This window comes from Ceratotherium simum, chromosome 20 (genome assembly GCF_057802395.1).
Source record: "Ceratotherium simum simum isolate JZ-2026a chromosome 20, ASM5780239v1, whole genome shotgun sequence".
Classification (NCBI taxonomy): domain Eukaryota; kingdom Metazoa; phylum Chordata; class Mammalia; order Perissodactyla; family Rhinocerotidae; genus Ceratotherium; species Ceratotherium simum.
The window spans coordinates 45,047,964-45,176,886 of NC_141919.1; the positions used below are offsets into that span (position 1 = coordinate 45,047,964).

The following is a 128,923-nucleotide window of genomic DNA, read 5'->3' on the forward strand; positions in this document are numbered from 1 at the left end:
CAAGTGCAAAGAACTCTGTTAGTTGTATTAGAGTAATACTAGCTAGCTTAGTTTTGTAAGAAATCGCTAAAATGAAACGTTTTTTAATATTGAAGAATTGGTACAATAAAAATAGATAAAAATTTATTTTAACATTGAAGAATATTTGCCCTGGAACAAATTGCAACTCCCATCTCCCACTTGCAGGCTGCTCATCTCTTCCACATACCGTGGACAATAGTGCCCCTCTTAGACCCAGCAAGAGCAGCCTGCCCTGGATCCCAGGCTTAAAAGGCACCATTCCAGACTCCTTCTCCAGCTACACCCATTCCCATGGGGTGAGAAGTCTGTATGACCAAGAAGACACGCCCACCCAAAACCCATACTTTTCCTTTTCTAGACTGCCTCTGGGTTCCAGAAACACTAGAATTCTCTGCCCAAATTCCCCCAAAGCTGTTTCTAGGACCAGTATGGTTTTCTTTTCCAGGTCTGTTCTCCAGAGTACAGACTGCACCACCAGGATGCACAGCCCTAGGCCTGAGGGGTGAACAGAGAGAGGGTAACTATTTGTGGAGCCTGTGGGTGGAGCTTGGACACACAACCCGGAATGGGTTCATGGGTGCTTCTGGGGCCTCTTGCAATGCAGGAATATGAGAGGGTGGGAGGAGAAGGGAGTGGGCTAAGGTCCAGGAACTAGGCCTGCTCTCCCTGTCCTCACGTGTTCCAGAGTGGAGCTCCACGGAGTCCAAGAAGTCTAATGGCAAACCTGGTCTTCCACATCATCATAAAGGCATATTTATAAAATAGGATGGCAGAACATATTTAATAGTTTGCTAACTTGATTTACAATTTTAAACATTTTGACACATGGTATCTAGGCCTTTATTTGTGCTCGTGTCCTGAGCATCACAAATATTTGGGAAAGCCTGCCAGACCAGAGAGAAGGACAAGAATAGAGAGGAAAAGTTATTCTCTCATAGCTCATCCTCACTTTTTCTGTTCATAAATCTTCAAAGAAATAACTTGCATTCCTTAAATGTCTCCATCAAATGAATTATTTCCAAAAGGTGAAAATGATTGCATTTGCTGACTACATTTCAATATCTGCTTAGAGCAAGCAAACATTAAATTACGCCCCCACATCTACCACACAGAGAATGTGAGCGGGCTTGAGGAAGCACCCAGAGGAGCGTTCCAGCGTCCCTTTTGTAGGCGTCCATTCTATTCCAGGACCATGATGTGCTGTCATGAGCAATTGCTTCTGCAACAAATGGCTGTGGTGGCCACATTGTCTCTGTGACATTGGAGTCCAGGTGAACAAGGGAGTGACACTCCGGCTCTGATGTCATGTTTCCGAGGTCCATTTCCAAGGGTACATTTTTTAGTGACTTTGGGAGGCAGCTTGGAAGTGGGGAAGGCCATGAGTTTTCAAATCATATTTAGAGATGAAGTTTAGCTGGGAGTCATTAGAATCTCACTCATGTACTCCAATTTCTCTGAACTCTAGACGCCTCGCCTGTGAAATAATACAACCTGGTTCACCAGGCTATCAGTTAGGTCAAATGAGAAAATGGGTAACGTACCTACTGGAATCTCTGGTACACAGCAAGTGCCCAATAAATGTTGCTTCTCACCTTTCCTTATTTTTTCTTCTGAGGCTGAGTCTTTGATTCTTACCTGCATTCTCTCTCTAGATCTGGCGAACAAATTCCTTTAATTCTTCAACGTGCAGCTAATATTTGGTTCCTGAATACTTCTGTCCTCTGACCTCTTTTGGATTTCATTACTTTTTTCTGATTCCCTCTCTGCATTTCATATCCACTCTCCCACAAAGAGTCAGCAAAGCAAGGAAGGAAGAATAAGTAAAGGGAGGAAGGGTCACCCATCCCTCATCACCGCCAAATTGCCATCAAGAGTTCTTGATGACCCCTCAGACCACCACCAGTGCCCACCCTCCTCGAACTTGGTACATGTTTGCAAATTCACATATGATAGGAGCTCTATAAATTTCATTGTTCCTGTAACCAAGAGAATTTGCATAACAATTACAGATACCAGGAGACATTTGATTCTGCAACATGCACCATTTGCAAATCCCTGCAATTGAGAATCACTTTTGCAGTTGATGGAAAGGAGAAGGTGGGAGAGTTGGTCATTTACCATAATGACTTTTTCATGATAAGCAGCCGGCATCTGTGATTATTTCCAAAGGCAGTGAATAGGTTCAAAGTCTTACATTATTGGACTTTAATTAGGAGTCTAGTTTGCATACATTTTAAATGTTAATCACTGTTCAGTGAGCCTGCGAACATCAGGTCACCCACAACCTACTCTCTCCAGAAAGAACATATCCTCTTCTCTTTTTTGTTGAGATGTAAAGTACTGTGGGACAGTGACACAGATCCTGTTTCTCAAAAGAAAATGGCAAAGGGCATCCAGAGTTCAGGAGGACAACTCAGAATCTTGGGATTTGCAAATCTTACTACTTTTGGCTAAATTCTTATATCACTCTTTCCTACTCCCAAAAATGTGGAACAATATATGTTGCCTATAAATTTCATTGATTTGAAAGACTATTTGGGAACCTCTGGACATAATTTGAGGCACAGTGACACATACAGAAGCAAAGTCAAATATCTTTGACCTAAAATTAGCCTGAACTGGATTTGAGCAGGTCATTTAAATAGGGGACTCTAAACCTGGTCCACAACCCAATTTCACCTCCTAGCAAAATGAGAAAACCAAAGACTAATGCAACAACTGTATTTTCTCAGACAAAATTGTCCACTATAAGTCCTTCCTATTCTTCTGGTATTAAAATGTCGTTTCATTTATAGAATTGGTTCCTAGTAGATGGTAGTCGTGTGTTGTTTGTTTGTATTTAATAAGCCCTTGCTGAGTAAAATTTAATAGTTGGTGGGTCTCCTAAATTTAGAAAAAAATCCCTAGTTGTTGGGTGAAATTCTCAAATCTGGGGGATGCTGAACGAGCGCACCTCCTCTCCTGGATTCGTTAGGCACAAACCGTGCTGCACAGGTTTGCCGAAGACCAGCACCCTGGCTTTGCCTCTGCTGTTTTGTGATCTTTCTTTTCTGTCCAAGACCATGCTTAAAAGTCAATATTTCTCCATTTCCTGCCTCTCATTTTAACGAGAAAGGACAAACACTTGAAAACAGAAATGTACATAAGGTGCTTGAAGACAGAAATTATGTCCTCAAAGTGCTTTAATCATGCTGTTGAAAACCACTTCTTCCAGTGGCCTAATCACACAAATCACAGTAAAAGGTTAAAGATGAAGTTCAATTCTACCAAATTGCCTGCAATGGTTTCTCAGAAAAGGCTTACTTTCTATTAAAAGGTGAAGTCATTCTGCTACGTGTTGGTAGGCTTAGGAGGTCTCTGGCCTGTCTCCTCTCCAGAGCACGTGCGTGGATGTTGATTCAGAGGGCTGCTCGTTTACTTTCTATCAACGCTTGACTCAAACCTAGACCTTGGGGAGAACTTCCATGAGCAGCACCAGCGGGCAGCAGCCAGGTTACGTAAGAGGATAATGATGGTAATATGATCTAATTCCATTACTTCTGCCTCGATAAACTCTTGTTTGTTTGTTTTTCTTTTTTCTCCCCAAAGCCCCAGTACATAGCTGTGTATCATAGTTGTAGAGTTGTAGTTCTTCTATACGGAACGCCGTCTCAGCGTGGCTTGATGAGCCATGAGTATGTCTGCGCCAGGATCCGAACCAGCCAATCCTGGGCCGCCGAAGCGGAGCGCGCGAACTTAACCACTGCACCACCGGGCCGGCCCCTCGATAAACTCTTAAATCCATCCAAAGCCGTTTTATTTCTTTATTATTCATGGCTCCCAAACACTAAGCATTGTAAGAGAAAAACTCCTCAGAAACCTGATTAATTTATTTATTTAATACCTATAGTAGGTTACTTAGGGATGTACTACAATGATTCTCAAATGATAACTTCAGAAGGATGGTGACATAGACAGAGTCTTGGACTTGGGAATCAGGAGACCAAGGGCCTATTTTTCCCTTGGTTCAGCAGCTTAAACACGGTACCTAATTCCCCTGAGCTTCACTTTCTTCATCTATAGAAGTATGCGTTTGGCCTGAAAAGATCCTTTTATCTCTGTTTATCAAGAATTTATTTTGTGCTAAGTACTCTGCACAGAGTACCCCAAGTATCATCTCATCTAATCCTGACACTGACTCTATGAATGAGTACTGTTAGCCCGCCTCCTGCCCAGGCTCCTTCCCATGGCGATAGCATTCTGTTCTTCCCCAAACAAAATGCACGTAAGCTGCCTAGGGTAAACACCATTACTCTTTCCCCAAAGCACATCTGCAGACTCTACCGCTTAACCAATTTTGTTTTTCTGGTTTTACTTTTGTTTTGTGTCACTCATTGGTTAATTGATTGGTTTCCCTTTTCAGTGACATTGCAATTTGCATCTCAGCTCCTTACAATCATAAGAAAATTAACTACTACTTATTAAGCACCAATGAAATGGCATATGCTTTCCAAAGATTTTCTCTTATCCTGACAACAACCCAGCGCCCCATTTGACAGGTAAGGATACAGTCTCAGAGATGTTAAATGAGTTGCCCAAGACCACAAGGCTAGGCTCTCTCTCTCTCGACTGGTCCAGCTTTGTTCCCACTAAACCCTGCAGCCTATGACACAGCTCCTTTGAGCAGGCGTGTTAAAGTCTACATCCTTTCCTTCTGTACAAGAATCACTCATTTCAGGGAAAGAAAATGTAAATTAGTTTACTCAAATATTCCAATCACAGTGGTGTGGATTTGATAAGAAAGCTCATGTTAAAAAACAGAGGAGAGTTAGTGTTTTCTGACTCTGTCCGTTAGATTGTATATGACCAGGGATCTGCTATTTAGCAAGGAGAAGACACTTTTGTGAATAACAAAGCTAAATTATCAAAATATATTTTTTAAATCTTCACATTTAATCTGAATAGAAAATGAGAATTGTGTTTATGAAAACTTTCAGTTAATGCCTGATGCATCACACTTCTGTGATTTTAAACAATGATTTCTTTCATGCTTTGTGGTTTTGAGTAACGAGCTTTTTTATCCATGTTACATTTCAAATAGTGCTCAAAATTCTGGCTAACTTATTACAGTTTTCACTATAAATCAGGACATGGAGTTAAAACTATATAAATAAATTCATCTATTTGTCTTAGATGTATAAATTCTAATCTGAGTATGTTCCACACCTGACCCTAGTGCTAGAGTTTCTTTATCTATTTCACCCTTTATTCCTTATATGTCCCACAGTCTCCTCTGTGACCAAGTATCTACCAATTCACCAGGCTCTGAGTATCCTGTCCACAACAGAATCTTTACTTGTTTTCCTAAGGTGTGTTTCATTATCCCCATTTTCCAGAGAAAGTACATAAAACAGAGTTTCTTTAATTTCCTCCACACTCTGTCACTCAACAGGCAATGAATAGTCATACCATATGATCCAGCAATCCCACTTCTAGGTATATATCCAAAGGAAATGAAAACAGGATGTTAAAGAGATATCTGCATTCCCATGTTCATTGCAGCATTATTCACAATAGCCAAGACATGGGAACAACCTAAGTGTCCATCAACAGATGAATGGATAAAGAAGATATGGTGTATATACACAATGGAATAGTAATCAGCCTTGAGAAAGAAGGACATCCTGCCATTTGTGACAACATGGAGGGACCTTGAGGGCATCATGCTAAGTGAAATAAGCCAAAGACAAATATTGCGTATATCCCACATATATGTGGAATCTAAATAAAAAGTTTAACTCATAGAAAGAGTGAGGAGAAAAGTGGTTGCCAGGGGCAGGGGGGTAGAGGAAATAGGGAGAGGCTGGTAAAAGGGTACAAACTTTCAGCTATAAATGAATAAGATCTCTGAAGATCTAATGGATACCATGATGACAATAGTTAATAAAACTGTACTGTATAATTGAAATTTGCTAAGAGAGTAGAACTTAAATGTTCTGACACACACAAAAAAAGATAAATATGTGAGATGATACATGTGTTAATTAACTAGATGGGAGGAATCTTTCACAATGTGTATGTACAGCAAATCATCACAATGTATGCTTTAAATATCTCACAATTTTATTTGTCAATTATGTCTCAATAAAGCTGAAAACAATGCCTACTACATGTGAACCACCGCATTAGGAACTGTCAATGATATTAAGATGTAAAAGGGACGGAATGTTGCCCTCAAGGGGCTTAGAATCTATCAGCCAATACAACCAGACACTCTGATTTCTAGCTGACCTTTAATTCTCCTACAAAGAGAGGAAATTAACCACATTATTCTAAAAAAGGGATTCTTCATTTTACAAAAAGATTCACTGCTCATTCACTAAATGTATGATAGTACATTTAAAATATGAGTTGATGTGCACACAAATTTTAGGGGAACATATTTGTTACTTTCACAATATTGGAAACAGTTTGGTAGATTTTTTCTGTTTTCCAACAGTAGGAATTAATTTTTTGTTACATAAATTCTTGAATGTTATTTGTTTTTAGGCGACAAGTGACCTTGAAAACAGGAAATTTATTTACTGTGAACTTTTGTTAAATGGTATTCACTTTTCCTTTTCCCACACACAGCTTCTCTGTTTTTAATATATTTTTTAAATATTTGTTAAAATGCGCATTTATTTTATAGATCGTCAATTTAATGTGACTATTTCCATATAAGCTGTAAAAACTACAAAACTATTATCACAGTCAATATGATCTCAAGAAACAAAAATGAGATATAATTACACTATACTGTAGTCATATATCCCCTTAATAACATTCATAAGTTACCAGTTACATAATTAAATGCCAGCGATGTTATCAAAGATACACTTTAAGGTCTAATTAACTGATAATAATTATGGTTCAATGCTAAGTCTACATGATAATTAGAGAGACATTAGCAGAGAAAGTCTGCTAATCTGAAAATTATGAAGCTATTTCTCACCTGTTGCAGCGTGGGTGGAGTTCTGCCTCTGAAGAAACCATTTCAGGTTCTCAGGTTGGACTCAGAAAGAAGAGATGTGGTTTTATGTGCAGCTGGAATAAAATAATATTCACTGCTCCTGGATACTTTTCTTTTCAAATTTTTTTTATTTTTAATTGTGGTAAAATACATATAACATAAAACTTATCATCTTAAACGTTTCTAAGTGTAAGGTTCAGTAGTGTTAGGTATATTCACATCATTGTGCAACAAATCATCAGAATTTTTTCACCTTGCAAGATGGAAACTGTAGTCATTAAACAACTCCACATTGCCCCTCCCTCCAGCCTTTAGCAAACCACCATTCTACTTTCTGTCTCTATGAATTTGACTACTCTACATACCTCAGATATGTTGGATCATACAGTATTTGTCTTTTGTGACTGGATTATTTCACTCATCATAATATCCTCAAGGTTCATCCATACTGTAGCATGTACCAGAATTTCTTCCTTTTTAAGGTTGAATAATATTCCATTGTATGTATATGCCATTTTGTTTATCCCTTCATCTGTAGATGGACACTTGAGTTGATTCCACCTTTTGGCTATTGTGAATAATGCTACTATAAACATGGGTGTACAGTTGAACTCTTCTCTTGATTTGATATAAACAGACACATTTTCTGGACCAAAAATTTGACCTTAAATTCAATCTTCAGTTGCCCCAGTTCATTGGCATGCCACCCCTCTGCAATTGGTGAACGAGCCCTCTCCTTGCGATTGGTGTGCTTCCTCCTAGGAGGGAGGTTGGAAAATATTTAATATTTACTATGCCAAATATGTATCAGGCTCCCTGAAGGGTGTTTCTACTTTCTCTTTCTAATAAACCTTTGAAGTACATATTAATCTCTCCATTTTACAGATGAGGAACTTGAGGCTGAGAGTTTAATAATTTGCCCAAGATCTCAAAGCAGTATCAAGGAGGAAAAGCTTTTTCTCTATCCTCTTATGTTCGTTCTATGGTGGCCTGCAAATTAAACTAACAAAAGATAGATTAACAGGAGAAAAGGCACACAATTTTTATTAATATTTGTGTGCACAGCAGTTCACAGAAAAGAAGGTGAAACAAAAAAGAATTTAGACTCTGGAGCTTATATACCATTTTAACAAAGAAAAGGGGATTTGGGCTTCAAAGGACAATAAATCATGAGGAAGTAAGTGGAAAATATATGTGGGAATGAATGGAAGATAAGGGCTATTTTAGTAAGGTCTATTTATGCAAACTTCGCTCAGAAAAAGTAGTTTTCTGAGCAATTCCACTTCTAGATATATGCCCAAAAGAAATGAAAGGAGTCATTTGAACAGATATTTGTACACCCATGTTCACAGCAGCATCATTCACTATAGCCAAAAGGCAGAAGCAACTCAAGTGTCTAGCCACAGATGAATGGATAAACAAAATGTGGTGTATACTTACAATGGAGTAGTATTCAGCCTTGAAAATGAAGGAAATTCTGCCACATGCTACTACAGGGATGAACCTTGAGGACATTACGATAAGTGAAACAAGCCATCACAAAAGGACAAAAATTGTATAATTCTACTTATATGAGGTGTCTGGGGTGGTCAAACTCATAGAAACAGAAAGTAAAACCGTAGTTGCCAGAGGCTGGGAGGAGGGGCTTATTGTTTAATGGATACGGAGTTTCAATTGGGGAAGATGAAAACTTCTGGAGATGGATAGTGGTGATGGTTGCTCAACAATGTGAATGTACTTAATGACACTAAACTGTACACTTCAAAAACAGATAAGGGGCTGGCCCAGTGGTGTAGTGGTTAAGTTCACGTGCTCCGCTTCAGTGGCCCGGGGTTCACAGGTTCAGATCGCAGGTGTGGACCTATACACCACTCATCAAGCCATGCTGTGGTGGCATCCCACCTACAAAATAGGGGACAGTTGGCAGAGATGTTAGCTCAGGGCCAATCTTCCTCACCCAAAAAAAAAAAAAAAAAGTTAAGATGGTAAATTTTATGTTATATATATTTTACCACAATGAAAGTAAACTAGAGCAATAAAAAAGAAAACAGTTTTCTGGATGGGGAAGGGAGAGATTTGTTTTGGGCATCCACCATGAACCAGGTTCTCTTTCAAGTGGTGGGGAGATGATCCTTCCCTCAAAGAACCCATGCACCTTCTAGAGAGAGACTGCAATGAACGTATCAATGAATCCCACCTACACTGGAAAAAATACTCTAATAGCAGCCAGCAAAAGATTTCTGTGCAGTCAAACAAGGCAGCCATCAACTCTCCCAGGGAAGGCTGGGGGTGGATGGGGGGACACCGAAGGCTTCCCAGGGAAAGTCACACAGACACCGAGTCTCCTCCAAAGGCCTGGCTCAGCTCCTCCCCTCCACCCCAGCTCTGTCAGGATCCGTGTCGCACGCTTCCCTGCTCCTGACGCTGCACCACCTCCTTTGCTTCCAGGTCCTTCCTCTCGCGTCCTCAAGTCCCAGCTTGAACTTCACGGGCACCAGCTGACTCATATCTTACAGAGGGCTTAGATATTCTTCCTCAGCCAGAGGATAGGGCTTTCAGTAAAGTCTTTTCCTATATCTAATGTTTTGCAGCTAATTTTTTTTCTTTGATGAGGAAGATTGGCCCCTCATGGGCTAACACTGTTGCCAATCTTCCTCTTTTTGCTTGAGGAAGATTGGCCCTGAGCTAACATCTGTGCCCGTTTTCCTTTATTTTGTATGTAGGATGCCGCCATAGCATGGCCTGAAGAGCGGTGTGTAGGTCCACGCCAGGGATCCAAAGTTAACACTACGCCACCCGGCCAGCCCCTGTTCTGCGGCTATTTTTGTTTTGCTTTTTTGTTATCATCCATATATCTATTGTAGAAAAATGTAAAAGCAGATAATAAAAAAAGAAATGAAAGGTAAAAATCACCTATAATCCCACCACCTACCTCCAGAAACACTCATGTGCACACGCCCACACACACGTTTTACACGACTAGAGTAACAGCGCGTATTATCATTTTATAATCGGCTTTTTCCACTTTACTCTGTTTTATCTTGGGTGATGACTTCTCCCATGTTTGTGGTTGGGGAGAGACCTGAGACCAGAGTCCAACACTCACCATCCCCCACGCCGACGTGCAGTTCATGCCCAAGTTTTCTCACGGGCTTGGCCTTCAGACGGGTAAACCAGGGTCTACTGATATAAGGGGCCAGGAGCCTGAGACTGGGGGCAGTGCAAGAAGCAGCAGCTTCCTGCAGCTCTCCTTCCACGCCCACTCCCTTCCCCGCCCTCACAGCCATCCCTCCAAACACAGCGCACTGCAACCCCAGCCCTTTGGCGCGCGCCCGCCTGCCAGGAGTCAGGCACAGGGCCATCCCAGCAGGTGGGCCGGAGAATAGGTAGTCAAGGTTGATTTCCGTGGACAAATAGGAGTATCAAGTGTGGATGTTGAAAACAAGACTCCTAGGTAAGAATTTATCCTTCAACACTCAAATCAAGACAGACACAGTCGGAATTCTAGCTGAGAGAGAAATTCATTCTGACCCAGGAGGAACAGCTGTCAAGTCTTGGGGAGAGACGCTCCTGTGGAGAGGGGCGGGCGGCAGCGAGGCCAGGGAGCTCTCTGGTGGGTTCCCCTTGTATTCTGCAGAATCCTTCTTCAAGCCAAAACAAGCTTGCGCGGCCCAGCCGGCGCCCGGTTAAGCAGGCCATTAGAATGCAGAACCGCACTCCGCAGGCTCTCCAGATACATCAAGAGGCCATAACATTTGGGCTGCAGCCCCGACTCATTATTTGCTATGAAAGTTTATGCAGCCACAAAATTAAATGGGAAAAGCACATTAGGAAGAGTTTGAAACCTGCTTCACTCACGCCTGACAACAGCCAAAGACCACAGTGTAGCTGTCAGCTTATCGTTAGCTCCCCTTCCGACTTTGAGTCATGGCTAGTCCTTCCGGAAAGTTCCAGACAAACAGGAGCCTCTCGCACATCCAAGGGCCTTCCCCCGTGGCCTGGGATCCCCTGACAGAGGTGAGCTGGTCACGTCTGCAGCAGCCAGGACACTCTGAGGCCCCTTTCTCCAACTGCCTCTTTGCAAAAGTCTTGGGCTGATTTCTACAGGTTCCAGTGGGTCATTTTAAATAGGGCCTGAGAATCCCCATTCAACCACAGATTAGGTCTTCCGACAAGATCTTTTCTTTTACTAAATCATGGCTCAGCAAACTATGGCCCCAAAGCCAAATCCAGCCCCCACTTGATTTTTGAGTAAAGTTTTATTGAAATACAGCCACTCTCTCCTTTACGTATAGTCTATGGCTGTTTTCACCCTATCCAGCAGAGTTGAAAAGTTGCGACAGAGTCAGTATGACCAATAAAGTTGCAAATATTCACTAATCTGACCCTTTACAGAAAAAGTTTATCAACTCCTCTACTAAACCATTTTATGTATCAACTTTGTTGGGGGGGCGGGGGGGAGATTAGCCCTGAGCTAACATCTGTTGCCAATCCTCCTCTTTTTGCTGAGGAAGATTGTGCCTGGGCTAACATCCATGCCGGTCTTCCTCTACTTTATATGGGACACAACCACAGCATGGCTTGACAAGCGGGACGTAGGTCCACACCCAGAGTCTGAACCTGCAAACCCTGGGCCTCCAAAGTGGAGCGCACAAACTTAACTGCTACGCTGCCGGGCAGGCCCCCGTATCAGCTTTTATTTCTTATTGCTATATAAGAATTGTCTGTATATTGTAGGAAAGATGTGAAAGCAGTGGTTATTTGGGGATGGAGGGATCATGGACAATTTTATTTTTTCAATATAATTACATATATATACTTTTATTTTTACATATGTATATTTTCTATAAATGTTATGTATTTTTATATTTAGGGGGCAAAATTTTAAGAAAAAGGCAAATGGATGCCTTTGCAATGGAAAAAAGAACCTCTGGGACTGGTTGCTGTTGTACAGATGATGCTAAAACCAGACCAAATTTTCCATTTTCTTCCATAGGTAAAGGTGAATTTCTTATGAGACCAAATACAGGTTATATATTAGTCGAGGTCATCTAAGAGGCAAGGACAGGGAAGAACTTGATTAGCGGAAATGCCTGTGAGAGAAAGTGAGGAGGAGCTGGGGGAGGCTGGGTAATGCAGGTCTGACCCCACGTGAAAGGGAAAGGGAGGAAGGAAGATTGGGTGGAAGCTTTCGAGAATGCAGTACAGTTCTAAGTAAAGTTCAGCAGGGCTGACGAGATGTTCTTGAGCCAGTCACCCATCGGTGGAGTCCTGGGTCTCCCAGCAATGGGCGTGCCTTATACCCTGGCCCCACCCAGTCACTGCCTGGAAGCAGCCTGTGAGAAGCCTGGCCTCAGGAAAACCCAGGGGCAGATTTCCGAGGCCCTAGCTGGGGCCTTGAGCAATTATAGTCTTTGCAGTCAGAGATCTGAGAGATGCATTGCCATGGTCACCTCAAAGAAAACCATAAAGAACAACCACACATAAGTGTGTGATTCTATGAGACAAATCATTTTAAAATCCCAATTCAGCACATAAATGAGGTTCCAAAGAGACACTGACTTTTTGGAAGCAGAATTAGAGCTTACTAACTGAACCTCCTTATTTTATAGAACAGAAGAAGGTATTTCAAATAGTCCACCCTGTAGAAGATGGTTCAATGTCCTATTTCTCGACAGAGTATAGTTTGTACTCTGAGCACCATTGATTTTAGACCTTGAGATATTCTGACATTGGCTAAAAGAAAGAGTTTCAGAGTGAAAAATGAGCCTCAAATGTTGGGATCACTCTTACGTCTGGGCCCAGAATCATCAGTGATAAGATCTTCAGGCAGAAGTCAAATGAAAACCTCATCCTTTATTTCTTAGAGGTGGTATAAAATACACTGAGGCTGGATATTAGAGCTGTCTAGTCTAAACCTTTCAAGTTACCATATGAAGTCACTGAAGCCAAGGAAATAATGACATAACATTTACTTAGCAACTACTGTGTGAAGTGGTACAACAGCAGTAAACACCACCAGTGTTTTAAGAAGTTCTAGCAGCAAAACGAAGGCTGGTTTGGAGGCAGAGAGCCCACTGAAGAGATTACTATAACCGTCCAAGCAATGATAGCAAGAATGGGCAAGAGGGGAGGCACATGTCCCCTGGTCAGACAATAAAGTGCAGAAACTAGGAATTAGGGAACTCAGCAAATGAAGACAAAAATGTGTCCAGATCGAAGGAGTTGGAGGAAGGTGAGGCCTTTAACCAAGAGGGTCAGTAAAGATAGAGTAGGTGAGAACAGAAGATGGAGAGAGAACAGAAGATAGTGAGCAAACCTGGACTTGTAGGGTTTGGGAGGCTGTTGGCACATGCATGTGGAGCCATCTGGTGAGTGGGCGAAAATTCAGGTCTGAGTCTCATTATCAGGGACAGGACAAGAGACACATAGACGTGGGAGTGATCCATAAAGATCTGATCGTGGGACCTGGACAAGACACGGATCCTGGGGATGACGATGTTCCGAGGGTGGACGGAGGCACCGGAGCCAGCAGGGCACAGTGGAGAGAAGGGCAAGGGAAGAGCCAGGAAAGCCTGGTGCTGAAGAAGCCAAAGGAGAGGAGAGCCACTGGACACCACAACTGGTCAGTGATGTTAATGCGACAGGGAGATCAAGTCTGATGAGTAATTTGGGGAGATCCTGGGGGCTACCCCGAACCAGGCCAGAAGAGCAAAAGTCATACTGCAGTGTCAGAAGTAAGTAGATTGTGAGGACGTGGAGACTAGGGAGAGACTGGTGAAAGAGTGGAAGAACCTTCTAAAGGTTCTATTGGCCAGCCTGGACCTTTTCTCATCTGATTCTGCTGCTGTTGGATGCTTGGATACTTGGGTCTCGTTCCTTTACGTCTGCATTCACTCTCATTCTGGACATTTAAGTTTGCCTAATCTGGTCTCCAGGTAACTGCACCCCATACAATTCAACTTCACTAAGGATTAAATCGGATTTTGTGAGCAAGCCTCAGCACAACTCTTTGTAATAGCCGGCTACAAAGGAAGCTACACTATTCTGGATGTGGTCTGTCTCTGCCTCTGTTCACAAAGGCTTAATTTATGTCTATTCTGAACCTATGCCTTACAATAGGAAAGGAATTGCAGCTAAAAGGCTTGTATATGGGAAAAAAATATTTTTAAATTTCTTAGTAAATTGACCTATAAGTATAATCATATCTTGAAACTCTCTCTGTCTCTCTGTCTCTCTGTCTGTCTCTCTGTCTCTTTCTTTCACACACACACACACACACACACACACACACACACACACACAGAGTAGATGTTATAGAAAGTTACATGAGTTTTTCTGGCTCTGGGATCGTCATTATAAGTAGTAATAGGGTTTTCAAAACATTTTTGTGTCGGATCTATAGCAAATTTTCACTGTAAAGATGTTAAGCAGTCACTGTTATATTACAAATAAAGCTTACACGTGTCTCAAATGTTACAGTTTATTATTATTATTGTTGTTATTAGAAAAGAAAAAAGCAGCCCTATAAGTGTAACCCCTCACAATAAAAAACATCCTGCCGGCAACTCATTATTTCAGGCTGTTATTATGTATCGCTTCTAGGTGTAAGGCACATACCTATAATGATCGCATTAAGGCAGAGCCTCATTAATAATAGATGAGATCTGATTATATCCATTCCTGATGTTAGTTTAATAACCTGTGGCATTTTTGCAACAAAAAATAATAATTTGAACCTTTTTGCTTTAAAAAAAAAATCATTCTTGGCACATCTTACAACCAAGCTGGAGAAAATATGCTGCTTTCAAATCAAGGAGTAGTCCCTGATGTGAGTCTTGTGCCTTTTAACAGTAAGAACTGACATTTCAAAGAAATAATAATAATAATAATTTTAGACTGAATTTCTGGCCTTTTAGAGATTTTGGGAGAAGGGACTTTTAACCATTTTTCATCGTTGTGTCGTGATTTTGTTTGTTTAATAGAATACATCAGCTTCTGCGTTCACGCCAGACCCAAATGCTTTGTATTTCCTGCCAGTGTAGTTGGTCCCGTACAGTCTCAATCTGTAAGAACTGAACAGATATTCTGCGTAAAGTACTTGGTTTGTTATTTCTCGTTATCAGAAACTTGGCTGCTGTTTTTCCTTGCCCAGTTTTTGTTTAATCCTTCACCTCTTATACATAAGCCCCATGTGTTGGACTGAATGATAGCACCCCACTAAAAGATCTCCATATGTTACTTTATATGGCAAAAAGGACTTTGCAGATGTGAATAAGGGTCATGACACAGGGAGATTATGCTGGATTATCTGGGTATGTCTGATGTAATTACAGGGGTCCTTATAAGGGAAGAAGGTGATATGATGACAGAAGTAGCGAGTGGGGTGATGTGCTTTGAAAAGGGAGGAAGGAGGGTCCGGCCTGGTGGTGTAGTGATTAAGTTTACGCACTCTGCTTTGGCGGCCCAGGGTTTGTGGGTTCGGATCCCAGGTGCAGACCTACACACCACTCATCAAGCCATGCTGTGGCAGCATCCCATATACAAAATAGAGGAAGATCGGCAACAGATGTTAGCTCAGGGCCAATCTTCCTCACCAAAAAAAAAAAAAAAAGATGGAGAAAGGAGCCACAAGGTAAGGAATACCAGCAGCCACTAGAAGCTGAAAAAGGTAAAGAAACAGATTCTCCCTTCAGCCTCCAAAAGAACCAGCCCTGCCCACACCTTGATTTCTTCCCTATAAGACTCACATCAGCCTTCTGATCTCCAGAATGGTAAGAGAATAAATTGTTGTTTTAAGCCACCAAGTTTGCAGTAATTTGTTACAATAGCAGAACTAATACACCCCATGTCTTCTTTCCTTTCAAAAGATGAAGAGAGAAGGGTCGATTGTACAGAGCAGAGGAAAAGGAGAAAGAAATTCAATAGATATCATTATAGTCTATGTGAGCTCAAACAAAAAAAGATGTGCTTTTGTAAATCATAATTTTCCTATTGAAAGATAATGCTTGCCTATATAGAAAGTTGAAAAGTGCAGAACAGAGAAAGATGAAAAATAAACAGCCATCATTCACTTACTGTTGTTTGTTCTTTCAATCTCATTTCTATGCATATTTTTATATACTCGAGCTTCTACTGTTAGAACAATGGAAATAACTATGGAAGACAGGTATTTGTTACCCATTTCGTAGATAAGGAATTTGATGATCAGAGAAGTTAACCAATTTTGCCCAGTCATACTGCTCGTGAAGGACAGAGCCTGGATTCCAACCTAGATCTCTCTTTTTTTTTTTTTTTTTTAAAGATTTTATTTATTTTTTTGCCCCCAAAGCCCCAGTAGATAGTTGTATGTCGCAGCTGCACACCCTTCTAGTTGCTGTATGTGGGACTCGGCCTCAGGATGGACAGAGAAGTGGTGCCTCGATGCGCACCCGGGATCCGAACCCGGGCCGCCAGCATCGCAGCGCGCGCACTTAACCACCAAGCCACAGGGCCGGCCCCAACCTAGATCTCTCTTAACCACAAACCTCTTGTAACCATAGCACGCTATGAAGTTACGAGGTGGTGGGAGTAAAACTATGGGGGAAAAGATCCATCAATTTTGATGGAGGCTGTAAGACTCCACTCCTGCTCAAGGTAACCCCCAAGGAGTTGGAAGTTTTGCAATAAGGTGCTGACGGGCCTCCATAGGAAAGCCATCTTCCTTTTGCCTAAACTGACTGTCCTTCTAACAGGCCAATGAGGCCGGGAAGACATCACGTAGACGTAATTGATACTGAGATGAGATGCATAAATTAAAATCCCCTTCCATACCAGCAACCAAACTGCTCCATCCACAGAGCTGAAGGGAGATGGGGTTTTCTTTTTTTCTGCATCTTGGAACCCTCCAGACAAAGGCTTTTGCATCCATGCATTGTATTAGTTGTGTTACCAATACTACACTACTCTGTTTTGTTCTACTTAAACATATTTGCTTTGTCTTCTCAAAAAAACTTAGAAAGGCAGAAAGAGAAGGAGGGAGGGTAGGAGAAAGAGAGAAAGTTTGTGGAGCTCTGTGCGTTGAGAAAACTTGATTAACAGGCTCTCACACTTTTGCATATTGGTTTCATCCATAGGCTCCTTTTTTTATTATTATTCATTAAACATTTCTGTTTATGTCAAGCAATTGGGAATTGCTTGCATTTAACAGTTTAATGCCTTGTGCAGTCAGTGAGGTAGAGAAATTAACGTAAATGAAAATAAATTGGGTATTATGCCCAGTAGGAAAGCACCCCAGCCTGTACCCCTCATCTAATTCACTGCCTACACCAGAGTGCAGAACTTCTAATGCAGTGTAATTTCCTCTTCGTAAGGTGCAAAATACAGCCTCCACTAACCGTCCATTTGAAGGATGTTTCATGAACAGAGAAAGTATCTGCATCTCGTGAGGTACTTGGGAAGCTGGTGTCCTCTATGTGGGCTCTGGCTGGGACATTCATCCCGAAGGCAATTTGGAGAGAGAGACAATGGGCAATAAAGCTAAATCATTCAGGAGACATCCGAGGGCTCTCCTCTGTGCCTGGTGGTGGAGCTGGGCGGCAGCCAAGGCTGTTCTATCTACTCAGAGTGCAGCTCTCCTCCCTTCAAGGTCATTCTCCCCACTACAGCAGGGGAAGGAAACGGGGTTGCAATGAGATGAGATCCCTGACCCCTTTACGCAGAAAGTCCATAGCCACTGGGCTGCCCACATTACTTTCTTTGTGCCACGTATCTATTCCTCATAGAACAGGGCCTGACTGGTCCGGGGTAGTCTGAGTGTGTGGTTACAGCACATGAGGATTTTCTCAGGCTTATGTTAGGGCCTGTACCTGAAGATGATGACAATATGATGGCAATGACAGAAGCTAGCCTGGATTGAACACTTATCATACACCAAGCTCTCTCTATATATGTATATATATTCTCATTTAATTCTCACATCAACCCAATGAGGTAGGCACTGTTACAATCCCCATTCTCCACATGAAGAAACTGAGGCACAGAGAGGATAAATAACCTACCTGAGATGGCAGCAGCTATTAAGTGGAGGAGCCAGGATTTGAACCCTGACCATATGCCCCCAGAGTCTTCGGCCAGTATCTCTTCTGCCGCTTGTACATTTATTTTTGCTAACTCTCGCAGCAACCCCTAGGATGGATAACATTATCTATATTTTATGGATGAGGAGTCTCGGCCTTGCCCAAGCTCACTCAGCGTCTCACGTTTATTTATAATTCCACAGGGCACTGGTTTGCAAATGCTTTTCTTCTGCTGAAGTCTTCCTAGAAGTGAAAATTTATTGGAAGCTTGAGGCCAAACAAAACTTTTCAGATTGGAGAGAGAAGATGGGGAGCCCTGTCACTCCTCACACCCCAACTTGCAGCAGGGGACAACATCGTCTTTGTTCTTTTCATAACACTTATCATAATTTCCAATTATTTTATGTCATTGTTTGATACATATTCATTGTCTATCAGTGTAACTATCCTGTAAGTTCTACGAGGACAGGAAGTTAGTCTGTTTTATTCACAGTGTCTGTCTAGCATTTAGCAAATCTCCAGGCACAGAGCAAGCATTCAATAGATAGTCACTGAAATGTACAAGTGAGGTAATATTTTTTCCTTCAATCCCATTATGGAGCAAATCAAGACAAAACAGAACTTCCAAAAACTGGAGAGCAGGGGGGAATGTTAAATGAGGTTTTTCACTGATTGAGGTTTTAGTCCATTTCTGTTGATATAAATCACTTTTCAGGACGCTGTGCTTAAACTGTTGTTGCTGCGGCCACTGTGGGGAGAGAATGGGGCTGTTAGGCCAGAGGCACGAGCTCTGATCACTCAGCCCAGTGGTGTCAGTAGGAATAGGATGAGAGGATGAGCCCAATGAGTGTCTTTCAGGAGAGTCAACAGCCACACCTATGCAGAGAGGGATTGTTGTCTTCTTTTAATTTGAAAAGTCTACCCAGACCACACCTAGAGAATTCCCAAGAGAAACTGAAGTAGAATTTACTGAAACATGTCAGTGTCTCAAAGATTTCTATCAGGAAGTTCTGCTACAAAAATTAAAGAAACCACAAACATAAAGGTCAATAGATTTGACTAGATCAAATAAATCCACAAATATTCACTAAAAAAGTTAAAAGAAATTTAGGAAAATATTTTTAGCAGGTATGACAGACAACGTTAGAAGGTCACCCGAATTAGTAGGAAAAATTCTCAGACTCAGCAGACAATTCTGCATGGGGTAAAAAGACAATTCTCCCAAGAAGGACTATAAATGGCTAATAAATATAAAGCTGTTCAATTTCACTGGAAAGCAAAAGAACTGTGACTTAAAACCGCAAGGCAATGTCATTCTTTCAAAAGTCATGTTCATTGAAATATTATTTATGTAGAGTAAAATGCATCCATTTCAAGTGTAGTTCAACGAGTTTTGACAAATACATATAGTCATGAAAGCACCATCAAAATCAAGATATAGAACATTTGCATCACCCTCAAAAAGTTCCCTTGGCCCATTTCCTGTCAATCGCTTCCTCACACCCAGACTCTAATCTGACTTTTTTCCCCAGTTTTTCCTTTTCCAGAATGTCATATGAATAGAATCATACAGTAAGTAGCCTTATGAGTCTGGCTCAATATGTTTTTCAGTCTATCAAATTAGTGAAGATGTAAAAGGTAATAATAATTTTGGTGAGTGTGCTCAGACACAGCTAGTGTGTGTATAAACTGATATAACCTTTCTTGGGTGCATATATGTATCAAAAACCTAAAAATATTGATACCCTTTGACCACTAATACCATTTCTAGAAATTCCTATACCAGTAGTTATCAAAGACGTGCACAGGCTTATATATGCACAAAGATGCTCATTACATTATTTATCATTGTGAAAAATTTAAAACACCCTAAATATTCAACATAAAGGGAATGGATAAGTAAATGTATATAATTAACATATTTATCTATATACTGATTAGAAGTAAAATTTACTAAAAATTTTTGATGACATGGAAAAATATGATATTGGAATAGCATAAAAGCAATATATAAAGCTGCATATACAGTATGATATCAGAGTAAAAATGCATAGAGAAAAGACTGGAAGGAAAATTATTGTGTCTGGGTGACAGATGACTGTGAAAAGTATACATTCTTCTGTATTGACCTGATTTTCTTCAATGCACTTCCATTATTTTTATAATTAGAAAAATCCCTTATAAATGACATCTAACCTGAATCACTTTTGCTCTAGTCTACACTCTTAGGAATATTCAGATGAGCTGGTCAATCACTCACATCTTTAGCCAAGATATATTAAGCACCTACTGGTCCCAACACTCTGTTAGGTGTTAGGATGACAAAGAAGAATATTCTGCCCCTATCTCAAAGAGACATGAGGTCAATATGTAGACTCACAATATTAATTACTTCTAATAACTTACTTTGCATTTTTACTCTATGCTAGATACTAACCATTTTTCATACATTACCCCATTTCCCCATCTGTAAAATGAAGACAATACTGGGGTGGTTATGAAGACTCACCGTTAAAGCACTTAGCACACTTCCTGACATAAGGTAAGTCAACAGATAGTTGTTCAACTCTGAAGGATGCTATAACAGAGGCAAGAACTAATATACTAGGGGCACAAAGGAAGACAAGTCTTCATAGCAAAGAGAGCTCAGAAGTTCTTGCGCTTTGCTCCACAGATGATCGGGATTTTGCAGGTGGCCGAGTGAGGGAACAGTATTCCAGGTGAGGGGGCAGTGTACAACCCCATCTCTCTGGAGATGACTTTTCTAGCACTTCTATAAGAGTTCCTTGTGTGGTATATTCACGGGAGTCTCTTAAAAGGAATGCTGTGCACTTGCATGAAACTGTTTCCAGTGTTAAAACATCCCTGACAAATGTCCAGATTCACTTTATAACTTGACTCTAGAGGAAAGAGAGTGATTCCATCCCATGCATTGGAAATTGCTCTTTTCTTGGCCTTGACTCCACAGAACAGGACCTTCATAGAAACTTGCCAGAAAGCACGCAGTCTCCCAGGTAAATGGAAACCTCACACAAACATTTGGAGGCAGCAAAACAGCAATGTTATTTTTGCCAACAAAGAGGAGCTTGCTCGTTATCTTGTCTTTACTCTTTCCTTGTCCTTTGCACTATCTACCCGGAGTTCTTCTAGTGCACAAACAACATAAATTCTAAGCATCTCAGTGATCTTCTGGAAGAGGAAAATAAGGGAAGAATATTTTCTTTTAGATAAAATCGTCCTTGTTTTGTCCAAGAAACATCAGTCATTTGCCAAATGATGTGACTGCTTACGTCACTGGCTTGAGCAGCATAAACTGACCACCCAAGTTCAATGAAGACAGATAGCAATCATCTGTGTTCATTATCAACCACACCAAAGAGAGAGCCGAAGAGAAACTCCAAGTCAGGGGAAGGAAAGGCACATGAGCATCCTCGTCACTCTTAGGAATTAGGTCCATGTAACGGCTTGTAGCAGGAGATGGAACAGTTCTTTCTCTTTCGATATGCATAGTCAATATACAGAACCTTCAGGGTTTCTGAATTTTCCTTCAAGAATCCCAGTTACTTCAGCAGTAGTTTCCAAACTTCACTGCTTCTGGTAACACTTTGGCCCCAATTTAAGGAAACATGGATCTTTAATTTTGAACCTAACTCCCACTTGTCTTCACGTTTTTCTCAGGAGCACAGCTCACAGAGGTTTATTTATAAATGAGTATGGAATGTCACAATGGACCGACAAAACCAACAACATCCCCAGAAGTGGCCACGCCGAGCAGAAGCTCTGATATTTTGTCTACGGTCATCTCCTCCTCCCAAAGAGAGCACAGGAGGTACAAAACGTAATATATGCTGGGAAACACTAGTCACAAGAGAGGTGGTGAAATATCTCTTCTTAGAGATGTTAAGCATATAAACGAGGCCCATCCATCTTCGATTGTTTTGATGCTTTCTTTTTTTAACTGTAGGGCTGACTTGGAGAGTTTTGCTCACTGCTATGATTTTGCAGAAGGTAAATTGAGTTACTCTGAAGAAATATTCCCAAGTAACCAATTAGATAATGTGTCACTTTAATGTGATGAGATTATTCAGTCCTAGAGACAATTCAATCCTAGAGACAATATAGAGTAGGAAGCCTATAAGGTGAAAAAAATAGCTTACATTTGTGAATCTCCTTTCCCTTAATACATAGGATCCACTGGACCTTCCAGATGAATATGTCCCATTTCATTTCAACTCAGCCAACCTGCTATGGCCCTGAGCAGAACCCATAAATCCACCTTTAATTTATTAGAAACTTTCGTGGCACTCCATTCGACGAGTTCACAAAGCATGCTCCATTAAAAAAAAAGAAAGGTCCCATCAGTAGAAATGAGAAAATACAAGTGCAAGCTGCAATAGGTTTAGAGTGACTGCATTTAAATGTTTATGGACTGGAATTCCAAGTATGTCTTGTCTTGAAGCTGACAGGGCCAATAGCTCTGCATTTAGCCACAATTGATGGAATATGTGTCTATGCCCATTTCCTAAAGGATGGCTAAACATAATTCCATCCCGAACTTTCCCTGTATTCAAGGAGCCCTCAACTTCTAGGGTAACATTAAAAACAATAAACACTCAGGTTTTCTGTATAATTGCAATCTTTCATTATCATCTTCTTTGTGCATTTTGAGTCCCTTTGGAAAGAAATGCTTCATGAGCACACCATGTGGAAAAAACCCTACTGTTAATGTGTTGTTTCTCTTCTGTGTGTAATATATTTCTACCCAGGGCCAGCAGAAGAAAGAGAAATGATGCACAGTTTTCTTTAAGAGGAGCAGGAAGGTAGGAAACCCTGAGACACACAATTATACCACAAAGAAGGTCTTATCCAGGGCCTCCAAAGAAGTCGGAAGAGTTGCTAAACAAGCCCAGGAAAAGTTTGAGTCTTCTCCGAACTTGGTAGCCTCCAATCCTCTCAGGACTGCCAGTGACAGAACTAGAGGGGTCCCTGAGATCCAGAGTCAAAACACTACCTACTAGGCATTGTGCTAGATCACATCACTTCCATCATGGCCACATGCACAGGGCTCAGACCTCTGTAGGAAGAAGACTTGGCTACCTTTTGCTAGCCAAAGAATGCAAGAGGATCTAACATAGGAGGTTCCTAGGATTGTGAGGCCAAGTGTCAAAGGCCAGGTAGCCAATAGTGTGACTAGCACTGGCTGCTACTTCAGAGCAATCACTCGTGTTCAAAAGAATTTCCAGTGGCTACAGAAATTCAAAGGGATGAAATGGAAGCTCAAATTCAAGGAGAGCCTTCAAGGCAGACCATGTATGGTCACTAAGGTCATCTCCCACAATGTCTCCACAGGATGATATTTATTCTCTTGAAAGTATACCATGGTCCCCAGTAGGACAAAGTCAGAAACAAAATTTTGTGAGGATCCTAAGAATGAATCCACATCTCACATTAAACAAGCTAAAAAAAATAATTGTGTAAAACCAGAATACCAATTTATTTTTTCACCATGAGAAATTAGTATCAAAGGGAATACATAAAGTCCATTTAACCATTGTTTTCTGACCCTGTATACAGATCTTTTTGCATCATCCCTTAGAAAGTACTCAAAAATAAGAAATAGAAAATCCAGCTCAAATTTGGTTAAACAATAAAGACAATTTATTGACTCATATAACTCAAAATGTCTGTGGTAGGGAGTGCTCCAGGCAAGGCTTGATCCAGCAGCATAAGGCTATCCCCATGGATTAAATCTCTTTCCATATATTGGCTCTACTCTCCATCATATTGGCACCATCCTAGTACTACCTCTTCTCTTGGCTGCAAAATGGCTGTCAGCAGCAATAAGATAATATGCATTTTTTTTCAACTTCAATAAAAGAAAGATGGCTTCTTTCTGCCCAACCATCAAATAAAGGTCTAAACTTCACTTTGATTGGACTAAATTGGAAAAGTACCTGTCCATGAACTAATCACTGTAGCCAGAGGATTAGTTTAGGCCTAGGTCAGTGTCAAGCCCTGAATCAAACACCGTGACAAAGAGTATGGGTTTATGAAAATTGGTTTATGGTCGATCTCTGGAGTGAAGGGATGGCAATACCATCCAAATTGCAATACAACACTATACAGTATAAACGGGATGGGATGGATGCTTGGGAGGCAACTAACTGTTTCTATTGTAAGAAGCCACACCATTATCAGAGGGTTGCTTCGTGAACGTGGAATCAGAAGAAAGCCAGGTAAACAGATGTTTAATGGTATCAAGACAAATAGCAGGATTCACTCAACTCTACACGGATTTCCTTGGCAAGGGTTCTAGAAAGTGACTGGCTGACTTCTGATTCTATCAGTGCACCTTAAGAATGAATCAGAAAAAAAGACAAATACTGTATGATTCCACTTACATGAGGTGCCTAGAGTAGTCAAATTCATAGAGACAGAAAGTAGAATGGTGGTTGCCAGGGCCAGTGAGGAGGGGAATGGGAAGTTATTGTTCAATGGGTACAGAGTTTCAGTTTTGCAAGATGAAAAGAATTCTGGAGATGGATGGTGGTGATGGTTGCACAACAATATAAATGTACGTAATACCATTGAACTGTACACTTAAAAACGGTAAAGATAGGGCCTGGCCCAGTGGCGCAAGCAGTTAAGTGAGTGCGCTCTGCTGTGGCGGCCCAGGGTTCGCTGGTTCGGATCCCGGGCGCGCACCGATGCACCACTTGGCAAGCCATGCTGTGGCAGCGTCCCATATAAAGTGGAGGAAGATGGGCATGGATGTCAGCCCAGGGCCAGTCTTCCTCAGCAAAAAACAAAGAGGAGGATTGGCAGATGCTAGCACAGGGTTGATCTTCCTCACAAAAACAAATAAAGAAATAAAAAATAAAAAAACAAACAGTAAAGATGGTAAATTTTATGTTGTGTGTATTTAACCACAATTAAAAAAAGAGGAATGACTGGATCAGTCGGATGAGTTATCGGCATGTCTTACAGGACTTGAAGCTGAATTTAGGTATCTCCACTCTAAAGTGTTATGTGCTTGTTTTTAAGTCAAATTCTGAAAGAACAGTATTATTTTTCTGTTGCAAAAGAGACAGCGTCAAACACCACAATGACACACAATGAAGAAATCATCAACATTTGGGCTCAAGGAATGGGATGTGGGCAGTTCCCTAGTCTCTCGCCATCCCATGGCTTAAGCTGGGTATGACCTGCTGGAGACAATTTAAATTGTGCTCTAGAAGAGAGACCCTCTAGTGCCCTGCCACCCTCTATATTTACAGCTGGGAGGTGACAGAGAACACCAGTTGCTCTGAAAACGAGGCACAACCTTGCCAGTGTGAAAATCATCCTGGGCTCAGTGCCCATCTTCTGGGAAGTTTGCATATCAGCATCAGCGCCAACCAGGAGAACTCTGGGATCTCTCTGCAGGGCCAGCTCATTACCGGACTACCTCCAGAAGTTGCTGGAGGCATCCAGGAGAGAAACTGTCTCTTCTCATAATATTACATCCAAGTGCTTGGAGGAAGCTTCACCGTGGTCCCCAAGTACTGACTGAAAACATCGATTGTATTTCAGGAAAAAACCAATAGGACAGAGGAAAATACATCAATGGTCACTCAAGTAGCACTTCCAGTGGCCTGGAAGGAGAGCTGGTGGAGTTATAGAAGGCAAAGGATGAAGGAAGTGTACCAAGTGTGAGAGCCTGATAAGGTTTGTAAGCCACGCAAAACTGCCGCTGGGTTTAGTCATCTTAGCGTGAGGAATGGTGCTCCGTGGAGCTCTTTATTACACTGACTTTTATTTCTCTACGCCATGAGATCCCTGCATATCTGATCATTAAATTCCGAAAACCCCACGCAGATAGTCAGCTGACCTGGCTCAACAGCAACCACAGATATTCCCTCCAAAGAATATTTCTAACGTTTACGGCTAAAGGATTAATATTTCCCCGACTTCTTAATAATGCTTATAGAATTAAATGGCATCATCTGTGGGTGGATTAGCATTTTCTAAACGAGGGAGCAAGTCCCCTGGAGGGATGCAAGACATTAGCTAGAGAAGAGTTAGTGTTTTATCTAGGCTTTGCAGTGGGTGAGAAGCTTAACACACCTATTCTTAGTGTGGTTGTGTATTATTTGTGATATGGTGACAGTGTTTTGAGAATTCAACTGCAGGACGTTGTGGTAAACTCTGTATGTATATCAGCTCCTCTAACCCTTAAAACACTGTAAGGTCAGCATCATTCCCAGTTTCCAGATGAAGAAATCAAAGCTCAAAGTGGTTAGTAACTTGCCCAGGACACATAGTTAAGAAACAGCAGATCTGTGACTCAACTCGCATCTGTTTGAGCCAAAAAACTCGTATTCTTAATCCTCATGGTTAAACAGGCCTATATCTTTGTTGGAACAATGAAGACTTGGTGGGCATTCTAAACTTTGAGTACTTCTCTCAAGAGGCATCTAGACAAAGCTAGATGTTGGGAAAACATAAATTTTATCCTTTAGGCAAAATAGACACCAAAACTTGAAGTTCCATAATATCTACTGTGACTGGTGGTAGGCTGTCCCATCAAGAAAGGAAATGGAAATTGTATTCCTGGGTAATAAGTGAGTTTCCCTGTTTCCAACCTTGGCTTTTGAAGCCTCCTTCAAAGGACTGTTGCCTGCATAGCACTGAGGTTAAGCAGGGGTTAGCAGACCTGGGTTCAAATTCAAACTATGCTACTTGATATCTGGTCAATCTCGGTCAAGTTATTTAACTCCCTGAGCCTCAGTTTTCTCATCTATAAAATGGGCATCATAGCAATGTAAAATTACTCCCTTTTAACATTAGCCATTTGATTATGTCACTGTGGTTTTAGTTTTCATTTATCTAAGGACTAATTTCTCTAATGACTATATCTTCTTTGGCAAATGATCTGTTGAAATTTTTTACCCCTTTTTTAAATTTGGGTTGTTGGTCTTCTTAGTATTAAGTTCTGAGAGTTTTTTTTTTTTAAATAAATTCCAGATACATACCAAGTGTAAGTGACGGTATGGAATAATTGGAACTTTCATACATTGCTGGTAAGAATGCAAAATGGTACCACTATTTTGGAAAAATGCTTGACAGTTTCTGAAAAAGTTAAATATACACCTAAAATATGACCCAGTCATTCTACTCCTATGTTTTTACCCAAGAGAAATTAAAACGTATGTCCAGACAAAGACTTGTACATGAATTTTCATAGCAGTTTTATTGTTAATATCCCCAAATTAGAAACAACCCAAACATCCATGAACAAGTAAAGGGATAAACAAACTGTGGTATATCCATACAATGGAATATTATTCATCCATAAAAAGGAAGGAAGTACTGATACATGCTACAACATGGATGAATCTCTAAATAATTACGCTGAGTGGAAGAAGTCAGATAAGAAAGAGTACATATTGCATGATCCCATCTACCTACAATTCTAGAAAATTCAAATTAATTTATGGTGACAGAAGCAAATCAGTGATTGCTTAGAGATAGGTAGAGGGGCATGGAGTGATGGGAAGGAGGGAACACAAAGGGGCAAAAGGAAACTTTCAGGGATAACAGATAGATTCATTATTTTCACCATGGTGACAGTTTCCTGGATGTTTATATGTGTGTGTGTGTATATATATATATATATATATAAAATGTATCAATTAGTACATTCTAAACATGTGTAGTTTATTAGCTCCCAACATTCCCCTTCCCTGGGAATTGCCCCTGATACAGAGGAGGGGCCCCCAGCAGCCGTACTTGTACCACACAACCCTGCCTTCCCAGCCAGAGCCGGTCCAATGATGGCAGGTCACTCAGGATGAGAAATATGGGTGTTAGTGTTCTAGAGAAAAGGTCCATAATTTTCTGCTTCTGAGGTCCCTGAAGTTGACTGGATCCAGCCCATCCAAGGACTGGTTGTTTTAACTCTTAGATTTCAGGACCTGAGTGTCCTGTCAACAAATTCCTTTTGTGTTAGCCAGCTGGAGTTGGTTTACGTTGTCTGCCACCCTGGGGAAGAAGTGAAACTGACATTAACTCATTGCATTGATATTTCTTATGCTTTCTATCACAAATGGCCATACCCCTATTTAAAAAATAGGGTGTTCAACAGGCTTCGTGAGTCATTCATCCATCCCTTCATTTAACAAACTTTTGTTCGATGGCACTATATGCCAGGCACTGTCAGACACTTTCAAGTCTTGTTCAAATTATACAACAGCCTGGGTAACAATCTCATGTTCACAGTTGAGAAAGCTCAGGTTCTGAGCAGCTCAGTCACTCTCTTCAAGTCAGAGTCCATAGCGGGTATTGGATCCCACCTACTAGGATCTGAGCCCAGGCCTGTCTAACTTCAGAGGCCACATTGTTCCATAACCCACACTCTGTGCCCTGGGAGTGGTAAGCCCCAGCAGCTACAGTGAGCTCTCGGTGTCTAGCTGCTGTGGGAGCCAGGGGTCCCAGGACGTTTCCTGGGTACTCTCATGGCCAACAGTGTCAGCTGATGGCAGCTCAGGGGCTTGCCCCTATGAGACTTAGTATCCTGGGAACAGAAGAATTATCTATTCTAGAAGGCAGGGACCTTCAGGGGATCCTTTTCCCCTGGCATTGATGTCTGTTACCTAGTAATGAAACTGACTCCTCAGTGACAAATGAGCAGCAAAATCCTGAAAATAAAAATGGTCAACCACCACCACAGGAAATGCCCAGCCAATGCCACAATTGGCCACAAATAAAAACATCATGGGGCTGAAATATTCTTTCTGAGAACTCACTGGAACTTTGAACACTTATGAAGAGCTCAAGGTTGAAGCTGCGTTTTTACACAGTTGCTAGAAACATCCCCCCTAATTTCAGTGGCACAGGCTCAGGTTAAAACCAGAGACCTCATGATCCTTTCTTTCCTCAGGGAAGTGAGTCTACCAGAGCAGGGAGAGGTTTTCATTTCAATCTTAGAGATTTCACTATAGTTTAAATGAATTACTCTTGAATTTAAAAATAGAATAAAAGGGGAAAATTCATAGATCTTCACATTATAGATTCTTCCTTGTGATCAGCCTGCAGAAACATGAAAACCACACAGAGCCCGTGTGCACTGAAAATCATCACAGAGTCATCTGTAAGAGGAAAAACGAAAACAAGCACTCAACAATCCGGTAACGATACAATGTTACACGTCAAATTTATTCAATAAAAAATTTAAAAAAAAAAATCTGGTAACTTAACTGGTTAACTTAACCAGTTAAAATAATCTGGTAATAATCTGGTTAACTTAAACTCTATCTATATGATAAAAATTATGTACACATTAAGTGTATTTTCAAACACTAATTAATAGCATAGGGTAATATTTATGATTTGTTAAATGATAAAAATAGGGCACAAAAATGGGTATGCAATCTGTTCCTGAAATGTGTGTGGTGTGTGTCAAGAAAAGCATATACCAAAATATTAACAGCATGATATCTGAGTATGGGTAAAATGCTTTCCCTCTTACTTTCATGTTTTATCCATTATTCAAATACATGTATGCTGGGGCCGGCCCTGTGGCATAGTGGTTAGGTTCACACACTCTGCTTCAGCAGCCCGAGGTTAGCAGGTTTGGATCCCAGGCATGGACATACACACCACTCATCAAGCCATGCTGTGGTGGCGTCCCATATACAAAATAGAGGAAGATGGGCACAGATGTTAGCTCAGGGCTAATCTTCCTCAGCAAAAAGAGGAGGACTGGCAATGGATGTTAGTTCAGGGCTGATCTTCTTCACCAAGAAAAAAAAGAATACATGTATGTTAAATGTAATGTGGTATGTCAGCAGATTGGATCCTGGAACAGAAAAAGGATATTAAAAGGAAAAACTTGGGGAATCTGAATGAAGTCTGTAGCTTACTTAATAGTGATGTACCAATGGTGTATCTTAGCTTGATAATCATACCCTGGTAATGTACGATGGGAACATCAGGGGAAGCTGGGTATAGGGTATATGGGGACTCTCCGTACTGTTATTGTAACTCATCTATAAATATAAAATTATTTTTCAAAATAAAAAGGTTTTAAAAATACATATATGGCAAGCCACAGTAGGAAACACTGTGGCAGAAAAGCCATTCTTCTTTATTTGTTAGGGCTGCATAATTTAGCATGTATAAATTGCTTTATTTTCTACATGTATCTTGTTCTTCCATTTAGATTGTAGCTTCTTATGGGCCAGAGCTCTCCTGGGCTTCTCTAGTATCCCCCAGGTAACACTTAGACCAGCGCTGAGCTAAAGATGTGCAACCAAGACCAACAGGTTCATTGACTGAGTGACTTGTCCTGAGAAAGAAGACACTAAAAGGGACACACAAAAACCCACTGTTGTGTTGCTTTCCTCATTTTTTCAAGTGCTTATGGCTCCCTTCCCAGTGTATTTTAGATGAATAATAGAAAATATTAACCAATTAATTAGTTTGAACGTATGAAATTGCATTTTTAGGCCAAAGATGTCTAATATTTGCATTCATATGGTTCAGCTTAAATAATAAGTATTTTATGTTAATCACTGAGGGAGGGCTTCAGAGGCAATACCTTACAAGTAACAGTATGTGCTTTACTGTAATTGTCATTTCCTTGAGTTCCTCTCCTGCAGGATTTGCTATTTTACACTCTCAACTCATGCACTTTCTTCTTCCCCAAAAGTTACATGAGCCATAAAATTCTCCCCAATGGCTGGGGACTAATTTCTAAAACACCAACTCAAAGATCACACGTCATGACACACTGATGTGTCTTGATGGGTTGTGAGGTGTGTAGCGAGTAATTCATCACTATTTTTTTTAAACTCCAAAATTTATAATTGGTTTATCTTTTGCTTTTTAATATACATTAGAATGGATTCAAGGTAATCCTTCTAATAGCCTTGTGCTCACACTCATTCACTCACTTGCATCCCAGTGTGGTTTCTCTAGTGGGGAGGAAAGCGGTGGAGGAACAGCTGGGGCTCTGGGAACCACACTAGACACCGGCTGTGTGCACGTGGCACGTGTCAGCAGAGCATCAGCCTGTGCGCACCTGCAGACAAAGGGAGGCTGAGAACGGCTGTCAGAAGGGCTTAGCGACTGCTCCGTGTTCAGAATTCAGAACACAAGAGGCTGTTTATTTAACTACCCACAAGAAGTTTATTTGAAAGGTAGGCAACCTGACGTCCGTAAGGATACCTCTTGCACTTAGGGACACATTCATTTAAATAGGTGCTTTTTAAACTTTTTTATTAGGGAATGATTCTTTTCCCAAATGCAATCTTACAATTTAGTCATTTATACAAAAGTTCTTCCTGCGCGCCTACTGTGTGCCAGGAAGCGCTGTACTACAGTAATTAATAAAACAGGTGCTGTCCTTCTGCACAAGAAATTAGTTGTGGAGACAAATGACAAGTGAGACAAACACTAAATAAAGAATTGTAAAGAGTGCAAAGTGTCATGAAATAAATGAACAGGGCCCCGGGAGAGGGGGGAACAGGGAGATCAGGGAAGGATTCTCTGAGCAGTTAAGTTTAAGGTCAGACATAGAGGATTGGAAGAGGACAGCTATGCATTGAGCAGGGAGATGGTGCATGAGGCAAACAAAAGTTCTTGAGGTTGGAAAATAAAAACGTGGACTGGTGCCAATTTGCAGAACCAAGTGACTTCTCTCTGGTACTGCTCAGCATCCCAGGTAATGAATACAGACACATATATTTGATTGACACGGAAGTGGGAATTGGCAGTGGGTGTCACTGATGGTCTAGGAGGTGGGGGAGATGAAGGTGCTTTGAGAAATATGAAAATGTGAACATTCTGCAAGAGATCAGAGAGACCCAATATTTACCCATGCAGAACTTTTTTTTTTTACTCCTATGCCATCCTTGCAGAGATCTGAATGCTTCTGATCCATCACAGAGACGTGGAGGCACTCAGAACTGTCAAGCAGATTTCACTAAAACCTGGAGGTATCTGGAACAGAAGTGAAAGTTCACATCACCGGGATTGTATCACTCCTTGGAAGACAGCCGTCATCTATATACCAACGCACGGAGCCTAAGGCAGCACTTTCTTCAGTCTTTTTCTATGATTCCATTCCCTGACTCAGGGAGTATTGCGAAGTCTGTGATAACTCACCATGTCCCACAAATTATCCACCATTAACATAAATCAAGGCTTCGTGTTCGTAATTTATGTCTCAGCACTTAGAGAATACCTTGCTAGCTATTTTAAATGGATAAATCAAATCAAAATTTTGTTAATAAAATATTAGAAATGTCATAAGACCTCTGATTTATTTAAAAATGTCTCACATTCCTGATCTCCATTTATTTCAAGTTTTTAGAAAGAAAAATGGTTCGCTGGATCACCCTGCTCTTAATTTTATTCCTTCATTTAGGAGATTACATCTCGGCTCCCAAACCATTTTTAATAATAAGATACGCAATTTTTAACTGTTGATATTTTTAAAAGAATAAATGTGATTAAGATTAATTCATCCAGTCCCAGATATACTCAAATAATGGATTAGTCTGTATAGCACATCTTATTCATGTCTAATAGTCAAGCTTTTTTATTTTAACTTCCTCCATATATACAGAAATTTACTCCTTTGTTTGCTTGAAATCCAGAATTGCTTATGCAATAGAAGGAAGTGAATATGGACTGAACGTTGCTAGATAGCACATATCAATTACTCAGCTCACAAATTGTATACAGTCATGTGTCACTTACAGATGGGATGCGTTTGGAGAAATGGGTCATTATGCGATTTCGTCATTGTGCAAACATCATAGAGTACTTACACAAACCTGGATGGTATAGCCGACTGCACACCTAGGCTATCTGGTACTAATCCTATGGGACCTGCGTCATTTACACCATCAATCATTGAACGAAACGCCGTTTTGTGGCATATGACTGTACATTCACAGGGAATGGCTAGGATGTAGCAAATTAACGTTGTAAAACAAAGAGCAAATGGTGTCCATGGATTACAGACACGTTCTTTTCAAAAGCAGAATGCCAGTGAACACAATGCAATCTATACAGAAACTGAAATATAATAACGTACACCTGAAATGTACACAATGTTAAAAGCCATTATGACCTCAATAAAATTTAAAAAATTAAAAATTAATAAAAGTAGAATTCAGGGCCGGCCTGATGGCATATCGGTTAAATTCACATGCTCCGCTTCAGTGGCCCGGGATTCGCAGGTTAGAATCCCGGGCAGGGACCAATGCGCCACTTATCAAGCTATGCTGTGGCGGCATCACATATAAAGTAGAGGAAGATGGGCACAGATATTAGGCCTGGGCCAATCTTCCTCAGTAACAAGAGGAGGATTTGCATTGGATGTTAGCTCATGGCTAATCTATCTCACACACACACAAAAAAAATAGAATTCCAGGATATAAGAATTAAATATATGAAAAAAAAAAATAAGTAAAGAGGGTGTCAGAAAACTTTTGAAGGTGATGGATAGGTTTAAGGCATAGAATGTGGTGATGGTTTCACGGGGTATACTTATCTCCAAACTCATCAAGTCGTATACATTAAATATGTACAGATTTTGTACTCAATCATACCTCAATAAAGTGGTTTTAAAAAACCCCCCAAAACAAACAAACAAAATAATTAAATAAATGGAAGACACTGAAAGTAAAAGACAAACTCTGGATAAGCACTCAGAAGAGGAATGGAAGGGATGCTTTCCTTTTCTAGCAAAGAGTAATGTGCATTCTAGGTCTCAAGTCAGAAAATGATTCTCCATTTTAGGTGCCATCTTATTTATATTTTCCATCTGAGAGTCTGAGAGGCAAAAGGTTTCTCATTGACCTTGGAAATAATTACCAACATCCTCCATTTACTATTTGAATCATCTTCGTTCTCCCTGCATTGGTGAACATATATATTTTATGTGCTGATGAAAACTCAGGCAAAACAACATAATGGAGCAAATCACTGTTTTTATAATTTCAGAATGGACAGCAAAAGGATTCATAGTCTGGCATCGTATTGGCGGACTTAACAAGCTGATTTTTTTAGTAGTTGCCAAATAATAGTATTAAGTGATAACACTGAATGTCGAAGTAATATTTATTGTAAAATGAGAAATTATCTATGATAGAAAGGTTAAAAAAATGCAAAAGAAAACTAGTAGTTCCTAAGGTCATTCCTATTCAGTGTTGACTAAACAAAGCATAGAGATGGGGGGCAAAAACTTAACTAGGCTCGGCAACTAAGTAGCCAGGTGATCTAGAAAAACTCAGGAGCTTCAGTTTCATGGTGTATAAGGTAAGAGTATTAAACAACATGATTTCTTAGGTCCTCTTTTAGCCATAAAGTTCTATGATTGACCCTAAGAGCCATGATACCATTGCCTTCCATTGAGTATAGATTCTTATATACTAGTTTCTCACTTTAAGTATGCTTAACTGACAAATGACTGGCTAATCTAATAAAACGCTACATTTCTAGCTCAGATCTTGCTAACTCTGAGAAATACTGAACAATAACACTGAAAGGGATCTTTAAAATTAGTTATTGGTATAAATTCAAGCTTGGCACAGCATCCTCCTTTCAATTTCACTTCTATTCCTTACGTGACTTGTTCAAACCAAAAGAAGTAGGATGCTCTTCTCCCTTCTCATTTATGGCAGTTCAGTACACTATTGCACACACATTCCTCACTGTACTCACACCACTCCTTGCACACAAATTACAGAAAAGTAATAAAAATCATATGGTCAAAGAACAAATGCAAACAGTGCAGTTTATCAGAGTTTCCACTTAGTAAATATTTTAAAAGTTAAACAAGAAAGAGAAAGAACTGCTTACGATGACCAAAGAGGCGTATCTGGGGACAATTAGGAAAAGACAGAAGAGTAACAAGGATTCTCAGTAATATGTAGTATACAGCAAAGCTATTTCTTAAGGAAAATAAGGGGGAAAAGCGGTTAACACTTAAGCTTAAACTGGGCAAAAATCAAGTTGCCGAAAATAATTTTAAACAGAGATTTATAGGATTAGACGACCTAACATTGAGTCTTTTTTTTTTAACTTTTAGATTCTCAATTTCTGTGACTGACCTTCAGCTGAGGTTGCCTATACCACACGATGGTAATGAATAAAACAAATGAGCAACCAGAAGCTAAAAGAACGAGGAAAGTCTCTGTATTCCTACAGCTCAAAGTCAAAATTCAAAGTTTCCATTCCATAGCCTGTCCAATAAGATAAAAGAAAAAAATTCAAACACTTGAATTTAGTCCCCAAAGAAAAGCCACCCTGTTAAATAAAGCCATTCACAGCCCTCTTCTCTCTGAAGCTATTGTCATGAACTGTTCCCATTAACACAATAGCATAACTGCCTCTGGCATACATCTGAAAAATGGAATAGCCCCTCGTTCTAGCATTTCGAGTTGCAGGGATGGGAGAGAGGGCTGCAATGGGACCTTATGTCTTCTTCCCCAGCAATGCTAGGGCTTTACCTACAGAGTGTGAAGACGTAGTGGGTTGGAATAGTCAGGCAAACCAGGAAAGTGGAATAACTGACTTTGCCTAACAACCTAAAGCGAATACCACACATACCTTATAATATCCTGAGACCAGAGAGAAAGGAGAATTGCTCCGCCTCTCCCAATTCCTGGACAATTCTGGGAATCTTACATCCTGGACATCCCTTTGCTCTGTTTGGTGGGACTCTGGGTATTATGTGGCCCTGAAGAGATGCCTCAAGCAGCCCATCTAAAATACAAGGAGGAATGTCTTATAGGGAGACAGGAAGGTGCCGCTCTCCCCTGCAATAGCCATGGCTCCCTCACCGTGCCCAGGGATTCAGTATGATGGAACCAGACTCAATAGAACATACTGCTTTATCACGGCCTTCCACATAAGCACTCTAATGAAAAAAACCTCATTTAAACTACCCTAAGCTCAAAGAACATAGAGGCAGAAATCAGGAGTGCCTCTCAGCCCTCCTCTGACATGTGAAGGCATCAATATGACCGCCCTGCCTGATTCACTTGAACGCAACCTGTGAACCAGAACACTCAGTGTCTAAGGTTGAGGCATCCTTCCTCAATTCTCGATTATTCCTCTTTCAAATCCAGGTTTTTCTTGGGCCTCTAACAGCTTTCAAAGTATTTCAGGCAATTCCCAGGTTTCTACCAAGGTTGAAGGGGCTAGAAGGAAACTTGTTAATGTTAACGCTGGGTCCAGTACCCAAGGGCAGAAGACGCTGGGATTAGCAGGATCCAGTGATGTGCATCTGACGTGAATGGGCTTTTATTTGAATGAACTGCCTATACAAGAGGCTTTCTAGCAGAACAAGAAAGAAAAGAAGCTTACGATCTGGTAAAATGTTCTGAGAGGTATGCTAAGTTTGACCTCAAATTGAAAAGGATTCTACTTACAAAGCATTCTTTCTTAAAAATTGAGCCACAATCTTATTAAGCTTCAACATCTAACTACCAGTTAAAACAAATACAGTAGATAGAGAAAGAAGTTAAATGAAACTTGAGGAAACATCAACCTCAGAATGTGAGACATCCTTTGGGACTCTGACGTGGTTTCTCCAACAAATTGGTGGCATTAAAAACGTGTGTGTGTATGTAAGTGTGTGTGTGTGTGTGTGTGTTGTTTAGAATGAATGAAACTTTAGCAATGTAACAACTAACTACAATGTGTGGACCATATTTGGATCCTAATTGTACAAACCAAATGTAAAAAGTCACTCTGATAAGCACGGAAGTTTAAACATAGACTGAGTATTAGATGACATTAGGGAAAAGTCCGTACCGGTTACAAGTCTATCCTGAAGTATTTACAAGTGAAATGACAAGATACTTGAAATTTTCTTTAATGTTCTCACGGAAAAAGATGGGCAAAATGTTGAGTATTGTTGAAGCTGAGTGATAGGTAGGTGTAGGTCTCTTCCAGTCTCTTGTGAATAGTTCAAAATTTCCAAAATAAATATGGTTTTAAAAGCCAACATATTACCATTAACCTAAAAAAGTGCATAAATATCATTATTATAACATAATTTATTGCAGCACAAAATGGAAATAATCTAAATGTTCTGCAGTGGTAAAAACTTTTTAAAACTATGATAAACCAATCTGATGAAAATTATGCAGCCATTAAAATGACAATATAGAAGAGAGCAACAAAGAAAATGCTTATGGAATTATTTTTAGAATAAGGACTGTATCTACATTATGATCATAACTCTTTAAGATAGTGCGAATATAAACAAAGAGTAGAAGAGTATATAAAAAAAAACTAGCACGTTGATGTCTCGTAAATTGCGGTGAAATGTTTTTCTTTTTGGTGATATAATACTGTTTCTGAAACAACAAAAAGCTGACATGAACAAAACAACAAAAAATTGATATGGACCTGTATGTGCTGAAATGCAGCATAATGCAGTGGAAATAGCACTGGCTTTGGAGTTGGACAATCTGGACAAGCTACTTAAACAATCAGAATCAGCTTCCTCGTCTCTAAAATTAATGTAAAATATCTACCCTTCAGGGATGCTGCAAGGATTAGAGATGTAAGTAAATGCCTATCACAATACAGTAACATTCTAAACAGTACTTATTACTGTTGTCATATTACAGGTGAGAGAGTTCTGAAAAATAGAAAAAAGAGAGGTGAGCTGATGGTGAAATGGCTGCAGATTTTTCTGGTAATATGTCTTTTGCACAAAAAATGAAGATAGGGCAAAAGGCAAGGAGGCCTTAAAATCTTATCTGGGCCAGCTGGAGGCAAGAGCTGGTAGGACAGCAGCTAAGGCTTGTATGAGGGTCTGCGGTGGGCAGGGGGAAGGTGAATGAGCTCACCCTGTAGGAAGAATGGGAGAGCCATATAACACCGCACTATGTTCAAACTATCCTGTAGCTTCAAGGCAAAACCTCTAGTTCCAGAGGAAGGGGGAGAAGAGCATGAAAGGAGGAAACTAAGACAAAGAAGCTAGAGGACCTCAAATATGAATAGGGTACTAGACATGTTCAAGTGCTTTTATGTGGGGCTAGGGAGATGGGGCATCTTGGCAGTCCAGACAATCCCTAACTGGGATTGCTATGATAGATGACAGAGTTTCAGACCTTGAATCACCTGGAATTCATGTAAGATTATCTCTTCCTGTCTCTCCATCCTACGAGATGAGACAATTCGGTCCAGAAAGGGGGAGGCTCCCAGTACTATGGCAAGGTTCTATGATGAAGCTATGCCTAGAACTCTGGCTCATGAACCCTGAAACTGGTGTGCTTGTTGTACCTCATTACAGCATCCTCAAAGATGGTTTGTCCCAGTACCGTCACCAAGTCAATTATTTTTACCCATATTTATTAAACATGTATAGCTTGCCATGTCTTAAAGCAAACAATACAATGTAAGCACTTATTCTTTTTACTAATATCTGTCACATTAAAAGCTCCCTACTAACTTCAAATTATTTTGTCACATGTCACAAAGGAGAATGGATTGAACATTTGTTCAACAAATGCTCCATCGGCACCTACTATGTGCCGGCTTTTAAAAACAAACGGCACAGACTCTGTGGGTGAGGAGCCTAGGCCAGGGAAGAAGCATGCCTGCAAATAACATAATCCTGCAAGGCCACTTCATAATGCTCAGTGTACTGTGGAATTAAAGCGAGTAGAGCTCATTAGACCTGAGAAGGGAGGGAAGGAAGAGAAAACTCCACTGACAGGTGATGCTGGAGTAGATCCTGAGGAAGTAACAAGAGGGTGGCAGTTCCTACACGCGCCCGGCACAATAGCTTAGCGAAAGGTGGAGAGGACCAAAACTGTGAAAATTACCAGACAATATAGCAAGCATAAACAGAAGGGGGTGCTGGGTGGGGCTTGTGGAGAGACAATTCAATCAGGCAGCAGAGTCCAGAACAAAGTAAAAACCAAGCTCTTTTAAGTTGTAAGGAAATATAAACAAGACAGACAGAGGGAAGAAATGTATTTCTTGTCTCTGAGCTCTAACTATCATCAGGTGATTCAACGTGAGTCATCGCCAGCTGAAGCATAAGGCTCCATGAACAGAATAAATTCTGGTCTCCTACAGATTCCAGCAGCTGCTAGCAAACCTACATTTGTGGGTTTTAGTCCTGGGGTGAGCATACAAATTCTGGCTTCCTGGTAAAAACTCCTTTTTTTCCCTTTTTTCTGGAATCATCCCTCTTTTCTTCTGGCTTTCCCCCCTCTTGTTCTAGAAATCAATTGTGGCATTTAGATTAGAAATTCCAAATGAAAAATACTTGGTCTCTGTGGTGTGATCTCTCTGGTTCTGTATGGCCTCCAACAAATGATCCTTCAAAACCACCCAATGATAAGGCACAGATTGACAGCCCTTGAGAAGCTGACCTCCTGGCATCAAATTATATGGACATAGTACTACAAAAGACAGCTATCGATATAGCTTCAAATCCAAAGTCCACTCCAAGGAAAACTTTATGAGAGCTGCAAAACACATGTGTGCCTCACAGGAAGGTCAAGTGAAGGTCCCCGTGGAAATGGGCCTCTCAGAAGCAAAAAGAGCGAGAAACCAGCATTGCCATGCACCTCCTTTGTGCTGGGCACCACCCCAAGTACTTTACACATGTTATTTAATGTTTTTCTTTCCTTATTTCATTCAGATTTATTCTTTCAAGTATCTTACAGTAGTCTACACACATTACATCATTTCTACTGAGGATGAATTTGGAGATGATTAGAGCAAGGAGACCACCAGTGCTAGAAATCAGAGAAAACCTGTTTCTTCAAACTCCCAGAACATATATTCTTTATAAGAGTTCCTACTATGTTTCAGACGACAGAGCATTTAAGGATACACACTGACATGGACATTAGTATTCCTTAAAATATGTTGTGAGCATGAGGAATGATAAATACTCTGTGAGTTTTGTTTTGTACTAGCGCATCCTTCTGTTCAAACTTAGCACATTTTCTGAAACTGGGTGCTTATATGAGAACAAACCCAGGAAGAAGTTAAGAAAGCTTGACGAGGACTTGGCTCTCCCACCTGGCTGACTCTCTAGAGGTGGCCCAGCAACCCCCAACCACTGATTTACATTCTTCTCTGCTGCATGCTTGTCTGTGCCTATTAGACTATTAAAATATTAATAGGGTCTCAGTATCTGTCATTATTAATTTGAGAGAGTAACAAGGACATGCTGAGCCATAGTATTGATAGATTTGTAGAGTATGTTAATCGTAGCGCTCATTACTGAGCTAGGTTACTATTTTTTCAGATGGCTTTTCTCCACTAATCATTTTTGATATTTAACAATTTGTCATCTCCAACTATGCACCCTTGTTCCTTAGAAATCTATGTATATATATTTTTCATAATGTCTTTATAGCAACAATTTATTAAACAATTGTTGTGCCCCATCACACAATGACAAAATTTTCTGACAAATATCTAGAGAATTTAGCTAAGAAATGAGCAGATTATTAAACCTGGCATGAAAATAATATGTTCCAGCTTTCGAAATGAGAAGCTGAAGCAGAAAGTAAAATGACTTCCTAAGAACTAACACGCATGGAGATCTAATCTTTTCTAATCCCAGAAGCTTGAAATGAACCAAGTTTAGATTTGGGGTGTATAATTAACAAAGGCAAACTCAGATATTTCCCTTAGTCAGAGTACACAATTCAAATATAATTGCAAAGGTAACTAAGAAGTATTCTTTTTTGGTCGCCTAAAATCTTCAACACAAATTGTATACAGAGGAAAAGAACAAATTACGCAATCCTTAAGAAGTAATCCAGCTATTCCACTGCTGGGTATTTATCCAAAGAACTTGAAAACACCAACGCGTAAAAATACATGCACCCCTGTGTTCATTGCAGCGTTATTCACAATAGCTAAGACTTGGAAGCAACCGAAGTGCCCATCAAGGGATGAATGGATAAAGAAGATGTGGTACGTATACACAATGGAATACTACTCAGCCATAAGAAACGATGAAATCCAGCCATTTGTGACAACATGGATGAACATGGAGGGTATAATGCAAAGTGAAATAAGTCAGAGGGAGAAGGTCAAATACCGTATGATTTCCTTCATTAAGTAGTAGATAATAACAACAATAAACAAACACACAGAGACAGAGATTGGATTGGTGGTTACCAGAGGGGAAGGGGGGAGGGAGGAGGGCGAAAGGGATAATTCGGCACATGTGTGTGGTGATGGGTTGTAATTAGTATTTGGGTGGTGAACATGATGTAATCTATGCAGAAATAGAAGTATAATGATGTACATCTGAAATTTATACAATGTTATAAACCAATGTTACTGCAATAAACAAAAAATTTTTTAAAAAAAGTAATCACAAATTCTATCTTAAGGTAATGATTTTTATCCTTCTTTATGGGTGAATGCCATAAAGAAGATGCCACAAAGACATGTGTCTTTATGTCTGCACATGTCTCCTCAGTCTTTTTATTGTCCTCAATCTATTCCCACTAGAGATCAGTACTTTATCTGCCCCCAAATGCGATGGTGGTGGAAAAACGTATAAGTTACAGTCTTAAGTTAGAAAGGCTTATGCTTCATACTCAATTACATATAGCACAATCTACATGAAAATACTCAAGATGAATCAATGCCCACCCTATACTTGAGATAACTGTGCTACGGCTTACTCCCTGTAGCTTAGTCCCTTCCTCCAGGAAGAGGGCTCTGGTGAAGGATGAGGAATGCAGGTGGAACCAGAAAATGATTGGCTGGCGGCATTATCACCACCACTATTTATTAAATACCTCTTAATGAGGCTTCAAGCAGAAGCACAAATCTTTTCAAATTGGAGGCTGAAATAGCCTCAACTGTGCTTTATCTGAGGCTCTCTCTATCACAAATCAGAGAGTGACACATCTCTTTCTAATATGGCTCTTCGTGGCCTACACTCACAAAATGACAACTTAAAATAACAATAGGCTGCTCTGCTTGTTCCTGTTAGGCCACAACTAAAATGCAAAAGAAACCCAACCAACTCAGCCAACCAGTCAAACTGTTGGGGGAGGTGTTTTCAATTTCCAATATTGTGCAGTTCATGTTTACATTGATAATCCAGATCTCTTCCCATGACCTTGAAGAAGCTCACAGTTTTTCAGTTGTAAAATGTAAATCTCAGCCCACCTCCCAAAAGCATTCAATAAAGAATTCCGTGAAAGAAAACATTATATAAAATGGGGTGCTCTGGAGACAGGGTGTTGTAATTAACCCATGATTCTCCACAAACTCCTTCTTACTTTCTACTCCTGTCATTAGAAATCATCTAGAAATTAGTTCTCTTTCCATCTTTAATATTCAGAATACAACGGAAAACTTTTTGGGTGAATGAAGCTCCCTTGTGGGATAATTCATCACTCTGAAACCAGTGATCAGTCCATGTTACTGCAAGGGTAGAAAGTGTAATAGGAAGTAGAAGAGAATGTTGATGCCATAAACATCCTGAAAGTTATTTTTCCACATAATTCCTAACACAAACACTTTCTCTTGTGATCTTTTTCTCTAAAAGTCTAAAGCAGGTGTGGCAGGGATGGGTAAGTGGGGATGTGGGTGTGTGAGAAGAAGGGATGAATAACATGGCCATCAAAGGTTCCAATTAATTGACATTTGCTCCATTGTGGACTCAACTACCACTACTCTTCATGTCAACCTTTTTGGGCAGACAGTGGCTCTTTGTCTCAGCCTTAGTAACTTTGCCACAATAATACAATTGGGTAATGCTATGGCCTGAATTGTGTCCCCCAAAATTCATATGGTGAAGTCCTAACCCACAATTTGAAGGTATTTGGAGACAGGGCCTTTGGGAGGTAAATACAGTTAGACAAGGTCATGAGGGTGGGGCTCATGGGATTAGTGTCAATTTAAGAAGAGACATCAGAGAGCCTGCTCTTTCTCTCTCTCCAAAGAAGAGGTCACATGAGCACACATTGAGATTGCCATCATCTGCAAGCCAGGGAGAGAGCTCTCACCAGAACCTGGCCATGCTGGCACCCTGATCTCAGACTTCTGGCCTCCAGAACTGTGAGAAAATATATTTCTGTTGTTTAAGCCACCCAGTCCATGATATTTTGTTATCACAGCCTGAGCTGACTAAACCAGATGGAGAGATAGAGGTATTTTGGGAAGAGTTGTTTCCATAAAAACAGAGTCGTTCTAAGTTCGACAGTTACTTCATCTCCTTCAGACTCGTATTTATGAAAGTTTCATTTAACACATACCCCTTGGTCAGTGCCCAGGGCTGCCACCCTTAGAACAGCAAACAAAAGCATAAGAAATGAGGAACAAGAGTGAATACAGCCGTTCTCAGAAGATGGGGCATCAATTCCACTGTCTACAAGCAACATCCTGCTCCAACTGCAGCCATGAAGAGCAAAGGCACTGAGAAGGAGCTGGAGCCCCGCCACTGGAGAGGCCAACACGGGGCAGACCGCTGCCAGGCACGTGTTTGCTGACAGCCCTTCTGCACCTGGCTCTCCCCATGCCCTCCGTGGTACCTGGTAAGCTGAAGTGAGCTACCTGAAGAGATCGCTGGCCTCCAACAAAGAGGAACTTAAAAGGAGAGAGAACTTCTAAATTCCACGATACAAGCCAGGTTTGTTCAGTTCTGACTTTTGCAAATCTGAAGCTTTCTATTTGACTCCATATGGTTCTGTTACATTAGGACTCACGCAAGGCCAAGATAGACAACCAGTTTACCAGCTGCCAGTGTCCAAAAGTGAAGAAGGCTTTAGAGGCAAATCAGTTTCTAATAATCTAACAGTTTTCCCCTGCTTTAAAAAAAAAAGAAGAAAATGTCAGCGCCACACAGGCAAGTACAGAGATGGAAAGGAAAGCTCTGCCTATCTCTGCAAGCTTTATTTTTTTAAACAAAATTGATTTGGATCAATTTGAGATAACTGCTGGGAGATGCAAGGTTTTACTTTTAGATCCATCATTTGTTTTTGTTTCTGATCTGGGCTCAGAAGGAACATTGCCAGTGTTTTTCCAGTGGCACAATGCAGTTCTAGAAGAGTTAAAATAAGAAACCTACCTGTTTAATCTGCCAGAAAACACACGAGAGGAGCAATCAGCTTTGGGAAGAGGCACTCTGAATGAGGTATGCCTGGCTGCTTTAGGCCATGCTGTTTGTCAGTCTTTCAAAATTCAAGTCATTACCAGATGCTGATCTACTATAATATTGTGATATTTTATCTGATTACACTTACCTGATTGTGCCTTATCTGCTATTTGCCTTCCCATTCTTCCATGTATATTAAATGCAGGTGCTTTTATTATTCTGCGAGCTAGAAAGTGTTGAGTGCTCTGAATATAAATGGGGATATTATATCATTAACTTGCTCCGAAAGCAGGGCCATTCACTGTGTAAATCACATGCAAGGTACCTAGTGGAGACACAATAAACCATAATGTCTTAAGAAAGAAAGCAGTGAGGAATGGATAAGGAGATAGAAATCTAAGGCATTGTTAAAGAAGGGTAATCTTCAAAATCCTTTTTGGTTCTTTCAAACTAGCATTTGTTGATAATATAACCTTTATATTAGAAACTTTCTTAAGTTCATTGAAAAAATAATTGGGAGGGGGAGGCATCCTAACATGGAATGTTATCATGAATAGGATTGCATAAAACCGATCACTAACATTCTATGGCTAAGTTAGAAGAACACTCTGAAAGCATCAGTCTAATCTTTTAGAGAGGTACACTTTGCTTTGGTAAATATATTCTTACCCTAACTGGGTGTACAGCTTAAACAAGGTGAACAAATGGCCAAATGCTTTAGGCATTTCCAGACGTTAAAAAGTGAATAGTTTAGAATCTGGTTGCAAATTTCAAAGGAAGTAGGGTGCAGTGAATTAAGGCAGAACCATGATAATGCACAGTTGCCCAACAGGCTGGGGTTATACACTCTGCTTAGTTTCCACGATGTCGGCTTCACTAAAAGTTAATCCACAGTTATTTAAGTGGAAAGTTTCATAAAACCCATTTTCAGAGCAAATGTTAAATGAGCCACTGCCCTCCATTGGATAGGATATCAGATGGCCTGTTCATCTATCAGGAGCCAGGCCTTGTAAAGGAACGCAAGTCATGCTCCCTGTCTGAAGCAGTGCGGCCAGAGTCATCTTGACTATCAGAGTTGAACGTGTGAGACAAAGGAGGACGAGTCTGAGGACACTGGGAACATGAGGAGTAAGGTTCTCTCTCCTGTGTAATCAGGGAGGATGCGGTTTCTGCTCTCACTTTCCTCCCGAATTCTGTGTGTGAGCAGACCAGGCAGACTGAAACACAGAGTGTGGGTGCCACTCTTCTCTCCCCACCTTCACCGTTACATATAATGCACAGAACAGTCAATTTTCTTTTAACTGAACAAATGTATGTTTAAAACACATCTTTAAGTCAAGGTTGCTCTTTAATCAGAGAATCCTTTGTTATTCTTAAATTATATACTTGAAAACAAAACATGAATATGGAAGATGGTCTGTTCTTTTCAATAATTCCGTATTTGCACATATTTTATCAGGAAAGACACTGTCATAGGTTTCTTATAATGTGATTAAACTTAATTTATTGTTTATACGTAAAAGTAATTTTAACGGGGTATTATGTTACATTGTTTAGAAGATCTATTCTTGAAAAATTGTGAAAATACAAAATATCCCAAATGTAAAAGATAAAACTATAAGGCTTTTACAGGAGAGTATAGGGAAATATGTTTGTGACTCATGGGTAGCCAAGACTTCTTAGGTCACAGAAAGCAATAATCATAAAAGAAAAAAAATTAGCCTTCATCAAAATTAAAAACTTTTACACATCGAAAGACACCATTAAGAAAATGAATAGGCAAGCCACAGGTTTGTAGGAAACACTGGTAAAACATATGTCTGACAAAGGACTGTTATCCAGGATATACAAAGAACTATGACAATTTAACAATAGAAAGACAAACAACCCAATTAAAAATGGGCAAAAGATTTGAAGAGTCAAAAAGTATATACACACGAATGGCCAATAAGCACATGGAAAAGTGGTCAATGTCATTTGTCATCAAGGAAATGCAAATTAAAACCATAAGGAGACACCACTGCACACCCACCAGAATGACTAATGTTACAGAGACTGACACCACCAGTCAACGGACGAGGGGACGGAGCACCTGGGGCAACACTGTCGATGGCAGGGTAAAATGACACAACCACACTAGGAAAAGGGCTGGCAGTATCTTTTAAAATGAAACATACACCTACCCTATGACCAGAAGTTCCACACACAGGTATTTACCCACTATGAATGAAAATACATTCACAAAAATACTTGTGATGTTCATAGCCACTTTATGCATATAGCTGTGAATAGAAACAGTCCCAGTGTCCATCAGTAGGGGAAGAGATAAATAAACCATGGTGAGCAATGAAACTAGAAACACAAAAAAACAAATTACTGTATGTGAGGGAACATGGATAAATCTCACAAATATTATGCAGAGTGAAAGAAGTGTTACACAAAAGAGTATATATTGCATGATTTCATTTACATGATGCTAGAACATGCAAACTAATCTACAGTGGAAAAAATTCAGAAGATGACTTGCATCTGTGGTTTAGAGGGATTCACTGGGAAGAAGAACGAGAGAACACTCGCCTGTGTTCTATATCTTTTTAGGTTATACACGTGTACATGCACTTGTAAGATGGTGCATTTCACGTAAATTTTACATCAAAAGAAAAATGTAAACAAATATTAAATTCTAATTAATGATACGCATCTGAAGTTTTAGGGGAAGTATACTGACGTCTTTAAGTTAGTTTGACACACATCACAAATAATAAGCTGGATTAATGGATAGATAGCTATGTTATAAAGCAAGTATAGTAAAATGTTAATGGTAGGTGCTGGGTATGTGGGCATCCACTGTAAAATTCTTACAACTTTGCTATTTGTTTGAATATTTTCATAATAAAATGTTAGGAGATATGAAAAAAATCAATATTAAGTGCAATATATATGGTAGCAAACTTCTTGTTTGGTCATCTATTGTTTCAAATTATAATTGTAGCAAAGGCTTAATTGCTCAGGTCTTAAAAACACTCAAACAAGTTTAACTTTACTAAGCTTCACAAAAGCAGGGATTTTTTTTGCCTGTTTAACGAATTAGAAGCGCCTAGAATGGTGTCTGCATATACTTGGTACTAAATAAATATTTGTGGAATGAACTATATCACACATAATTCTTAATCTTATATTTCAGTGCCTTCAGAAAGTGAGATATGATAAAAGCAATACAAACATCTTCTGCAACCCAGCCCATGATCAAAAGTATTCCTCAACTAAGCATAGATGATTCTAAAACTGGTTAGTATTAGTTACCTAACTAAATTGATTTTTAAATGATAATGGGAGATAAAATAGAAAGAAATTCAAGAGTTCACGTAGTTCATTGATCTAAATCTTAGTTGGGCATGAGAATTATCTGAGAGTTTTCTAAAAAATACAGGTTTCCAGGCTACACTTTGGAGATTCCAATTCAGTAGATCAGTAGTTTTTGAAAGGTCATCACATAATTTCAGAGCATAACCAGGTTTGGCAATCGATGATCTTGTTCATTTCTTTTCAACCACTTCAAACAAATCTTCCAAAAAAGTGGCAAGGGAAGTAAATTTATTTAGCTTCCTCTACATACCAGGTACTGCTCATGTTATCCCATTTAGATTGCCCAACAACACCTCCATGTGAGTATTATTAACTCCACTTTACAGTTTGGAAAATTCAGATGGCGATGTTAAGTGACTTTGTCTAAATTCATTATAGCTAACAGAGGAGGAACCAAGATTTGAAGCCAGATGGGTCTACAAAGCTGCCACATTACCACAAACCTTTTCAAAAAAGACAAGGGAAAAAGTTGATGGTAAAGTTAAAGTTTCTCGTCTGGTTTCACAGGCAGGAGTAGCTTTGATATCATGCAGAAAGTTCTATATTTCTTATATGTCTGCTGGCATAATCTCAGCCTCTATCTTGTTCCAGTATCAATGAACAGAGTAGCTGATCTGACCCTTTATAAACAGTTTCCAGAAAAGCCTCTGAGAGAGAGAGAGAGAATGAGAGAGAGAGAGAGAAAGAGAGAAAGAGTTAGTTCCAGGTCTTTGGTCTTTGTTCCCCAATACTTTCTACACCTTGATCAATCTACTTTGGATCCTCAGAGTTCCCAAACTAAATACTGCTTTTTCCTCTCCAAAAAAAATAACAGTCTTTAGCACTTGACTGTTAAAACACATCTTAGGCAAACTGTCATCTGCCTAGCTGCTAGAATAAAAGATTCTTTGTCAAGGTCAATGCTAAATTGCTACCTCCTTCCTGGATTGCTGAAGCGACCATTTAGAAGTTAGTTCTCTCATGCTGTTTTTAGGTTTGGAGATGATGCTCCTTACAGACAATAGACCCTGCCCCCCCACCCCCCCACCCCCCACACACACATTTTGAAGATTTCCATGCTCCACATTGCTGCATATGATGGTCCAGGTCTTTGTTAGGGACCACTGGGATTAGGTATCAGGTGTTTAGAATAAAAAAATCCCTGTACTTCGTTATGTGGTTTCACAACAAGGATGTGGAACCCCCAAGTGTTCTCTGTCTCTGTGCCCCACTCTTTGAGGCCACTCAAGACATTCCTTTGCATATCTCTTTCAGAAGAGGCCCATGCCTTTTAGTCATGCACGCCCTACTGCCTAAAAGATCAAATCTTCCCATACCTAATTCCTTTTCAGAGCCCAACTTTCCTCTTTTATTCTAGGTATCCGCTTCCAAGGAGGTATCACTGTGCACATAATTACTTAATATGACACATTAAAGAAACATAAGCCCTAATTTGCTCTAACAGCCTATATGATTTTTTCATTCGCAAATAGGAGAAATGCCTAAATAACAATAATGGGAGGTTTTTTCAACCTTCCTGAGCTTCACATTCCTCAACCGTATAAAATAAGGAAGTAGATTCCAAGATCTCTATGATCTCTTTCAGTTATAAAATTTTGATACTAGACCAAAACAGGATTGCTTAGTTTTAAGAGGGTTCTCACTTGGTTCTTAGCAGAAAAGGTAATACCAAGTGAAAATCAAGAAGCATTTCTTTTTTTTTTTTTTTTGTGAGGAAGATTAGCCCTAAGCTCACTCTCCCCAATCCTCCTCTTTTTGCTGAGGAAGATTGACCCTGGGCAAACATCCGTGCCCATCCTCCTTTATTTTTATGTGTGGGACGCCTGCCACAACATGGCTTGATAAGCAGTGCATAAGTCTGCACCTGGGACCCGAACCTGCAAACCCTGGGCTGCCCAAGTGGAGTGTGTAAACTTAACCACTATGCTACCAGGCCGGCCCCGAGAAGCACTTTTAATAAATACTAACTTAAGTTGGGCAAAGGGCTAGGCCAGAAGGGTTGCAAAAAACCCAGAATGTGCCTATACAGTCATGCATTGTATAACGATGGGGATACATTCTGAGAAAAGTGTTGTTAGGCTGTTTTGTTGTGCAAACATCATAGACTATACTTACACAAACTCAGATGGTATAGCCCACTACACACCTAGGCTACATGGTACTAATCTTATGGGACCACTGTCGTATTCAGCCTGTCATTAACTGAAAGGTCGTTATTTGGCACATTATGACTACACATAATAGGTACTCAAAACTATTTTTTTATTAATCATAACTAACATTTATTGTACACTTATAATGTGGCAGGCACTGTTCTAAGAACTTTACCTGTGTTAACTTATTTACTACAAACTCTTTGAGGTAAATACTATTATTATTCCCCATTTTATAGATGAGGAAACTGAGGCACAGAGAAATTTGAGGCCAAAGATCACAAAGGTGCCAGAGCCAGGATTAGAACCCAAGCAGTCTGACCCCAAAGCAGAGTTAGCATTTGATTATTAGTATTTGGTTGCTCAGAATTGGTATTCTGAGGAAACCACCTGATACCTGAGGGTCTTTCTGGAATGTATTTTAATGACCTAACATGAGGTGGCAAACTCACTACCCCTTCCTGCGACTTTGGCAGACATCGTTAATAGATCGTGGCCCTCCAGGGGGGTCTCAGAACCCTTTGTAACACTGCAGGCCTTACCACCATTTGGAGTTGACGTGTGAGAACCCTGCTACTCCTCACATAAAATAGACAACTGACTAAAAGAGACCTAGAGACAGCTACCAATCCCCGCCCTTGCTTTACTTCCCGGTTAAATGAGAAAACCCGCCTGGAACTCTCTCATGGACAATCTTTGATTAGTGACTGCTATGCTATTGGAGCCCAGCTAGAGATGTGCTGCCTCATTAATGATGACCGATGCTCTTACCCCTCCTATCAGCTGCTCACGTGGGGGATACTGCTCCCTCGACATCCACAGAAGGGCACTAAACGGCATTTCGGTACAAACAGGGGAAAAGCGGTCAGCGGTCCATGGGTGCCACATTTTCCCAGGGCATTATTCCAGTGATCAGACCAAACCTCCTGTCAATATCAACATATTTTGTTTGTTTATTTTCTATCATTGGCTCATAGCTCTATCACACATTTTAACCTATTCACAGCCTCAGAGCCAGGAAAACATTTGCATGGTGTGTGAAAGAGTCTCTGGATACAAAATCAACTTTGTCTCTCCACAATTTGAGGAAGTTAAGAAGAATCTCTGCCCTAAAATTATGTCCTCTTATGATATCAAAAATTCCAGTTGTCAGCCATTCATAGTGGAAAATCATAGCACAAAGGAAAAGAGTCCAGCTTTGGCATCAGACAGATGAACCTTGGCTCTGCCATTTTCCTCTGTTATTGTGGGCATAGCATCTATGAAATGGGGGACAATAATCACTTCTTGTGAGGTTGTTTCCATGAGGGAAGACAATGTATATGAATCCTTGGCACAGTGCCTGACACAAAGTAGGTAACCTGTTATCAATATTATTATTACTATTACCTCTATTGCTAAGCATTGCCATTTCTCTTGGCTCTCTCTCAAAATGTCACTGCTTCTCTTTCCTCTTTGGGGTGAGGGCAGGACGGATAGCACAAATCCCTTCAGCAGGAAGGACACTTCCAGAGAGGCGATGGGTTGCCAGAAAGGCACTTGGCTTGTTTCACAACTTTGTCTAAGGCTCATCCCAAATTAGTTAACATTCCCCACACAGTAGTTCTGCCTCTTCCAAGTGACATACTGAAACAAAAATCCTTTTTAAAAATACCTCAGTTTGTCCAAATGTAAAAAGGCTACTATAAGTAGCAGTGCAATGAGGTAAACACTGTATGAAGACAAAAATGTGACATAATTTTTTAAACCTCTAACCACCCTGCCTACACCTGCCAACAACCTGAGATGATAGCTGAGAGCACCTGGGAGACCATCTCCAGGCATTTCCTGCCACCTCGTTCCTCTTTTACAGAGATAAATAAAGGACTACTGGGTTCATACCTCACTTGAAAGTTCAAATCATAATCACTTGCTTTTAGATCATCTCCTTGTTCATTTATAGAGTTGGGGAATGTTGGCAGGTTCCAAACAGGGAAACGGGTTATTAGGCAACATACCTATCAAACAGCTACGAGTTTATAGTCCCTGGGGCACAGTTACTAGAGAAACATGGCAAGGACTGGAAATGTCTTTGCCTGCCAAGGTTACACACAACGCGGCCTCATAAATATGCGAGAAATAAAACAACTAGGCCACACAAATATTTTATTGGCAGGTTTTCGCAGATCACTGATGAAATCTATACTTTCTCATCCCACAACATCAGGGTCACATCAACTCACTAAACAGCACCAGTAAATTTCCATGATATCGAGTCAAGGAGCAGAGTTTCTAGAAGCGGTATAAGGGTGTCTCCCACTGAAATTACAGTGCACCTCCATAGACCAAAGCCCAGTTGCTGACCTGTTAGTCTGTAAAAATTTCTTGATCTCTAAGGACTCACTGAAATCCCCGGGTCTGGATTAGAAAATGCGTGGAGCATTCTGAAAAGGCAAAAGAAGTTGAGTAGCTATTTGCTTACAGACTAACTCATCCATCTAGAGATTGATCTCTGCCAAATTCCCCGTGATACAGTGACTCTGTTATTTATGAGGAGCTGTGGCATTGTGTTTCAGAAATTACCAGCCAGTCAGCACTGATGGGTATGTATTTTTCTTGCTCACTCAGTGTCAAGACACATATATAACAAATTCTGAGGAACTTCATCTCTTTCAGTTAGAGTCAGAATAACTGCTGACTCAATGATTTGCCATAAAATCTATTCCTGGATAAAAGGGAGGACCACCCTCTACAGAAAAGAAGTATTCCAATACCTCAGCTTTTCCAACAAGAACAAAGAGGTACCAATGAGAAACAAAATAAGAAGCCGCATGGCATGACTGAAAATTTTCTAAATAGTTTATACTATTTTAAATTTGTTCCCAATGGAAAGATAGCAACAGATTAATTGCCCACACCTCCATTTGATAAAAAAATTTTCAAAACAAACTTATTTTACTTTTATGGCTGCAGATAGGAGTTATTAGCCATCTGCCTTTGGATTATTTAAACATTATATAAATAAACATTATTTTACAACCAGCAAACAGTTATTCACAGAATTGTACATTTATTCCCCAATAATTCTTCTTGGCCACTTTAATAAGGGCCTAAAGTTACCAGCATTTCAACTCTTTTTAAAATTCATTACCTACAATACTAAGAAAAACAGACAATAATACAGTATTTCATTGCAAATGAAGAAGGCCTCAAAGAGATTTTTAAAAAAAAACTTACTAGAAGCATCAATTACCTTCTTTTGAGGAAATGGTTAAGAGGAAAAAACGATAATCCAAATTGTAACTCACCCTGTTAAAGGAAATGAGGTGACCCAAAGAATCACCAGGTGACAGTTCCACTAACTAATGCTCTTACAGAGCAAGTATCCTCCTGCATAATAACAGAACATGGACAAACAAATTAACATTTTACTTCCTACTTCTTCAAAACACAGAAATAAGTATGCCTCCAGAATCAGACGATATATCATATTATATAGATAAATAGACAGTTCTTTGCTATGTACAGCAGGGAATAGAGGAAAATAGGGGTAAACGGAGGTAGAGAAACAAGGCATAAGATCTCCCGAAGAGAGGATGTTTTGACCCAAATTTATTAAAATTAGAGAAACATGTTAAAGAACAGAAGTCAGAATAAACCAGCCAAAGAAAAATCTACATTGAAGACAAACTCTGATGTGCACTCGAAACTGAAGAGGAGAGCGCAACAGAGAGAGAACTCTGGAGACCGCGAGGGCCGTCAAGTCTTCAGCTGAGTACTGACCAGGGCATGCATGCGGGGAACTACAAGACCAGGGAAAGAACCATCATAGGGACAGGAGGTGAGAGGGGCCAGCACCCACACAAGGCGAGGAGCAGTGCCCATTCACGACACCCAGACTGGAAACCTCACGACGCACAGGGCAGTAAGTTAAGCACACAGAAGGGTGTTTCATCAGTAGTGGGGCTAATTAGCCCCAGATGAGCATGTCCCAGCTGGGCCTAACAAATCTTAAAAGCAAGAATGGAAAGAATCAAACTGTTTACAAGGAACGTAACTGTGTCTCAGTAAAAAGGGTCAAGACCATTTATACGAAAAAAAATTCCAGCATCCAACAAAGTAAAATTCACGATGTCTGGCATTCGATCAAAATTGCCAGGACTATAGAGAAACTGGAAAATACGACCCATCATTAGGAGAAAAACTCATCAATTGAGAGTAATGCAGAACTGACACAGAATAAGCAGACAAGAACTTTAAAAAAGTTATTATAACTATTTTCTATATGTTCAAAATGTTAAGCAAAGACATGGAAGATATAAAAATGATGCAAATCAAACTTCTAAATTGAAAATTACAATGTATAATATGAGAAATGTATTAGATGGGATTAATAGCAGATTAGATATTGTAGAATAAAAGTCTGGTGAACTTGAAAGACAGAGAGAAAAGAGAATTTTTTTTTTTTGAGGAAGATTGGCCCTGCTCTAATATCTGTTGCCAATCTTCCTCTTTTTCTTTTTTCTCCCCAAAGCCCCAGTAGACAGTTGTATGTCATAGTTATGCATCCTTCCAGTTGCTCTATGTGGGACGCCACCTCAGCATGGCTTGATGAGTGGTAAGTAGGTCCACACCCAGGATCTGAACCCCAGGCTGCCAAAGCAGAGTGGGCAAACTTAGCCGCTACACCACCAGACTGGCCCTGAGAATTTTAAAAAATGAATAGAGCATCAGTGAGCTACAGTAAAAACTTGAAGTACATTATACATGTGTAATTAGAGTCCCCAAAGGAAGAAAAGGGCAATAAAAAATATTTGAATAAATGATGGTTGAAAATTTTTGAAATTTGATAAAAATGATAAACTCACACATCTAAGAATACCAATGAACCCCAAGCACAAGAAACATGAAGAAAGCTACACTAAACCACATTGCAATCAAATTGTCAAAACTAGTAATAAAGAAAACTCTAAAAGCAGTCAGAGAAAGACATGTTATGTAGAGGAACAATGATGATGGGAGATATCTCAACGGGAATAAGCAAATGAAAACATAGTGAAGCAACATCTTTAAAATACTAAAAGACAAAAGGCAGACAATAACAAGTGATGGCAAGGAAATTGGAAGCCTGATACATTACTGGTAAGAATGTCAAATGGTGCAGTCATTTGGAAAAACATTTGTGAGTTCCTCAAAAAGTTAAACATAAAGTTACTATATGACCTAGTAATTCCACTCCTAGGTATATATCCAGGAGAAATGAAAACATGTGTCCACACAAAAACTTGTACATGAATGTTCATAGCAGGATTATTCACAATAGCCAAAAAGTGGAAACAACCCAATAGTCAACCAACTAATGAATGGATAAACAAAATGTAATGTATCCATACAATGGAAAATTACTTGGCTATAAAAAGGAATGAAATACTGACATATGCTGCAACATGGATGAACCTTGAAAACAAAGTCAGATACAAAAATTCACGTACTGTATGATTCCATTTATATGAAATGTCCAGAATAGGCAAATCCATAGACAGAAAGTATATTAGTGGTTGCCAGGGTCTGGGGGAAGGTGAGCATGGGGAGTGACTGCTAATGGGTATGAAGTTTCTTTTGGGGGTGATCAAAATGTTCTGGAAATAGATAGTGTTGAGGGATGCATAACACTGTAAAAACCCCTGACTCTACACTTTAAAACGGTGAACCTTTTGGTATGTGAATTATGTATCAACAAAGCTGCCAAAATAAATGATAGAAATACATTGTGGAAAATATCTAGAAGATGTTATAAATGATATGCTGTGTACAAATACTATGCTTAAAAAATAAACTGCAAAGAAATTTTTAAAAATGCAAATGGTCAAAATAACCCAATTAAAAGACAGAGATTATAATATTGGAAAAAAAGGAAGACCCAAACATACGCTGCCTACAAGAAACAAAATTTAAATATAAAGACACAAATAGATTAAAATGTTAGAAAAGATACACCATACTAACACTGATCAAAAGAAAGCCAAAGTGGTTATATTAGTAACAGAAAAAATAGAATTCAGAGCAAAGAGCATTACCAGGGATAATAATGTTATTTCATAATAATTAAGAGATTAATTTTTAAAGAGGATATAATAATCCTAGACACTTATGCACCTAATAACAAAGCTTCAAAATATGTGAAGCAAAAAGGATAGAGTACGAGAGCAAGAGACAAATCCACAATTGTTGTTGGAGATTTTAATATACTTCTGTGGTGGGCAGAATTCTAAAAGCACCCCCCAAATTCTCATCCTCTGCTATACATGCCCTGTATAATCCTTTGGCAGAATGTAATTTCACTCCCACGATTAAGTTATGTTATACAGCAAAAGTGAAGAAATTTTGCAGATGCGATTAAGGTCACTTATCCATTAACTTTGAGTTAATTAATAGAGAGATTATCCTAGGAGGGTCTGACCTCATCAGGTAGGACCATTAAAGTAGAGTCTAGTGATTAGAGATGGAAGAAGTCAGAGACTCTGTGTTACTGGCCTTGAAAAAAAACAGGCTACCATGAGTTCTACAGATGCAACGTAGTGAATTTTGCAAATAACCACACGAGCTTAGAAGAGGCTCCCAAGCCTCAGATGAGACCACAGCCCCAGCTGATATCTTGATTGCAGTCTTCTGAGACCCTGAGCAAAGAATTCAGGCAAGCCATCCCCAGATTCCTGACTCATGGAAACTATGCTGCTTTAAGCCCAATTTGTGGTAATTTGTTATGCAGCAATAGAAAACTAATATGCCCTCTTTCAACAAGTAAAGAAGATATAGACAGAAAGTCAGTAAGAGTATAAAAGATTTGAACGACACTATTAACCAAATTGACCTCACTGACATTTATATAGCACCTCACCAGACAAGAGCAGAATATGCATTCTTCTTAAGTGTGCAAGGAATACTTACCAACATAGACCACATACTAGGCTATAATACAAATCTCAATAAATTTCAAAGGATTCAAGTCATATAAAATATGTCCTATGATCACAATAGAATTAAGTTAAAAATTAATAACAGAAAGATCTTTAGAAAATTCCCCAATATTAGGAAACTAAGTAACATACTAAATAACCCATGAGTCAAAGAAAAAATTAAGAGGGAAATGACACTGCCAGAATATTGTAAAACACCACAAAGACTGAGCAATGATAGCTTCACAAAGTTTTAGAAAATGAACAACCAAATGTAGACTTAATTATTGTATTTAAATATTTTAAAATGCAATGACTAGAGAAGATAATGAGCTTCTATTGCAGGAACAGAAACAGGATTGTTATATATCAAATATTTTTCCTATAAGCTGACAAAAAGAAGCTGTCTCATAACCTGATGGCAATGAAAGACAGAAGATGAATCATTGCTTGTGGAAACCAATTTATTTAGTCACTTCGAACTGCTGTTATTTATTACTTGTCAGCACATGCTGTTAGTTCAATTAAATATAAAAATCTGAAGCTCTCTTTTCTTCCCCACTTCCATCTTTAAAAAACAATGATACAAATTTAAAACATTACAGGACCATTTTAAGTTTATTGTTTTCTATTATTTTACTTAGGAGTTGTTTATTAAACATTCTGCAAAAAAGGAAAGGTTATTCACTGCTTTGACTAGTTAAATTTAAATGTTTACAGGGACTAGATATACAAATGTAATTTGGGAGCTCTCCTTACAGGATAATACAAACACAAAAATTTAAACCAAGGCACTAGGAGAAAGTGTTCATTGCGATACTGCACTGAACTGTGAGGAAGCTGGATACAGTAAACTTGGTAATAAAAAGGTTGATTTCTTGGCTGTAGTATAATTGAACTCTTTCAGATAAGTTATAATACTCATACTTGTTACATACAAAGTATCTGATATTTTGCTTTGACCATACCCCAGGGTTCTCATCATTTAACGTCAATCAACCATACAAAAATCTTGTTCATAGAGAGTACCAGACATATAGGGGCACATGTTGCCATGGAAAATGATATTTGCAGAATCTGTCAAGAGAATACGATTAAGCAAGGTATGTTAAGTAAACGTGCCACGTACCCCTGCCAAGCATAAAAGCCTGTTACCTCTAATTATGTACCTCATTGAGATTATACCTTTCAAGTGTCAAACAAAGCCCACTAGTTCTGGGGCTAATTTCAGCTTTCAGTGACAAACATATCTTATGCTTTAAATGACATTATATGGCCATCTACCACGGAGTACACAAGTCTGTTTTCTTTATTCTACTGTTTCAGTGAACAGAAATTACATATTTTCTGGCAAATTTAAAGAGTTTGGCTGCAGCTAGGACTCAAAGCGAATGTAAGTGGATATAACAGGGAGTTTTCAATAGTTGCCTAAGATGATGCCTCATTTATCCAATAAACCAAGAAAAGAGGCTCTTCTTACACCAAAACATCTTGGTTTTTTACACATTTTTACAACAAAGCTTATTTGCACACAATTGCACATGAACCCCATTTCTTGCAGACTCAGATTCATCATTAGAAACATCAGTTATAGTGTATCACAATTGTAGTGTGATACGTAAAGCAAACAAAACTCCTGAACAGGACACTATTTGCCCCTGCACTCAACAGTCTCCAAGGACCACATAACCAGAGCTCTTTCTCTTCTTTTGCTGAGAGCTGGCATTTCTCCCTGTTGTATTGCTTCCTCCTCACATCTCCCAGCACTCCCCCTACCCCCATTCTCTGAGCTTGAAGAATCAGCAACCCCTGTTAATCACAATTCTAGGATATTGACAATGTGTGATTTCTGGAATATATGTCTTAGATCTTGATATCTTATGGCTATCAACCCTATGATTTTCATATTTGTGCAAATGTTTTTCCTCCAGACTATTGTTTGCCTTTTATCTTTTTACTCTTTATACTCCTGTCAACAATGACAGTGTGTTTGTGTATGTGCGTGTTTGTATTGCTAATTTCATCAACAGATAATGATTTTAAATATTGGAGAACAAGGCAAAACAGCTAATAGATTACATCTGTATAAAGTCATGCAGCACTTAACGACAGGGATACGTTCTGAGAAATGCACCATTATGCAATTTCATCACTGTGGTAACATCATAGATGGTACTTACACAAACCCATATGGTATAGCGCACTGCACACCTAGGCTATATGGTACAGCCTATTGCTCTTGGGCTACAAACCTGTACAGCATGTTACTGTATTGAATACTGTAGGCAATTGCAACACAATGGTATTTATGTATCTACATATAGAAAAGATACAGTAAAAATATGGTATAGAAGATAAAAAATGATACAGCTGTATAGGACACTTACCATGAATGGACCTTGCAGGACTGAAAGTTGCTCTGGTGAGTGAGTGAGTGAGCAGTGAGTGAATGTGAAGGCCTGGACATTATTGTACACTACTGTAGACTTTATAATCACTGTATACTTAGGCTACACTAAATTTATAAAAAAATATTTTTCTTTCTTCAACAATTAATCTTAGCTTACTGTAACTTGTTTACTTTATAAATTTTTAATTTTTTGACCCTTGTAATGACACTAGCTTAAAACACAAACACATTGTATAGCTGTACAAAAATGTTTTCTTTCTTTATATCCTTATTCTATAAGCTTTTTTCTATTTAAAAAAAATTTTTTTTTTTACCTTTTAAACTTTTTTGTTAAAAACTAAGCCACAAACACATGCACATTACCTTAGGCCCACACAGGCTCAGGATCATCAATATCCCTGTCTTCCACCTCCACATCTTGTCCCACTAGAAGGTTCTTCAGGGGCAATGACAAGCATGGAGCTGTCATCTCCTATGATAACAATGCCTTCTTCTGGAATACCTCCTGAAGGACCTGCCTGAGGCTCTACTCGAGGAGGCGTCACTCTTTTCAGGAATATGTCCACAGTGGCTTGCTTGGTTTGTTTCTTTTTTTTTTTTTATCATAGATTTGCTTGTAAGCAGATAACGTACTATAAACATTCCTCTCTATTAATGAAAACCTTTCAGTGTTGGGGTCCATGTTTTCAAACTTTTTAAGGAGCTTGTTGAGGTCTGCAAACGCTTCTGCTAAACCCTTCACTGTGAATTTTCTTGGGGGTTCTTCTTCTTTTTCTTCTCCTGCAGTTTCCTTTTCTCTTGCCTCTTCTTCAGCTGTGTGTTCCTGTTCCACTTCCAACAGTTCCTCATTGATTCCTCAGGAACCACCTCTAGAAGATCCTCAATGTCGTCCTCATCCACACCTAGGTTAAAGTTTTTTGCCATCTCAACCTTGTTGATTTTTGCAACCTCCTCATACTTGGCAAATCCTTTGAAGTCATGGACGAACCTCTTGAGTGGCTTCTTCCAGATGCCATTTGTACACTCCTTGGTGACATGACCTCAAGCCCAAGCAAGGTTCCTGATGCAATCACAGATGTTGTAATCCTTCTGGAATTGCATCAGCGTCTTCTTAATGTCTTCCTCAGTTGCAGCAATAGCCTGGGAAAAGGTCTGTTACCACACCAGGTCAGTTTTTGCCCACTGCCCAGAAAGCCAAACACCGAGATGACGAGATTACAGCAGAGAGAGAAGGTTTACTATCACAAGGCAGCCAAGAAAGGAAAACGGGAGAATGAATCTCAAATCTGCTTCCCCAAAAATAGGGACTCAGGGATATTTATGGGGTAGGGGGCAAGGTGGTCTGAAATGATTGGAGGTGGGGAGAGATGAGTTAATTGATGATCTGTGCAAGCGTAGTCAGGTTTCATGCCTCTTCGTAGGACCCATGTTCACAGAATGGCAGTGTTAGCATGCCCTGAGGGTGGAGTTTTAACCTCTTGACGTTAAAAGTTTGCTTATCAGACACATGTCTGCGTGGGCCCAGTTGATGGGTTGGTGGTCTCAACCGGCCTGAAGTGGACAAAGGGTTCCAATTCCGGAAAAAAATAGCTCAAACACCCATTACCATGGTGACCGAGGCTCCAGGGAGATGTTATCTATGGGAACCTAGTGGGAGTCAGATAGCATATTGCCTAAACAGCACAGTTAACAATGGGTAAGTTTATCATGCTGATTTAAGTCCTTGCCTTCCGTTCTAAGTTTCTCAGTAAGGCCATCCCCCCACTTCTTCTTGGTACAGTGAAGAAGATACCTTTACAAATGGAGATTTCCTTTACCAATGTAAAGGTCTCTTACAAAGGGTAACCAGAACTAAGAATGGGCTTAGCAAGACCCTCCAGATACCAGGAGATGTCTATGGTGATGGCCTATTCTGGGAGCAGGCCTCCCATCCCAAACTCTTTTGGTCAGTTAGTGGGGGTGGGGGTCAAGTGTCTTTCAGGCCGAGACATATTTTGAGGTGGCCAATTGTGATCCTCCATAGTTACTAGCTGCTTACTCATCAATGGCTAACTGTTTGTCGTTTCAGGTGCTCCTCAGGTAGTAGGCCTTAAAAGCTGCTATAGCTCCTTGACCCATTTGTTGGATCAAAGAGGCGGTATTTGTAGAGGAAGAAACACTGCTTTGATATTGGGATGAAGATCACCAATAAAAGGAGGACATCTGGGAGCATTATCAACAAAAAGCAAAATCTTGAAAGGCATGTTTTTCTCCAAAAAGTACTTCTTCATTTCACTGGCATAGCAATTCAGGAGGGCATCTTGAAAGAGAAGCATGGGTCATCCATGACTTCTTATTGTTCCTATAGACACTGGCAGTGTGTGCTTATTGATATGCTTGAAGACCCTGGGGTCTCACTGTGCCAGATCACAAAGTGTTTCAATTAGTAGCCTGCAACATTGCCCCAAACGAAGACTGTTATCCTGTCTTTAAAAGCCTTGAAACCTGGCATTGACTTGGCCTTCTTAGGGATAAAAGTCCTTTCAGACATCTGTATCTAGAATAGCAAAGTTTCATCCATACTGAATATTTGCTCTGGCAAGTAATTTTCCTCCACAATCAGCTTATCTAGAGTTTCCAAAAATTCTTCAGCTGCCTTCACATCAGCACTTGCAGACTCACCACTCAATTTCACATTATGTAATAAACATGATTCTTGAATCATTTAAACCACCCAGAGCTAGCAGTAAATTCAACATCAGAGTCGGGTCCAGCCTTTTCTTTCAATATCACAAACTTTTTGTTTTGGCCATGATTCTTATGGTGCTGAGAGGGATATGCTTCTGTGTCTGGTCTTCAATCTAACTCATTAGAAGTTTCTCCATGTCTGATATATGCCCTTCGCGAATTTTTGTTAGTCTCGTTGCCTTCAATGATGCAGATCCTTTAACAGCTACCGTCACTTTGTTCTTGTTCTTCACAATCATAGCTATGGTGGAATGGGACATGCCTGATGATCAATAACCATCACTGATTTTCCACCTTCATAGCCCTTAATCACTTTTAATTTGATTTACAGGTCAATCACTCAACGTAGCCTCTTACTGGCAACATTAGCAGTGGATTTTGTACACTTATAGGCCACGATGAACAAAATAACCCAAGATTAAATCTAGCACAAGAGAAAATGATGCAATCAAGAGATGGTAAACAAAGATGTATGAGGCTGTGGCCGGCATAACACAGCATACTGTTTCACAGTAAACCTTTTTTCCTATAAGTAGAAAGAGTATACTCCAAAATAACAATAAAAATTATAGTAAATACATAAACCAGTAACATAGTTGTTTATTATCAAGTATTATGTACTGTACATAATTGTATGTGCTATACTTTTACACGATTGGCAGCACAGGTTTCTTTACACCAGCATCACCACTAACACATGGGTACTGTCATGTGTTGCTTGATGACAGGGATGCATTCTGAGAAATGCATTGTTAGGCGATTTCGTTGTTGTGTGAACATCATAGAGTGTACTTACAGAAACCTAGATGGTCTAGCCTACTACACACCTGGGCTATATGGTACTAATCTTATGGGTCCACCGTCATATATGTGTTCCATCATTGGCCGAAATGTTGTTATGTGGTGCATGACTGTAGTGAGATTTCTCTCTATACTTTTCTCTTTTGACCAAGTTATTTGGAATAAACCTACAATACTGCAAATGAGAAATAAGAAATTAGGACTTAGGAAACAAAGCTTTAAAAAAAAACTTTGAACTCAAAATCACCTAGTGTTCATGTACTCTTGATCATTAAACTGAAGTTATGGGAGAAAGGTAGGAGGAAGAGAATTAATATTTGAGTGACATATACAATGAAATTATTTTAGGGAATGGGAGAAGGAAGTGCCATGACCAAAAACTTTAATCTTTTCTTGTAATGGAAAAATACTATTTCAAAAGTAATTTTTTTCTGAAAATAATATGCAATAAATAAACATTCAATTTGTTGGTATTTTGAACTAGATCTTTAATATACAATCCAAAATTCGATTGGAAATGGTTTCTCTGGTTCTGAGTACAAAATTCTCAATTATCTACTTTAAAAATGAAAAGCAAGTTTTCAAACAAACTTTTCTGACGTGCATTTTATTATTTTTTTAAGTGTATAGGTTGAAAATACAACAAAGAATAAAAACACCTTTGTCTCAAATAATAATCAGTTAAGGAAGAAAGTGCAGGACAGGAAAATGGCAGAAGAGCAGAGGAAAGAGTAAATAGTGAGGTGGAAGAGAAAAGAGAAGAAAAGCAGACAGAAAAGATTTACTGAGAAGGGTGGTCAGGTAGGGCCAGTTCAAGGCAGATATATCGACCAAGCCAAGGTGGGTGATCGCACTCCTCAGTTTCCTATCCATCTGCTAGTTCCATATACTCCAAATATAAACTTCATTTTCCTACCAATCAAAACTATTTTCTGACAATATCCAGCTAATCAAGGCAAATAATTTCAAAGTAATTCACAATAAAATGTGCTTAAGATTGACAACTCACAATGTTTAAATTCTTTGAGGAAGAGTTACAATTTAAAGGTTTCTGAATTTCAGATCAATACACCTAATAAAGGTTCATTTTGGGGATTCAAAAAAATAGCTATCAGTGAAATGCCCCTCCTTCACTAAAGGCTAGCAGGCATTTTTAAAAAATCAATTAATTACTATACAAATGGAAATACAAAAACCAAGTTCTTATAGTTGTCATATGTTGATGTAAATGTTCTGTGACTGGGAGGGAGCGATTTCATTTACTCAACATGGAAAACAGTAAGTTATGTCAGCCTGGTTTTTGCCATAGGTTAAAATTCATGTTAAGTTCTGACAAAACAGTCTACAGATTAGGTGGAAAAAGATGCTACCTTAAGGTATATTTAAAAGAGAACAGTCAATTGTATGAACACATATTTACAAAAAACAAACAAGGGTGATTACTTGTCTTCCACGGTTTCATAACCAGGCTGTACGTACAGTTACAGTCTCTCGTTCTTTCTCCTGTGACGGCAGCAGAAGTTGATTAACTAGTGTGCAGCAAAAAACCTTTCTGCAGGCTTTAGAATGCATAAGTATTCCATTTACATATTTTAATGTTAATGGCAAGAAATAACTATAAAACATGAAATGTGACCAAAAAAATGCAGTATTTTAACATTTAAATTTGGCTGTAAATAAGGTAACATAAATACTTTTTTTTTCTTTTTACATATTGCAGATTTGTCGTAGAAATAAACATGAAGGTTTATATAATCATGAATAAGCCAAAGCATTTCATAATTAGATTTTAATTTGATACCTTAGTGTTCTTGATATTACACTCCCTTCTTCCCATATTTACTAATAGAAAAATCCCACAAATAAGCTATTATACAGGTATAATACCAAAACAATTGTTTTATAGCTATCAACTGCATCAAGCTATCTTTTTCACTACGGGACAGAGAGAAAAACTGTATATAATAGTGTGTACTGATACTTTCTGAATCTTGTTTCAGCAGAGAGTTTTGTTTGCTTATTTGTGACCATGTTATATAGACTGATAAACATGATAGGCAATAATACCAAGTTTCCATTAATTTGGTGATTTTAAATACCATATTAAAGATAGAATCTTATTAAAAACCCTATATCAAATTTATTTAGAGGGAAAAAATCAGTTACTAAAACTTGTAGTTCTCTTTTGGACTTTGAGAAACTATGTTCCAGACAGAGAAGACTTACTAAAACAGAAGAGTAAAAAATAATATAAATTGTCCAAATGAAAAAATAATTTATCTTCTAAAAGTGACACAGTGAATTCAATTCTTCTCGTCCAAAAAATTTTAAAACAACATTAAAATATTGGTCCTTTGAATCTGTCATATCTTTTTATTTTTATATAAATGACTTTTAATCTTGAGTAAAAAATATCTTTCAACTGACAATAACTATCTATCATAAGAATATACCTAATAACGCTAAATTCCTTTGCTGTTGAGGAGCAGTGCTAATTTGTTTTACTGCAGACTAATAACTGCTTCTACCAAATAAGATAACAAACAGGCTTTAGTTTTTGAAAAAGAAAATAACTTCAAAAACTTAAAGGGGCCAGCTCCGTGGCTTGGCGGTTAAGTGTGTGCGCTCCGCTACTGGTGGCCCGGGTTCGGATCCCAGGGTCGCACCGACACACCGCTTCTCCGGCCGTGCTGAGGCCGCGTCCCACATACAGCAACTAGAAGGATGTACAACTATGACACACAACTATCTACTGGGGCTTTGGGGAAAAAAATAAAAAAGGAGGAGGATTGGCAATAGATGTTAGCTCAGAGCCGGTCTTCCTCAGCAAAAAGAGGAGGATTAGCATGGATGTTAGCTCAGGGCTGATCTTCCTAACACAAAAAAAAACAACTTAAAGACGACTTGTCAAAATTAACAAAATAATTTTAAGAATACTTTGTAAATAATTCAGTAATATATTTTACACACGAATTAGTTCTCCTTGATATAAAATTCTACATTATTATTTGTGTACAATGAAGATTGAATACATATTGAAAAACGAAAAAATAGGCATATCCTGGGAAGATGGTAGCAGCAAAACCAGAGTTTTTGAATCTCTGAAAATCTTCACATAAAACCAGGCAGAGCAATAGAAAGAAAAACCAAAAACCATGGACAACATTTAAAACAAAACTAAGTATAGGTATTCCCACGAACCCCAAAATATAAGCAGCTTAGAACAAACCAGTAATAAGTCATAAGACCTTCATAATATCAGTACTTCTCTGGGAGACAGCAAAGGGAAGTCAATTGGGTGGGCATCTAATAGACTTGATAATAGGAGAAACCCAAAATAACTAGAAATCATGTGAGCCAAGTTGAGACAGCAACAGAAACTGGGAGGGTTTTGCCTCTAGTAACACCAAGTGAATGCAAGGGGTAGTAAGGTCTGAAAGGAGCTGGAGCAGTCTAGACCGAGACGTCCTGAAACTGACCAGCCAGGGCTCCCTTCTAGGACAGACCTCACACTAAGGAGAATCCACTGGTAGTGGAATCAACGTGAGCAGGATAGAGAAAAATCAACAGGATGGTAAAGAAGTCCAGGTAAAGGTGGGGCGAGGGGGACAGAGCCAGGAAATCTCAAAAAGTAAGTCACCATATTTCGAACATTAGAGAACAAAAAACAGACAAAGGAGCATGAACGTAGAAAAGCTCATCTGAACCAGGTTCCTTCTAAAAGTTCAGGAAAATGAGCTTCACATAAAAATGAGAAACTAAAATATCAAGGTCTACTCTTATGCAATATGTTAGAAATAGAAGAGAGAGAATAAGAGAATAATCTTCCTACAGACAATGACAGTACACCAGACAGACAGACCCACAGAACACACCAAAACTATTACCTTGTATTTTAAAATGAGATTAAAGTCACTAAGAAAATGACAAAAGCCATAAAAGAACAACATGAATCAGAATTAGATGTGAGGTGACAGAATCCAGGGAAGAATTAGAAATGAAAGAAAAAAATCATTTTAGAAATGAAAACTAAACTAGAAGGAACATAGGAGTGAATAAACACAACAGATAAGCCTTAAAAGAAATAAGTGAAAAGGGGAAAATTTTAAACTCAAAATGAAGATTAAAAAGATTCATAAAAAGGTGACATATATTGAAGATAGGCAAAGACCCAATGCAAATAATAGGAAATCCAGAAGAAAACCAAAGCAAGGAAAAAGAACAAATGCTGCAATAATAATTCAAGAAATATTCTTGAAATTAAGAAAAGGATGTAATGTTACATAATGAAAAAGCATATGGCATATCTGAGAATATCAACACTTAGTAGCTAACACCAACACATATTCTAGTAAAAACTCCTAGGATAAAAGAAGGAAGAAAAACATATGGCCACCTGTAAGCCACAGTGTCACTGTAACATGCTGTCATCCTTGTCTATTCTCTTTCTCTCAAACCTTTCCACTTGTACTCAATTAAGATTCCACATGAATCTCAACTTGGATTTAGAAAAAAAAATTTAAGATTGACAAATGCAAAAATAGATTAAGAAATCAAGTGACATCTTAAACAAAGTATACTAAACACCACATTTGCCACTGCTCTGTCATGAAAGTCCACTAAAATGACAAGTAAGAGATTACAAGGACCAAATAGACGGTAAAAGAGAAGACAGAGATGCGTCAAGAAAATTTTAGAAGCTAGAGCAGAAATAAATGAGTGGAACTTGACTTAGCAGATGAAGGAGGTTGCAACCTAAGGGTCTGTGGAGAGAGGAAACTAAGAAGCAACTTGCTTCTAAACACAAACTCAAGTAAGGCTCACTAATGAAGATCCCGGGTTCCTCCAAAGACAGCATGCAGGGGGCAGGGGGTGAACACAGAAGTCAGTCTCCTCCAAGACAGGCAGCCATTCGTTCACCAACTCCACAGGAGACTTTGGCAAACTTGAAGCATGAGATTTCTAAACTCAGGAAACCAAGCAAGTTAAGTGCAGGGTTAGCCCATTGGAACAGGGGGATTAAGTGAAAAGCCTTCCAAGTGAACTGTGGATAAACTCAGACAGCCCAAGAGAAAAGTATATTCCACCAATTAATGAGCCTCATCCATAAAGAGCTTCCAACCAGCTTTTCAGTGTCTTATATACGAAAGCAACCAAACATCACCAAAGATTTAAGGAAATTTGAAAAAATATCAGACAGAGAGCAAAACACACAAGAAAAAAATTAAGTTGAAGGAAATAGAAGGCAAAAAGCAGAAGAAAACTTGAAAACAACCACTGAAATTAACATCCTCAGAGAGGTAAAATGTTACACCCATGAAAACTGTCAAGCACAGGGCCAAGGCGAGGGCTGAGCAAGGCCTAACAGTCGGAGCTGGCAAAGAAAAACAATGAGCTCTTTTTAGAATCAGGTAGCTCATGCCTTACAGAGACAGTGAAAACAGCAGTCAAAGGTGCCAAGTCCCCATGGCCCTTGTGCAGGGTGACGACAAAGTAAAAGGGACCAGAAGCAAGAGGACGGATGGGACACCATTGCTGAGGAGCTAATGTCATGCTGCAGCTAAGCAACTTTACAGCCTGCAGCTCTGCCCTAAATTGGGCGAGACAGAAAGTCGCACGTCTCAAAGGAACCAAGGAGGCAGACGGGAAAACTGCCTCCCGACATCTTTCTGTAAGATAGGGAGTCTCCCTCAAGAAAAAAAGGCGGATGAGAAAATGTTCTCGCGAGGGTTCCTCACAATACTGCCTGTCTGGCCACGTTCCTGGGAGGATGAGAGGGGGATGCACCAAGACGTAGGCCAGTGGGAGGTTCAAGCTCCGCCTGCATGGCCTACCAGGACATGTGCAAAGTCACCAGGACACCAGGGTGGAGCCACTGGCCCACAGGTACAAGAACAGAATGCTACTTTTTATAAGGGAATATTGAGAATAAAAAATAAAAAGATCTTCTGGATATTAAAAATTATAGGACAAAATTTTTAAAAAATCATTGGAAGAACTGGAAGAGAATATTGAGACAATATGCAAGAAAGTAGAAGAAAAAGACAGAAAATTTAGAGACAATAAGAAATAAAAAATTTAAAAATCAGGCTTAGATATCAATATCTTAATAAAAGAAGTTCCAGAAATAGAGATTGGAAAAAAACACAGGGGAGGAAATTATCCAAGAAGCAATATTTAAAAACTTCCCAGGGGTGGCCGGCGCCATGGCTTAACGGTTAAGTGCGCGCGCTCTGCTGCTGGCGGCCCGGGTTCGGATCCCAGGCGCGCACCGACGCACCACTTCTCCGGCCATGCTGAGGCCGCATCCCACACACAGCAACTAGAAGGATGTGCAACTATGACATACAACTATCTACTGGGGCTTTGGGGAAAAAAAAGGAGGAGGATTGGCAATAGATGTTAGCTCACAGTCAGTCTTCCTCAGCAAAAAAAAGAGGAGGATTAGCATGGATGTTAGCTCAGGGCTGATCTTCCTCACAAAAAAAAAAAACTTCCCAGGGGGCTGGCGTGGTAACATAGTGGTTGGGTTCGCGCACTCTGCTTCGGCGGCCTGGGGTTTGGGGGTTCGGATCCTGGCAGCAGACCTACACACCACTCATCAAGCCAAGCTGTGGTGGCATCTCACACACAAAATAGAGGAAGATTGGCACAGATGTTAGTTCAGGGACAATCTTCCTCAAGCAAAAAGAGGAAGATTGGCAACAGATGTTAGCTCAGGGACAATATTCCTCACCAAAAAAAAACACAAAAAACAAAAAACCAAACTTCCCAAAACTGAATGACATGAATTTCCCCACTGAAAAAGTCCAGCAATGATTAACTCAATGGATGAAAAAAAATTCATCCTCTCACACATCATAAGGAAATTTCAGAGTGCTGAGAATAAAGATAAGATCCTAACAGCTTCCAAAGAAAAATAAATAGGAAACATGTAAGTATCAAGAATCAAAATGACAGGGGCCAGTGGCACAAGCGGTTAAGTGCACGTGCTCCGCTACGGCAGCCCGGGGTTCACCGGTTTGGATCCCGGGCACACATCGACGTACCGCTTGGCAAGCCATGCTGTGGTGGCATCCCATATAAAGTGGAGGAAGATGGGCATGGATGTTAGCCCACGGCCAGTCTTCCTCAGCAAAAAGAGGACTGGCAGATGTTAGCTCAGGGCCAATCTTCCTCACAAAATAAAAGACGACAAATGACTTCTCAACAGCTTCAATGGAGCTGGAAGGCACTGGTGCAGTGCTGTAACATTCAGAAAGACAATGATTTCCAGCCTAGACGTCAACACTCACATAATGTTTCAATCGAGTGTATGGATAGAAATGAGCCATGCAGAGTCACACCAATGAATCAAAACAACTTATTCATTCATTCATTCTTTCACAGGAAGTTGTTGGAAGATGTACGCCACCAAAATGAGGGAATAAGCTAAAAGAGGAAGACAGAGGACTCAGGAAATGGGATGCCTAATATGAAAGAGGAGACAACCAACCAAGCCAGATTAGCACAGAACAGACAGATCCAGGAGGAATGTCTTTAAGGAAATAAAATGATAGATTATACGATGTGTTTGAACCTACCGAGGAGAGATTTACACTTCTGGAGGACGGTTAGGGTGTAAATTAACGTCTACCACACGAACACTGAGCAAATGAAATAAGGTAATTACATTATTCATCCCAAAAAACTTAAAACAAAAATTGGACCAAAAAAGAAAATATAATTACAGAACCAGAAGTCCAGTTGTGAATAGTATTTACATAGTCAGAATAGTATAAATATTGAATACTAACAACCAAAAAGTGTGATGTAACCGCACTGTATTGAGAGGATGAGCGAAGAAGATGTGCATTTAGGGGACAGTAGAAGAAATAGAGCTTAATCTTCACAATCCAAAATAGATCAACAGATAAAATCTAAAACTGAAATATCAAGAAATAGCATAATAATCATGTTATTTAGAAATAGAGATAAATAGAAAAAACCGCTAAAAGATTTGAAAGTGGTTACCTCTTGGTAGCAAGAGCTGGTGTAAAAAGAATAGGAAAGGAGAATACTATTTTTCATTACAAGCCTTGGAAAAAACCTTTTTTGACTTAAAATTATCTACATATTTTGAAATAAATAAAGCAATAAATTAAAGATAACATAAACTTATGGGCCAAAGAGAGAATTCCAGACAGTATACTTACTAAGCCATTCTGAAAATAAAGACTGTAATAGGTAAAAGGAAAAAAAACCCAAACTGGATCATCGCTCATGCCCAGCAACACTACGGGACAAAGGGATTAAATGGATGTTTCATTTTGAATGGGGAGACGGGGAAGGGAAGGGGTTAAAAAATACTTGAACTCAAAAGAGTTCCCTAAATTTCCCAAATTTTATGATTCTGTACTGGTATCACAGAATATTATAGCAGAAAGAAATCTTATATATTGGTTAACAATTTATTTCTCATATTTTATAGTAATTTGTCCAAGGTTACAGAGCCGGTTTGGGTAGAACCAGAACCCTCTGCTCTTAACTCTCACACTTTCCATTGCATCACAGCACATTTTAAAATAATGATTAAATATCAAGGAAATGTATTTGAGCTCCTATTGATATACTCATTAGCACTTTTTTGTCTTAAAAAGGGAGTCTACTTGAAGATAAAGAAAATGTCAAAATATCTAGCAGTTTTAAGTTATAGCATATTGGTCTTCTATTTTTTAAGAATTAAACAGATACAATACAGGAAAAGTAACTATAACTGAACTCTCTTTACCCACTTTTTATGATGGAATAGAACTGAGAATTTTTAAAACTTTTAGGCTGCCATCTATACTTGGCCCAAATTGTGGGTTCATTCCACACCACTTTGTTATTACTTTAAATTTTAGTGTAAGTTGGAATAGAAAAGTTACTTTACCATAATCAATGCTTTTTCATCTTGAAGGCAGTTAACAATGAGAACTCACTATTTAAATCATATCCACGTTTACCAGCCTAAGAGCATTTCAAATGATACAGGCCTTTGCGCTTCATTAGAAAGACTCAGGGAGGAAAACAAAGAAAATGACAGGATTATTTAAAGTTGTGTTCAAGAACCAAAAAAAAGAATTTGTTAACTGCAACTCCAAAGTTTCATAAATACTCTCTATTTCCATAAGATACCTACACTCTAAAATTTATATGTAATTAAGCCAGCTAATAAAACACAATCCCTGCAAGATTTGTATATAAGGAAAATCCTCATACAACATTAGTAGAACATGACTTATAAATAAAATATACTATATTTGTTAGCAAATATAAAAACAACAGTTCCAGATTTCTATTTTAGAAAAAAAATTTATTTTAAGTTAAGGGTCTCTACCTTAATTTATTTTGGTATCGAACAACTACAATTAGTAATGGGGCAAAAAGCATCCATAATTGTGGCAATATTTTAATTTCTTTACAAAAACTATACAAAATTAGACTGGAACATCAACTTATCAAAGCTTCTAAAATTAATCCCACTTTTGGAAATGTATCAAAAGTCTTCAGATCCAGAATGACAGTCTTTATTACTTTTAATTCATGGAATTATATAGCACATCAGATCTTCAAGCAAAAACACCAGATGAAAGCCTGTACGATAAAATATTCTCCTCTTCCTAATAGCTTGGAATGTAAATGAAAATGTGTTCCCTTTTTATTGAAGAAAAAAACTTGAACCATGTGTCCAATAATATGAAATACCTGTTAGAATGGCTTGTCTGCTGGAATTAAAGTTGGGCAATTACTTCTACATTGTTAAAAACTGCCTTAAATTAAGTCTTTTTTTTCTTTTATAAAATAAGTTTTCCTCAGCCATTCCAGATCTCTAAGCCTTATAATGAAAAACATTACTCAGTTTTTACTAGTAAATCCTCCCCCATACGAAGGCATCTTCAAGACGATACATATTTTAAAAGTGCATATAAGCTTAACTAAATTTCTTAAACTGTTAACAAATCTAGGAGCAATAATTTAATATTCTATCATTCTATCACAAAATACAGATAGCCTTAAGAGCGACATGCTTGGTCAATCTTTCTTAAGCTTTTAGGTTTGGTGCCAAAACATTAAAAAAAAAGAAAAAAATACCATTTCTCTTTGCTAATGGGTTTTCAGATATTAATTAATTTGCAGACATAGCTAAATAGTCATCTAATAAGGTATCCAGGTTATCCAGCGATATTTGCCATGAAGTCATAAAACAATAACACATATGTAAAAGTAACAACAACAAAAAAGACCCATATAGGTGTTTTAGCCCTAAAATGAGTTCTCTAATACGGGCTACAGGAGAAATATCATATAAGACCCAAAATAAACTTCAGATACAAAACTTACAGGACGCGGCTTTGTTTAAACACACCTAAACTCCAGGCGCGAGGTATAACTAGGCTGGCTTCTTGACATCGCCAGCTTTCATCAGGGCTTTAATAGCTCTCGCCCTCATCTCCAGTTCCAGCAGCTCCAGCTGCTGTGCAGAAGGCTGAACGTCTTCCGCTGGAGGAACAGTCAGGGCGGCTGCCTTGGGTTCCTTGGGGCTGGACTCCGCCAGTCCCAGAATCTCATTCACGCTTTTCTCAATGTCTTTCTCGAGGTCATCTATCTGGCCAGCTTCACTTTGGACTGTATTTTCTGGGACCTCAGGAGCAGCTGCTTCTTCGTTGCACGGGCCTTCTATGTCGCTGTCATAAGCATCTGCATTTATACTGAGTACATCACTATCTTCCCCTTTGCCTGTAACAAACAAAAAAAGGGGGAAAGAACCATGTAACCTAAATGCCCTGGTCAAAATTCCTCTTCTGTTTATGATTAGAGGGCTGCTTTGACCCCACCTCCCACCATGGAGTCCCAAACACATTTCACCATCAGAAACAGTTATACATATTCTATTACTGAAGAAATGGTGCTCTATAAACTTCGTGTTCTCTGTTTATATTTAGAATTGTCCAAAATCCAAGTGATTGAGTCCTCCCTAACAGTACTGGTGAACACATTCACAGATTCCATCTGCCCATTACACCTGCACCATGGATACCAAAGCTTTGTATAATTTATATCTGAAATAATTTATCTTAAGCACTTCATTTCACAAATGTGAAAGAAAACAAGTTAAGTGACTTGTACAATATAACATGACAAATTATTTGAAGATCTAGGATCATATTTGAAATCTTTTCATTATTCCTTAATTTTCATCATTCTACTGATTTAATTTTTAAAGCATCATTTGCAAACATATGAATACATTTCCAAAGACAATTTACTCTCATCTTCACCATCAGGAAACTATAGGGTTTTTCCTTATCAATTATGATTCTCAAAGTGGAAGAGGTAAAACTTGTACATTCTTTCTAAAAAGGCAACTTTACCCCAAAATGCCTTATTCAAAGTCCTTAAAATATCAGCGTGGTCATGTTCTGTCCTTCCACTCCCCATTCTGCATGCAGGCGAGTGTGTGTGTTTTCAGGCGGAAGCGACTGCCCATTTAAATTATATGAAAATTCTGCAAACACAAGAGCATCTTCAAGTTTTCACATGGGCTTAGGAGTCTGAGAGTACCAAACCAATCTAAGGTACATTATTTCTGCTCCTCTAAAGGAAATAAACACAGTTTCAATGTATGCATGATATTAAACTAAGGTTTTGAAATCCACCAAGAAAAATAAAAGACAGGTGGGTCTGAGGTAAAATAATGCAAATGCAATTAAAAATATTAAGAATAAGAATTCAGACTATTATGTAAAAGACAATAATCAAAAGTCGCTCAGGGAAGAGAGCAAGCATAAAATTAGATCCTGATGTCATAGCGCAGCAAAATAACTGAAGTAACTTTAAACTATACACAAAGAAACCAGAGGATATGATACATTCCTTACATTAATTCTGCTCCTTTCCAGTAAGAAGGGTGGCACCTAAAATACTACCTACCATTTAGAGAACCTCAGAGAAAAGCAATCTAAATGAGGAAATGGAGTAAATAACTTATGGGAAAGGGTTAAAGGAGTTCAAGAGCTTGGCTAAACAACAGTTATAGGAAGAGAAAGTAAGAGCTAAAATATTTTTCAAGAAAAAAGTAATAAAGAGTTCAGGGGTTTATTGAGCATTTCTCTCTTACAGTTGATCCTCTAGCCAACTACTCACCAACATACATTCTACTCCATCTCCTCTGTCTGTATGCTTCCACCATTTCTCTTTTCTTTCGTTTTCCTGTTAGTTTTGTGCTACCAACTTGATCCATACCCCGATCAAACTCTGCACCCAAGTACCAAAGATTTTTTAAATAAAAAACAAATCTATCTAGACTCAGTATCTAGACAGCAAGATGAATGAATTACTATCTAAATTTATCACTGACACAGATGAATAAATGGAATAATTTATCAGAGAAATATTTGTTTCCATTATTCAATGAAGCATAGTTATGAACATGGGATAAAGCCATAAAGGCAAAATATTTGGCAACTAAATAGAACACCCAATACCCTTTAAACATTTTATCGACAAGGAGAAAAAATACAACTAGAAAACACACAATCACTTTAAAGTAATATACTTCCAGTATAAATAAAGGGGAGTGTACTACGTAACAGGGAAAAATAAAATGTAATACCTGTACTTTTATCATCATCTATAACAAACCTCAATGTTTAAGAGCTGCAGGGACTCTCTAAGCTATTTAAAGGAAACGTATTTTATGTCTTAAGTTTGCTTTTTGTTAAAAGTTTTAAATAGAACACCCAATGAAAGTAAACAAACATATAAGAATTATTCACTACAAACATTTTGAGTGGTAAAAATTAAAAAAGGATTTTTAAGTTGTGCTAGCATATTTAAACCTTGAAAGGGCCTATATTATTCTACTTGCTAATAATTCAACTTATCAGAAATAGTTTTAATGCATAAAATCAAAGCATATCTAATGTTATGAGTGACTGCATGCTTGTGAAACTTCTTTGATAGTGACTTATTAAATTAAGCCAAGAGACAAGCCCCAGAACATGGAATAATTAAATATCTGTCTGAACTTCTGCTAAAGATGGCAAATTAAGCACACATATCTAAGTCTCTTCCCTACCAAGAACCCACTGAAGTGACAGAAAAGAGTTACTTAAAAATAATAGCAGAAAAATTATAAATTAACTGAGGATAAAATTAACAAACATCAGTCCTTTCTAAGTAAAACACAAAATGGAGAATCCATAAAGGGAAAAAATCAACAAATTCAGCTAAATAAAAATGTAAGACTTCTGAGAAAGAAAATATACCATAAATAAAATCATAAGATGGGCCAGACTACAAGAAAATATTAGTGAAATACATTTTTAAAAAGGACAAATATAAGAACATATAACAATGTCTAGATATCATTAAGAAATAACTAAAAATATAGGCAAAGGGTAGAAATAGGTCAAGCATTTCTCTAATATGAAATACAAAAGATCAACAAACACATGAAAAAATGCTCAAGCTATTTTCTAATCAGGGAAATGCAAATTAAAACAATAAGACACTATTTTTTACTTATTAATAAAAAACAGTAATTTTATCCATCTGGGGAAAAACTGTTAAAAAAGAAAAAATTTGGTAAAATAGAAAAATGATCAAGAAATATTAAGTTAAAAAAGTAAGCTAAAGAGTGATAACCATATTTAAGCTAAAAATAACATAAGTAAAATATTAATAGTGGTTATTTCTGGAGAAGAGAGTAAAAGAAGAGGGGAAAGGGAAGAAAATGAGTTTCCCAATTTTGCTCTATGAACACATGTATTACTTCAACCATTTCCAACAATATAACCTTGTAAAAAGTTTTAAAAGAAAAATGAAATCATACTATTAATATGATAAACAAGAAAGGGTATCATCTAAAAAGAGATTTTGCAGGGCTTTTACAAAATGAGAGTAGGCAGGATGAAAGTGACAGAAAAATAAAAGCAAAGCAAAACCACAGACAAAGACCCCAGAGATGAGTGTAGCTCTTTCTTAGAGAGTGTTGGAAGCAAGGAAGAGCTGGCTGTGGAACAAACACCAAGATAATTAAAATTAAATTCATTCAGAATAGTTGGGCCAATTGAACCCTTCCTTCTTTCCTTCCCCTTCCCTGCCACATGCCCCAACACTGTCTGTGGGAGGCCTACTCCATCCCCCTATATTAAAGAAAGAGATCTGTTAGAGAAGCATGTCCAAACAGCTACTGGAGAAACCCAAACCAGCTACCAGAAAAACCCAGCGACAATGAATGAAGGACCAAGACGAACAAAGGAACAAACACAGAAAATTTAGGAGCCAGAAGATAATCTAATGAGGGGCATGAGGCGTGAGGGAGTTTACTTGGTATCCTTAGAGAGACTGAAGTGGACAATGCAGCCATAAAAGAAGTACACAGTACCATGAAAAAAGACAGAGAACAGAAATGTTAGAATTTTAAAATACAGTCATCAAAAGCAAACATTCAATGGTTGCTCGAAGATAATGTTAAAAAAACTCTCAAAATGTAGAAATGACATAAAAATATATGTAAAATACGCAATAAAAGTTAAGAGATGAGGATGAATGACACGAGTCCAACAACAACCTAATATAACTAATTCAACAAATATTACTGAACACCTACAATATTGTTTTAAATTCTTTTAGACACTGTTTTAAACATTGAGGAAATAGCAGAGAATTAAAAAAAAAAAGTCCCTGCCTTACATTTAAGTCATAGAAGAAACACTATAAATAAGTAAATACCAGGTGCTATGAAGAAAAATACAGCAGGATAAGAAGAGAGTAGCAGAAATTGCTCCTAAATATTCCCATCAAAAAATAGAACATGAATCTGATCAAGCCTCTACATCTAACTACCAATATACAAAATATAAAGGAATGTTAAATAAACACTGGGCTTGGGATGCAATCAGCAAAATTCAAACTGAGAAACTTGAGCAGACACCAAGTTTCTTCAAGAAATAAACTGCAAAGAGAGGGAGAGAGGGAGGGCGGGAGGAAAAGGGGAAGTATAATAGATTAAACAGAGACTATCAACCAGGTGCAATGTAGGGACTTGATCTGGATCCCAATTCATACCAATATAGTTTAAAAAATATTATAAGACAATCAGAGAAACCTGAACACTGGATATCTTAAGATTAAAAATATGTATCACTCTCCTGCACCCCCTAATGAAGTAATGGACCTAGACAATAACCACAGCTACTAGAACCATTAGGTGTCAGGCTGACAACATCTGGACTAATCGACCAATCTTAACATCACAATACCACCAATGACTACAACTAGTTGAAATATGAACACTTTCTGACTATTTGATGGTATTAAGACACATTACTTTTTAAGGTAATATAGCTATGTTTAAAAAGAGATCTCTCCTCTTTAAGAAATACACACATACTGAAATATTTACAGATGAACTGAAAAGATGTTTCGGATTTGCTTTAAAATAATCTAGCGCTGTGAAGCTAGCTGGTAGGGGTATAGAGGAAAAAGAGTAGCCACAGGTAGATAATTGTTGAAGATAGAGCTGAGTCATGGGAGTTATGTTCCTACTTTCTTTCTTATTTTTGTTTGAAAATTTCCAAGACAAAAAGTTAAAAAAAAAAGTTGATTTCTACTTAGAAATCTGAAACAACATTTTTGAAAATATTTAAAAATATATATATCTTGGAGTAGAACATGAGAAAACCGAAATCCAATATTCCTATCAGGCTAATCATAGAGCAGGTTATTAAAAGGGTTAAACTATTTTACTTTGTTTTCTCTTTTAATTAGTTTTTGTCATCTGATTTTAAGTTATTCACATTCAGTGGTTATGCCACTTAGAACGACACATTTCACCATCCTTCCCTCTAGATCCTGAATCTCCACTCTCCACAGCCTCCAGTGTTACAGACCCGCTGAATCTCATTAGTAACAACGTCTACGATACACTAGACAGCAAGGCTATGCCTCCATGGACTTCTTTTCTTAGACAAGAGAAAATTTTGGTTTTACTAAATTTTTTAATTTATAAACAACACACTTCTAATGTATTCTAACTATAGAAAGTCAGCTTGCTAACTTTTAACAGTTTTAGCGAATTCCAACCTTTTCAAGAAACCAATACTTTATTTTCTGAAAAGAAAACAATTGTTCTTTTAACGTGTAAGAATAATCTTTTCTGTAAAGGCCTTCAATCTTCGTCTCAGCAAAACTAACAGAACTTGACTATTTTTTTTCATGTACTGTTTTAAACTATTGATTTAAATTTAAATGCATCATGTTAACCATCATATTCAAAATTTAATCATGGCACAACTGTTACAGATAAAGAAGAAAAAGCAAACAATTTAATATAGAAACCTGTCTAGTATTCTACCAAACCTCCACTGAACTTCTGGATAACGTGAGCGTCCACTAGCCCGTAAACCTAACTTTTAAGAATCACAAATCCAGACATTGCTCCAAGAGTTAATAAATATTTACTCAGTATCTATTACATATGCCATGATGGTGCTGTAAAGGCCACAGAAGAGGTAGGACTTACAAAATGCCATGGGTAGGGTAGATTAAATATTTGTGGCATGATTAAGACATAGTCTTTGCCCTTGTGGTGCTTATGTATGCTTATGGACATAACATTTTCTAGTGCTAAACTGTGCAAAATGAAGAATAACACAATTTCAGAGTGTACAAGGCAATAGCGAAAAGTCAAGGAGAGGGCCGGCCCCGTGGCTTGGCGGTTAAGTGCGTGCGCTCCGCTGCCGGCGGCCCGGGTTCGGATCCCGGGTGCGCACCGAGGCACCACTCCTCCAGCCATGCTGAGGCCGCGTCCCACATACAGCAACTAGAAGGATGTGCAGCTATGACAGACAACTATGTACTGGGGCTTTGGGGGAAAAATAAATAAATAAAATCTTTAAAAAAAAAAAAAAAAAAAAAGTCAAGGAGATCTTCATAGACAAAGAATACAAAGTAGGTCTTAGAACCTGACAGGTGATATTGACAGAGAAGGAGACTCCATGAGAGGGACACAATGGACAAAGGCAAAGTGTTGGACCTCGGCTCAGCACAGAGCACGTGAGCCAAACAGAACGGAATGCACACACGAGAGTATATAAAAGGGCCATATCCAAAGTCACTGCCTCTGAGGACAGCACCACTCTAGCACAAAGGCACAACAGGGACCACCTCCTGCCAGCCTTTTACCATAGATCAGGTAAGTAAATATTCTGGGGACACACTGGGGCACAATAACAGGCTGACACATGAGAGATTTCTGACTATAATCTTTCCTCTAGTAATCTGGAAGTAAACAGGAAGAAAATCTTTAAAAATCTCATTTACCATTTCTCATACCATTTCATTAAAGAGGCTTCTAATAGAATAAAAGCTTGATATCAAAATCTAGGCAGAAATTTATGAAAATGCACAAAGGGGAAAAAATGAAGCCAAGATAGGTATTTCAGTATTTACAAGCACTGGAGTTTAGAATCAGGCAACTTTTCCCCCAAAGATCTATTGAAACTTACTCACTTAAAAGGGCCTCACGGTCATATTTTCTGCTAGCAATCTCTCAGTGCTCCACAACCTGCCCGTCCAAGGAAGGTGTGCTCAAACTCATCGTCTACTTCACAACTGTCATGTTTTCTGTGGCATTGCTTTTGCTTGTTAAATATAAATATATGCTTGCAAAGAGATACTAAAGACTGGATTCTAATTTTAGAAAATATAAATGTACCTTTTATAGACTCACGCTTAGATAAGCAGCCAGTCATGATCAGTACGCCAAAAAAAGTGGTCATGTATTCTATAAAATACAGAAATCCTACCCTAAAACTAAAAACACTTCCATTAAAGAAGTAGGAAAAATAATAAAAACTGTCAGTTTCATCCTAATTCTTTCTATAAAAGAAAATACGTGAAATGGAAGTAGTGGGAGCCTTTGGAAAAAATAACTATGTCACCTCAGAGTGTATGATAGTGAAAGTGGAAAATGAAGTGAAGAGGGTCCTGTACGTTTTCAAAATGGTCAGAGAAAACAAATAATCTCATGAGGAAGGACAGCTAACACGAGCACAGAAAGATGCTCAAAAATAAAACTCTAACCGAAGATTAATTATCCAAATGAGGAAATATCCAAAGAAATAAAAGCTACAGAGGAATCTCTGTGATGACCACATATTTTACAAAGGGCACATACTCAATGATTAACATAAAAGACCAGTATGAATCTATACAAGTAAGAAAAATAAAGCTAAAGCCTAAGGGAAACAAACAAAAATGACTCAGTTTTTTTAACACCAGAAAGAAAAACAAGCTCAGAACCAACACATTCTTCGGGGTAGGTGGTAGAATAATAATGGGTTGAAGTAACTAATAGTCTATTTTGCTTCCATCTTCTCTATTAAGAATAATGTACACACTGGATAGAGTGGAAGAGAAAGAAGGAATTCTTTCATTCGTCTATCCATCCAACTTTCTCATTCAAAAAACTTTGGGTGCCCACTATGGATGAGCACTGAAGACCTAAAGGATCCTAAGACAAATCCTTTGCCCTACAGAAGCTCTCCATTTAAAGAGGATAGTCATATATAAACAAATAGAAATACCACGGAATGGGAAGCTACTTAGGGGTAAGGGCCATGTCAAATTAGTATTTAGGTACTCATAAATGTTTCTTGAATTGAAAACAATTATTAATTACTGGGTGGTGTTATAAAAGAAGTAAATAAACAGGCAATAGTGGTATGAAATGGGTGATAATCAATCCTATAGTAAGGGCATTGAGAGAAGAGGTGAGGTGAGCAGAAGCAGGTTAGGGAAGGCCTCACCGATTTGGAGATGTTTGATCTTAAAGAACAAGTAGTTCAACCTAAATAAGGTATACCACTGGTGTGAACAGTATAAATCTCAGATTTGAACAAACTGCATGACAAGTATTTAAAACCTATAGGCACAACTAATAGATTTCCATTTGTATTCTGAGATATGTTTCGAACTAGACTCATGATAGAACAATATAGTTCTTATTTTCAAAAGAAGGTAACTTCTACAACTACAGTACAGAAAACCTGACACCAATTCCCAGTAAAATTCTAGGTTTATTAGGAGGTTTATAAGCTCTGAAGAAAGTAGTGCTAATTGGTTTAGACAGATAAGGTAACTCTGATCAGGGATCTAAAGGATGTGTGGAAGCCTCGTGTGGTTACCTTGGGGAGGAGCAGCAGGCAGAGGGAACAGCAAAAGCAGAGTCCTGGAGTGCTAGGGGAAAGCAAGGAGGAAGGGACAGATAAGCAGGGGAGAGTTTCACCCTAAGGCTGTACTGGCCGTAAGAAGGAAGCGCTTCAGATTTTGTTTTGAGATGGGAAGCTGTTGGAAGGCTTTGATAAGAATAGTGACATGACCATTTTTCCAGTTTAAAATAATCATCCAGACTGCAGTGTGGAAAAGAGACTAGAGGGGAGCATAGATGGAAACACAGAGATCAGATACCATAAGAATCAACGCCAGAACAACATGGCTAAGAAGAGGTATGAAGTGGCTGGATTCTGAATATTCTGAAAGGAGAGCTGACAGGATTTGTTGACAGAGATGAAAGGAAGGACTCAAGAATGATGCCAAAGTTCTTGGCCTGAACACTCAGAAGAATGTAACTGCTATTTATTGAGATGGAGAAGAATGCAGGAAAAGCAAGGTTGTTTGAAGTTTGTTTATTTATTGCTTTTGGGGCGGGTTGGTCAAGGAGGGATCTAGAATTTATTCTGGGACATTAACTTAAGATGCTTATTGAACATTTAATAAGTAAGCTGGATATACAAGTACTGGAAAGAGGTCTGAACTGCAGAAATAAATTTGTAGCTGCCAGTCCTGGAACTACATAAGATCACCACCTGGGAATGTAGAAGAGAGAAAAAGCTCAAAGAAGAGGTCCTGGGGCACGCACCCTTTAGAAGTTGGGTAGAGGGGAGCATGAGGCAAAGGGGACTGAGAAAAGAAGACAGTGTCAGGGAGGAAGGAATAATCGGTGGTGTCAACCGTGGCTGCCAGGTCAAGATGAGGACTCAGCAATGACCTTCAGATACAGGAGGATGTGAAAAATTAATTTACACATCTGTTTTCCTTTATTAGATAAGTTCTTTCCAAGCCAGGCCACATTTTATTTATCTTTCTATCTCTGGTACCTAGCATAAAACAATTAGTTTGTTGGAAGAAAAGATCAGCTTCAAAATTTGAAGAGATGTCATTTACAAGAGGTATTAAATTCATTTTCTATAATCCAAAGGACACAGAAGGACCAATGAGTACAAGTTACATAAAGGCTAACTATGATTCAGTATAGAGACATTTTCACCATTTAGTCAGGCAGGATGATACTGAGGACATGATGCAGAAAACACTAGTAACAACAATAATAATGGCAGAAATAATTATAACAAGAGCTGATATTTATTGAATACTTACTATGTACTAAGCACTTCTCTAAAGCACTTTACATGTATTAACCCTATGCTGACATAATGAAAAAGGCATTCGTATTCATTATCCCCATTTTATAAACGAGGAAATTGAAGAACAGAGAGTTTAAGTAACTTGCCCTAGTTTACACAACTAAAGTTGCAGAACCATAACTCAAACCCAAGAATATTTTGAAAACCTATGCATTTAAACATTTTATACTGTCTCCCAGACCTTAACAGAATCAGAACGACCACAGAAGGTTCACAGATTAGAATGTTGGTTCCAGTCGAATATATCTTCTGGTAGGTGCCTTAAAACCACCCGAATAAATACAAGACGTAGGACACACAGACCTAAAAGACATGTATTAAATATGTATAAATATTAAGAGAATGAAAAGACAAGCCACAGACTGGGAGAAAATATGTGCAAAACACATCTGATAAAGGACTGGTATGCAAAACACATAAAGAACTCTTAAAATGCAACAATTAGAAAACAAACAACCCAATTAAAAAGTGGGCAAAATATCTGAAGAGACAAGTCACCAAAGACTATATATAGATGGCAAAGCAGCTTATGAAAAGATGCTCCATAGCCTCCGCCACGAGGGTGCTGCTAAGTAAAACAACAGGACACAGGGACCTATGAGAACAGCCAAAATCCAGCACACTGAGAGCGCCAAATGCTAGCAAGGATGTGTAACAACAGGAACTCTCCTTCATCGTTGGTGGGAATGTAAAATGGTACGGTACTTTGGAAGACAGTTTGGCAGTTTTTTACAAAACTAAACTGAATTTACCAACAATTCAAAATTTATGTCCACACAAAAACCTGCATACAAATGATTACAGCAGCTTTACTCATGATTGTCAAAACTAGTAAGCAAACAAGCTATCCCAGGGGCCAGCCCGGTGGCGCAGTGGTTGGGCTAGTGCACTCCACTTCAGTGGGGCAGGGTTCACCAGTTTGGATTCCGGGCGCAAACCTATGCACCACTCATCAAGCCATGCTGAGGTGGTGTCCCACATAGAGCAACTAGGATGTACAACTATGGCATACAACTATCTCCTGGGGCTTTGGGGAGAAAAAAGGAAAAATGGAGGAAGATTGGTAATAGATGTTAGCTCAAGCCAATCTTCCTCAAAAAAAAAAAAAAAAGATATCCTTCAACATGTAGATGGATAAGCAAACTGCATACATTCATACAATGGAAGATTATTCAACAATGAAAAGAAATGAGCTATCAAGCCACAAAAAGACACAGAAGAACCTCAAATGCATATTGCTAAGTGAAAGAAGCCAATCTGAAAATATGATCTCTACTGTAAGACAATCCAGAAAAGACAAAACAATAGAGCCAGTAAAATGATCAGTGGTTTTGGGGGGAGGGAGGGAGGGATGAAGAGGTGAAACTACTCTGGATGATACCGTAACGGTGGATATATGTTATGATATAGTTATCGAAACCCATAGAGAGTACCACACAAAGAATGAACTCTAAACTATGAACTTTAGTTAATAATGTAGGCTCATCAATTGTGACAAATTTACCAAACTAATGCAAGATGATAATATGGGAAACTGGGAGAAGAGGTGCTAAGTGGGTACACAGGAACTCTGTACTTTCTTTCTGCTCAATTTTTTTGTAAACCTAAAGCTGTTAAAAAAATTAAAGAGTATTAATTTTAAAAAAGTTGGTTATCTATAAGCTCAATATGTATCAACTATATGATGTGGCAACCAAAACTGCTAATTAAGTCATAGACTACAGTGTGGGATATGTGAAAACTTCAGGAACTGGTAACAAAATCCGACGTCAAGCCTAGTGTTTACTTTCTTTCCTGGATGAGAACATAACGGCCGAAAAGCATGGTGGATCCAAACGGGATCCAACACCTGATGAAGGTTTGGACTATGCAACCTCTGAAGTAGCTGCCCTAAGAAAGGGTCTGTCTACGATCCCATGAAACACATCACAAGAGAGAATGTGCAAAATGGGTATAATTTAAAGAAACATGGAAATAAACATTTCTCTCAAAAGAACTGAATCAAATTCTTTGTAATGTCATTCTTGATAAAACACATGCAGGCTATTATGCATCCAAAAACCTTGCTGGTTTACTTTAAAAAAAGAAATCCAGAAAAGTCTCACATTTAAATGCAACAGAGGGGCCTTCAAAAGGTACAGAAACAGTATGGGCTAATCTGCCACACAAAATGTAATTTTCACCCTTTCATTCAACTACCACTCACAGAAAGAGACAAATTAAAAAGCAGGGAGGATTCTGTTTGGTGTCACTGCTGGTAATAACCTGTGAAAAAGCTCAAAGGAATGAGAAAAGAAATGTAAATTCTTATGTCGCACTGGTGGTTACACCACACTCTCTTTTTCCTTCACCAATTGCTGAACTGGACATCATTTCCCCACAACAAGTTTTTAAAAATCCTTTAAAGAGGTTAACTCGTGTTGAGAGGCTGTAGTCTGTGAATACTCATTTGTTAGAGCCAGTCAAGGAGATAATCGAGGGCTGGGAAGAAAGGAGGGAGACTCCAACTTTTAAAACATATCAGGTACATATGCTCTGCTTCCAACCCCAGACAGCCTTCTAACACTTTCTTTTCAGTCTCCCCACAGCTCTCTAACACCCGTGCCTGCAATTTAGGTCTTCAAAGGAAGAGGCAGCAGAGTTCACCTGCCAATCCAGGGATTGCTACGGTAATGGATACAGACATGTAAAACTCCTGGCCTACAAATGCTGCTTAATTAACTGATGATCTTCATTCTCTCCTCCTTTACAAAGCAATAAAAGTCTCTGATGGCATTTTTCTCACTATTTTTTAAAGTTTTTATAACTTGTATGTATTCCTTCGGCTATAGCTGTGAAGTTTTTTTCAGCAAAACTCATCTCCTTTTTAACTGCAAATTCATTTCTTCATTCTTTGTATTCTAGTCCTCTATTCACTCACCTTTGCTTCTCCTAGTGCAGTGTGACCTTAGAACAACAACAACAATAGCAACAAGAACAAAAATTAGTTGGGTTTTTCCATTTACCCCTCACTTTAAGGATTCGAATGGTCTCATATGGTTTTTGTGTGTGTGTGTGTGTGTGTGTGTGAGGAAGATCAGCCCTGAGCTAACATCTGCCAATCCTCCTCTTTTTGCTGAGGAAGACTGGCCCTGGGCTAATATCCATGCCCATCTTCCTCCACTTTATATGGGATGCCGCCACAGCACGGCCTGCCAAGCGGTAAGTCGGTGCGCGCCCGGGATCCAAACCGGCGAACCCCGGGCCGCCGCAGCAGAGCGCGCACACTTAACCACTTGCGCCACCAGGCCAGCCCCTCATATGGTTTTATATTCAATACCTTTGCTATGACGGCAAAATCTCTTATATCACATTTAAGTTTTTAGAAGTAATGAGTGCATAAGATATGGCCATCACCAATTCTTTATGATAGCCTAAAAAAGTGGTCTCTCAACTTCATTATCTACATAAACCTATCAAGTGAAAACATTTTAAGTATCTGTTCCAGTACCTGTAAGTATTATTTACTTAATGTACTATTACTATAAATTAATACATACTATTACAATAATATATATGTAACCAGAAATTTTAAAAGGAAGAGACTTAAATATACAAGTTTACATATATTTATTTATGTTAGAAGTTCTGGTATTTTCTTCCTGCATTTTCTGGGAGTATGTATAATCACACTTTGGTGACCACTGGTCTGAAAGGCTGAAAGAAGCACATAGAAAATATCTATTCTAAACTGTCATCACATGGTTTAACCACTGATAAACATTTTTCCCCTATTAAAGTCCACCTTTCAACTTCTTGAAGCTCTTGTTAACAAGATAATTCTTTTTTTTTTTTTTTAAAGATTTTTTATTTATTTTATTTTTTCCCCCCAAAGCCCCAGTAGATAGTTGTATGTCATAGCTGCACATCCTTCTAGTTGCTGTATGTGGGACTCGGCCTCAGGATGGACGGAGAAGTGGTGCCTCGATGCACACCCGGGATCCAAACCCGGGCCACCAGCATCGCAGCACGCGCACTTAACCACCAAGCCACAGGGCCGGCCCTAACAAGATAATTCTTAAAGCTGTCTATCATTCACTAACTTGTGAACTAGAAGGCCAAAACATAACTACATGAGGCAACTACAGTATTTAAAAAAAAAAAAGGTGGCAAGACTTGAGCCTAACCACAGCAAAACTCTGTGCATATTTTTTGTGTGTGTTTGCATATCTTTCTCTAATAGCAGGAAAGAATAATTGTCACATGAGAAAGCTAATGTAAAAGATTCAGAGTAAGATATAGTAAATGTCTTATTGATTTTTATCATCTTATATATCATACGGTTACATTATTTATTTTTATGACCGTATTCAAATGAATGCATTTCAAGGAACCACCATACAGCTTAAAGACTAATTCAAGCATCTTGTCTTTTCCTCTAATAGAATAAAAAATGTAGAGATAGAAAAAAAAAATTGTATATTCCATTCTGTTTCCATTTAACAATCCGAGAAAACAGTTATTAAGCATTCTTTCCCAGTGGAGACATTGCTCTAGGCACTGATCTTACAAAATCTAACAACTAGAAAGGAACTTCAAGATCAGGGCCAAACAGTCAAACATTGCTTGACTCTGCTCAACAGCGCCACCAAGTGGCGGTTAATGTAACTTATGTTGGAACATCTTGGGCAACAGGAACCTATATCAGAAGGCAGCTCACTGCATTTTCTGATACTTCTGATTATTTGAAATAAATAAATTGAACAAAAATATGTCTAACAACAACTTTATCTACTTTATCTAAGAAGTAATGGAAGCGTAAGAGCTTAATTCTTGAAGTTACAAAGGAGAATAAGGTGCAAAATTACACATACCCCAGTTGTAAACTTTAAAGCAACAATTTTAATACAGATGATTATTTTATTACTGAATGTCTTAAGCAAATTTATTTAAAGATAAATATATAGGAAGAGAATTCATTAATATTAGCAGAGATTTGGTATTTTAAAAATATTTTCTAAAAATTAAATACTTTTGACAAATAGTTTTCATTTTTTTAAACTATAACCAATTTAGAAAATTTATATAAACTATTACTATTTTAAAAGCTGAGCTGAAGCTTTCAATAATTCAAGCCCTGAAATCCTCCAGGAAATTAACATAAGATCGCAGGCCTGCACATGTGTATATGCCTGTGCACACAAACACAGCTGGGCTAAAGATAAAGGGCAAAACTGTTAACTGCTGTTTCTTACACAACTGCCCTCTTGCTAAAAATGAATGACTTAAGAAACTAATCCTAACAGAAAAGCTTCTGTTTTACTACAGTACCAATCAACCAACCAGGAGATTGTATTTACAATTAAACAATGTTTGCACAGCGAAGGTAGCTCTTCAGGTACTAGTCCATTTTACAGCATGCGAGAAGCTAGCGTACACTCTGTTACTCATCTTCAGTACAGCTGGTGGCATGAATAATATTTCCTATCAACAAGATGAACAAAACCAGGACTAGACAAAGAAATGCCAATTTCAATTTAACTACTTCACAGTTAATATATCTCAATACTGAATACTTTAGCCAAGAAGCTGAAAAAACTGAAAATATAATTTTAATAACTTGTCAGTATCATACATCATTAATAGGTTATATAATAAGATTTATTTTATTCTAGAAGAGCAAAGAGAAAATTCAATGCTGCCTTATATTTTGCTCTACTGAACAAAGGGTTACTTTAGTGCTAAACAAGCTTCAATGAATTTTCTTAAATAGTCAAGCCATTAAATAAAATGACAATGCATTCACAAGGAGCATTATATTCTGTTTTTATTGAGCTCACTGTGAGCAAGAATAGCTAGCTATGCAAGAAAAGTCAGAGATAATATTAAATCAATTTTGAAAGTTTTGCATATTAAAAAGACAACATTAGTTCATTTAGAAAAAGGGCAATAATCTTTATTGAGCCTACCAGGATTTCTATTTCCTGGTGTACCTCAGCTGCTTGGGTAACTCTGAGCAAGTTACTTACCATCTGGTTCAGATTTCAGCTACACTGATATTTATCTGGAAGATGTTCTACATAACTGAATCTTCTAGATAACTTATGTTTATCCCATTATGCAACAAAACATTTTATTACTTTAACCATTTTTATAGACATTTTTCTAAAAGATTTTAATTATTTCCCTGCTTTCTTAAAAAGAGTTGAAACTGAACCATTTCCTACAGATTTGGTCAACGTGAATACGGACTGTACTGCACAATGGTGCTGCTGTGCTTGATCTTACGTTTTCTCACCTCCGCTTGCTGTCACTTCTTTTTTTTTTTTTAGATTTTATTTATTTATTTTTCCCCCAACGCCCCAGTAGATAGTTGTGTGTCATAGCTGCACATCCTTCCAGTTGCTGTACGTGGGACGCGGCCTCAGCGTGGCCGGAGAAGCGGTGCATCAGTGCGATCCCGGGATCCGAACCCGGGCTGCCAGCAGCGGAGCGCACGCACTTAACCGCCAAGCCACGGGGCCGGCCCTGCTGTCACTTCTTGATGCCAGTGTGCTCTTGACGTTTCTCATGCCTCGGTGAGAACCTAAGAGGGGTCTCTCAAGGCTCTGAAGCATAAAAGACCTGGGCTTTGTGACATCTGGCTACTCTGAGTTCTTTTTCTCCTCCTCTTTGCCACTATGGCTGGTTTTCAAAATGACTGAAGTTAACCATAAAAAATCACAGCCAAGGGGGCCGGCCCGGTGGCTTAGCGGTTAAGTGCGCATGCTCCGCTGCTGGTGGCCCGGGTTCGGATCCCGGGCACGCACCGACGCACCGCTTCTCTGGCCATGTTGAGGCCGCATCCCACATACAGCAACTAGAAGGATGTACAACTATGACATACAACTATCTACTGGGGCTTTGGGGAGAAATAAATAAATAAATAAAAATTATAAAAAAAAAAAAAATCACAGCAAAATAGGCTGTTGACACTGGGAAGGGAGCTCTAATGAGCTCCAGGTGCCTGAACATGGGAGCAGAAAAACATCTTCCCTTAGAGGGCAGCACTGGCTGATTTGTACAATGAGGTCTCCATTCCTTTTCCCCTAGGAACTGGAAGCAACCTGCCCATTTCAGCCTTTTCTATCCTTTATTCGCCATTCTTCTCTCCACAGATGATGGAATAGCATACTCTCCACACAGCCCGCTCATTTGATGCAAAGAGCAGAAACAACAGCAGTACTGTCCAATTATACATGGGGTGCAAGAGATATATGACCATGACAACATTATATGAAAACCATGTGTGCTTACCACGTATTCATATACGACAAATAAATGTAAATGAAACTAGGAATCTGAGTTTATGTCTATAGGGGGTGCTCAGAAGTAGTCAGAATACAAAGATATAATCTTGTCCAGCTATTTAAGAGGCTAACACAACAGGACTTTGGAAAAGTGTTAGAATTCTCAAAAGTATCAGAAATATTTATAAACCACAGAGCACATAAGTTAGAACTAAAGAAAATCTAGATTTTGTTCTCTCTACATATAAAGTGAATGAATCACAAAGTTAATTATTCAATTTTTTCACTTTGTTAATTAAGCATTAGCAATACAGACCAGTTAAAAAAAAGAAATTCTGCCTAAATAGACCGATGACCTCCTTCTCTCGACCAAATGAGCTACTATGACTCAAGTTTTAGAGCAACTATTCTAAGCCATCAAACATTAGTTGCTTACATAATAAATAACACGACTCTCTTGGCTTCAACAGATTCTCAGTGCTCTGACGCAATTTTATCAGGAAAAAGAAAAAAAGTGAGGCGGTCTTTGAGTAACCAAGAAAAATTTATTTTACATTCGATTTTCCATACTAGGATGAGAAGAAACAAAAAAAGACATCTAAAAGATTAGCCCTATTCATCTACTTGACTTGAATAAATTACAAATTAAAACTTTACTTCTGTTAGCTGGCAATGTCAAAGACTACTGATTTATAAAAAACAATAAATAAGGAAGAAAGTAAACAAGGACAAAATATCTCTGCAAAAAAAGAGAAAAAAAGTTACCCTATAAACTTTTTTTTTTTCACATACAACCCAACGCCACCCAGTTAACATACCTCCAAAATCTTGCAGCTGAGGATATATAACAGAGATTACGGAGTTACAACTATTCAAGACCACAACTCTCTGGTGGCATCTGTAACTCTACACCACTAAGGTAGAACCACTCCAATCGCTAAAGGAGTCATCAAATAAAGGATTTGATCTTGAACCAAATAAGTTATTCTGTTTCTCTATCTGTAAAATGGGGTCAAACTGGAACACTGTGAAAATTTATTATTGGTAAAATGCTTATAATCTTCAGGTAACTGTTATATAAAAATTAAGTACTTGACTCATACCTTGTTTTAATTCCAAGCCGTCAGGTTGCTTGTTCTCTCTCAGGGATGAAGTAGAATCTACACAGATGTCTTGTCTGAGAAATGAAAATAAATAAAAACAATTTTTAAAACTATATTCAATCAAATAATATTTACTGCTAAGGTTCCTAGAATTAAGTGAGACACTTGTAAAGACACACTGAATTTTTCTAAGCCCCCAGGGTACCATTTAGCGCACTCTGGAAACTCAGAAGCATGTATACAAATGTCAGAAGCAGAAGCTATAAACTACTACCAATTTAAGCAGTAAACTTCTTTGTAAAATAACGAGCAAACCTGGAAGGAATACAGAGGTAACTTTTTCTCCCTTCCAACAATCTGCAGGGTAGCTGACAGGAGAAATCATAACTCCCAGAAGAATCCAATAATTTTTCAAGTTCAATTGTTAAATTTAATGGGCACTTTGGCATTCAAATTATTTTACATTCATCTAATTTCATACTTCAAATGCTTTGATGTCTACAGTACGTGGGAATACATATTTTCTATGTAATATACATATGTAATCAAAGTAAATGGATTAAGTGTAAGATCATGCCATAAAGTTTTGATTCACCATGTTCTGCAAGAGAGCTGCAAACTAAACTAATTCTCTTTCTTACAGGGCATTAAACCATCTTAATATTGATGTTACAAATACTTTTCAGCAAAAGTCAAGAAATTAATTAGTTGCAAATATTCAAAATGACTGTTTTCTTTAAAATAAGTACCTATTACTTTCTGAGAATTTTTATACACATGCTAAGATCAACATATTAGAAATATTTAGGAAATTTTTCTACTCACAAAATTTTTTCTATCCACTTAATACTAAATCTCTCAAATAACCAAATGATAAAGATTTGTGATCATTTCTTTGAGAAGTTTACAATATTCTTGCCAGTCAACATATTTGGCATTTATACGTTTGTTTTGTATTAAAACTTTACTAATACAAGCACAAACTCAAGCAGAGACTATAAAATTATTTGTTTGGCATTAATTATGACATCTGAGAGATTTATAATTGAGATATTCCATTTTTAATACTTCTTTCTGTCTAATGTCACTTACTCAGATTTTATTCTTTCACCAGAATGACTGGCAGATCCCAAGGAGGATATCAACAATACTCCTTGGCAATCTAGGGACAGATTAAATGCCAATATACCACATTAAGAGCTTTGCAAGGAATAAAGTTAAAATGTGCTACCTCAAGCCTTACAGTCAAATTAGATTTTACCTACTGGGAACGTTAGTCTAAGTCTCTTCCTTTAGAGAAATGTTTGTTTGCTCTTACACATCCTCGAACGGCACTTAATTCTTCTTCTAAACACATACATCTAAATTCACAAAAAATAATGTAACATCACCATTAAAAGGACCACGGGCATACGTATTACCCTAAAAAGGATACAACATCACTCACGCAATATTACAGCTGAGAATGTATAACCTGTATCATGAGGAATCATCAGACAAACTCAAAATGGAAATGAGTAATGTTCTATTAAAAAGAGGGAGGGGAGTGAAGCGTCAATGTTATAAAAGACAAAGAAAAGCTGTGAAAATATTCCAGGCTAAAGGAGGCTAAAGAGCCACAACAATTAAATGTTGTAACTGACTTAACGGCTGCTGAACTGAAGAAGGAAAAACGTTATGAAGGACATTATTGAGTCAAATGACAAATACTGATGGGAGACTGGATAAAACTATTATATCAATATTAAATTTACTACAGTTGAATTTACTGAAGTTGACATTGTATTCTGGTTACATATAAAAGAATATCGCTATCCTTAGGAAAAGCACAATGTAGTACTTAGGGGTAAAGTGCCATGATGTATATAACTTAGCCTCAAATGTTTCAGAAACAAATACACATGTATATAAACAAAGTGTGCAAATGGGATAAAATGTTAATAATAGGTAAATCTACATAAAAGGTACATGGATGTTTATTGTACTATTCTTATGCTTGTAACATTTTAATGTCTGAAATTATCTCCAAATGAAAATTTTTAATTAATAATGCAGTAAAATGTATTACTTTATTTTCTGTGAAAGCCCCTTGGATCCCCTTCAAATAAAACTGGAGCCCTTTATAACAACTATCGTTACAGAAAAATAAAAACAATTTCTTTAGTGCCTAAAGTGACCTTTTATAATAGTCTGTTTTATTCTAGGTTGGGTTTGATCAGGCTACTAAAGAAAGTCACCAACAGAACTTCAGACAGTAGGTGTAGTACACCACCTTGTGGCTGAAAACTGAGAAGCTAGATGTTTTTACATCAGTATTACCTGAACTCGAAAAAAATTCCAGAAAATAGTTTGGAATTTTAAAACCTATACTAGTTAATTTTTCCAAGATGTAGACTTTGCAACTAAAATTATCATACACAGAGTTCTCTAATACAATTTAAAGATCTTCAACAAACAGCATGAAAAACAAAATATGTACAAAAAAGGAAATGTCTTAAAGTATAAGAAAACTACAACAGTATGCATACGATGTCTTTTTATTTCTAGTTTAGGAAAATAAAAAACTCCTGCCCCCAGATGGTAAGACATACCTCAGAGTTAGGAAAATTTTAAAAATTCCAACTCATACTTGAATGACATTTGAATATTTCTATCGAATACTTTTTTTTTTTTTTTTTTTGGTGAGGAAGATCAGCCTTGAGCTAACATCTGATGCCAATCCACCTCTCTTTGCTGAGGAAGATTGGCCCTGGGCTAACATCCGTGCCCATCTTCCTCTATTTTATATGGGACGCCGCCACAGCATGGCTTGACAAGCAGTGCATCAGTGCGCACCCGGGATCTGAACCTGTGAACCCCGGGCCGCCAAAGCCAAGTGCGCGAACTTAACAGCTACGCCACCAGGCCAGCCCTCTATCAAACACTTTAAAACTATGTAAGAATTTTATAGCAACTCGAGAGAGAAAAAAGCGGTTTGGTTTGGGTTAAGAATCTTGCAATGATTTTTGTACTCCTTTCTATTAAGGGAAAAAAAAGCCTGTTTTTATTTTTCTAATTCCCTTCTCCCACCTGCAATGCTCCTTCTTAAAACAGCTTAATTTACAACGTTGGCCTTGAATTATAAGAGAGCCCTATACCTACTATCCCTGGGAATTAAGTTCTCAAACCAACATCAGTCCAACTTTCTCAGTCCCCAAATACGGTTCTACTCTTGATCCTTTCTTACAACTCAATGAATTTGTTTTTTAAATCAAAGTAATACAGTGGGGAGATCTGTGGAATTTAATCAAGAACAACCACACATGTGAATTACTGAAGGTTTAAAATATATTTCTGAACAGAAAAAAAAGTCAATTTCTGGTCCAAATGAAAAATACTGGGAAGATACCTCAACAGAAGGAGAAAGAAACAGGACCAAACCAGCTGGATCTTCCCCTTTTGGCAAAAATCAGGCAACAAAGAATCAGACAAACTGGTATAACAAAAGATATAATTCTAGATTCTCTCCACTCTCCTAGGAGTAAAAATAGAGGCTGAACGACACCAGCCTATCTTCCTATGAGCTTTCTACTATGAAAAATAAGAGACAGGCAAAGAAACTAGAGTAGCAAGAACAATTTTGAAAAAGAACAAGAGAGTTGAAGGAGGTACACCATCAGATTTCAAGACTATAAAGCTACAGTAATCAAGACACTGGTATTGGAGAAAGAATAAACATATAGATTAATGGAACAGAATAGAGGCCAGACCCACACATATACGGTCAATTGATTTTCAGCAGATGTGCAAAGGCAATTCATTGGAAAAAGGGCATCTTCTGAACAAATTGTGCTGGTACAATTGGATATCCATATGGATATGATTTTCAATCCATACCCTGCATATATAAATATTAACTCAAAATGAATCACAGACCTAAAATATGTAAACCTATAAAACTTCTAGAAGACAGGAAAAACCGCTGTGACCTTTGGTTTAGCAAAGATTTCACCAAAAGCATGATCCATAAATAAAAATAACTGATAAGTTGGATTTCACCAAAATTTAAAACTCCTGCTCTTCTAGAGATGCTGAGAGAATAAAAGACAAGCAAGCCATAGACTGGGAGAAAATATTTGCAAGCCACATATCTGATAAAGACCTTGTATCCAGAATATATAAAGAACTCTCAAATCACAATAATAAGAAAACAAAGAACTGAATTTAAAAAGTAGGTTAAAAATTAACGGTCACTTGATCAAGGAAGATACACAGATGGCAAACAAACCCAATAAGAGATGTTTAACATCATTAGTTGTTAAGGAAATGCAAATTAAAACCACAATGCGATACCACTACACACATATTAAAACAGCTAAAATAAAAACAACTGACGAATGGAACTCTCACACACAGTGTGAGCAAAGATGCAGACATGACCCAGCAGTCCCACTCCTAGGTATGAGACCAAGTAAAATGAAAAACTCGTTGTGTTCATACAAAAACCTGTAAGTGAATGTTTATAGTGGCTTTATTTGAAATCACCATAAACTGTAAACTACTCAAATGTCCCTTCATTAGCTTTCTACTGCTGCCGTAACAAATTACTACAAACTTGGTAGTTTAAAACAACAGCATAAATGTATTACATTGCAATTCTGTAGGGCAGAAGTCTGGTATGGGTCTCACCAGACTAAAATCAGTGTCCGCAGGCTGTACACCTTTCTGGAGGCTTTAGGGGAGAATCCATTTCCTGTTCATTTGGGTTGTTGGCAGAATTCAGTTCCTTGAGGTTGTACGACCAATGTCTCTGTTTTCTTGCTGGCTGTACGCTGAGAATCGTTCCCAGCTTCTAGTCAAGGCCTTCTCATGTCACATCTCTCCAACTTACTCTTCTGTCTTCCTTTTCCACTTTCAAGAACTCATGTGATTAGATTGGAATAACCTGAACAATCCAGGATAATCACCCCATCTCCAAGTCCTCAACCTTAATCAAATCTGCAAAATCCCTTTTGTCACATAAAGTAACATATTCTCAGGTTCTGGAGATTACAGAGTGTAAACATCTTTGGAGGGCCATTATTCTGCCTACGAGATTACCTCAACTGGGGAATGAATAAAAGAAACTATGATACACTCACACAGTGGAACACTAACTACTCAGCAATAAAAAGGAAGGAACTACTGATACAACAATGTGAATGAATCTCAAATGCATTATGCTAAGTGAAAGAAGCCAGACTCAAAAGGCTACATAATGTATTATTCCATCTATACAACATTCCGAGAAAAGTACAATCAGATAAGTGGTTGTCCGGGGTTGGGGATGGGAGAAGGAACTGACTACAAAGAGCCAAGGGGGAAATTTTTGGTATGATGGAACTGTTCTACATTGTGACTATGGTGGTAGATAAATTACCATCCATTTGACCAAACTTGAAGAACTGTATAGTAAAAAGATGAATTTTACTGTATCTAAATTATATCTTAAATCTTTTTTTTTTTTCAGTTGGGGTACCACAAAAGTCTTAGAACAGGTTCAGAAAAATGAAATCATATAGTGGTCAAATGTAACCTTCAAACACTAGAGGAATGAGGCAAAGCAATCAATTTTTCTCATAGGACCTTTCCAAACTGCAAATAAACCCACACCTCTACTGTGTCCTTCAGTAACCTCCTTGTGCAAAAGAAAGCAAAATTTAACCCTTATCTCCATTTCCTTTCCCCAAAAAACATAATTAAAGAATCACAGTTACCATACTCCAGTTTCTTTCTCTGATCCATGATTCTCTAAGGATTCACTGTATAAACTGCCTCCTGCAACTCCAAGCTTTTGTGAATAAGCAATTCCCTAAATAGGGAGCTCTATTCTATTTAAAAGTGCCTAAAGGGAATCAAAGAGGTATCTCCTCTTTGTTCGATTCTCATATTCCTATGTGCTCGTCTTTTCCTATTTCAAAAACTAGCATGAGATCACTTTGTAAGTGCATTTAAGGGTGCAAACACCCTACTACCTCGAATGTGGAGTCCTACCTAAGCATTAGGTCACCATGTTGTTAATGATTAGTAATACTTTCTGTGAAAGTTTTCTAAAAAACTTATCCTGTTATTTCTGATAAACTTCCCCTATTATGAAGAACAGTCTACATAAGTATTATAGCCTAAGAGTAATTTATAAAGGACACAAGAACATAAGTGCCATACAGATAACCAATTTATTACCCTTTACCAGCCTAAAAGCATAGTCAGCTCTTTATAATATAAATGTCTAAGAGAATTGAGCTTACAAAGAGTAATGTCAATATAAGAAATTGATCTCATTTGTAAGAAAAATTCTTTTATGCTTTAAAATATACATACAATATTTTCCTCTTAATTTAAACAATTTTTTGTAGTAAATGAAAAACTTAGACACTTGTAAGCAACAAAATGTTTTTAAAAAAGCAATAACAATAAAGAATAATAATTAAAAATCAGAATGAATTATTTCATTGCTTTCTTTAGGCTTTTATAAAAGGAATGGGGGGGAATCCCCAACATTCATCAGTGTAAAGTAGAATTTTAAGAATAGTTATTGTTACAGATTCAGAATAAAAATTCCAGAGCAAATACAGTAACACTTGTTTCAATGCTTACCATGTGACAGGTACTAGTCTAAGCACTTAACCACCTTTTTCTCATTTAATCATCATCATGAGCCTATGGAGTAGGTACTGGTATTACCCCTAGTCTCCAGATGAGGAAATTGAGGCCCACGAAGGTTAAGCAACTTGCCAAAGGTCAGAGAGACAGCAAGCTGTGGAGTTCTGCTGTTAAAAATAAAGGCAGTTTAACTCTAGAACATTCACTCTTCACAGTTATGCAGACTTTTTATTACTTACAGAAATAGTTCTCCAAGTAGCAATACTTAAAAATTATATGTAGCCATATACATACACATATGACTATCTAGATCTCCAAGGATAAAGTCAGTTTTCACCCAGAATTTGACCTCAAGGATCCAGAGGAAAATACTTCTTTCTTACTGGGAAAACTAAGATATGCTATTAAATCATCAACAAAGAATTACTATTTTAAAAGTGGAAAATTTCAATAAAAAAGAGAGACATGAGCAAAAACAAAACACCAATAATCCTTTAAAAAGGGCCCGAGAGAGCTGGGAGTGAAAAGGTGCGAAGGAAACATTTCTAACTGTATACTTTTTTGTATGATTTTTTACTATTTGGATTTTTTTAACCATGCCCATATAGTTGCCTTTTCACTTAAAAAAAATAGTTAATGGGAGTACAGGTTCACATGTTTGTAATAGAGAACAAAGAAGAGAATAAAAGATAAGAGTAGTAGATAGTAGATAAATATACAGAACAAATTTACTGAATAACAGCAGTCTAATCAAAAACTGTAAAAATAATATGCTAAGTGAATCCTTGATAGTTGTAAAAAGGGATACAGCAAAATGAAAATTAAAAGGGGATCTTAGAGGGCCGGCCCCGTGGCTTGGTGGTTAAGTGCGTGCGCTCCGCTGCCGGCGGCCCGGGTTCGGATCCTGGGTGCGCACCGAGGCACCACTCCTCCAGCCATGCTGAGGCCGCGTCCCACATACAGCAACTAGAAGGATGTGCAGCTATGACAGACAACTATGTACTGGGGCTTTGGGGAAAAATAAATAAATAAAATCTTTAAAAAAAAAAAAAAAAAAAAAGGGGATCTTAGAGCCCTACCTTAAAACTTATACTAAAATAAATGCCAAATGAACCAAAGATTTAAACATTAAAAAAAATACTAAAACAAAGTCTGAAGAATACTTTTTATAATTTCAGAATAGAGAAAGCATTTTCTAAATATAAAACTCAGAAACTATAAAAGATTGATAAAATTAGACTATAAAAACATGAAATATTTATGCATGCAAAAAAATAAATAAAATCCATAAATGAAGCTAAAAAAAAAGGTAACAAGCAAAAAAATAATTGCAACCCATATCACAAACAATGGATTAAAAAGACCAAAGTCCTCCATCTACATACACACAAAGGGTAAATAAATGACAAAGAGTTCACAGAAAAAGAATATTCAAATAGCTCTGTGATATATGGAAGGATGTTCAATTTCACTCATAATAAGAGAATACAAATTAAAACTCCAATGAGATATCATTTGCTACCTATCAGATCAGCAAGGATCAAAATGTTAGATAACACTTTGGGGGTATAAATTGGTTCCAACTGTGTAAGTCAATTATGGCAATATCTATTAAAATTTCAAATGCCCAAACATCTGACCCAACAATTAACTTCTAGGTATTTATGCTACCTACAATCACAGAAGAACAGGATCTTAAATAGAGAGATATTCATATTATTTTTAGTAATAAAAGATAGTAAACAACTTAAATGTCCATCAACACACTTTATGTTTTGCTACATCCAACAATGGAATAGTATACAGGTATCTATAGGAAGCCTTAGATGTACTAGGTAGAACAAAATCCAAGACATACTATTATACGGAAAAAATTAAATGGAAAAAGATATAGAACTGTTTGCACAGGCTAACATTTGCATGAAAAGAAAAAATATACACACACATATATTTGTAAATGTATGGAATATCTCTGAGAGGATACACAAGAAATTGGTTTACTGTGGTTGCCTAAAGGAAGGGAGATGGGGAACAAGTAAAAGAGACTTATTTTCACTAATACTTTTTAAAATTTTGTACTATGTGCATGCATTACCATTCAAATAAATAAACTGTTAAATAACAGACACTAGATACATGGCTATGTGGGAAAATGTCCTTATTTTCTGAAAATTCAAATATAAATATTTAGAATCAAGATATCTGTAATTCACTTTATAATACTTCAAGGAAACAGATGAAGCAAATATTGAAAATTGTAGTAATTGTTAGATCTAGGCAATAAGCATACAGGGGTTTCATTATACTATTCTCTCAACTTTTCCATACACTTGACACTTTTCATAATAAAAAAAAAAAAACCTAATATAGTGAAATCCCCTTTACCTAACTCAAACAGGTAATATCACTTACCTGAAAAAAAAATTTTATTAACACAGGGAAACACTTTAAAAAGTTACATATATAATTTCAGCATTTCAGGTTAACATAAAATAGAAATGTACCTTCATTCAGCAAGCTTTGGATATGAGGCCACAGCTTTACCTTTAATAGGAAACCACAGAAAGAGTTCAGTCCCATTCTACTCACATAAACCATTTCTACTTTTGGTTTGTTGAAAATGCAAAAATCTGAGTGCAAAAAAATAACCCTTTGGGCCGGCTCCATGGTGTAAAAAATAACCCTTTGGGCCGGCTCCATGGTGTAGCGGTTAAGTACGCGCGCTCTGCTGCTGGTGGTCCGGATTCGGATTCCCGGCGTGCACTGATGCACCGCTTGTCAGGCCACGCTGTGGCAGTGTCCCACATAAAGTGGAGGAAGATGGGCACAGATGTTAGCCCAGGGCCAGTCTTCCTCAGCAAAAAGAGGAGGATTGGCATGGATGTTAGCTCAGGGCTGATCTCCCTCACAAAAAAAACTAAAACAAAATAACCCTTTATATTCATGCAATTGTCTCCCAAATTTTTATTGTTGTTATCCTACAGCTAAGCGACAACTTTTTAGCAACTCCACTTTGAGTTTGTCCAAAGTATTCAGCCGAATCAACTACCCTTTTTATATTGTTACTTCATCTGTTTATATATTTAACTAAATTATGCAATGACAATAACTGAATTGGAAACAAACGTGTGACTCGGTAAGCAAACAGTTCAAATGGCAGGGGAAGTACACACGCATGTTAGAGAATAGTCATTAACAACCAGTTCAGCATACTGGGAACATCAGTGAATTTATTTTTCAAATGAAATGGAAAGGGCAATTAATACAATTAATCAGTTAAGTGATTAATAAAAACTTAAATTTTAAAAAAAGCAATGAGGGAATAGCAGGAAAACAAGAAAAATACCTGCTAACATCTAACCCAGTGCTTGAGCAGCAGGATGAGGCAATCAACTGGCTGAGGGAAAAATGATGATACGGATTAAAAATTAGGTTTCTGTAATACAAAGAATACAAAATCTTTCTGTGTAGAGACAGTTACAAAACCAGAAAACAATGCTTCCCAAGTCTCTCAAAGTTACCTACGGGGAAACATAGTTGCAGTTCAAATGAAGATCCCATCTCAGACCTCTGACCAGCTCACTGCCACCATTCTAAGGAATGTTCCAGAGACATGCCTATCTGCTTAACATTTAAAAGTAACTGGGTCAAGATGTGGCTTCAAAGTTATCAATTGGGAGACACTGGGAGGAGGGGGTTTAAAATAATATCGGAGGATGTGAACCAGGGCTGCCGAAGTAGAGTGCACCGGACTTAACCACTATGCCACAGGGCTGGCCCCAAGTTACTCCTGTTTTGAAGGATAGAATAACTTGCAGACTATTTAAGAAATATAATTATTACAATGTACAATCTAGTATACTGTTAACTAGTAACCAGTACGCTATAAGTAGTAACTAGTACTAGATGACACCAACTTGCTCTTTCAACCATTTATATTTTAAGAATACCCATGTATTCCATTTTAAATACAAGTGCTCACATTTCAGATTTATAAAACAGATAATTAAATGGAAATTTAAAATTAATTCCTACTAAAGAATTATTCACTTTACAAAACAATTCCTTGTGAATTTGATATTTAAAAATTCCACTGAATATAAAATAGTTCAATTTATGTGCTACCTAAAATCTCTAAAGCCTATTTAGAAATATCTTTTTTCAAAAGTTAATCATCCAAAATTGGAATTAAATAATCACTAATTTAGAACATGCCCATCCTCTGCTAAGAAAGTAGGAGTGACTACGAACAATAGCTCTAGAACACTCGTATAGAACCTACTTTCCAGTACACCTTATTTTGAGAACCTGTTTTTTTTTAATTTCTTTATCTTCTAGAACTGTGATATTATCTCAACATTGCTTATTATCTGTAGGGAAACACAGCTTCATTTCCACTGACATCTCCCTCAATATCACTCACTAAAAGCACATTAATTTAAAATTCATAAAGATATTTATTAGAGCAATTCTAAAATATTGCTAAGATTTCCCTACAGTGTTTGTATGTTTATTCTTTATATATAAAACCTCAATTCTATTATTTTATTGCACTATTCAAGATTTAAATTTCATTATGAACATATTCTTTAGAGCATAGTCACCTCCATTGAAGGCAAGTTAATACGTGTTCTCATTTTTAGTGCTATTTTAGGTACAATAAAGCTTCTTTTCCAGCACATCTCCAAATGTAGACAGCACTCTATTTCTAGGCTTCCATATTACCTTATTTATTTAAAATTGTTGTTATTGTTAAGCAATTGCTGTAATCTGTAACATTTGCAAATTTTGTCACAATACCAGTTGTAAAACACTGCAAAATTATAGATGCTGAAGTTTTTAAACTATCCACAACAATATAAATTTGCTCGTTTGCTTACCTAAGGTGAACTAAAGCGACAATCTCATCACTCACCCTTTTTAAAATGAAGGTATTTAGAAACTAGGGGTGTTATATCTTCATAGATCCTAAATCTCATTCCTATAAAAAATGTTCTAACACTCAATTTCAAAGTAGCGTAAACATTTCTTATAACTACTGTTTTCTTGTTTTTGGCAGTAAAAGAGAACTACTGCCAGGTAAAATAAAAGTAAGCAAATAATCTTTTAAATAGGAATAGAGATCAAGAGTTTGGGAAGCCAGACACGCATGTGAGAGCTCACTTTAGAAGATAAATATAACTTGAACATATAAAGCTGGCAATGTGAGGAGATAATGTAAAACTGTAAAGATAATTTTGGAATTTTTTTACTTGTGCATAAACATTTGTGTACTTCTGTATCTTAAAATCTGTAATAGTTTATAAGAAAATTAATGTACACAAGGCATATTAAATACCATATACAGATACACAAGTATTCATATACCTCATATTGAGAGTTGTCACTTTACAGCTTATTAGACAATTGTATTAATGTTATGTCCTTTCTGATAAAAACGATAATACAAGAGCATAGATTGCCCATTAAAAGAAAATATCAAAATTTTCATGTATTTTTAATAACACAGATTGCTTTATCTAGACCTATTTGAAACTATTTTTATCGAAATTGGGATAAAAAGGTAACAGTATTATGTCTCAGTTGATAAAACACTGACAAAGTGATATAATTGGTCCCGAGAACAACCTTTGGCCTTTATGTATTATCCCTTCAGAGTCTCATTTTATTGATACTTTGAGCATTCCAGCAAATGAAGTACTATGTAGCATGCTGAAATATACATGCCATACAAAAAGACAGTAGCTACTCTCAGCTCCAACTAATTCTTTGCCCTCCCAGGAAGAGTTACTTGATCTGATTTTTCAAGCAACTCAGAAATCCAGATTTTGGTGTGATATCACTTGGTTTTTAAATGTTGGAAACCATTTGAAAATTTTTTAAATGTTTAAACAAAACATCTCTGTGGCTCTAACCCATCTGTAACTCTGGATTATGTCTAAACTGTAATCAAGTACCTCGCAGTAGTTTTCTATTGCCACTATAACAAATTACCACAAATTTAGTGGCTTAAAACACGAATTTATTCTCTTACAGTTCTGGAGGTCAGAAGTCTGAAATAAGTCTTAGAGCATTAGAATCAAGGTGTAGGCAGTGCTGTCCTTCCGGAAGCTTCAAGGGAGAATCCATGTCCTTGTCTTTACCAGCTTCTAAGAGGCCACCTGATTCCTTAGCTTGTGGTTCCTTTCTCCTTCAAAGCACACCACTCCAACCTCTGCTTCCACCATCCCAACTCTTTCTGCTGCCTTTGACCTTCTTACTTCCCTTTTCTAAGGATCCTTGTGATTACACTGGTGCCAAATGGATAATCCAGGATAATCCTCCCGTCTCAAGATGCTTAACTTAATCACACCAGCAAAGTCCCTTCCGCCTTGTAAGTTAACGTATTCATAGGTTCTGGAAATGAGCACATGGACATCCCTGGGGAGAGGTCATTATTCGGTCTACCATATATGTGTTCTAAGAGTTTTTTTGTAGATTCTTGAGATTTTTTACATATATGATTATACGCTATGGTCTGGATGTTTCTGTCCCCCAACAAAGTTCACATATTGAAATCCTGACCCTCAAAGGTGATGGTATTAGTAGGTGGGCCTTTTGGGAAATGATTAGGTTATGAGGCTGGAGCCCTCACGAGTGGGATTGTGCTCTAAAAAGAGATCCCACAGATCTGAGAGCTCCTTCCACCACGTGAGGATATAAGAAGTCTGCAACCTAGAAGAGAGCCCTCACTTGACCATGCTGGTACCCTGATCTCAGACTTCCCCTATCTCCAGAACTAAGAAATAAATTCCTGTTGTTTATAAGCTACCCAGTCTGTGGTATTTGGTTATTTGTCTTCTGCAAACAGGGACAGTTTTATTATTTCCTTTCTAATCTATATGTCTTTTATTTCTTTTTCTTGCTTTATTGACCTGTTAGGACTTTCTGTGTATTGTTAAATAGGAGTGGTGAGAGTAAATATTCTTGTTTGTTCCTATCTTAGAAAGCATTCAGCCCTTCACAATTAAGTATGCCAATATTTTTTAAAGTTTATTATTCTTTTTTTCTAACTTCTTGAATTAGATACTTAGTTCATCTATTTTAATTATTTGTGGATTAGTAAGATATATTTAAGGCAAAAATGTTTCTCTGAGGACCACTTTAGCTGTATCCCATAAAACTGGTTAGTGTTTTATTGTTAGTTTTCAGATAGTTTATAATTCCTCTTTAACCTAAAAGCTATTGAGTTTTAAAATTTGTAGGTAGTGAAGTTCCCCAATCTCCTTTTGTTCATTTTACTTTGTTTTTTGGGGTTTTTTTGGTGAGGAAGATCGGCCCTGAGCTAATACCTGTTGCCCATCTTCCTCCTTTTGCTTGAGGAAGAGTGGCCCAGAGCTAACATGTGTGCCAATCGTCCTCTATTTTGTATGTGGGTCGCCACCACAGCATGGCTTGATGAGTGGTATAGGTCTGCGCCCAGGATCCAAACCTGCAAACCTGGGCCGCCGAAGCAGCATGCACCAAACTTAACCACCACGCCACCAGGCCAGCCCCTGTTCATTTTAGTTTACTCCTCTAAAATCAGGATGATTCCTAAGCTTTTTCTTTGAGGACTTGATTGATGTTTTATGACCAAACTTCTTATCTATTCCACAGGAATTACGTTCTCTGTTTTCAGAGTATGGTTTATATCAATCAATTTATTTAAGTCTTCAGTATCCCTGCTTATTTTTCATCCAGTTGATCTATCATGAGACAGATGAGAGATGAAATCAAGTTCCTACTACTCCTGTAGTTCCTATTTCACACCACCACATTCCTGTAGTTTTTGCTTTATGAAAGCTATACAGAGGAAATGTATATACAGCAGTCCCCCCTTATCCTCCGGGTATATGTTCCAAGACCCCTAGTGGATGCCTGAAACCACAGATAGTACCAAACTCTGTATATCTTATGTTTTTTCCCTATATGTACATACCTATGATAAAGTTTAATTTATAAATGAGGCACAGTAAGAGATTAACAATAACTTCTCTTTGGCATTTCTGATTTGCCAGCATCACTACTCTTGTGCTTTGGGGCATTATTAACTAAAATAAGGGTTACCTGAACACAAGCACTCTGATACCTCGACAGCCGACCTAATAACCGAGGTGGCTACTAAGTGACCAATGGGCTGGCAGCATCTACAGCATGGATACACTGGACAAAGGGATGACTGACCTCCCAGGCAGGACAGAGTGGCATGGCTTGAGATTTCATCACACTATCCAGAATGGTGTGCAATTTAAAACTTATAAATTGTCTATTTCTAGAGTTTTCCATTTAATATTTTCAGACCTCGGCTGTCCACAGGTAACTGAAAGCTGGGAAAGCGAAACTGCAGAATTAGGGGGGACTACTGTATATATATATGTGTATATATACATAAAGCATATCTGAGGCATATATTCCTAACTTTAGATCATCTTGGGAGATTTCACATTTTACTCTTATAAACTGCCCTTAATAGTCTCATATAAATCTTTTTGCTGTGAATTCAACCTTGACTAATATTAGAATTGTTAAATCTTGCTTGCAAGCACTTCTTCCAGATCTTTTGTTTGGTTACGGACTTTATGACATATTTTAACATTCAAACTTTTTAAAAAAATTTTCACACAAAGGTATTTTTTTTTTTATTTTATGGTGTCTGGGTTTTCAGTCTTGTTTGAGAATTCCTCCTGCCCTCTCTGCCGCTATAGATTACCCAAGTACTCTATTTTTTCCAAATCATAATTTTTTGTCTTTTGGTAAGGTTTTATGATTTTCTCCATAAGTTTCCTGTTAAATGCATTTAAAAGCATGTCATAGGGCCGGCCCCGTGGCTTAGCGGTTAAGTGCGTGCGCTCCGCTGCTGGCAGCCCGGGTTCGGATCCTGGGGGCGTACTGACGCACCGCTTCTCCGGCCATGCTGAGGCCGTGTCCCACATACAGCAACTGGAAGGATGTGCAGCTATGACATACAACTATCTACTGGGGCTTTGGGGGAAAAATAAATAAATAAAATCTTTAAAAGCATGTCACAGTTTTTGTAGCTATTATGAATAGAATTTTTTTTCTAATTCCATGTGATGTTAATTTTATGTGTCAACTTGATTGGGTTAAGGAATGGCTGATAGCTGGTAAAACATTATTTCTGGTAAATCAAACCATCATGTTGCACACCTTAAACTTACACAGTGAGGTATGTCAATTATTTCTCAATAAAACTGGGGGAAAAAACAACAACATCATTTCTGGGTGTGTCTGTGAGGATGTTTCCAGAAGAGATTAGCATTTAAATTGGTGAACTGAGTTAAAGCAGATGGCCCTTCCCAATGTGGGTGGGCATCACTCAGTCCCTTGACGGCTGGACTAGAAAAGGCAGAGGAAGGGCCAATTGGCTCTCTCTGTCTGAGCTGAGATCCATCGTCTCTTGCCCTCAGACATGGGTACTCCTGGCTCTCGGGCTTTTGGTAGATTGAAACTTACAGGATCAACCCCCCAACCTCCGGCCTTCCAACTGAGACTGAATTACACCACCGGTTTCCTGGGTTCTCTAGCTTACAGACAGCAGATTGTGGGACTTCTTGGCAACCATAACCACATACAGCAATTCCTAAAATAAATCCCCTCTTTTATATATCTATATATATCCTATTGGTTCTGTTTCTCTGGAAAATTCTAATACATTCCCTTTATAAATGTTTCTGCTGGAAGAGAGAAAAGTTGATTTTTTAATGCTCGTCTTATATATAGCCCATATTACCAAAGTCTAGTCTTTTTTAATAAAAAAAAGTAGAATCTCTCAGGTGTTCTAGGTTTATAATCTTATAAATTGGAAAGAGATACTTTATTACTTCTTTTCCAAAGTTTATCATATCAGTTAATTACTCCTCTCCCACCACCTTTTTTTTGGTGTGAGTGCATTTGCTAGAATCTCCGAGAAAATGCTGCAAATTAATGGTCCTAACAGGCTTCCTGTCTAGTTCCTCATTTTAATTCACCAAGTGGGTAGTTACGTTTGGTCTGATGGTCTGTATCATATCTGAGTAGTTTTCTACTATATCTTTTTTACCTACAGCTTCTATTAGAAATGACTGCTGAATATTATCAAAGGCCTTTTTAGCATCTACTTATCTGACCATGTAATTTTTCTCCTTTAATTCACTGATATGAATTATGCTAACAGACTTTCTAATTAAATTTCCTGTAAAATCCTGGAATATATCCTACTTGGTCAGTAGTGTAGTTGCTCACTTGATACACTGCTGGATTCTATATGCTAATATTGTACTTAAAATTTTTACATCTATATTCACAAGTGAGATGGCCTATAATCCCCTAAACACTTCTTTGGCAATATTTATGAGATTTTTGGGTACTAAAGCTATGCAGATATCATAAAGGAAATTGAAGGCCTTTTCTTCTTTTCCTAGGGCCTGGACTACTTTAAATAACACAGGTGCAATCTGTTTGAAAATAATAACAGATGGCATTTATTGAATGTTTTATTAGCTATAAACCAAGTACATGTTTTGACTCATGTAAGTACTAATAAAGTTGTGAATCCCCTTGCCTTGGAGCTTTTTCAACAGATCTTTACTCACCTTTCTAACTTCTCCTTTGGTAATCTCTTCAAGTTTTCCACTTTTGGGGGGAGTCAGTTTGGTTAATTTGTATTTTGTTAGAAAACCATTTGCTAGTTTCAAATTTGTTTAATACAATGCTGTATGTGGATTCTCATTATTCTTTTAAACTTACACAAACCTATGATTATCTCTCCTTCCTTCCTAATCTCAATTATAATTGCTCTCCACTTATTTCCTTAAGCAGACCCAATAGGAGTTTATCTATGTTCTGGTCTTTACAAAGACCAAGTTTATGGATTTATTTATCCTTTTTTTTTTTATGTTTCTTTACTTTTAATGTTTACCTCTGTCGTTTCATTTTTCCAAATTTCTTTTGGTTTATTATTTTTCTAATTCCTTTAAGATATGAAGTAAGTTCCTTGGCTAGTCATTAAGCTTTTATCTCGCACATCTAAATCTTCCCTTTAAACTCAACTTTGTGATGCTAACAATCAAATGGAACACATGAACTCTAACTGGATCCTGGATCAGATCAATCAGTTAATTACTTTAAATAAATATACTATAAAAGATTATTTTAGTAATTGGGGACATTTTATATGGGTAATATATTAGATGACATGATTTGAATTACTGTTTATTTTCTTAAGAGTGATGACAGTATTGTGGCTGTGCAGGAGACTGTCCTTATTTTTAGGAAGTACATACTGAATTGTCTAAGCATGAAATGTTATGACATCTGTGACTTATTTTTTACATGGTTTATGGACTGAACTGTGTCTTCCCTCCTATCAAAATTCCTATGTTGAAGCCCTAACCAGTACCTCAGAATGTGAGTATTTTGGAGGTAGAGCCTTCAACCAGGTAAGTAAGCTAAAACGAGGCCATTCTGGTGGGCCCTAATCCAATCTGACTGGTGTCCTTATAAAATGAGAAGATTAGGACACAGGGAAAGACACCAGGGGTTCACACACACAGAACAACCATGTGAAGACCAGCAAGAGGGTGGCCATCTGGAAGCCAAAGAGAGAGGCTTCCGGGGACACCAACCCTCTGACACCCTGACCTTGGACTTCCAGCCTCCAGAGCTGTGAGAAATAAATTTCTGTTGTTAAGCCCCCTGTCTGCGGTTCTTTGCTATGGCAGCCCTGGCAAACTAACACAAACGGCTCTGGGGGAAAAAGGATAAATATGAGAGAGAGAGAGCTAAATGGCAAAACGTTAATGTTGCTGAATCTAGCTGGGGCTATACCGATGTTCATTCTATCACTTTCAACTTTTTTGTAAGTTTGAAGTCTTCCAAAATAAAAAGTTTGGGGGAAAAATTTCACCAGGAAATTTATACACATATAGGTTTGTATTAGTCTGCTCAGGCTGCCATAACAAAACACCACAAACTAGCTGGCTTAAACAACAGAAACGTGTTTCTCACAGTTCTGGAGGATGGAAGTCGAAGATCAAGGCATCTGCAGGTTTGGTTTCTTCTGAGGCCTCTCTCCTTGGCTTCCAGATGGCTGCTTTCTCTCTGTGTCCTCCACGGTCTTTTATAAGTGTGCCCATCCCTGGTGTCACTAAGTGTGTCCAAATTTCTTCTTCTTATAAGGACATCAGGCAGGTTGGATTAACTTAATCACTACTTTAAAGATTTTATCTCCAAATAAGGTTACATTCTGAGGTGCTAGGCGTTAGGGCTTCCACATATGAATTCTGGAGGGGCACAATTCAGCCCATAACAAGGTCTTTTTTTATTATTCTTGCCCTGATGGTCTTAAGACAAGTCTTTAAGTCAAAAAATTTAATTCTATCATTTCTTACTACTTTTCTAGCTATTTGTTTCTCTTTCTAGAATTTCCAGTATGTCCACGATAGGTCTCCTAAAACTGTCTTCCAGGGTCCCAAGAGTCATACATAAGGCTTTACATTTTTTGTGTGTGGCCTTTCTCTATTGCTCAGTATTTATTTATTCAACTTGATTTTTCAGGACAATGATTCAGTCCCCAGCACAACTACTGTCTTTATCAGTTTGTCTACTGAATTTAGGAATTTAGAATTTTTTTAATTCCTGAAATTAAATTTGTGCTCTAATTATATTTCCTTGTGAGTTTTCATTACTTTGCTGAAGTTTTCTTTCTATATTAACTCCACGCTCCGCAGAAGCTGCCTGTTACACTTATTCAGCCTAGTTTTCCTCTCTCAAGTTACTGAATTCCTTTATCATTCCTTGCCTACTCATAACTGACTGTTCCCTCAGCATCCAGATAGGTCAGACTACTGGCATCTATTAAAGGGTGAAATACCAGCAGGTAATAGAAAACACGGGAATTTTCAGCACCAAGCACCAAACATGTTAACAAATCTAACTCTCTGTTAAAGCACAGGAAGAAGGTTTCTACGAGGCTGCCCACCACTTCAGTTCCCCTCTACACAGATTAACAGGACTGATGTTCCTCTAAGCACAAAGCAAACAGGAAGATATCATACACTGTAATAGGATCCAAAGGATTCTGCCGGTTAAGCCCTCTTAAGCAGCCTCTTAAGGCTTTGAGAGAAGACAAATCACTACCTTTACCCCACGCCTCAAACTATGCTCAGTACACCACAGAGAATGAGGTTCCCTACCCACGTTCTCTCCCAGACATCTATAGGTAACTGAAAACCTCAGACCTCTTCCTTGGCTCCAACAGTTTGCCCACTTAGGTTACTATTGCTCCAAAGAGGAAGTACAGGGAAAAAGTCAAGAACCTGGGCTAAAGCAAACATCTTCCCACATTATCTCCCTTTCCCATCTTCATTGCTTCACAATGCAGTGCATCTCCCCCATTCATAACTAATATTATTATTAATAACTAGTAAAAAAAATAATACACTAGTCACATACTCATTTAATTTCAACAATCCTATGAAGCAAGGATTATCTCCATTTTACAAATGAATAAAGTGATGTTAGGAAAGGTAAAGTGTTTCAAAGCCAGGTCCATTTGCACAAAAGCCTAGTCTCTTCAAAACAAACACTGCCTCCTACTTTCATACTCATTTGTGTGACCTCAGGCACACAGATCTTTTTGGGCCTTATTGTTCCACCTGTAAAATGATGATGCTAATACCACGTACCTCACACGGTTGTTATACAAACCCAATGAGGGAAGGACAGCGTATAAGGGGATTAGAACAGTATCTGGCATACAATGTTCAGTAAGTGATGGTTTTCAGTATTATTATTGATTTGGCATCTGGTAGCTTAGAAACTTGGTTTTTTTTTTCAAAGCCCATACTCAAAGCTCAAGTAATTCAAAAGAATCTCAACAATCTGGCACTTACCAGGTCCACAAATGACTATTATGACAACTTTTGGTAATATTTGTGATTGTTGAACCTGCTCACTGCAGCATTAAAAAGTTAATGTGACTTATCTGGTAAGCACATTATAAAAGTGGGTTCTTCACAATAGTCACTTTGATTCTATTCACCATTTTTTTCATTAGAATAGTTCAGATGTCAAATAGTATAATTTGTTGTAATCTTTTAAGAGAATTAAATTTCTAATCTAATTGGCTATCCATTAAATGGCTTCCTGGGGCTGGCCCTGTGGCCTAGTGATTAAGTTCAGTGCGCTCTGCTTCAGTGGCCCAGGGTCCGGTTCCCGGGCACGGACCTACACCACTCGTCAGCAGCCACGCTGTGGCGGTGACCAACGTACAAAATAGAGGAAGACTGGCACAGATGTTAGCTCAGGGCGAATCTTCCTCAAGCAAAAAGAGGAAGACTGGCAACAGATGTTAGCTCAGAGTGAATCTTCCTCAGCCAAAAAAAAAGAAAAAAAAAGGCTTCTAACAGTAGAAAAGGTAGCACTAGTGTTCAGGTATGAAAAATTAAGCATTTAACCTTGATAACACCTCAAAAACTGGGAAAAATAAATAGATTTGAACAAAGGCAAAGGTAATTAAGCAAAAGTTCAATTCAGGATTCTCTATAAATAGCATCTAGAAGCAAAATGATTAAGTTAGATAATTTAAGAAATTTCAAAGTACTAAAAAGTGGCAAGCCTTGTAAATGCTTAAACCAGCTAAACTAGATTAGTATATTACATAAACAATTTAAAGCTAAGTATTTTGAAGAAAAGACAATAGTAAGACTTTTCAGAAATGTGAATATTTTCTACTCTGTGGTTAAGTATAAATGACCCTATGACACTCCGAGGCAAGATGGATGTGATGACCAAAAATCAACTGATTTTGAGGCAGCCAAGCATCATCACGAGTTTTTCAATGCTTCAGTACAAATAGAATATTTGATGCCCTCTACAGTTATGAAATGAAATTGTTCTTTTTTAGTGATACTTACCCAACAGCATTCTATTAGAAAAGAAAAAACACTCAAAATTTCAGGTTAAATATGTGCTACTTATTTTGCTACTGCCGCTGGTAATCTCTTCTCATTTGTGCTGTTGCCTGTAGCCAAACTTTGCAGAGAGAGTACCAAAAAAAATAACTGTCTTAGTCAAAAATCAACAGATGGTGAATTAGTGGATGAAAGTTTGATGAGCCATGGCAGAGAAGAACAATCTAGAAAAAAATTAGCATGTTGCTTCTTCATGAGTCAGCACCCCAAAACTTTAAGCATTTTTATCATCACAATAACCAAATTATATGTCCCTATATAAAATGAACCACCTTACTGTCTCATCTGTGAAATGAGGCTATTATCACCTAACGTTAATAGGTATGTAGAAAAACTCAGTGAGACCAAGTGTTCTAAGCTACTAACATAATGCCTGGCAGAGTAAGTACTTAATAAATAGTGGCTATCACCACCAGTATATTCAAATTCCAAATGAGAGATGTGATTCCGCTGCTAGTTGGCATCGCTGCTGTCCTATGCCTATGAGAAGAAGCTTAAGAAAATCATTTTAGGGCCGGCCCCGTGGCTTAGTGGTTAAGTGCGTGCGCTCCACTACTGGCGGTCCGGGTTCGGACCCCGGGCGCGCAGCGCACCAACGCACCGCTTCTCCAGCCATGCTGAGGCCGCGTCCCACGTACAGCAACTAGAAGGATGTGCAACTATGACATACAACTATCTACTGTGGCTTTGGGGAAAAAAAAAAAGAGGAGGAGAATTGGCAATAGATGTTAGCTCAGAGCCGGTTTTCTTCAGCAAAAAGAGGAGGATTAGCACAGATGTTAGCTCAGGGCTGATCTTCCTGAAAAACAATCACATTTTTTTAGGGCAAGAAATCACCAAAGGAATAACAAAGAAATTTTGAAGTGAAAATGAAAAGTTTTTCAACTTACTGACTGACTAAATCAGATCCCATCTTAGAGCCATCATCTGCCTCCTCTTCCATTTCAGAGTCCACAGCATTGTCACCTTATAAATGAAATAAACTATTGAAAGCATGCTTATAAAATGTCAGAACAATTTAATCATTACACAAAAAGTGTCACCTTTAAAAATGATGCAGATTAAAGAAATTTATAGTTGTTGAAAGATGACATTTTTAATTGCTTATATTTAAAATCAGTTTTTTCAATGCATTAGGTATTTCTCATTGCTTTCCCTTTATCTATTACATAAACATATATATACACACAGGAATGTGTATATATACTTACAGACTATACACATATGCATACATCTATTACCAGAGTTACAAATTCCATTAAACCATTTTGCATTTAAAAAAGACGTTCTCTCTGGAAATTGAAAGTCTTCATTTTTTTGTTCCTTCTCTTGTGATGCTAATGCTAAAATCTTTGTAAAGTTCCAAAAGAAAAAAAAAATGCTTGAAAATCCAAAATTCTACAGGTAACAGTATCACAAAGAGGAGTCATACTTCAGGCAGACATATAAATTTTGACAAATTGCAAGAAATTCTTCTAACTCTGCACCTGGATCTTACTAGAGCAGAAATAGTATGCAATAGGTAACTAAAAGCAATAAGAATATTAAGCAGGGCCCAGCCCCATGGCCTAGTTGTTAAAGTTCCACGCTCCACTTCAGTAGCCCTGGTACACGGGTTCGGATCCTGGGCACGGACCTACTCCACTCACCAGTCATGCTGTGGCAATGTCCCACACACAAAACAGAGGAAGACTGGCACAAGATGTTAGCTCAGGGCTAATCTTCCTCAAGCAAAAACAAAAAGGAGGAGGACTGGTAACAAATGTTAGCTCAGGGAAAATCTTCCTCAGCAAAAAAAAAAAAAAAGAATATAAAGCAGAAAATAAAAAATTATTTTAAAAGAAGTCTTTGCCTTATCAATAATTAATTTTTTACAGCATTTGGGTAAACACATTTCATTTCATTTTGTTACTGCATACAAACTTATGCTCTTACCTATATGCCTGATTTGGAAAAACTATACATGCATCAAAAAGTCTATTCTTGAAACACTATTCTGATATGCAAACTGTATTTCTCAGTACAAATATAAGTAAAAATGATTACTCAACAATGAAATTACAGTAATATTCAAGTAAGAAAAAGAATACCTCAGGATTTCTGCTGAATATAGTATTAACTAGTAAGTTACCAGAATGTAGAAATACGTATTCTTACCCTCAAGAATCTTCAAGATTTTTTTTTCAGACAGGAGCTCTAACTGTTCCTGGCATAGTTTTTTAATTTCTTCTATTGAACAGTTCTAAAGAAAATGACATTTAAAAAATGCATTTATGTAATACAGTGCCAACGTAAACTAGAAAATAGCAATCATAAAAAAACAGTCCAGTTAGCAAACTCTTACAATAAAACAAATTAAAAGCCACCTAAATGTTTTAATGGGATGAAATCCGAAAAACTGCCAGCTGACATGTGAACATTATAATTTATAGAGATCTGATGGGAATATATAAAGTTATGTTTATTATGAAAGAACAAACTAGAGAGTAAGTCAGGTGGCCTACATTCTTAACAACAGCCTAGTTATATGAGGTAATTCCTCAGAAGGTTTAAATATTCAAGTCCTTGCTCTATACATTTTAGATATACGATCTTGGGCTTAACTTGTCCAAGCCCTATTTCCACAATGAAAAATTAGAATACCATGTATTTCCCTGAATAATTTTCAGAAATAAATATATGAAAACATTTGTGAATTTAATGAAATATAACCTATTACCAACCATTGATGTGTATTGTTACACAGCAGTACATTATTTCTTAAAGCACCAGAAAGAATCATTATACCTCTAATTTAGATACTAACACTGCCTGCATTTAATAGAATTATTTCCAGAAGGTCAATAAATTCCTTAGCTAAACACAGTAAACTGCCCCACTTTTTCTTGGCAAATTTTTAAATATACGTGGCCATTTATGGTTTTCCAAAATCCCCTTTTTATATCTTTTTGAAGTAGCTGTTTTAGTTGAAAACATCCAATTATAATTTGCATTAAGTAAAATCATTGCTATAAAGGTTTCTATAAATTTCTATATATGTGTACAGTCTGATAGTTTATGTAACGAAGTACCTTTAGCACATCAGGAAGCATCTTCTGTAACTTCTTCTCTCCTATGATACAGAAACACTGCTGAAGCATTTCTTTTTTGTCTGATATATAGAAACTAACTGGTTTTAATGACACAGTCAGGTCCAGTCCACCTTCTTCAAGGTCACTGTGCTCTGCCAAGAATAATTCTTTTTCCAAAGTTGGCAAAAGATATTTGGTTTCCTAAAATTCAAAGAGATAAAGAACCATTAAATAATGCTACTTAAAATGTATGGAATATGTATATAATGTCATATATCTTCATTTAACAAATTCTTCTTCATTAAACATTTCCAAATTCTTTGCACAGATTATTTATCTAAAACCACAGGAAAGAATATTTAAGTGTTCAGTATTCTTTGAACTTACTCTCCACACTACAATTAACTCGATAAGATGATATAAAGTGAAAAGATAATATGTGATGACACACAAATGAAAATATACTCAATATTGAATGATTTCCTATAATTTTTGACTTCCAAAGAATTAGGATATTCCTCCAGCTGGCCATTCACCCAAAAGTTTTATGTATGCATTGCCATTCTTCTTAAATTCCTATAAAGAAATGGAATAGCAGCCAAAATGTTACAAATCCCAAATATGATACAGTAAAGTATTACTGCTTACCAGGAGCTATTATCATTTTTTTTAAACTGTTATACAATTTAATCATATTCAAAGTAGCCAAGTAATTTAAGACATTTTTCCCAATTTTACCACCTAGCTCCCAAATCTATCCAGTCTCTCCAACTGCCATAATCCTGGTCTGAGGTACCATCATCTTTTGCCCAGATTACCTCAATAGCCAGTTAACCGGACCTGCTGCATCTAATCTGAGGTCTCTCCAATCTGTTTTGTACACTGTCACTAGAATGGATTTTATAAAATGTACATAATACTCACCCTCCCTATTTAAAACCTTCCAATGACTTCCCACTGCTCTCAGAGTAATAGAGCCTACCTGGCCCTTCCTGCTCATTCTTTGTGTTCCAAACACAACCACCTTCTTTGAATTCCTCAAATATAACCTGTTCTCCCTTCACCTCCCACAGGCAAGGCTTTTGTACCTACTGTTCTTCTACGACTTCTACTACAACAGTCTTTCCTCCCCATTTCCCTACCACACTATACTCTCAAGATGAACAAATTCAGGTATCAATTCATAAGTCATTTCCTCAGGAAAACCTTCCCCAACTACAGTTCAGGTAGGATTCTTTGTTATGTTTTCTAATGGAATTGTTTAAAAGCAGTTTAAAAACAGGCCAATTTTAAAGGATACTATGATAATGAGACTGAAAAAGTAAAGAAGGTCAACTCTTGTTCTCATCTCTCACAAGGTAATTCAAGTGTTGGCGACAAGAAACTGGAACCCTCGTACACTGACAGCAGGAATCTAAAATGGTGCAGCTGCTTTGGAAAAAAGTTTGGCAGTTCCTCGAAAAGTTACCACAGGACCCAACGATTCCATTCCTAGACATATATCCAAGAGAAATGTAACCAGACGTTTGCACAAAAACTTTTACATAAATGTTCATAGCGGCATTATTCATAACAGCCAAAAGGTGGAAGCAATCCAAATGTCCATCAAGTGATAAATAGAAAAAACAAATATGTTATAGCCATACAATGAAATATTTATTATTCAGCCCTAAAAAGGACTGAAGTACTGATATGTGTTACAACATGGATGAACTTTGAAAAAACATTATGCTAAGTGAAAGAAGCCAGTCACAAAAGACCACATATTATATGATTCTATTCATATAAAATATGCAGAACAGGGAATCAATAAATCTATAGTGATAGGAAGTAGATTAGTGGTTGCCTAGGGAGGGAACAGGGTGCGAGTGACTATTAGAATGATAGCTAAAAGGTACACATAGGGTTTCTTTTTGGGGTGATGAAATATTTTAAAATTCACTACAGTGATGGTTGCACAACTCTGAATATACTCAAAACCACTGAACTGTATACTCGAAATGGGTGAATTATATAGTATGTGAATTATATCTCTATAAAGCTGTTATCAAAAAAATAAATAAATAGGGAACTCAATACACAACAACTATAATGGCATTCTCAGAATTCTGAGATGTTATCTACATGCCTAATATGTAATTTCTTTTTTTCTTCACAAATACACTTACTTTTCATTATAAATAGGGTTTAGTTCTATATGCAAATATTTACAATACCCAGCATTATTGGTCTCCTCATCATGATAAAGAATACTAAAGATTAAGGGAACTGTTTAAGATAAGAATGGTGATATCCAAAATTGATTCTAGAAGGGGTAGAAAAACTAAATAGATCTATAACTATCAAAGAATTTGAAAAAAGAAAAAAAAAAAAAAAGAAACTACCCCTAAAAAACCCACCAGACCCAGACAGCTATATGGTCCAATGGCCAAGTTCTGACAAATGTTTGAGCAAAAGATATAAACTATTCTGGAACACACCAAAACAATGCAAAGGTTCCCAACTCAACCCATGAGGTTAGCACAATCTTGATACCAAAACCAAAAAAGACTCTACAAAAATGAAAAACAGAGGCTGATTTAACTTAGGAACATAGACACAAAAGTAAAAATACTAAATTCCAGTTGAGTACAACAACCAAATCAACAAACCAAACAGGATCTATCCCAAGGCTGCAAGGACAATTCAATATCAGTTAATTTATCAATAAAATCACATCATCTGATTACAGAAAGAAAACTATGCGATCATCTCAACAGAATGACATAGAAGTATCTGATAAATCTCCACAACTCTCAGCAAACTAGGAATTGAAGAAAATTTCCATAACCTGATCAAAGGTATCTTTCAGAACCTATGACAAATATACTTACTGGTGGAACATCAGAAATGTTCCCACTAAAAAAAGGATGGGGTAAGAATGCCTACTATCACTGCTTCTGTTCAACATCACACAAAACGTCTTAGATAATGCAAAAAGAACAAAAAATAATAATACTGCTGAAAACGAAGAGACAAAACTCTCATGTTAGCAGAAATTTTTCTGAGTCAGTTTTAAACTAATAATTTATAATGTGGCTAGATACAAGAAAATACAGAAGAAAAATGGCCTTCTATGCTTCCACAACTCCCAATTTGAAGACGTAATGTTAAAAAATACAGAATAAATAGTTTTATAATCTTGGATTAGGAAAGATCTTGCTTTTTTGAGGAAGATCAGCCCTGAGCTAACATCCATGTTAATCCTCCTCTTTTTGCTGAGGAAGAACAGCCCTAAGCTAACATCTATTGCCAATCCTCCTCCTTTTTTTTCCCGTTTTCTTCTCAAAGCCCCAGTAGATAGTTGTATGTCATAGCTGCACATCCTTCTAGTTGCTGCATGTGGGACGCGGCCTCAGCATGGCCAGAGAAGCAGTGCGTCGGTGCGCGCCCGGGATCTGAACCCGGGCCGCCAGTAGCAGAGCCTGTGCACTTCACCGCTAAGCCATGGGGCCGGCCCCTGGAAAGACCTTTCTAAACAACACACAAAATCCAAAAGGCCTAGGTAAATAATACTAGTCTTGACCACAACTAAATCGAAAGCTTCAGTACATCCTGGCCAAAGTTATACTAACATTTGCAATATACCTTACGCAAAACATTAGAACCAACAATTTGGTATCTCACACTTTACGTAGTGAGATTCAGAATTTATCAGTAAAAAGTTGAAAACAACCAAACAGAAAAATGGGCAGATGATGGGTATATCCAGCTTACATAAGGAGTCAAATGGCAAATAAAAATATAAAGATGTTCAACCTATTAATCAGGAAAATATAAATTAAAACAAATGAAATATTAATTTCACCCATTAAGCTGATAAATTCTTAAAAAATAGATATAGGGGCCAGCCCAGTGGCATAGTGGTTAAGTTCATGTGCTCTGCTTCAGGTGGCCCTGGGTTTGCAGGTTCGGAGCTCTGGTGCCGACCTAGGCACTGCTTATCAAGCCTCGCTGTGGCAGGCGTCCTACATATAAAGTAGAGGAAGATGGGCACGGATTTTAGCCCAGGGCCAATCTTCCTCAGCAAAAAGAGGACTGGCAACAGATGTTAGCTCAGGGCTAATCTTCCTCACCAAAAAAAAAAAAAAAAAAAGCATATAGTCAAGATTTGAAGAGATGGGTATTCTTATATACTGTTTGCACTATAACTCACTAAAGCCTTTTTTGGAAAGCATTTGGTGGTACTTACCAAATTTTTTTAAAGGCATAAACTTTGACTCAGCAATTCCTGTACAAGACATATGTACAAGGGTGTTCATTTTTGTATCATCCCTGTAATAGCAAGAAAACTGGAAACCTAAACATTCATCAATAAAGATACAATGGGATATCGAGCAGCCACTAAAAAATAAGGTACCGCATGTAGTAAGACCTCCATCCCAACAATGCAGTGGTATTATCCAATTCAACGGCGGGAATATCACAATAAAGCTTACGTGCAGGAACTTAAATACACATATCTGACAAGAGATAACGAAAAGGCTGCATATCAAACTATCAAAGAGGGGGCTTAAAGAGACTTCCACGCTTTTCCCTTTCTGTGTTGTATGAATTTTAAGTACGTATTCATGCATTTGTTTATAACATGTTTCAAGCAAACTATTTTTTTAAAAGCCGGTATCCTGGCAGGTCGATGGAGCATAAAGAACACGGCTTTCGTAGTCAGTTATTAACAAACTGTGACTGTGGGTAAACTTCCTTAACCTCTGTGAGCCTCAAATTTCTCATCATGTAAAGTGGAGTTAATCACAATCGACTAAAAGGTGAAGACGCAGAGAGAAGTAAAGCGTGACTCGCAAGGGCATTCAAGGCTGGCTCCCGACCCATACTTTTCAGGGAGACTGAGGACAGCAGCAGAAAGGGCCAAAAAGCAAATGAGTTAGCTGATCAGCAAACCCAGAATCTTGAAGTTCAAGACATAGGAGTGTGGGGTTTACCCGGACTTAGGGACATGAATGTCAAGCACGGGCAGAACCTTGGGCTCGCAGCTCTAAGAGGGAGGTTAGAGCAGACACCCCATCCCGCCGCCACATCTCGTCGCCGCCCGCCTTCTTCCGCAGCAGCTCGGAGGAGCGGGGAGAAGGGCGCGCACGCACCTGCGGCAGGGAGCCCGCGACGCTGGAAGCCGAGTCGGTGCTCCTGCGCTTCCGCCGCTCGCTGCGCTCCACGCTACTCCCGCCCCAGCCGTTGCCACCGCTCCCCCCGCCAGGGACACCTCCCCCGAGGCTAGTGTTCCCGCAGCCGCTGGCGCTCCCGCTGCCGCTGCCGGCGAGGGCAGGCACCAGGTCCGGCGCCGCCAGCGCCGCGGCCGCCTCCTGACCGCTGCGTTTGCGCCGCTTCTCCCGGGAAGACTTCTTCCCCGTCATGATCCCCCTGCTGCAATCATCCGGGGACAGCCTGCTGAGGCTGCAGCCACCCACACCTCGCTCCGGCGGCGGCGGGCGCTGGCGCCGCAGTTTTGCGTCACTTCCGGACTCGGCGCCGACGCCCGGAGGTGTTTCTGGGGGCGGGGCCGGGACCCATCGCGCCTCCTCGAAAGCCGTGCAGGTGGCCGTGAGTGTGCTGAGGGGGCTGACTGGTTATCTAGTGGGGTTCTGGTTGTTTCTTGTTATACCTCTGCAAAGGAGGGGAGGTGGAGCTTTGCAACAGCTCTTTGTCTTATTGATACTGCTTTTCAAATTTTGTCTTTGTCCACATACAGATACATAGTAAGGTAAAGGTGTACTTTTTGATTCTCCATTTTCATTTGTGTTCCAATTTTTATGCCACTAACAACGTTATAACAATGAAGAGAATTTAGGGGAAATCTCGTTATCATCATCACCTCGGCAAATTTCTTTTTAAATGTATTTTAGAGAATTGTACAGGCATAAAGTCTTGTGTTTGCTTGTTTTTCCCCATTAATCCTAATTTCTAGACAAGTTTCCTTTTAGCTTCTGAAGTCACTTGGCCCTAGTATTTCATTATAGTCCTTCTCAGTTTAACTAATATTCAAATGCTGACGTTTAGGTTGTTGACAGTCTGTCACAGTTCAGAATAATGCAGCTGTAAACTGCTTAAGAAAAAAATTTACATTATTTCCCTTTTAGTATTTTTTACCCAAAAAAGAAATTGGTCAAAGGATATCAGCATCTTATTTTCCTTGTTCTATTTAATCGGATTCCTTTGAAGGAAGAATCAGCCAACTTAAAATGTCAGCCATACACTGAAATCTTTGAAAAAATTTGTTCTAATATACTATAATATTAGGGTTTTAACTTGCATTCTTGATTTACAATGTTGCATACATTCCCACTGGTTGGAATAGGATTTCCTCATCTTCAGGTGGGCTGGTAATAAGTTTAACCGTTTATCTGCTGAAATCAGTGTGTTGACCTTACAATGTACAATAATTATTTATGTTGGTGAGATGGGAGAGAGGAGCAGGGTTAAAATGTTGCTGGCACATCAGTGTTCCTACCTTTTCTCTCTCCCTTCCTTCCTCAAAAACTGCCTTTTCAGACTAGTTCTTGGTTTTTTGAAAGAGGGGGAAACAAGAATTTAGGAGTGATGGGACTGATAAGGAAATCCCAGGTCATTTTTAGAAAGAGTTTGAGGCAAGAAATGCAAAAGAAAAGCAGCAGTGTGTGAGGGCAGCAATGGAAGAGAATAGAATTTCGGGAGTATTTCTGGAGATTATATATTTCCTGCATAGAGTGCATGAGGGACAAGTAAAGGACTTGAATTTTTGAAAATGGACTATGGGTCATAGCTTTATGAGTGTTAAATTTTGTGGGCTACTGTGTAGGATTTTGGATCTAAACACAAGCCAGGTTTTAAACCAAGGATTTACATTAAAAATTACATTAAAAATGTGTCGCCATCAGGCAGGGGTGGTCTCAGCAGGGGCTTTTAGCCACAGAAGGAAAAAAGTAGGGTCTGGGGCAACATTAGCTGAGTGATAGTAATCCTGAATCTTTCATTGGGGTGACAGAAAGCCAGTAAAAAAGGAAGCCTCCCTTTGACCACATTCCCTACCTGTCTCAGTCATTCAATAACTGTTTAATAAGTGCCTGAGACAAACCAGATGCAGGGGGAACTTCAGCCCTGGGAAAACAGCTGGCTGCACCCCAGGCCCTACCCTTAGCTTTGCCTCCTAGGGTAAATGCTGAGGCTGAGCACATCATGCTCTCAGGAGTTCCGTATTGGCCTTATTAAATGTCTTACCCGAAAGGAATGAGAGTGGTGTGTTCATACATCAATACATCAAATTTATACATCAAATTTATAACATGTAGTGTTTATAACCTTGCTATGGACTGTGTCCCTTCAAAATCTATATGTTGAAGCCCTACCCCCAATGTAACTGGATTTAGAGATAGGGCCTTTAAGGAGGTAATAAAGGTTAAATGAGGTCATGAGGGTCAAGGCCCTCATTGGAAAAAAACTGGTGTCCTTATAAGAAGAGGGAAGAGACACTAGAGATCGCTCTGTGAGCCCACGGAGGACAGGCCCTGTGAGGACAGTGTGAGAAGGCAGCCAGCCATCTACAAACCAGGAAGAGAGATCTCACCAGAAACCAACCCTGATAGCACCTAATCCTCAACTTCTAGCCTCCAGAACTGTGACAAAATAGATTTCTGTTGTTTAAGTCACCCAGTCGGTGGTTCTTGGTTATGGCAACCTGAGCTGCCTTATGTTTTACAAACCTAAAATGGTGTGTGTTAGCCTGGATAGAGCTAGTTGTTTATTAATTCCTGGCTACAAATTATTATTTCCTTATAAAATCAGTTGAGAAGGCTGCAAATTATTATTCACTTATAAAATCAGTTGAGAAGGCTGCAAATTATTATTCACTTATAAAATCAGTTGTAGAATGAGGTTTCCACCTCATTCTACAGCAACCTGTCAAATAGTTTCCATATTTATCTGGCTGGGGCAAGAGGGCAGGGCACTGCTCACTAGATTGCTGAAGAGTATTTATCAATTTGGCAGATGAATGCAGTCTTTGTCCACCCTCCCGTACACTTGTTCTAGGACACAAAGGCACTGTTCTACGACTGGTGATAGAGAAAGGTACACAATAGACAAAATCCATGCCATCATCAGCTTATATTCTAGTAGGGAGAAACAGACCAAAAGGAAACACCGAATAGAAGTGCTCGCTCACTCTGGCATTCTGCATTCTTCTTACTCTGCTTTATTTTCCTTCAGTGCTCTTAACACCACCACACGTATTTGTCTGTCTCCTTCCACTTGAATGTAAGCTCCATGAAAGCAAGGAGTTGTGTCATTCACTTCTGTAGTCCCAATACCAAGTGCCCTCAACAAAAAATTTGGCACATAGTTGATTCTTAATAAAAATTTGTTGAATGAATGAATGATTGCACAGTTTCAGATGGAGACCCGGATTTATCCAGGATTATATGAACTTAACGAAATCATGGGAGTAAAAATACCCAGTAAAATTAATGGCTGGAAACTGATCTTTAATAAAGGACGTCAGTAGGTTTGCTGGGAAAAATTCAGCGCTCCTTCCTCAGAAGGAAAGGACTTAGCTGTTTGACAGACATTTTGCTAAGCTTTTACATAAATGTTTTTCTTCTATTTTATGAAATCCCGAGTACATATGATTAAACTGGAGCTAAGGTTAAGCAACTTGCCTTAATTCATTAGCAAGTGGTGGAAATGTCGTTGAAATGTATGCCTTTTTAACTCATAAGCCAGTACTCTTTCACTATATTACACTGCACCTCTGGTTGCTCATACTATTGAAAATGTTAAATGATGTAGAAATAAGCAAACATTTCTTGAATTTATTAGTTCCTTTAAGGACACAAGAATGAAAGAAACGTGATTTAAGGGCTTGTCTCAGGCCACCTTCTTCTGCTCTGTCTCAAGCTTACATGCCACCACCAGCCACCACAGTTGCTATTGTGATAAAGTGAAGTAGCTACCACAAATTGGTATTCTCCTCCATATTGACGTCCAGTTTTGCCAACATCATTTATTAAATATAATTCTAGTCTCCATTGTTGTGTTACTACTGACTTGTTATATAAGATGTACTTGAACTCGTTCAGTTTCTTCACCTGTGAAAGTAAGACTGCTAACAGTACTTACCCCATAGGGATAATGGGGATAAACTTAGAACTAGTACAAAGTAATCGCTTAATGGATGCTATCTAGTTTACTTAAGTTTCTCTGTTCTTTGCAATGCTACTTAACTAAGTTTGCTTTAAATCCAGTTGCAAACCATTGTGTAAGCATTGCCATATCATATGCTTTTAAAGCTGATGAAAATATCATTGCCATTTGGACATTTTACTTTTCCGATATATTACAATGTGTTCAGGAAACCCAAGGCCAAGTTTTAAGTCCCAGGACCTCATCTTAGGTCTTAACGTCCTTAGGAAGGGCGTTAGTCAGCTTTCTCCTCCTTAAAGCTTCCACTACTCACTGTATTCTGAAGACTATTTTCCTCCTTGAGAGGCACACGAGTGGTTTCCTTGTTGCCTTCAAAGTCAAGATCCTGCCTTTCTTAGTACCCCCAGAAAATAAGCACCCTAATTTTAAATATTAAGCAAATAAAACCAGATAATCACATTGGGAAGCAGACAGAAAGCTGGAAAAATAAAATATGGAAGAATGAAAAAACGTTTTAAAAATATTCCTCCATCTCTATTAAATGGCTACTAGAAGACCAATCACACCGTTTTTGTTCTCCTAACCTCCTTTAGTTAAGGGAAGGGAAATATCTTTAAGGAAGCTCAGATATGATGCAACCAAGTAAAAAAACAGCACACCAAATACAGTCATATCACTTAATGACTGAGATACATTCTGAGAAGTGCATTGTCGAGCGATTTCATCCTTGTGCGATCATAGAGTGTACTTACACACACCTAGATGGTCTAGCCTGCTACACACCTAGGCTATATGGTACTAATTTTATGGGACCAGCCTCGTATATGTGGTCCATCGTTGACCGAAACGTCCTTATGCAGCACGTGACTGTACACGTCACCTATGAAGTATTCTTGCCACAATAGTTTAATCTCCATCTAACCAAGCGTTTGGACTTAGCATTCAGTTTATAGCAAATAGAAGGTGTGGTGGGCAGATTCTAAGAGAGCTCCCAATGATCCTTCTTCCTGGTATTCACAGCCTTGTGTAATGCACTCTCCTTGAGTATTTTGCTTCCAACCAATAGAATACCTTGATGTTGTGGGGATGTCATGTCTGTGATTAGGATATTCTCACTTTGGTCCTGCTAGCAGACTTTCCCTTGCTGGCTTTGATGAAGCAACTTGCCATGAAGGAGAGGCCCACAGGGCAAGAAACTGAGGGCAGCCTCTGTTTCCTCCAACAGCCAGCTAGAAACTGAGGTCCTCAATCCAACAACCTGAAAAGAAGGGAACACTAACCATGTAAGTGAGCTTGAAAATGCATCCTTCCCCACTGGGGCCTTCAGATGAGATCCCAGCCTTGGCTGACACCTTGAATGCAGCCTCATGTGAAACAAAGAAGATCCAGCTAAGCTGTGACAGGATTCCTCATTCACAGAAAATCTGAAATAATTGTGCGTTGTTTTAAGCCACTTAAGTTTTGGGGTAATTTATTAAGCAGCGATAGCTAATACAGGAGGGTTATAGGAATATGTCTTACAAATATAAAATGGGGGTACTGCACATTCTGGACTTGCCTAGACACTTCAAGGTCAAAGATGGAGGAACTATTCTAGATTAAGAAACCAAATAAATATCTAAACTTTCATTAGATCCTTTAAAACGAAAGTTAAAAATGGCATTCTGAGGGCAATCAGGAAATTTGAATACAGATTGGATATTAGATATGAAATTACTAATTCTCTTAAATGTGATATGGTTATAAGTAATATTCTTCAAAACGTCCTTATTCTTAAAAGACGCACATTGAAGTATTTAGGTGATAAATGTGGTATCTGTAACTTATTTTTAACTAATTTCAAAACAAGTATATAGATAAAGCAAATATGACAAAACATTAACAATTGTAGAACTACTTGGCAAGTCCACGAGTGTTCACTGTACTTCTCTTTCAACTTTTCTGTACCTATGAACATTTTCATTAAAAAATTGAAGGGAAACACGTGGAAAAATGATAATGCTAAATAAAAGTCTTCAAAAATTGTATTTATAATCACAACTATACCGTGTGCTATAGATTGAATGTTTGTATCCTCCCAAAATTTCTATGTTGAAACCTAATACCCAATGTGATTGTATTTGGAGGTGGGGACTTTGGGAGGTGATTAGGTCACGAGGGTGGAACCTTCATGAATGAGGAGACCCTGGAGAGCTCCCTGCTCCTTTCTGTCACGTAAGGACAGAGGGAGCAGACAGCATCTAAGAACCAGAAAGTGGGCCCTCACCAAACACCAGATACGTCAGCACCTTCATCTTGGACTTCCCAGGCTCCAGAACTGTGAGAAACAAATATTTGTTGTTTAAACCACCAAATATATGGTATTTTTGTTGTAGCAACCCAAATAGACTAAGACACTGTGTATAATTTTTTACAGAAAAATGCATTATAAAGTAGAATTAGACATTATTTTTTAAAAAGATTGAATAAGATTTCCTAATCTCAAGTGGGTAATTTGTGTCTCATGACCTATTGGAAGGATGATACATCACAAAGGATCCTCTATACATTTTTTCATTTCCTCACAAAATAACCATAAGATACACAGTGACAACTGCTAAGAAAGCTATACTCCAGTCTTATCCCTAGAATTACCTTTGTGAAGAATCTGTTTAGCTATGCTTCTTCTGTCATTTAAGAAGATTATGAGGTAGATAAAAAATTTCATTGCATTGCTATTTAGTTATAAACTCAGCTAGTCATGGGGAAAAAAATTACAATAGTGACATGATCATTTAAAAAATGTAATGTCAGAGGGAAGATAATAGTTATGAAATAGGGGCCAGCCCGGTGGTTTAGTAGTAAAGTTTGCACACTCTGCTTCAGCAGCCCAGGGTTTGTGGGTTTGGATCCCGGGCACAGACCTACGCACTGCTCATCAAGCCATGCTGTGGCGGCATCCCACATACAAACTAGAGGAAGACTAGCATAGATGTTAGCTCAGGGACAATCTTCCTCAGCAAAAAAAATAATTAAAAAAGTTATGAAATAGGGACAATGGTAACTTAGTTCTTTTGCAGGCAACGATGTTTCAAATGCAATAAGGACATTAACTCCAAGACTTTTACCACTGGAGGTGAGTTGGCAACATGTACAAAGTCTAAAAAATGTGCATTAACTTGACCCACCAATTCCGTGTATAAAATGTATCCCAAGGACCTAGTAAGACACTTGTGAGATTTGTCAAAGCATTGCTTGATGGCTGAAAATTGGAAACAATGCCAGATAATAGGAAATGGGTATACCCATATAATGTAATATTATATTTATTAAGGTGGAAGTATGTATACTATATATGTCAAGTTTAAAAATCAAGTTATTGAACGATCTGTATCATACAATCCTTTTCTTAAAAAATAAAACTTATGCTTACATACCTATTGATATGCCACAAAACATTAAGAATGGTTCTCTCTGGGTAGTGGGATTACAGGTAATTTTTATTTGATGTATGTGTATTTTATTCAATGAATGTGTATTTTTATATTCAGAAAAAAATATTAAGGGAATCATGGAAAAATGTTTAACAAAAAGAAAAAAATCTTTAAACTATCACTAAACCACCATTTAACACATCTT

The 128,923-nt window shown here is 38.1% G+C and overlaps 1 protein-coding gene across 1 annotated transcript; it reads right to left on the reverse strand.

Annotated features, from left to right (window-relative positions):
• Positions 1–72,100: 72,100 nt before the first annotated feature.
• Positions 72,101–121,610, reverse strand: CAAP1 (caspase activity and apoptosis inhibitor 1). Its single transcript, XM_004428390.3, has 6 exons — positions 121,276–121,610; positions 116,138–116,338; positions 115,224–115,308; positions 113,957–114,032; positions 91,453–91,526; positions 72,101–73,326 (listed from the first exon to the last, which is right to left on the reverse strand). Exons 1-6 carry the CDS (start codon positions 121,543–121,545, stop codon positions 72,980–72,982), a joined length of 1,053 nt encoding a protein of 350 aa, XP_004428447.1. The 5' UTR covers positions 121,546–121,610; the 3' UTR covers positions 72,101–72,979.
• Between the last annotated feature and the right edge of the window lie 7,313 nt (positions 121,611–128,923).

Excerpts from the sequence above, each read along its gene's own strand:
- CAAP1 (XM_004428390.3), bottom strand. The coding sequence starts at position 121,545 with ATGACGGGGAAGAAGTCTTCCCGGGAGAAGCGGCGCAAACGCAGCGGT. Across the intron at positions 114,033-115,223 it reads AATCTTGAAGATTCTTGAGG|GTGACAATGCTGTGGACTCT; the intron begins GTAAGAATACGT and ends TTCATTTATAAG. Across the intron at positions 91,527-113,956 it reads GGATCTGATTTAGTCAGTCA|ACAAGACATCTGTGTAGATT; the intron begins GTAAGTTGAAAA and ends TTCATTTCTCAG.